The sequence below is a fragment of the Anguilla rostrata genome, chromosome 16 (genome assembly GCF_018555375.3).
Source record: "Anguilla rostrata isolate EN2019 chromosome 16, ASM1855537v3, whole genome shotgun sequence".
Lineage (NCBI taxonomy): Eukaryota > Metazoa > Chordata > Actinopteri > Anguilliformes > Anguillidae > Anguilla > Anguilla rostrata.
The window spans coordinates 14256448-14368424 of record NC_057948.1 but is presented as its reverse complement, the minus strand read 5'-3'; the positions used below and the strand labels follow the sequence as shown (position 1 = coordinate 14368424).

The window sequence follows — 111977 nt, the reverse complement described above, 5'->3', positions numbered from 1 at the left end:
GGGGATTTCTATGTTGGTGAATGCACAGATAAAAGAACATAAAAACTCCCAATGCAATTATCTTGGAGAGGAAATTAATACATTTGACAGTGCTGTAGTGTACTCAAATAGGCATGTATTATAGCACCAGATATGACCATCAAATAAATAAAACTATTTTAACGCATTAATATTGAACACAAGTTGTTTCAGTTGTTTCATTAGTTCTTGTGAATTTGAAAAATGTTACTTTATGTGCAGAAGTAGAAAAAAACTATTTTCTTAAGTGCTGGAGTTATATCCATAAGGTATACCTGACCTTATGAAGACCTGAGGGTTGAAACGTTGTGTTGTAGTTAATAAATGGGAGCATTGAAGAGTAGTGTTTGGTGGTTTCTTTCTTTTTACGGTCTTTATGTGCATATCTGTCCTTGATTGGTTAAGTCTGAACTTCATGCGTTTCCATAATGTTGCAGTAGGGGACACCAGAGAGATACTGACTGCTGGATTGGGTATATGTACTGATCTGAAACTGTTCTGTCTCTATAATGGTGTCAGTGTATACATGGGAGTGGCATGAAGTAGTAGTTCTCCAATCTGTGGCCAATGGAGTAGTCCCATTATACTCTTATCTTAATTCTGTCTTTCCTGAACAACAAATCCTCAGTAAGCATGAAGGTGTGTGATTTGAAGCACAAACGTGCCCTGATGTGTACGTGTCCATGGGGTAATTCGTTTTTATGAAAGATCATAATGCAGTCATTTGTAATGATATTTTCATAAACGTGACTTATTAATCAAAGGCTCTCTCAGACACATTCCAGCCCAAGCTTTGAAAGCAACCCAGTTCAACACAAATTCCTGTTTTCTGCTGAGAGACTCCAAAGCACGTAAAGGGAACAGAGAGCAGAGATAATGCTGCCCATTTTATCTCAATGTGCAATTTGCGCAAATGACATGTCTGCTTGACTTTTTGGCCCCAATCAGTTTATGTCCCAGAAGATTACACATGCACTCCGAGAAAATGTGAAAGAACATTAGAAGGTGAGGCCAGTGAACACACACACCAGGTGCAGTAATTGTTTCTGTCTAGCAAGTACAGTAGCCTGACTCACCACTCTTCATTTAAAATCTCCCCAGTGGGTGACAAATTCAGATTATGTGTGCATAAAGCTGCAAATGGTGCAAGGAGGAGTAGAGACCCAGAGAATAGATTAGCATAACGGTTTTCTGCTGTAATGCAGAGCAAGGTTTGGAAACCTGGCTGAGATGGACCCTGGCAGGAGGGTGGGATGAGGAGGGGCCCACTACCTCCCAATCACAAAGAGTCAGGACTATTGTTGAGTTCACAGAGGAGAGGGTAACATTAACACACCCAACACTAAAACTAGCTTCTGGCTCCTCCAAATGAAGCATTCTGCCCTTGTTCGCAAGTCTGTGTAGTAATGTGTTTTCTACACAAGGAATATATGGGAAGCGATTGCAAGGGGACTAAAACCTGATTTGGGTTACCATTACTTTCAGAATTGTGCGTTTAAAAGATGAAAGGATATAAAGAGCTTTGATCTTTTACAGACCAGGGTGGACCAATGAGTTCTGGGTAATAAGAGTGCCTTACAGGTGCTGTAGTATAATGTAAAGATCTAGATCAGAGGTAACCAACCCTGTTCCCTTTCTGTAAGTTTTCATTTCAGCCCTAATTTTGCACACCTGACTCTACTAATTAGCAGTTCAACAAAGATCTCTAGCTGTTTAATGAAGTGTGGGTTAGAATGAAAACCTACAGGATGGTAGATCTCCAGGAACAGGGTTGGTTACCAGGTTCAGTTTCATAGGAATTTGCCACTGCTTCTAGTGGCAAAGCAAAATTCTCAACAGCTCTTTGTATTCAGTTCAAAAAACAAAGCAAGGTAAAAATATTTTCTCAAGAGCTAATTACTTCCTGTAGTTCCTGGCCAGGTGATAACTTTCAATACATGTCCCACCAGCGAGCAGCCATACCACCTGCTGCATTTAATCAGACGTGGTCAGATTTAGTCTAATCTACTTGGATGAGAGATCTGTGAAAACTAAGTTGGTATTGGAAGAGGTCGGCCAGGTGGGCCAGGAAGGGCACTCTGAAACAAACAGAAAACCAATGCCACAGCAAGGTGAAACAGAAGTTGCCGTCCTTCGTAAGGAACATTAAGCTGCAGTCCTGGCTCACTGTTAATTAAAGATCCCATGGCACTTTTTTTAGTAGGGATGTAGACCCTGATTTCCAGGTCAAATTCCAATGAACCTGTCTGTCTAGTACTGGCTACCTTATCCCCTAAATCTGACTGGCTATGGAATACCTTGCATTCCTTACCCACTGATTCTCCAGGTCTTCACTGCGCTATATAAACTGTATATATTCAGTTCTCAGTTGGCCTACCTGGTTAAATGAAGGTAAAATTCAAAAACCTATGCAAAAAATCACCACCTGCAGGCCCCTTGTTTTCCACTGCATCAAACTTTTATAGGTACATTGTGCACAGCATGAGGAGAAAGTATTCTGACTGGACGATGAAAGTTACCCAACATACACTGCAGTTAAATCACTGTAGGTGCTGCACCACCTTTAACACATGATCACAAACCAGGAGAAAATTATACACAAGACACGGCTTGTGGCTGCAAGGTGAATATGTACTTAATCCAAAACTCCAGTTCTCTCTCCTCCCACACACACTCAATTTTCCTCTGTGAAGCAAACTATAGCAATCACAGCCTGCTGATATCCAGTTGTTGACAGCACTCAAATTCATGACCAAAAGCTAGCTTAATTTCTTTTAATCTCTGGCAAATATATCAGAACAAACAATAAATCAAAGCATTTTATTTATGAAAAGTAGGCTATTTTAACCCAGAGCTACAGGGCTCATTAATGGAATTCAAATCTGCCTCCAATCCTCATTGCAGTGAATGAAATCTTTAAAATTTCAGCAGCAAAGCACAGTGGTGACGTGGCACAAAATCCAAGCAGCAGTCCATCTTTCTGCGCTGGTTCACCTGCAGCACACTCTCATCGTGGAGCGCATTTCATCTGTATGGACAATTGGAACGACTGCAGCAGCTATACTACTATACTCTCAGGCTCTTCTCTCAGCCGGGTCAGCCACCTAACTGACCAGATTCAGGCCCAAATTCCCCCTTGCAAAGCCTAAGGCCTGGACCCCCAGCAATTGCCCCCAAATGCTCTCCATTCCTTGGCCACAGTAGCAGGGCTGCAGGCTGTGCAACAGGGACCATCAATGGCGTTATACCATCCACAGAGCCAAGCCTCCGTTAGAAGGGCTTGCTCCTCCTCTACATTCTGCAAAATGTTTTCCTGGATGGTCCCACTGAGTGTAAGCTATCATGGCAGACAGTATCACACCACCAGTCCCAACAGACAGCAGGAGCTCACAGGCACGTCTTCCAGAGGGAGCATGCAGAGACACTGAATTATTGATAATGCGTTGAGAAAGTGACTAAACATGATTAAAATCAAAACACACACACATTATCAAGTATTTGCATGGTTATGCATTTTCCCAGCCTGAAGGTGGACAGAGGATGTGGGTTCTTGGGCGTGGAGGTGCTACACAATGTACACTCACACTAAAAAGACTGTTTCCATCTCTGCGGTGAATATTAACCAGTGTGCATGTTAAGTATTAATGAAGTATGATCTGACTTACAAGTGCTGTCAAATGTCCTTCAGCTATATACTAGACTGAACAAAAAACTTGTTGGGAAATGTGGATATAAGTTTTAAAGATTCAGTACGGATTTGATAAATTTTACAAAGCATAGTTGAGGTAAACAGTTAAAGAACTATCACTAATCAACTTTTTGATGTAGAGAAAATGCACTTCTCCCATTGCTGGCCTTGGTGTGTTATATTCTCCTGTCTGTCAGCGGGGCAGAGTAGAACCCTCTTTCCTGGCAGATCAACGCCTCAAGTCCTCCACAGTGCTGCCCATCAACAGCAGACTGAGGATGAATGAGGAGAAGCCACATGGATGTGTCCAAGCGCCGAGTCGCAGAAACAGGGACAGCAAATAAGTGCCTTTGCTGCTGACAGTAGAGTCAGGGCTCCTCATTTTCATTTACCATCTTTAAACTAATTTGCCATCTGGTACCACAAATTACCAAAAAAAAAAAAAAAAAAAAAAAAAAAAATACAAACACAGCCCATCGGCATTGGACCTGAACAATGATGTGTTTGATTGGTGCTTCCAATTTGTGCGTCCATTTGTTGGGTGCACAAATTATCAAACATAAATACCTTTCTATTCTTCTAACAGGAAAGTGCCTTCGGTTCTTTGCAGAGCAGTATTCAATTAACTAAATCAAGCCTAAAATGAATGAGAGCTCGGAACATAAACCAGTACACGCGCGCGGACGCGCGCGCAGACACACACACACACACACACACACAAACAGGACCGGAGCAGGGAAATGGTGCTTGAGACTCCCAAAGCATGGTTTTAATGCTCACCTAAGAGTTATGTGCTGTTATTCAGAACAGAAATTCCACAAATCTAATTAAAGGTTAAGGAGTTCCTTTAGACAATCAATTCAAATCTTGCTCAAGGCACACATTGATTAAATTAACATTTGTTGTGGCAAGAGAAATACAACAAATGTTAATGTTAAACCAACTGTGCAATTGACTTTATTATTTAAGAATTAAACAGCACTGAACCTGGGAAATAATGAGAAATACGGATTATGCCAAGACTCCACGTCATATTTTGACAGATTTTTATCTATGATCTATTTTTTGCATACAATGTACTGTATGTGAACTCATACTACTACTCTGTAATACTGTGTCTGACCACACATAACACAAAATAAATTATATTATACTGGTTTAGGTGTAGCAGGCAGCATTGCCCTTTCTGAAACGAAAGGTTGTACCATTATTCTTGGACAGAAGGTCATAATGTACGAGTTTAAATACAATTTTTACAAAAAGGAAAATGCCATAGATCATTAAAATATCCACAGAGTGCTTATCTAAGGTTTTACAGAAATAAGACTCCATGGTGCCAGTGCTAAAAGGCACTAAGACCTGCGCTCTTGCACAACAGTGACCCTTCTGGACAATCTGGTGCATGAGCGATCTGCATAAAATGTGCAGTCCTCTGGTGCAACTGCATAGCTCAGCTGGTGGACTGCAGTGAAAAGGATCAACAGCTGTCTGCAAGCACTTCAGATGAAACCACTTACCACTTGAGAGTCAAAAGCACACACGCAAAATGCACTTTCAATATTTTATCCTAGAGAAAAAAACTATACCATTAACATACAAATATACAGCAATATCAAACATACACACATGCATGTTAAATAGCAAGTTCATATAAACTAGCTTTCTAGTTTATATAAACTAGCTATTTAATTATAAAAGAATCAGTAACAGCATACTGTATTAATTTTAAGGTTAATTTATTTTGCATGGGCATATTCAGGCCTGCTGAATGACAGCATTGACGTGGAATCAGAACAGCTACCTCATTTCCTCGCATTAAATGAGGAAACAAACTGAAAAGCTTTAAAGAAAGTAAAAAGTCAGTAATGCAGCACAGCTCTTTCACAGCACAAATACTATGGCTCCAAATAACCTTGTCTCGGTACAACAAATGATATCAAATGAAGAGAAGCACAGTTATAATCACATCCCTAAAACAAGTAAAAAAGACTGTTTATGAAACACTGCTCCTTGAAGGACTTTTGATCCACATCTGACATCTACATCTGATCCCCACACTTGCCCCCAACACTGACTGTGTTACAGGCAACACTACTGAAAGACAGTGATCTCAATACATTCCCATTATAGTTCAGTTAAAGATGCAAAAATACTTTCATCCATAGCATAAGCAGACAAACATGAAATTGCTATAGCATTTCTGGGTTCTGGGGATGCTAATACAAGAAGCATTCAGAGAAAATTACTAATAGTGAGACGAAATGATTTGACCATGACATAACCTGTTAGTCCAAAATGCCTGTATATTACAAAAAAAATACAAAATAAAGAAATCAAGTTTTTATTCTTTGCTGATATTAGTGAAGGAGCCCATAAGAGCCCAGTATGAAATAGCAGGTCATTCATCTCAGATAAATCGCTCACTTTCCATCCTGAAAATGCAGGTGAATGCAGATATCCTTGCTTGAAGGCATTCACACAGGACTGGTTGAATTTTTTTTTTTTGGGAGCAGTAGAATATTTGAATATCAATGGGGTGAAACCATAGCCTGTACAAAAATAGGGTGAAACACATCTCTAGTAGTTGCGTGGTCTCTGGTTGTAGGAATTGTATCCCTGGTCATACCCCCCACTGCCTGAGCCCCACCGGCGGTCCTGCCAATGAGAAGAGTTCCGCTGTTCCCCTGACCAACCCCAGCCACGCCCACGGTCACGCCCTCTGAACGGGCGATGCTCCTGGAAGCTGAAAGAAGGACCACAAAAAGCAGTCAACACTTGGTTGGCTGTGTTAAGTAAAATACAAGCCAGACATGCAAGTTTAAAGCTATTCATTGGCAGTCTGTTTTTTGGTTGTTGTTTTTTTAATGTAACATTCTCACAAGTAGGGGATTCTCAGGGAGGCTAAGAAGCGAACACCGCTCTCCCAATCCACAGCCAATGGCCTCACTGCCAATAGGCTAGGCTGAATGTCCTGCTACAATGCTCCTTCCATGGGATGTCACCCTGCTTGACAGCTGTGATCACTAGTCTCAACAGTCATGTTACGGTCACATTAAATAACCATGAATTCATCCATTATTACAACTTTATTGACATGGACTGCTGTGCCTGTCCCACCATAGAATTATTTTACGAGCATGAATAAGTCATTAGTAAGGCACCAAAGTTTGGGTTCCACTCACTCAGAAAGCTTTGCTAAACTGGACAATCGCCCAAGCCAATTTTTTTTTTTTTTTAATCCCCAGTTTTTAAAGAGACTGCAATGTCAATAACCAAGGTAAAATTTGTCGTTTGTGAAAATGTATTTCTTTCAGAGTTCAATAGTGTTGACAATGTAAACTAAACCCCACTGGAATGCCCGGTATTCCATCTAAGGTATGCTTTGGTTGGGGGCATGCTCAAATAGTTCAGAGAGTTTAGCAGAAATACCTTCAGTGACCACAGACTCAGTCTCCTCACAAACATTAACTTCTTACCCTCTTATCTTGTGTAAGCCCACAGAATTCAGATAGAACTTGTCCACAGCCTACCGTGGGAATAAAGCTCCAAACTTGTATCATTCAGTTTTTCTGCCTTATCTCTTCCATTATCTTCATCTTTAACCTCCCTGACTCCATTCCTGAAATTATTAACTCACTACCATTCCTCCTCCACTTCAGAAATCATACATATTATACAAGCCAATAAAAAAAGAAGTCCATTCTGTCTGCGTAACATATTATTGCTATGAACCTAATGGCAAGTATAACTAAACCCATCATGTTGCACAGAAACTAGACAAGTCATACAGTATCTTATAGCGGTACTACCCATGCTTGTCTACATTCGAGCAAATAATTTTTTAAAAACCGTTTTCTTAGGGTTGTTGTATTATATAATACATAACATATAACTATCTTGGAAGCAAGCTCCGGAGTACCAACCGATTGTCTCTGCCGCGCTGGTGCCCACCCCCACGAACTCTCCAATCTTCGACCATCGGGGGTGGATTTGAAGAGCGCTGGAGGTATTCCTGATATTGTTTATCGTCTGCAGTAAACCGGTGAGCAAACTGTTCTTCGTAATTGGGAGAAGGCTCGGGAGAATTTGACATTCTGAAATCAGATTATCAGAAGTATTATAATTTAATATCTAGCACAACGTTAGCTACATCGTGTAGCTTGCATTAAACAATAACTTATACGAACCATTTTGCAATGCTAACGTTAGTTTACTAGCTAGCAAAGAAAGTGGTTCTTTAGCAAGCCACCCAGACAATTTTTCAACACTATTAGCTACTTTTTGTATTAAGTAGCAAGCCAGTAACTCGATCGTATAACATTATGGAATTACTAACTTCAAAATATACCAAGAAATCCGGTGTAGTCTGCAAGTGTTGTTAGCAGTAGCTTGTAACTTGTATCCACATTGCAGTGCAACGACATATTAGTTCCCCACTCAGAATTGTAAAATTGGTTCCGGAAACATATTCCTGCCGAAATTATTCTGCCCAGGGGTGCACAAAAAGGGCTGATCCTTTTTAGGATTTTGTGTCGATTTATGCTCTTAATTATTTAATTAGCCCAATCATATCTAAGAGTTGTTAATTAAAATCAACTAGGGTAATTTGAGTTGCGCACCCCTGCTTTAACACTTTGAGAAGCAAAGAGGGACTTTTCATTATGGGTAGCCTATTTATATAACAATATATGCAATTCTGTAATCATACGATCATTTTAACTGATATTAATTTATCTCGGTAATGGTAATTTTAGTGTTCAATAATTATAAACTGTTTCGTCTTGAAAGGTTAAACTTTCCCCAAAGTTTCGTTAGGCTATAGGTCTACCCTACTGTTGCTTATCCAGTAGTCAATTTATACCGAAATTCACGTCAGACATGCTGTGCACCTCGCTGGCAATTAGAAAGCCAACTGAACGGCTCTGTCTCCGCTACAATTGTATCGATTGACCTGTCTAAATTAAGTGAATGCATTCATCCAGAAATCCCCAGCCAATGCCCCCAAAAACCCAGCCACGGAGGATGCGCAAATCAGTGCGTTCGTAGTCCCAGTCTCAAACCCGGATAAATGGGAGGGTTGCGTCAGGAAGGGCATCCGTCTTACATACATATGCCAAATCAAATATGCGTATCAGGATGATCGGCTGTGGCGACCGCGAACTGGAACAGCTGAGAAGAAGAAAAAATGCATCGATAAATCACATTATTCTTCGTATCTTGGCCCTAATGCGAACTGCTTATTTGAATTAATTAGGCAAAGGAAACCACGCATGCCACGTGCAAAGACATTCGTCATTTAGCCTACTGTATTTAAAGGGTTAAGTAGGAAACGCTAACTGATTAATCACGTATTTGTGTAAGATCACAAATAGGCCGATGTGATTAGAATGTTCTGAACGAATATTCTAATGTCAGTTCTAGCAATGGAGTTCTAGAACACTGACTTAGAATTCTGAAGAAAAAACAAACATAAAAACCTACTCTTGAAAGGATTAAAAGCGTCCGCTACACGTGCTCCATCATAGGCTAGAAAAAAGACGGTGAAATGTGACATAATGACCGCTCCAGCTGGGCTGTTGATAAAATGTAGGTTGTGAAATTATACGACCCACCGTCCAGACAATGAGGAGTGTGATGCACCTACAAAGTTCTATATTACCTGTGACACGTACTGTAGCAAACACGGTCTTGTTGACAAGTTCGGTATATTGCACGAGAATGTTCCCATGAATCTATTTAATTCACCTGTTATTGGACGCCCCCTTTTAAGTGCATCGTAACATTAAGTAGCCTAGAGGCAACACGGCTTGAGCTAGCCTACATTTAACTTTCTTTCATTTAAAATCTGAGGCGTTTAACGGTCTCTGTGCTCTTTTTCCACTACAGTCAATCAACGTGCTTGTGAACTATAAAAGAACGATGTAAGTAACATGAATTCCAAAACAATAGGCACTCCTATTGGTATTCGTTAGCCTATATCCTACTTTACTTAACCAGGTGAACCTATAACATTCTTTTGCAATAGAGTAACCAGGCATCAGATTTGAGCTACATGTGAAATTGCACGCATACGCTCAATATGATCTTTGTAAGACTCGTCGAATACCAAACACAGGGCAATGCAAAATAACTGAGATTAAGTTTTGTTCACACTCCTGGGGAGCACGCACATGCTTCCTAATAGCCTAGCGTGCGTGGGAGGGCTACTGTGAGCAGGTGTGATCCGCTCAGTGTCGCTGCTGTAGCTTGTCTGAGTTAGAAATCGGCTATAGCTCATGGTCCATGCTCACATGGGAACAGAGATAACTATCAGCGTAGAAATGCATGAAACGTCGTAATATCCTATATATTTTTAAAGCGCAATATTTTAACTGTCACTGCGGTATTTTGCGCTGTTGTCATTTCACCGTTTGGAAGGCTTCTTAAATGACACAGGCTTCCGTGTGTAGACAGGGGAAGCCTTCACCACGACGAACATTTTAAAGAGCGTCAGTGCGCGAGTGAGTCAGATCTCAGTTCTGCGCTGACTGCTTCTTGGAGTGGGGAGCCGGTATGGACTCAGCGAAGAGCTAATGACAGGAATGGAGATTTAGTTCGTTCAGAATCTTTTTAATTTATACAAAGCTACTGTAATTTACACCGGATATAATTTTGGACGCTGGGGTTCTGTTGTAAAAGTCCGTGGAAATGGGGTGAGTAGCCGACCATAACATGATAGCTGCCTGTCAGACTAATCGCAAATGCATGCTATTTTGACAACTGCTTTCAAATGCCTCCACTTGTTTGCAATTATGTTTTCAGTCGTTTTGCATACATCCAACCAATCTTTCGACTGTCATTGAGAATCGCGCGACTTTTCGTTCCGTTTAAAAAAAAAAAAAAAATATATATATATATATATATATATATATATATATATATATAAACGTAGCCTACACACCTTAATCTCTTAAATTACGTGGACCAATAAATGAGAGCGTGCTAGTTAGCCTAATTATTGTTTTGTATATAGACTAAATATATTTGACGGTGAGCAATGGCAGTTCGACTTAGAGAGAGACCACTGAAAGTTTGACGACTGTGGCACGAACACTCCGATGCTTAAATGAAGGATAAAATCAAAATAAATTCCTCAAATACAGCCTGGTAGGTCTGGTAATCCTCGTTCCCGTGCTGTCAGTGAGCTGTTTACTGGCGCACGTAGGGAGGGGATGTAGGCTATTCATTATTTTGTGCTACTGCTACGCTCACGCAACGCTCTTTTTTCTTTATTTGATGGCTTGATAAAACAAGTTTCAAATTTTTTGTGAGATAAGATGTTTATTTGGCATCACCAACAGATAACTACTATCATGTTGCTTATTTAGATTATGCGTTAGACGGTGCCACCTCAGGATAAGTGTTCGGACAGAGGAAGTTTACAAAATATTTAATGGAACCATTTGAAATATGAAGTAGACATAAGATTTTAGAAGCTTATTTGTCTACCTTCATGATGCCCACATTTCCAGTAGGCTCATCGGCACCAGCTGATTCTAAATTAAATCTGTTTCAGAACGTAACAAAAATGCCTTAGCATGTGTGATTTGTTGAGGGCTCTAAATAGATTCGGAGTTCCATATTCATTATTAGAACCGAGTTGCTAATTATTCACATCAATGCGTAGGCAAAGTCACCGGACATTCTGTTACCCGCACAATGAGACCTGAGGAGGCATATGACGGATTCGTAACTGATATTTGCTGAATCCAATGGATACCTAACAGAGTTTCCAATGGAGACCGGTCCACTTTGTTGGCAGCGTCAACAGACGTGGCACAACATGGCAAAGCAAACGCGGACGCAAGAGACGGGAAAGCTACAGACTGAGGGAGAGAAGAAGAGGTAGCGATAGATTAAGACCTCATCCTCTGATTCAGACGTGACTATTCCTCCTTCCCACGGCCTTTTCATGTTTATCGCCGATAGATTTAAGGAGACGTGTTTTTCACAGCAGCACGGGATTATGAATAAGCCTTCATGTTTTTTCAGGAAAAATATTTTTCACAGACCCAGCCAGCTAGTCTATGTTTTTGCCAACAACTATGTTTTAAACAACCAAACAGCAAGTTTTTAATTTATTTAGAAAATGAATGTAATGTAATGAATGCAAAATTCCAGCACACCTGCCGAACTCAGGATGGGAATTGCCAATCCTTTGATCAGAGTGGATGTCCTATGTGTGTTACTGAGGGCCTACACACATAGGTGACCATTAATGTATGTGATTGATCTCAAATCTTTGGTGGCACTTTAGAATGATGATGATCCCTTGTAATGCTGCTCAAAGAATCCATGATATCAAGTTCAAATAAAAAATGTTATTTTTTGGAATCCTTTCCTCACAGGGTTTGGTTGACGTTGGACACACTGGTTGTGATTTTATAATGAGGACAGAGATGAATGTATGTTCTGATTGCGCTCCTGAATGGCTCAGTGGTAATTAATCTCTGAATGAGTTACCGCTTCTAAAAGAAACTGATACAACTCAAACTTGAGGGTTGAATGTTTATTTACCCAGAGTCTCACGAACAAACCTTTGCCACTTTCAGTTCACACCAACTAAAGGGTTTTTCTTCTTGTAGTAGTGAGAGAATGTTTTTTTCCAAATGTTTGCTGAAACCGGTTTCTCTGAGCTCCTGTTCCTTAGTACCCTGCCTTCTCTACATACCATACAGGCAACCTGACGAACCAGTTTTGCACATTCTTGTTTTTTTTTTGTTTTTTGCTGAAAGATGTACATTGTTTGAGGCAAGGGCTGAATAAAAACTTATGTAATGTAAAGCAATGGAACTGGAATGGACAGAGCCAGAGGAATGACTACAGGAGGTGAAGGCCAGCACAAGAAGGCCCTTTCCCCCTTTGGAGACGGTTGCATCACAGAGCCATTGGGATTAGGCAATGTTCCTCGGGACTGTCTCCAGGGTGCCATGTGGGCGTTTCTGGTAACTGCCACTGAAACGGCAGTACAGTTACAAAAACTAATGAGGGCTTGTCTGTGGTGATGGAGGTGATCAATACCTCCAGCAGCCAAATTCAGTCCTGTTCGGGAGCTGCCTGGCTCAGGGTGCGGTGTGCAGGAGCACCCTGGGGCCTGTATCACGATGCAGGATACTGTGTTAGCTGTATAACTACGCCAAGTAAAACCCGGAACTGTTCTTTTGTCCATGTTCCAGATTAGGGAGGGTTCCAGGTTTTAGTCAGTGCAGTTGTCCGGCTGACTCAGCAATGCTGCTTCATGATACTGGCCTCTAGCAGACACACTCACGTATCTTGTATTGTGTTTTTAAAAGCCATAGTAATTAGGCCTCCTCCTTGAAACTGAACAAATCAGTCTTGGTATAGTCTGTGACCTTGTGGCAAATTAGACACCAGAAAGATTTTCTTTTTACATGGGTGTGTACAGGCTGCTAAGAATTCTGAAAAGGTGAATTGAGAATTTGCTCATCACATTAACAAGATTTTTTTTTTCAAATTGTGATATTTAAAAAATTTCCTGTGATTGATCTAAAAAATTCAAAAGCGTGTGCTGTCTGCTGTTTCAAAAATATTGCTTTGGACTTTGGTCACTTGTCAATAATTAAGCAGCATGTTGTTATGAAAGAAGTGCTTTGGAACATCAGGCTGCATTTTCACAGTTAATGCTGAGAGTGATCGTGGTCCCCACAGTGCTATCGATTTACTGTATTAGTTTTTTTTTTTTTTTAACTGGGGCTTTGCTTTCAGAGCTGTTTGTCCTGTACAGAGTTATAGATTAACCATGTTGTTCTCTAGTCTTTAACCCGCTAGGCTATTCAATTTCCTTCTGGCTATCTATCAGTGATTTCATCACCCAGTCAGCAAAGATTCTGATTGGCAGGAAGACCTTAACGTACCTTGATTTCAGGGAGATAAATTCGACCCTGAGAATAGTGTATATCTCTTATGAGGTGGCATTAGGTTCTACCACTTACATTTTATTTTATTTTCTTTTAAAAGTCTAGTTGAGCTCTGCCCCCCTCACTGATTGGCTGGGTGTTTATCAGGTCTCAACATTGCTTACAAGAAGAAAGTCAGCTGTCCAGCCTATTGAGTTCTCTCTCGGGGATTGAAGTCTGCTGCGTGGTTCAGACTTGGCTAAAGAGGCTGTGCAATCAGTGGTGTGGCAGTGGCTATTAAAAGCAGGATGCGTCGAGAGGGTGCCACTAGCCAGCTGAGGTGATGAGGATGCTGATTTTGAGTGGCCAGGGCGATGTATTCATGTGCTTGCGGCTCTTCTGGACACAGCTCCCAAATTCTAAAGCTGAAGGTCTGAGCAGCCCGTGCTGAGAGGAAGGGAGAAAGAGAGAGAGCTAGAGAGGCATCAGAATAAGGGCTGGGGTGGTTTGTTACCAACTATTACTTGAAAGCTGGTCAGTGGGTGCAGGTGAGCCGGTGGGGAGTGAGAGTCATCTGGAGCAGATGGCGGGGGGCCTGGGCCATCTGCTGCGGCTCTCCGCACCTCTCCAGACACCTTCCCTCACACTGTAAATTACACACTCAGAGTGCATAATTACAAACATCTGCCCTCACCTGAACTAACTCGGACCTGACTAGGCCAAGTCAGAGAAGCATGGCCTCCTGTTCAGAAAATATTTAAATGAAAAATGTAGCAAGCAAAGTATTTGATAATACTTAAATTTCACGGCTAAAATTTCACATACTTGTTACACGATATTTTCATAATTGAAATAATTATTGATCTTTGCAAAACTGTGGTGTTAAGCCAGACAGCCCACGTTTCCTGGACTTGAGCCTTGCCTCCCACATGGTGCTGGCGAAATGAAATCTCCCAGATAACCAGCATGCTTCACTCTGCATTTCATTTACATTTCAAGCATCCAGAGAAACTTAGGCAGCTTACGTTATTTTTACATGCAATGCGTATATACTGTCTGGCAGATCAGGTTGAGTACTTTGCTCAAGGTTATTTAATTCAATTTCAATTCAGTTTTGTTTGCATAGTGCTTTTACAGAGAACTGTCACAAATACACTTTACAGAGTAGCAAGGCAAAAGACAGAGCGAAAAGAGCAAATAGAGCAAACACCTGAACCCACAAATAGCCGGTACATAAGGTAAAAAAAACTCCCAGTGGGGAGAAAATCCTCAAATGGCAGCGAGAAAAAACTCCCCAATGGGAAGAAACTTCGCTATAGAGGGGGAGCCCATTCTCCACTGGCCAGCCTGGTGTAAAGTAGCAGACAGCAAATTAAATGGGTTAAGCAGGTTACAGCTGAGGTAAAAGCTAACAGGAATAATAGAGGAACAAGAATAATAGAAGGTTACAGTGACAGTGGCCCATCCTTAGAGTTGCTAGTTCCCAGTTCCTTACCCATTCTGCTCCCCACACTCTCACACTACATTCATAGGAGAATCAAATACAGCATTCTGATCAAGTTTCTGACAATTTGGTTGAAAATGTTCTGCTGCCATGTGAGTGTTGTGCCAGTTAAGACTAGACTCTTATTGCCTGGCTGTATAAGCTTGTGAAACCTCTTGCCAGTTAATCTGTTGCCTATTTTTTCTGATGAGTGCTGAGAAAATAAACACAGCCAGTACATCTCCAGTATTCTGTTTTTGGGATGATTTAGGCCTAATTTATTAATAAGTGATTGGTTATTTTGGAGAAGCTCTTACGTGAACACCCATGGCAGTTATCTTAAGAAATATGTTTTACTCTGTAAATGCCATTTAGCCTAGAAAATGTATCTGATTGTGCTCTGAAGATTCCAGTTGCATTTGGACCCACCCACGCAGAGACCGTGAAAACAGTTTGGTTGATAGGAAAGCGCTGTGATATCGGCTGCTGCAGAGAGGTTTGCCTGCTTGTCCGTCTTCCTTGCTGGTGGGGCAGCTTATGTTGTCCCCGGTGCCAGTTTGCGTCAGGGCTGTGGGTCCTGTTGAGTGAGGCGGGCTGAAGTAGATGAGCAGGTTCTGCATCGTTGCTATGTTTTCAGACTGGAAGAATCTCAGGAATGGCCCTGTGAAAGTGTTTTAGGCATGACTGTTGGATCACGCGTGTGTGACTTGAGCTCTCCATCAGCCTGCACAGGACAATCCTCAGCGATGTGCTATCACAACCCCTAAGACTACCAGGAGGAGGTTAGAGTAACCAATCACAGAACAGGTGTAATAACAAAACTTCATTGTAGTAGCAGTTCTGCCTGTGTCTTCAGTCCAGTGGAGTTCTTCCGCACCCTGAGGGCCTTGCAAATACCTGTCAGGCAGCCACTCACTCTCACCTGGAACATTGAGGGCTTCAGGATCCCGACCAATTAGTGGCTGTGATGACATAATTGAGACACGATTGCGAATCTGGTGGGCTGCTTTGTGCTGGGAAGGGTTGAACCTGGTATTAAACGAGAAGCCATCAGCAAGCCTCTGGGGCTTTCCTTCAACCTGCCCCTTGAGGAGTGTTTAAAGGGGTTAGACGAGCGCAGTAATGAGTTAAATCTAATGACCAGGTCCAACCATTTCTTTATGCTTGGAAAAGAAATCCGCAGGACTGTGGTCAAGGACCAGGCTACCAGTGTTTTTGCCATTTTGGCAGGACAGTAAGTGTTTTTTACCTCTGACTCCTTACACACTGCTTGTGCAGTCAGAGGATCTGTATGCATATTGGCACACAGATATTTACCTCTTCTGGAGGAGCTGACAGTGGCCATAGATGACTAAACACTGAGATAAGGGCCCCTGCACTTTGCTGCCAGTGCCACTTCTGACGCATCCCATAATACAGTCTTTGTATTTGCAATAATATTTTTTTTTAAAGTGAGTTCTTTCATTTCTTGCAATTATACCATACCCACATACACTATAGGGTGTATGATTCAAACAAATTCATATAAAGAGTTTTTATATTTTAAACATTTAGCATTTTCAAATGGCTATAGTGTGAGGAATGGTATTGAAAATTGCAACAAAAGATTGTTGGTTGGGAACTCAACGATGGTGAGCGTCACCCAGAGACTCTCCCTAAATCGCCACTCTCGCATGTACGGTTAGACTGTTCTGTTGTGTATAGGAGGCGAATGTAGCGCAGCTCACAGTAAGGTCAATGCATAATGGATCATGGACGGAAAAGGGAAGATTTGCACTCAGATGCTGGTCTGTGGTGCAGAGACTCTAAAGGATAATTGTGTGATAGACCTGCCACCATTCTTACATAAGCTATTTTTGTAACCTTGTTCTCCCCTGTGAATAATGTGTTCATTGTTGAAGACTTAGGAGATGTGGAGCAGTCTGGTCATTCAGCCCTCTCCCTTCAGAAATTGGCTGCCATTCAAAAAAAATGATAAGAATTAGCATTAAATGGATCTACGATGATGCAGATTGATTATGAATGAAGCTTGAACAGTGATGGTAATTTCAGGGCTTTTAGAAGTGCTGCTTTTTCGGTAGAAATTCCATGGTTGTGGGAATGGCTTTTCCCTGCAATGCTTGGTAGAATGATGTCCTGAGAGAACAGCAAATGGAATGTACAAATGCACATACAATTACAAAAAGGCATTTCATTTTAGGAGTTTTTCTGCATTAGGCATGGTCAATTCAGGGTGATTATACAATGAATATATGACCAAGGTGCGATGTGCCAGTTGTTTTGGGGGAAATTAGAATCATTTGAATATGCACTAATTTGCTGTGATTTGTGATTTGTCTTTCTGTGATGGTTGCGGTCAGTGTCTGGCTGTTTGTGTGCCAAATTAGAAGTTGTGGGATCAGTGGGGCTAAAGTACTGTAGATGGAATGAGCTCTTCTAAATCCCATAATGGGTGAAGTTACTGAAAGCTGACAATCGATGATTTGATTCTTTCTTTCTTTTTCTCCCACTTAGCAGGCCCAGAGTGATTTACAAAAGTGGAGTGCATTGGTGTTACTCTTAGAAATTCAAAAGTCTTTTGTGGTCTGACTGACTGTGTCTGTAAGACAGTCTGGCTGACCGTGTCCTCAGGGCTGTCCAACTGAAAATATTTGTTACTGGAAAACCTCTTGCTCAGTGCTTCATTACAATGGCCTCTAACCAAATAAGTTGGTCCGCACTTGACGACCCGCATACCTGTAAATGGTTTACATTTTAAATGTAAAAATTGGTTGATGGAAGAGGGCATTATTTTTTTTATGTAATTCCAGTCATTTGTACAGGCATTTGTGTAATTGAGGTCGTGTTTAGCTCCAGGTGAACCATTCTGTGGGGTAGATTATTATTAAAGGGCGATTGTGGCCCAAAAGAGACATTCCAGACACAGGTGTAGTGATGGATGAGCAGGATTCTGGCCTGTGCAGATGAGTTGATGGATGATGATTTTGGCTTTATTGAGTTCAGTTAAATGAATCCAAATGCTTTATTGGTGCAAAAAATACAACAATTTGTACTGTATTACCAAGGCGTAGACTGCAAGGATGGTTTGGGCTCTGTTACGTAGGGAATCAGTGGTCAGGCTTTGTTATTGCATTTTGTGTGTGCTTTTCTTTTCATGTTAACAGGCCCTGTGTCGTTGTAGTTTTATCTCCAAATGCTCTTTAGTTGTAGAGAGTTTGAAAGACAGCACTTGAGGTGTGTCTCTGTGCCAGTGACTCAATCGTGTTGCTGTGAAAACATTCCCGTGATTGAGTTGCGCAATGGAACATTCCTATTATTATCTGTTATGGTGGCAGGTTATACTCCGCTGTCCATGCTGGGAGATGGTCTCAACGGTTTTAGGTTTGCAGCATCTCTCTCTCAATCTCTCTCTCTCTCTCTCTCTCTCTGTTATATATTTTATTTGATAATAATAATAATAATAATAATAATAATAATAAAGGGCCATCAAAGTCTCTCCTCTAGATGATGACATTTACTGACTAATTTTAAGAACACATATATTATGATTATGATTATTGAAGAACTGTGAAACTATTAAAAATAATAAAAATGATGACCATTAGTTCTCTGGGTGGTCTGCTTCTCATTGTTTCTCAGGGTTCGTCGCTGCTGGATGCCCAACAGTGCGGCTCCATTCTTTTATAATGGAGGTATGATAGGAGCTTAGAGTTTCAGGATCATTTGTGTGCAGTAAAGTGCAGTAGTGTCATCACTGCATTTGATAACTATGCTGCTATCAGAAGTGCATGTCTATAACCACGCTGTCTCCCTCTCAGCTCTGCTGCCCTTTGCTCTATGGTGCTCTGCTATGATGTCACTTCTCAGTAGAAAGGACGGTTAGTCACTGAGTAGGATGTAGCCTAGATCAAGGTGTTGCTGTGTGACACAGCAAAAAAACAGAACTGCTCTGTGTCTGACTATTTCTGGCTAATTCTCAGAATGTTTTTTAAATTTCTCTCTCTCTCTCCCCTTCACGCTCTCTCTCTTTCTCTCTCTCTCTCTCTCCCCCCTTTACTCTCTCTCGCTCTCTCTCTCCCTCTCTCTCTCTCTCTCTCTGCCATGCCTGGCAGCTGTACTGTGCTGGTGCATGCCATCCGACTGAGGCACAGCACACCCACTCATCGGTAAATAATTTAAATTCCACTGCAAGTGTAGTGCAGTGGAAGGGGAAGAGGTTACAAAGAGCGGCTTCTGAAAAGTTTTGCTCTGAGCGGTGCTCACATTCTGGTGGCTGCTTTAGTGCTTCCTGACAAATGTGGCCGCCTTTTAAAAGTTTTTGTGGCGCACATCCAAAAAAGAAATGGTGCATGTTGCATAACCCGATGGAAATGTTCTCAGGTGGAAGGGCATCATGGTCAGATATAAGAAGAGCCACGCCCACAGGCTGAGGCCACTCCCATTCAGGGACCACAGGCACAGGGAGGATCTTGTTTCTGAAGTAATGCAACATTCAAGTTCTGATTCATCATTTTATTATTTTATCTAGTAGTATGTGGCACAGCAATGCATTATTTTTATGACAGATTACATCACTTGGCAGTTTTGTTTCCTTGTTCCTCTCAAGAAACCTGAAATGCTTTGACTATGCTTCACTTAAAAGATGAATTTCCTGTCAGATCTGTTTGATGTGAAGTCTGGAAATTTGTGGAAAATAACACTGCAGTGTTTGATAGAGGTTCTTTTTGGTGTTATTCTGGGTCAGTTGTGTCCAGTAGGGACACCGGGCTCCTAGGGCATGAAGGACATCAACTGCCCCAGTCAGCACCATTCAGAGTTTGGCTCATTTTGGTTTGAAGCTACCAGACACCTGCAGTTACCTCGCAGAAAAGACTCGCGCTGTGGTTTGGGATGAGGGATGGGGGGCTGGTATGTGTTCCTGTGTGTAACCTATGCTGAGTCAATGATTCATCCGGGGGGTTTGTGTTGCCAAAACCTCTGTGAATGTGTTTGATTTGTTCAATGGAGAAACTAAAAGTGTTTTTTTTTTCCAAAATGTGTAATTTAAAATCCAGTCCGTAGATCATTAAGAGCATAAAAATGTGGTGGTAGGTTGTGCGTGGTTTTGGACTGTCTGCCAATCTCTTCGCCTCACGGGCCTGCCTGTGATGTCTGGGTTGGTAATATTGGATTTACCTTCATCAAATACTTGTAATAATTTGAACTTAAAATTATTTCTGAAGTACTGAGTCATTCATTCATATCCTTCATTCATTCCGCTACATACTTTCACTGACAGACCTAGGCTACTGTGCCCGCAGGGCTATGCTGCCTGTGGTAATGCTATGTAAGCAGCTATTATAGTATTAATGCTAACTTGTAGTATAAGAATGAAGTGCTGTGATTATTATGCAACCCAACATATCAAATAACAGATACACACAGATAGGTAATTCCCTGCAATGTAAGTTGTAAGTTGCAGGGAATTATTTATTTGAACTTTTTCTTTTGTTATTTTTCAGGTTAGGAAGGCTTAATGATATCCGTTGGTCCATCTTGTTTAGTCAATCAGAAAAGGAGAGTACAGACAAGGACGCTGCCAGAATAGTACTGCAGTGGCTCTTAAGATCCATATTATAATGCATTCACTCTGATCACACGTTATGGAGCGATGTAGAGCAGTGCTCTGTTTGTGTGCTTGTTTTAGGTGTAGGTGAATCCGGTCGGCCCAGATCTGTCAGCACTGAAGTGTACGTGTGATCTGCATGGGTACAGTGCTGTTGGAATGTGCTCTAATTCAGCATTAAATACCAAGCCCACTTTTTAACAAGCCTTTTTGCTCATATTCACCTCTATTTACATGTGTATTGGTTGCTACAGTATTAAGTGTGTAGCCCGAGGGTGATTGAGAGTGTCCTTCTCTACAGATTCACAGATCTGTACCATCTCTGATTGGCTGGTGTGGGAGGCTCAGTAAATGGCATGAGAAACACCAGTCAGGTTCAAACACAGTCACTGAACAGTCATATTTCCATCCTGGAAAGTGGTATCATACCAGTGGGTTCCCTGATTTTGTGGGGGGGGGGGGGAACTAATTAAATAGTTTGTACATTAATTCCACAACTGATACCTGTGCAGTGTTTTTCACAGTACAGCCGTGACTTCCATTAGCCACCCCCCCCCACCTTCCGTGCCCCTAGCCAAACTCTCCTGGTCCTGGCACCTGTGGGGTGTAAAAAACCTACATGTAACCTTGTGTGTTTTGGTGTACTCCTCTCCATGTGTATAAAAAGTGCTTATGCGCTAATGGTTCAGGGCTTCCACGGGGAACTATGGGTAATGATGCATTAACTCTCACTCAAGACTGTGGATGGTGGCTGGGGGCACAAGGTCACACGGTCTGCCTGGGAACTGATTTAATATGCCGCTCCAACACAGACTGAGTACAGTGAGGAGGATTCTGATGACGATGAAGACTTATTGGTGTTATTATTGATCAGTATTATATAGGTGTGGTACTATTGCAAATGTAAGCTTCCTGTCTCCCCCCCACCACAGGGAGCAGCCCATCTTCACCACCCGCGCTCATGTCTTCCAAATCGACCCGACCACCAAGAAGAACTGGGTCCCTGCCAGCAAGCAGGCTGTCGCCGTGTCCTACTTCTACGACAGCACGCGGAACAGCTACCGCATCATCAGCGTGGATGGCACCAAGGTGAATGTGAGGGTGGGACTGAGGGGGGCAGGGGCGGGGAACTGGGCGGAGCTAGGGAAGAGAGTTAGGCGAGACTGAGGCTGTCTGTGAGGAGTAGCTGGTTGAAATTTGTGTCAAAGAGCAGATGTGACAGGTCAGCCTTCTCTCTCAAGAGCAGCAAGAACTGTAGACCAGTGATAGTGCCACTCAGTCCCCCAAGGACAGGGCCATGGGCTGGGCCCAGCTACAGCCATCAGAACTTATGGGTCAACAGCATAGTGAACTGTCCTCTGTGTATTAATATCAGAAAACATGTTTGAAAGACACTTGGAGCACTGAGCTTTTGAAATTAATGAAATTAATCTGCTTTTTCAATGATCAAAATGCTAAGCATTGACCCTGTAGCTGAGTGAGATATGCGTAAGTCATGTGTAACTTATGCAGCAGTGGTGTCCGGATGATGGACAGCTGCATGTGTTGGGGGAATGCTCGGTGTGTGGTCTCTGAGTGATTTAAGTGGAGCTTCAGAATGGAGTCACAGATTGTGAAAGAGGGGGCCTTTAAAGGACATCATGTTACTGGACCACACCGCCAGCCAGGACATGGCTAAATTAAGACCTGTCCTGTCACATTGCCTCACGGTTGAGTGCCGACACCACTGTGGGGACTTCCCTGCTAGGGAACCGATCCACACTCTGTGTCCCTAAAGCTGTTAATAAGCTATACTGATTTACCACAGTCTAAAAGCTTGGCTGACTTCCACAGATTTCTCTCAGAAGCTAACAGATGTTCGTTCTGTGGGACGTCTCATCTCAGCCTACTCTCTGTCCTCATCTTCCTCCTCCTACTCATGCTATGAGATATGCACTTGTATTTCTATGGAGACGGGCAGGACTGAGTGTGGTACTCACTGTAGGGAAGCTGTGTCTCACTGTGCTGCACATGGCAGTGTGGGTGTGGCAGGCTCTCTGGGCATGGCAGTGCCAGTGTGGCAGTGGCAGCACAAGTTTGCTGCTTTCCTGTCAGTCTGTTGGTTCAGGCTGGAGTTTCTCCATCTCAGCTGCACAGTCATGACCTCACAATCCTCTCCCAAACAGGAGTTGTATTGCTATACATCCTTTGGGAAATGAGAAGACCTGTTTAAGCACATCATTAATGTACATCAGCTTGTTCTTACAATTATTTTATGAGATGCAGAACTCAGGTATTGAAAAAAGGCATCCATCTCATGAAGCCAGCCCCACCTCTAAAATAAAAGATTTTACCGCACTCTCACACAAAGTCGCAGGCAGAGTGATGATATTCCTGCGTGAGGCTGTCGTGCACACTGTGCATGCAGATCAGCCGTGCTGAAGGGGAGTCACTCTCTCACTCAGTTGAGAGGAGCTTCTGTCAGATCCAGTGGACGGGTCCCTGTTGAATGAGTGTGTGTCATGTGGTGCGGAGCTGTTCGTGCAGGCGCGGTGGGAGATGAGATCTCTCACATCTCTGCATGCATGCGTGCGGGGAGGGGAGGGGGAGGGATCGGATCTCTTGGCAGGACGTTATTGTCCTGGATTTTGGCAGCGGGCCAAACGGCATTATCTCTGTTCAGATTCTGTGCCACCACTGATGTGGAGGGATGCCTGTTTGTGCTGCGGATTTCCTGGCACAGCGTATCCCCACACTGCTCAGTATAGCACATGAACTCACCTGTAACTAGGGAACACTTCAAATTGCATTCTATTCACCTGTAACAGGAGAACACTGATTTACATTCAACTTACCTGCATTCCACTCACCTGTAACCAGAGAACCCTGAATTACATTCCACTCACCTGTAACCAGACAACACTGAATTACATTCCACTCACCTTTAATGAGAGAGCACTGTGAATTACATTCCACTCGCCTGTAATCAGAGAACACTGAATTACATTCCACTCACCTTTAACGAGAGAGCACTGTGAATTGCATTCCACTCATCGACATTCCACTCGCCTGTAATCAGAGACTTACATTGAACGCGTCGGCATTCCACCTTCCTGTCCAGAGAACACTCTGGGTTGCATTCCACCAGATTGACAGACTGAGAGAACCAGCTTTGGCAGCAGCTATTGGCTCAAATTTGAAAATGTGCAATGGAAGCCCAAGAGAGTACCTAGACACCTCCTGCTTACCTTCTGTGCACCTGCTGCGCTCTGTGGACCTCCCCACCTTGATGAGTCTGCAGATTTCTGTGGTCTGAAGAGACGGTGCTAGGAGAGTTTGTGTTCCTCTCTGATCGCCAGAGATTAAGCTAAGCCTCTTCATCATTTATGCCCCGCCAGCCCAGCAGCATCTTCCTCACAGGGGGGTACCCAAGAGGAATTCCCCCAAATCCCTTACCAGGGAGGGGCCTCTGCAAGATCCTGGGGCATGTGGGATTAAAAACCCATTTACACACATAATGTACACACACACACACCCAAGTGGACACGTGCACACTCACGTGTCACACTCACACGCTGGCTTTGTCAGATTTCAGCTGATTGAGCAGCATGCCTGTGGCGTCTCCAGCCCTTCTCCTGGGGGGAGAGATGAGGCTGAAACTGATCCAGGATCAGTGCTTGGAATTACTTGCAGGAGTCCCACCCAGCCATGATAGACTGGGTGTCCTGTGTCCGTGCCAGCTGGTGACCTGGATCCCCTCCCTGTTCCTGACCCAGTAGCCTTGGGTTTCAGTCACAACCTCCTGACTTACACCCCCACTAAGAGGCAGGCACATCCTGCCCTTCTTCCTCATTTTTACCCTTTAATATTTATGACAGTTATGACAGCTGGGCTGAGCTAACTGGAATGGTACTCTAGGAGTGGCTACCCCAGCGAACAGAAAATTACAAAACATTATTGCCAAATATAAATATTCTGTGCTGGCCATTCTCACCGAAGGGACTTCACCTCCCTCAGCTAGAATTAGTTTTTTTCTTTTTAATTTCAGTGCGTACTATGAGGACAACTGGTCAGGCTTAACCTTGAGTCTCTGGTGTACATTGTTGCACCCAGGATCAGTAGCGTTTATGAGACCTGGGTGAGCAGGATGGAATAGGAGTCCACGGAGAGAGAGAAAGAGAGAGCAAGGGGGATTTGCTGGTTTCACTGGTGCAAAGTGGATTATTTCCTAGGATGTGTCAGTCTGGGCCGATTATCCTGTTACACACCATGTGACAGGAAGTCTGGACCTTTCGCTGCTGTTCGCAGTATGTTTCTCTTGAGCAGGTGGTGAGTTGCTGAAGGTCAGATTAATGGCTTGATTAGATGACTTTGCTTTACCAACATAACTTGTTTTCTTGATGAATTCTGAGAGGTCTTCTGAAAATGGAGCGTCTTTATTCGCTGAATGGCCTGTTTTCATGCTTGTGTAACATTTCAGAGCTTATCTGAAGGCTGTGAGGGGGAAGGGACCACTGTCCCACAGGGTGATTGCACTCACAGGGTGATTGCACTCTTCAAAATGAAATTTTCTGATTGGTTGTTTCTGAGTGCCCTTACGTCACCTCTTATGAAATGGAGGAAGGCCTTCTGGCAGGACATGGAAAAGATACCATTTGGTGAAAGAATGCAGACCCTGAATATGAGCACAGCATGAGTCTCCTCACAATTGCTTTGAACCCATCAACTCTGACTCTGTATTCCCCTGTACATACATGTCCACTCTCTTGGACATGCGCTCTGTGTGTGCACACTCTTACACAGTCTCACTCTCTCACATGATCGCACACACACATACACACACACACACACACACTTGTGCACCCACATGCACTGTTATATCTGTACACTCACTTTCACACGCACATATGTATACATGTACACACACAATACATTACATTGCAGCATTGAGCAGATGCTGTCATCCAGAGTGATGTACACACATTTCACACGGTGTGAAATATGTGTGAGCAGTGCCAGCGCGTTGGGGTGGGGTTGTCAGGTTGACCGGTGTGCTCTGTGAATCCACTCCTGGCCAGGCTTCAGAATGAGGGTCCCTTTGCGATTGGGTCACTGTCCTGCTGCCTCTGCCTGATACCCCAGCCGCGTGTCCCACACAATGAGCTGCTGACAGCCATGTGCGCGTATCAGCACTGAAGCACTGCTCTCCATTTGTCCCCTGGCTCTGGGAAAAACTCCAGCGAAAAAAGCAGAATATTTTTCAGTGTCAGACAGCAGCATCACACTTACCAGAGAGAGGAGGATGATGGAAAGAGAGGGAGAGGGAGAGATGGAGAGCTAGAGAACAGGAGATTTTTTTTGGCAGCAAGTCATACTTCCAGATTGAACCGCGTTGTCATAAAATGAGAGAGGCGGCATAATTAAACTGTCTTCTGTTTCTCTGGAATTGCTGGGTTCTTTCCTCCACCCTGTTGCAATGTGAGGCATGAGGGTAGAATGGTCTGGGGGAGGGGCTGTATGGGAGCCCTACTCTCAGAGCTTGCAGCCTGACTCCCACGGCCAGTAATGTACTCTGGTTACCCTGGTGATATTCAGCATCCATGAGCAGACAAGCACCTTAGCTGTACACTTGTCTAAGTTTCTAGCAGCAGCTGAGTGGGAACAAGCACAGAGTCAAGTGTGTCGCGTGTAACGCTGTGCTGAGAGCAGCTCGAGTGCTGCTCGCAGAGTGAATGCACATTTGCATGCCTTCATGTGCTGCTCTCCTGCAGTGGCTATTGCTGCTGGAAGCACTAGCAAGATAAAGACTCACCACAGTCTCATGTGTTCATCACTTCACCCAGGTCTCTATGCATGTTTCTGTGTCTACTATTCAATTGTCAGCACTAACATACATATGTCCATGCAGTAGACTCAAATGTGTTGATCGCATCATTTGTAATTCTCTACTGGTTTGGTTATTGTTAATGGTGTACGAGTAACATTACCTCCAGAATGGTCTATGCATGTTAGACACATTTATACACCCTAAATGGAGGATTATATAAAGTGCAGCTTTAGGTTCTTAAGCAGAAGGATTTCAGGGCTCTGAAGAGCTTTCCTCATCACACAGGGGTAAGATATAACCAGCTGTTTAAGATGAAAGAAGTAAATCTTTTTGTGTGTAGAGATTACTCTCTCTCTCTGTACGATTAAGAAGGGGCTTCAAGCATTGGCAGGCCTGGTGCTAAGGTGTGTTTGTATATAAATTTAAATGATGTTGATTAAGTCTGGTATGGACTGCTGCGTGAAGTGATGCGGTTGGGCCAGCTGGGGGCAATTTTCCCTCTGGTCAAATAAATCCCAATGCCACTGTGCAGTGATAGGGACACAGTGCTTTAGGAGACATCGTCTTTTGGATGAGATGTTAAACCGAGGTCCTGACTCACTGTGATCATTAAAGATCCCAGTGACACTTACTGAGAAGAGTAGGGGGTTCCCCGGTATCCTGGTAAATTTCCCAAGCTGGGTCTCTACCTACCACCTATTTATCCCCCAAGTTTGGCTAAAAATTATATGCACAACCTTTTGTTGACAGTGAACAGTAGTCAAAGTGAAACCATCATTCAAATCAAGGTACTTATAGACAATTAATAAAATTGCTGTAGCCTTAATTTAGCATAAGAACAAACTCTTTCCTTGCATTTACATACCATACTTTCTTTTTTATGAAATAAGTGAATTTTGAAGAAACAACACATATTCGGACAGGGCAGATTTGAATTGGTCTCACTGTAATACAATGCAGATTAAATGCTAATAAATCTACAGCAAACAAAAGGCTAAGGAAGAACAGATTGGGGTGGGGGTGGGGAGTGGACAGTAGATGTGGTGCAGACGGACGTGGGAGGGATATTATTGAATGTTAAATAAAGATTCGCTCTTCCTGCTTAACTGGATTTTTTTCCCTTTCTAACAGGTGATCATCAACAGCACGATCACGCCCAACATGACCTTCACCAAAACCTCGCAGAAGTTTGGCCAGTGGGCTGACAGTCGGGCCAACACGGTGTTTGGCCTCGGCTTTCCCACCGAGCAGCACCTGGCCAAGGTCCATTACCGCCCTGCTGACTCCAACACGCTCAGCCACGCCCGTGTTCTATGCCTACGTTAGCCACACAATAATCATACATGTCGGAAATATCACATTTTATTCATCATTTTATTAATCCTGTGATTTTACTGATTTTAATATGTATACTGTTTAGTTTGTTGGGCAACTACTTACCTATATGTATATGTATCGCATATATGTATGGGAATAACATTTACTTGTTTGCTTTTTGTTTTGTGTACTCCCCAGTTTGCTGAAAAATTCCTAGAAGTCAAAGAGTCGGCAAAACTTGCGAGGGACAAATCTCAAGAGAAGATGGAAACGTCCAGTAATCACTCCCAGGTATATGAGTGAATGAACTGGGGGAATTGTTGTGACACTCCTTTCCTCATAGAGGAACCCTAATCATGCCAGTGACCTGTGACTGCTGCAGGCATCAGCTGGCCTGTTTCAGGTCTATAAATGCACATGCTCTGGACATGTGACACAACTGCTAATGGATAGCCATGGTGAAGCACTGGAATGGGGTCAGGGGTCAGAGGTGAAAGGATATATCTCAGTGTTTCTATTCCTGTGCTTGTTAAAGCACCTACACTCTGAACTACACAGTGGGAATACATTCCACAGGGGATAAACTCCACCAGGGCTGAGTGTTCCTGCTGGCACTGTGGCCCTCCAGGTCCACGGATGACTGTCCAAGATACCTGACAGATTATGTCTTGTTGCTCAGAGTAGACTGTACTGGGATCAGCAGAGGAGAGCAGGGTGCTGGGGTTACTGTACTGGGATCAGCAGCAGAGGAGAGCAAGATGCTGGGCTTACTGTACTGGGATCAGCAGAGGAGAGCAGGATGCTGGGCTTACTGTACTGGGATCAGCAGAGGAGAGCAGGATGTTGGGCTCACTGTATTGAGATGAGTGGAGGGGAGCAGCGATAGTGGGTGCTTAATGCCAGACTGATTTACACTCCCAGTACTCTGACTATCTCAGGCTTCACATTGCATTGCAAACTATAGATTTTTGCTGTTTTCTGTGTAAGCTGATTGTGACTGAACAGGTGTGTAACTGTCCACCATAAAAAGCTGATTCTGTTTGTATGTCCCTGGAACACACAGGTTTTTGCTGTTAAAATTTTAAACCAATGTACTTGCCTTATTTTTGACTCTCATTCTGCTCTGATAGGAATCTGGACGTGGGACACCGTCCTCTACACAAGCCTCCAGCATTAACGGCACAGACGATGAGAAGATCTATCATGGGCCACCAGACGTGCTGCTGAAGAGTGAGAATGACAGTCTGAAGGCTGCTGTGGAGCAGAGGTAACAGTTGTGTCCAAGCTGAGTCAGAGTTGTGTCACAGTTGATGGTTCTGTATGTTTACCCGAGCCAATCTTCTTATTCTGATTAAATCTCTCTTTCTTACTTGGTCGCCCAGCAACACAAATGTCAAGAAGTGGGAGACGGAGCTACAGACCCTGAGAGAGAGCAATGCCCGGCTGACCGACTCACTCCAGGAGTCTAACACCAGTGTGGAGACCTGGAAGAAGCAGGTGCTCATCTGTCAGGAGGAGAGCAGCCACCTACGAAACAAGGTGAGCACGTCTGTGGGCATGAACATGAGAGTGCGGGACAGCATGTGCAGGCCTACCCCTGAGAGTACAGATGGAGAACCGCAGTAGACATCTGAAAAAACCCTCAGTATTTGAACCAAAGTGCAGGCCTTCAGCGTGTCCATGTGACAGCACCTCTCTCCTGAACAGTGAGTGGGAGTCCTGCCAGCCTGTGGCTGCGCACCAGCCAATTTTGTTTTCTTAGCCTTTGCAAGTTGACATTTTGTAATGCACTGCAATCGAAAAATGCAAACCAGTTTCTGTTCATACTCTGTTGATAGCTCACTGTCCTTTTACCTCTTCAAGTTAACCTCTTTGGCCATGTTTTCTTAAGACTATTGCACAGCTGTCAGAGCTTGGCTTTCACATAGTCCCTGACCTTACAGGCCCATGAGCCCCTGACCCCCACACCCAGGGAGGATTCTGGGAGCTGTAGTTTGTGATGTGATGATGTCCCATCTCCCTGGCTGCAGATCACAGCACTGGAGGCGCAATGTAATGAGGTCGGTCAGGAGAAGGACACAAACACCCGGCTTACAAATCGAGTGAAGGAACTGGAGGTTGAGCTGCAGGACAAGGATCTGGTAAGACTTACGAGATAACTTTTGCATATTTTACCCAAAAAAGAAAGAAAAGGGAAGAAAAGCGTTGATTGGGCCAGTTGGGTTTTGTTATTCGTAAGAGATGACTGATAATGGAGAGAACAGGCCACTCAGCCCACAAGAGGAGCAGCACCAGGACTCTGGATCATCGACTCCTCTCCTAGCCAGCCATCTCCGGACTTTAGCCTTCTATTCTGTACCCATTAACCCTGTGTATGCTCAGGTCACCACATTTTCTGAGATTCACACCTCATTTAACATGTGGTGGCTGTCCTGATTAGAGGGTTTAACTCAGGGCATCTCTTGCAGGAGCTGGAGAACCTGAGGAAGCAGGCTGAGATAATCCCTCGACTCATGGGCGAGTGTGATGGCATCACTGAGAAGCTAAAGGTACATAATGCTGTGACATCATCGCATCACCACCGACAACTGTAAATCTAGCACAGATTCAGTGTTAAATCCAACTCAGAGGGCAGTAAAGTAAATTAAATCCAACTCAGAGGGCTGTTGCGCTCACAAGGCCCTCCGTGTGCAGTAGGCCTAGGGAGCTCAGGGCTCCCGCATCTCAACTCTTTAAATAGCAGCTGGGAGGAGGAGCTTCTGCACATGGCGCCAGCCTTGCCTGTCCGCATTCCGGCTCTTTCCACAGTTTCAGGCAGGAGTGAAACTCAACCCCGCGTGCCATTTCAGGACCGTACATGCTCACATGTCACCCCCCCCCCCCCCCCACCTGTCAGGTACACACCAGCCAGGCCAATACACCTGCTGCCATTGCAGTCAGTGTAATGGATTAGGCTTTAATGGTGACACAAATTAAGAGAATGGTAGTGCATGGAGGGTGTTAGGCCTTTTAGATGGAAGGCACATTTTGTTATTGTGCCTCTGAGAAAAAACAATAACCTCTTCACACACTAAGTTAGCTGAGTGTTTTATCTGTACCATCACTGTACGTGCAAACAGACAGGCCGACCGACAGACGTGATATTAAATTGGCAGTGCTGTGATTGAATTGCATTCTTGCCTCTTGCAACACAAACAGAAACCAGCAGACCTTGTATTACCGACCCAAGTGTGTTTACGTAATGCCACTCCTAGTGCTGGAATGATCTCTCCAGACTTCCCTCTCTGCTTCGTCACCAGCTGAAATATCTTGAGCCCTGTGCCCTGTGTTTAATATATCTTACCATGTGACATATGACCAAGTGCATTGCACTGTAGAAGCTTCCAAATCAAGGAATATATAAAAAATAGAAAAATCACACATTTCTGTCCAATAACTACTATACTGCTGAACACACTGTAATTGCATTACTACCCAACTGCTGCACTAAGCTTGTGATCTACCAAACCTCTACATCACACACTTTTGTCCTATAAGACTCTTGTATTCTCCCTAACCCCTTCCACACACTGCCGTGCTAAAATGGCTCCTCCTTGCCCTTTGGCTGTGCAGGCTGCGGAGCGGAGAAACGGCGAGCTGGAGGCCCGTGTGGAGGCGCTTCAGAGGGATGTGGAGGGGCGGCAGCAGCAGCAGGGCAACATGAAGCTTGAGCTGAAGAAGCTGACGGACACTCTGGACGGGAAGCTGGACGAGCTGCAGGAGTTCAGACAGGGGCTCTCCAAACTGGGGGCTGACAATTAAGGGGAGGGGCCAGAGGAGGCCAATGAAATGCAAGAGCGAATGTCAGGGAAGAGAACTGGTGCCATATACCCTCCCCTTCTGCACAAAAAAATAGAAAAATACATAAAAGAGATTAAATGTGAGGTCAGACCACTTCAGCAAGTTGAATTTTTTTTGGGGTGATTTACTTATTTCTTTTTGATGGGGAGGGGTTTGTGCAGTTGGTTCAATTCACCGTGACAGGATTGAGTCTCAGGTTTCTTGAGTAAAGTGTGTTTGGCTTCCACAGGTTTGGACTTTCAGAGGACATTTTGAAAGGGCTAATAATTCAATGGTGAAATGAGCCATAGGAAGCAAGAAATAGTCGGAGTGAATCTGTGGGGGGAAAAAAGGGAAATGTGAATATGTATGACTGCCTGCATTTAATTCACACTGATCTCAGGTCAGTTGAAATAGTATGTTTTCCAGGATATGCACATACAAACACTGCACAGTGTCACACAAAGTGCCTCAGTACTGGGACCTTCTGGACTGACAAGAAGGCTCCTCTCTCTCTATAGGTAAACACATTTATACAACTATAACTGGAGTTATTGAGATTATAGTGTTGAGGACTAACATCATAATCAAAGTGTTGATTTATGGACATACATGTGCATACTTAAGGAAGAATTTATCTTGCTACTAATGTGAAAGTTCTATGTTTGCAAACATTGCAACAATTCAGATTTTGAACCATGTCCACAGCACTAACAGCACAGATTCAGGGAGTGCATTCAAAAAAACAAAAAAGATGCAGACGCATCCTGGAAATGCTAAGGTACATAGTTTTGGCTTCTGTACCTCCATCAAGCGTATGCAAGCACCACCTGTCTGCTGGTTTCTGGGAATCTTCTACTGGTGCTTTGAATACACCGTTTGCAAGATTGTATGTGCATTAGGGTAAGGGATCTTTTTAAGTCTGATTAACCTCGACGTTGAGAGCAATAGCCACACCCAAACTGGGCCATGGGGACCCCAATTCTGAGTGCTGTGTTTAAAGGGTTTTGCATGTATGGTGTGAATTTAGGTGATTCTTGGTACAAAGTTTGTGGTGGTACTTCCCACATGACTGTCTTTTTTTCCATTATGGCGATATTTTGTGGGAAGGGGGAAAGGACGGTGTTGTGTCGCTGCTAGACTTTGGAATAATGTTTAAGTGTAAGGGGTGCTGTGGACCTTCCAACATCTGATTTTCATTTTCACTGTTTCTCCAAAATGACACTTAGTCCTGGTGCCTGTAGATTTTTAACTTTTTTTTTTGTCCTCCAGCAATGGGAATTTTCTGGGTTCAGTCACTTTATATGTAATACTTTGGTTGAATATGTACACACTGTTTACTGTTTGAGAGAAGAGCCATGCCTGCTTCTTGTGGGAATCCACAAAAAATTTTGTACATGAAACATCACGATGTTGTGAGTGTGTTTTTAATCACTGTTTGAAACTGAAAGGTGATGTTCACTACGGAAGTCAAACTGGGATTAGGGGCATCTCTGCCACTACTGTTTTGAAAACATGTCACTTTTTTCCCTTGCTAAATAAATGAATTACTCCTATATACACTTTTGTGATTTCCATTCTGTATTGTACAATGTGTTAATGTTAAAATATGGTTTGAGATATGGTGATCTATGGTGTGCCATGTGTCAGCAGTCTTATAACCGCAAGAGACTAAAGATGGTTGTGGTGGCAATGGGTTACTGGATCAGGTGTTTAAGAGCACAGTCTTATGAACTTTTCAGCATACTTAGCTCTTTGTCAGGATATGCAGGATGAAGCTAAACTGCCACCACAGTCAAGACAAGAGTCCCTGGCCTCTGGTACATTGAACAAGGCAATGACACTGACATTATCCAAAAATAAAAAAAGATTCATGCGTGCACTTTTTGTTCTGCTTTAAATATATGTTCATATCACTTAAATCTTTTCAGAGGGAGAGTAAGGGAGGGGTGAACTTTACAATTTCTCTGCTGTGGAGACGTCTTTGTCAGAGGCCACGTTGCCTTGGCAACATGACTCCCCCACGCATAAGTGCCTACTGCATTCTTTTTGTGAGTGGCTGAGTGAATCCCAACCAAAGGCATAATGTGTAAAATCTTCAGTATGATCTCTGCTGGGGATGCATCCATGTCATGGTTTAGATGTCAATTAGAAAAGAGTAACCAAAGTGACATGAGACAGCGAAGACAACACATGACCCCAGCCAGCAATACAGACAGGCGGACTAGAAAAAGTATGCAATCGCATGTTAAAATACAAGTCCTCTTAGCTTGCCGGTTGAAATAGCCCTGATAAGCTGGCTTTAAAATGTTGCTAATATTGATGCAGAGGGCATGGAGAGTATTTCTCTTGTGTTACACCTATGAAAATGCCCTGGCTCTCTATGGAGTAGTCTGAACCGGTCTGACAGTATGAAGTGGGCGAGTGGGTGAAGCATCGTTCGGAGCACTAGAGATGTTGGCGTAATCCAGCACTGGTGCCTGAGCTGTCCTGTTTCCATAGCAACGGCAGTCGCGGGGATTCGCCTCTGCTCCGTTCGGTTGGCGCTGTACCTGTGGTGAATCCCACAGGTGTTCCCGTCTGTTGCCCAAAGGCAAGACAATCTCACCTGCGCTACAGCCAGCAACACAACAGAGCTTCATGAAGCCAAGGGGGGATTGAGCGGCAAATGAAACGCAACAGAGTATTCACAATTATTCTGTAACTTTCTTTTTAAGGACTGGGACAAATCAAGCAAAATGTTCTGCTACTTGTTTTTCAGCTGACATGTTCCAGCCAACTTTTTATTTTCTGGCTATTTGATCAGAACACTGAATGCTAGTGAGAGAATTTGTATATGACAGAAATATTTAAATGGTTTAATAAGATAAATTGAAAGCATACAGCCTTGTACACTGCATTTCAGGGTTTCTTTGTATATCTCATATATATATCTGGTCACCTAAAAACAATGTTGTGCCTCCTAAGTAAAATTTGTCCTTTCTACATGTGGAAGTCTACAATGAGCCTGAATGGTGGAAAGGTATAGTTTTTTAAACTGACTGCATTAAAAATGGACCCCTCCTTGGACAGCAGGTTGCTGTGTGATGACCTCTCTGAATGACTCCTCATGGCTTTGCTCTAATTCCTTCTCTCCTTAAACATCCCTTTTCTGCCCTTTCTTCTACTCTCCTCTCACCTTTCACTCTGCTTTCTCTCCCTCAGAAGCCAAGACAGACTGCCCCCTTGTGGCTAGTATTACTGTGGCCGTCCCATGGTTCCACAGAAGTACACGTGGATCTTGGTGAATTCGGACAAGCTTCTTTTCCGTACCTGTGCATCCAAAATTGAGATTACAGGGAGCTGAAACCACACGCAGACTCTATGCATATGCACTTGGTAATACTCACCTATAACAGGTGCACAGCTGGCTGTAAGGATGAAGATGCTGAACCCTCATTTACACATCTTGAGCAAAAGAAAAATATAAAAACTGACAGAAATCAGAGGGAGGGATCCAAGAGTGGATGAAGGTGCATTTCATTTTATGTCTGTAGAGCAGTGGTAACCAACCCTGTTCCTGGAGATCTACCGTCCTGTCGATTTTCATTTCATCCCTAATTTGGCACACCTGACTCTACTCCTTTTTTGTGGTGAGAAGATCTCATTCTGTCACCTGCTCACTTCCTCCTTTTCTTTTTATTTGCAGGGTGGCCCTACAAGGAGCCATGAGCCTTTGTTACACTTAAAAATGGAAGCCAGTGTTATTAAAAGCACATCCAGGGCAGAACTATCTGCAATAAGCACTGTATTCCCAAGGGCTGCAATTAAGGGTTTTTGCATGAATAAAACACATCCCACAGCATGTCGAATAAAGCAAATTGGCCAACAGCTTTTGGGGAAGAGCTTTGGCACCATTTCACTCTTTAATTTGAAGGCAACTTACTCTGCACATACTCTTGTCACCCTAATACTTTTGTGTAATGTGACAGATTTTTATATTTCCACTGATGTACTTTCCAGGAAAGGGCATATAACCAAAAAAATTGCTGCGGAACATAGTTTCTCTCTTTATGAAATACCCATTATACTAATGGTTGTAAACAAGGCATTATGTTTTTTTATGAATAGCATTTGTTAAGCATGCAGGTTATTTTTTTGACAGTCTGAAAAGCTACAAATTACAAAATATCCTGGTTCATCTTCTGATGTAATGCACAGTTGTTCAACCTCAGAACTTTGCCACATAGGGCTCAAATGATTCAAAATGCGGAGGCACTGACTGGCTGATTGCCTCAGTATGCTACAGCTCTGATTGGCTGATTGCCTCAGTATGCTATAGCTCTGATTGGCTGATTGCCTCAGTATGCTATAGCTCTGATTGGCTGATTGCCTCAGTATGCTACAGCTCTGATTGGTTGATTGCACTCTATACCTGATTTTGCTCAGACAGACTGAATCTTAGCATACAGAAGGCTGAGTCATCCACCTTTAAGCCAAAAATGTTGGGGGGGGGGGGTTCATCTGTGCCCTGGATCCCAAACTTTTTGATGGCCCTCTGCATGCACAACATTATTTATGCAAACCCTGAGTTGGCTAACACAGCAGGTTTGTCCTTAGTGCTACCAACGTGTCGGTGTGGCTGATCCTGGAACAGACATCAAAGCTTTCTCCTTTTCCCATGCCACTAATGAACAGAAAGCCACAGTAAACAGACTTACCATACTTTAAGAGGCATTAAATGTGCACATGAAAAGTGGCTTGGATATTTCTACTGCTGGGCGGAAGCAAAATGTACCCAGGCCCATGCAAATTCAAAATGACAACAAATTTTTAATATGTTAAATATGTCAAAAGGGATTTATACCACCGTATACAGAAAAAAAGCAAGTTCCTATGACTGTGCCACACTGCACACCTCTGTTCTAAACTCTGTTCACTTAAATACAAAAGACAAAGGCACTTTTTGTGCCAAAACAAACGTCAGCCACACAGCAAGCCATTCAAGTATATAAACGATCTCGTCCACCTGGGTGAGAAGGACCTATTCAGCAAAGAGGTCAAACAGGAACAAATGAGAGGAAGAGAAAATGTAAAGGCCGAATCCACTGTAAAGCTGCTAAGGGCATGCATGCATCAGTCTTGGGAGATGGGGAACTTACCAGGAGCCAGATGACTTATGAATGCAGCACTTTTTTTTCAAAGGCCTCTGATTAAAGAGAGGGCTTTGTTGACCGTCACAACCACTTCATCCATAGTATGGTGACTACAATCTCCACCTTGTCAAAGAAACTTCTGTTTTACTTTTCTTTAACAGTGTCCAAAGAATGAAGCCTTATTTGGACCAGTAAATACTGGTGAGAGGGACAGGTTATAAAAAATCAATATACATTTTCAAAAACTCTCTTTAGAGCAGTCAAGGTTATGAATAGCCTGTAGTGTTGCAGGTATACTGCAGTGACTCATCAGGCTGTCTTTTTTATTTTTTTTAAAGCATTCACAATTATATATTTTTGTCATAGGATTGACAGTATAGTGTACTGGTTTGGGAAATGGGCTCATAAATCAAATGGGTTGTTGGTTCGATTGCCAACTGTTCAACTCTTGAGCAAGGTACGTAATCTTAATTACTGGGCTCATAACTCAAATGCGTTGTTGGTTTGATTCCCAGCTGTTTAACCCATGAGCAAGGCATTTATTCTTAACTACTTAATTACCTCACAAAAAATATCCAGCTGTACGTATAAATTAATTGTATGTAAACTGTATGTAATATTAACCCATGTAGATCATTCTAGATAAGAGTGTTCGCTAAATGCTGAAATGTAAATGTAATTTAACACTATCTATAAATTCCTTTTTTTCCTCTTTTTTCATTTGGTTAAATGTATGTCCACAATATTCAAATCGAAATGTAACTCACTTATATAATATAGACTCACTCGCTTTATATCAATTTTTAATATGAGCTGGCATGAGCCACTGCTCTACTGCCACGGCTACCGGTGCTAATGTTATCACCATGGTGACCCCAGACCACGGAAGTCTCTTAAATTATTATTATATTATTATTAGAATTTTTAAAATTTCAATGCATAGAATCCCAGCATGTGGGAGTTTTGCAGTGTGATTCGGGAGCCCGTAGAGCAGGAGTGCACAACAAGGGCCGATCCATTTCAGGATTTTGTGTGAACATTTGCCAACATTTATTTAATTAGCCCAATCATATCTTGATCTGACATGTGTATAAGCACCAGCTACAGCCGCAGACTGCAAGTGTATCCTAGAGATTTTACTGAGCTCAAGTGCAGGAGTGAAGCAAGATAGTTTATAGAGCTGTCGGAAAACTATATCTATGGTAATTGGTTGGAACAAAAACCAGCACGAAGATCGGCCCTCCAGGACCGGAGTTGTGCACCCCAGCCGTAGAGGATCTGCATGTGTGCCATTCTGCGGGAGTGGCTGCAGGACATGGGCAGGCAGAGAGGGAAAGACTGCGCTCAAGGACGGTGACTCATCTCCTACAGCAGCCGCACAGCCAGGTCTTTCCAGTGGCCTGAGACCCTGATGAGAGGAGCTCTGTCTGTGTGAGTCATGAGGAAGGCTGGCACTGCCTCCCCCGCAGCGGGACCCCAGAGCCTGAGCCGGCCACCGAGACCGGGGCAGGCCGCGTCAGCCACCGTGCACGTCATTCAGGAGCACAGCCGAGAATCCGGGGGTGGGGGGTGGCACCGAGAACATCCACTGCAGATGCACACTCACGGGATTACACCCAGACAATGCATACAGAGGGAGCCAACACTCCAGTTTGCAGCCGGAGCACCCCCTCACCCCTCCTGGGCTTTGCTTCTCCATTCTTTTTACTTTTCTTTTTTTTCTGACTGTCTTGCAATCTCAGGTTACAGAATGGTGTTATTACAAAATGGTGTTCAAAAATGAATTTAGCAGCCCAAGACATTTACTGTTCATTAAAAGTAAACAATACAGTATATTATACTCTTTCAGCTTCCATTACTTTCACAGATTTTCTTTTCATGTAGGAGACATGCTTATTACCTGCTGTTGCCATGACTCTACTGTCAACAAAGATGATCCAAAAGAAAGAAGATATCAGTCCTCAAAATATGCCCAGCTCATGCATAATTCACTCTGCAAGGAAAAGCTTCTTTCTGGAGAAATCTGCAGATCGCACTGGCTGCCATTCTGAATTACATTACCACAAACAACATCTCCTCTGACTCTCTCCTGGCTACACCACTGGTTTAAATTTAACTATTATGTTACTTAGGTAAGTAACTTAAGTGCTCTCTCTTGTGGTATGATGCAAAATTGTTGCGGGCCTGCCTATGGAATGCACCTGTTCTGCTCTGTTTACATATCATATATTAGACGTCGGCGTGTTCCAAGTGATGACGCGTATTCAGGACCGCCTACTAGCAAGTTTTAAACTTTGCGTGTGAAGTCTGCAATCACCGCGGTCTCGAACTGCGCAATTCTGTAGTATTCACTGAAAGGATTTGTTAATTAGGCAAAACTGTTAATTTGCAACATTGTGTGAAATATTAATTGAATGCCACACGATTTTTAATGTTGAGATATATGACGCTTCCAGGGCGTCAACAAAATAATTTAACTGGGCAAGCATAGATTCTTTATACGCAATTAATTTTAAGTTGAATTCTTTTTGATGTTGTCAAAATAATCAAGTTGGTTCGTTTGGATATTTATGTTAATTTATCTGCTGATAACCTGCAAGTTGCATGAAGTGCCATGCTTAAGATATTAAATGAACCCTGCTGCTATTTTAGACGCTTGCTTTGCTGGTAAACCCTGCTCTATATTTGTCACCGGCTGCCAAACTGCTTGCACATTAGGAATGAAAGCTGAGGCTAATTTTACTGCTAACGCACGTCCTAAAGCGTCCGTTGAAATGAACAAGTAAAAAGAGAACAAACCTTCGAGAATAAGCTGTTTTTACACAGGTAAATTTATATTTCAACCTGTACACACTGTGTGCTGTGCGTGTGCTAGGTCGTTTATTGTTTTATTTCCTCTAACCGTTCTATGCCGATTAAAATGTTATAAATGTGTAAGTATTGTAGTTTTCCTACCAGGTCACTTTGGCTGTTCTCCCCGAACGACACAATTAGCCTGCCTAGCCTACAGAAAAAAAAATATTATTTTTAATTACACGCAATGTAATTAAGCGCATTCATACTGTTCGCATGTAGCCCCGGGGATTTTCTAGACAAAGCTAACACCCATTTCAAAGAGTAGAATGGACTGGACACATTTTAGTTGAGGTGTTTCTTGTTAATAACTACGTCAACTCGTGTGTATATCCAGCATGCTAACATATAGGCAACAAAGTTTACTACATTTTGATCCATTCACAAAGGAAATTATGCAACATTTTGGCGATGGATTCTAGCTAATTTCTTTCTTTAAAATGGTTTTCATTTGAATCCTGCTTAAGTATATACGTATGACAACATTGCTAGTCTGTGACTAAAGAATGCCAGCCTATTATTGACCCCATGTTTTCTTTTCCAGCCTGCATGCTAGTACTCGCCTTTGAACAACCTGGGCTGGACAGATCTGTGAAAAAGCCCACGGGTGAGTTTGTCTTTTGAGAGGGAAATGGAAACCTGAAAACCTGAAAAAAAACATCTGCCCATCAGCTCAAAACTGCGCGTGATACATTATAGAAGGGGCGCAAGGGTTTTGTGAAATGGACCTGTACACGACCGGAGACAGGTTGGAGGTCATTGCTGAGGAGGACACGGAGACGGAGCAGGAGCCAGAGCCTGCGGATGAGAATCTCTGCAACGCGGATGAATGTGGAACTGCTGGCCAGTATGGGATGTGGGACAAGGCGGGTATCGACGTGGAGCTCCCTACCAACGAACCGTACGTCCTGGTGGCGGAGAAGAACGGTGGGCCTCGCGGATCAGGCGGAGAGATGGTGTTGATGGACCTCCCTGATAAAAAGGAGACGAGTCCACCGGTGTCCACCTTCCAGCGTTTCTCGGTGGAAACCAATGAGTCTTTGCGTTTTGAACCTTACATCCCGTCAGACGAAGAAGAGCCGGGGCAGCTAAGGCAAGAGAGCGGGAACGCGGTGTACAGTGACGAGGTGTTTGAAGTGGAGCCGGGGACTGGAAGACCAGGTGGGAAAAGTATTGGTGACCCTGCAGGAGGAGGAGCCGTGGAGGACCTCGCAGGTGCTGGTGAGACGGAGGCTGCAGATGTTTTCTGCACTGAGTGCAAAACTACTATTCAGAGGCCTCTTGGACCTCACAAGAACCATTGCCTTGTGCAGATAACCAAAGCTTCAATGGAAATTAAGGTAGGTTACTGAATCATTTTAAACCATAAAACCTAGCATTGCCACACACTTGGTTGAGTTTAGTTGCACATTCTTAATGTAATATTCATTTTAATATGAATGTGGTAAGCACTGTATGATGTGGTCATTTATCAACCTTTCCATGGTAATGTAGTGAGAGAAACAAAGTAAATTGAAAGCTACTGTTTTAAGATTAAGAATTTAACAGAATCATGACATTAGACAAAGAGGAAAATTGCATATAAATCCTTGTCCTTCAAGCTAATATTCCCTGTTGTGTTGATCTGTATCCTTATATGAACCCTGTTGCTCTAGAATGATCTGTGTGCGAAGGTGCGCAAACTGGAGGAACAGATCGCACAGATGGAGAACTTTGCCGGCCACTTGGAGGAGATATTCATCACTGTGGAAGTAAAGACACATTTTCGTGTAATTATAATTATAGGCCTATGCTTTCTTAGTATTAAATAGTGATTTGTAAACACTAGTGTGACTCATTTTAACAAATTCTTATAGCAGTTACACTGCCTTTCATTATTTCATCATGAATAAATTGTTACATTGCGAGTGCATGTGTGCCTGCCTGCAAGTACGTGTGTCATACAGTGTTGGTGCAAAAGTTGCCATGCTATTCGTGACTAATTTGTTAAGGGCTGTTTCCTGTGCAAGCTCAACATGACACAATACCAAGATCTTTGTTCATAGAGGAAACGTGGAGTTAAAAGAGATGGGACTGTCCCTGCAGGAGAACTTTGGGAGACAGGAGCAGAACCTGGAACAGCACTACAACGATGTGATCCAGACCCTGACACAGCGCTATGATGAGCGGGCATCAGGCCTGGAGGACGAGAAGAAGGTGAAACTGGAAACCTTGTACACCCAGCTGGTGGACTGTGGGAAGACCCTGGATGTGTCCAAAGAGCTGATTGAGGCCGCACAGGAAGTGTATAGAAATGAAGACAAGCTGGCTTTCCTTCAGGTCTGTTCTGATCGATAACTTCGTAATGTTGCAGTGTTGCCGTTCTAGCATAAGTATCAGCCCCTGGACCAAGGAACTGCATAACGACTGGAACAGCTACTTCTTATCTCTCAGATAACAAATAGCTGGTCCTGCTCTTATGCAGTTGGTCTAGGAGTTTGAGCCTAATGATTGAATTCATGCCAAGTTGGTCACAGTCACCCCTTAACGATTATTACTGTTGTTGTTGTTGTTGTTGTTATTATTATTATGTAAGTGCATCACTGAAGCAATTAAGGTTGAAAACAATACTGTTGAAGTATAACAGTGTTTGGCACTACCACTGATAAAACATGCAACCTATTGACCTCGTGTGTTTTCTCAATAGCTATCACACTGTTGCCAGTGCTTATAACATGTTGATTTACAATACAGTGCTATTGGTATTTTAAAGTATTTTTAAAAATTACATTTCTCTGTCCCCCAAACCAGTTTTGCATGTTCCACAACTCTTAGCCCTTCATATTTTCAAATTTTCTGTAACTGTTTCAGAGAGTAATTAAAATGTGAACCTTTTTCAATTTATAGGCTGTTATTCCTACCATAGACAGGTACTGTAAGGTGTCTTGAGTCTGGAGTTTTGACTTGTGTTTTATTATTATATAAATATAGTGAATGCTAAATGCGAAACAATTTTGGTTCATACTGACCCCGCATGCTGTGACTGCAGTGTAAAATCAATTGGCATACATTTGTTGATATTTCCAAAACTGTTGTCATAGGATGTGCTATTGCTACTGTTTGCAGTATATCTGTGTCTGGTCGCCTGTGTCCATGCACTGCACGTGGCATGGTGCTTCATGCTGTTTCTTACTTTAATTATTAAAATATGATACGTTTAAAATGTCATATACCCAGAGTTTAAAATATCACTGGATTTTGGGTTTCAGTTTAAGTAGCCGCATAACTGAAAATAGTGGAATATAAATACTTGCTTTTGTGTATTGTTTGGTAAGCATTTTTGCCTTGAAGAATGTCAGTTTTATAGGCTATGAATGGTGGTTTGTGTAGAGTTACAACCATTTGAGACAACAGAGGGTATGAATCTTATATAACTGTTCACCATGTCAATTTAATGCACATTTCTTTTGTAACAGAATAGAAGATTTCACCAAGGAGGAGGTGGATCTCAGCCTGGCTGCCAATATGGAGTTTGAAAATTCTGTGGTAGATTTGTCTGATGTCAAGCAAATGATGGAATCCATCAACATCGTACCAGGTTCCTCCCCACACAAACATTGTATAATTTGTAGTCTTATCTGTGTAGGGGACACGTGTCCATCATATTAATCAACCATTGGATCTTTGAGGGGTTTAAACATTTTCTGCTTACCCCTCCCCAACAAAGTCTGCAACCCCTTATGAAAAATTCAAATGAGTGAATTTTTTGTCATCATACATGGGGGATGCACCCTTTCCCTCATCCAATCAGCAGCCCTCCCTCCGTCACTGAGGAGGAAGACAGACACTTTCACGGTTTCTCTTGGTATATTGAGTTGGTATATTGAGAAGTGCGTACCAGGGAGTAATTCCTTGCCCATGTCGTGCTGTTGAAAGTAAGCTTGGTCTGACGGAACAGCGTTTATGACAGTGTGTCGCTGAATGAATGCAGCCATTGGCTTCATCGACACGCTTTTGTTTTTGCAGCTTTTGTATTCGAGTCATGCTGTCAGAAGAGCTTGGTCCCTCTGAGCTATAATTGGCACTGGGAACTGGGCTGCACATACAAAGCCCATATTTTCACTCACTGCTGGATACAAAAATGTATGATATGAAGGGGGGAGTGATTGTCATCCTTGCGAGTCTGTGGAGCAGTCGAGATAAAATTATGGTTGAGCAATTATGTGCTTTGTCTGAGGAAAAAGTGCTATGCTCTTCCAGGAAATGCTGCTTGTTTCTAGTTCAGATTTTGGTCCTATTTTTCAATGAATACTTCCAGAATTGGACTGTTTTAATATAGCCACAGCTTTGCGCACATCTGTTTCAGTTTTTTAAAGAAAGGGTTTTTCTGTGGTGCATAGTCATTGGAGAGTAAAGCTTCATAAACACGTGCGTGTATGTGTGTGCGTGCGTGCGGTTGCGTGCGTGTGTGTGTGCGTATGTGTGTGTGTGTGTGTGCGTATGTGTGTGCGCATGTGTGTGTGAATGTGTGTGTGTGTGTGTGTGCGTATGTGTGTGCGCATGTGTGTGTGATGTCCTCCAGCGCCCTCTGCACCGGTCATTAACCCACAGGTCCCTAACTCGGCCGGCAGCACCTCAGTGCGCGTGTGCTGGAGCCTGTTCTCAGACGACACGGTGGAGTACTACGAGCTCCACTACAGACCTGTGCTGGAGGACACCACTGCAGAGGAGCCACCCGCTGAAGGTACCGCCCACCCAGAACCACACCCACAAACGTCCGTCATTGTTACATCCGTCACCGCATGCAGGGATGAGTCTGCTGCCACCGCGGGAATGTCATGCCTCTGTGCCCATCCACCACTCATTCACAACCTGCCTTTCTTCTGATAACCTGCCCTTTTTCTGCCTCTCTGGGGGTGGAGTATCCCTGTACAGTTTAATGTATGTTTAGGTACAAATACTTCAAATAGATCATTTTCTTACAAACTTTTTTTTTAAAACCAGTGCATAAAATAAATTGGTTTGGTCATTTCATTGGATGACTGTATTTTTTTTTAAACCCATTTTTTCCCATTGTGGTGGATTTGAGTAAGACTGCCTGGCACTACCCGGCACTGGTGTTGACACTGGTGAGCCGAGATGGGTTCTTATCATAACGTGTTCTTGTGTTCTGTTGATATGTGAGAGGTGGGAAGGTGTGGGCAGCGGAGGCCGTTTTGGTCTAATCTTGCGGTAAACCCAGGCTTCTCACCGTCTCTGGGATTTTTGCCCACCCCTCAGAATCGAAGGTAAAGGTGAAGGAGACCTACCGCACGGTGACTGATCTGCTGCCCAACGCGCAGTACGAGTTTTGGGTGACGGCCACCAACACCACCGGCATCAGTCCTCCCAGCGAAAAGGCCGTGTACATGACAGGTAACAGAGCTGTGCTGCAGTGAGAGGAGAACATGACGGAGCCAGCGCTGTGTGTGAGCTGTTTTGTGGGCGCTGCGTGAGCGTCACGTTTTTGGTTCGGTCTCTGCAGTGCCCTCCCCGCCCGTCATCAAGCCCCGGGAATGCGCCAGCTGCCCCAGCGCGGCTCTGATTCGCTGGGAGTCGGGGAACACCAATCCTGTCGACTCGTACACCGTGGAGCTGAGCGAGACCGGCGAGGAAACGAGCGACACCGTCACAGTCGCAGAGTACGAGCCCCGCGAGGTCGCCGGTCACATGGCCTTCAAGATCTCGTGCACAGCGTTTACACAGACAGCGTTTATACAGACAGTGTGAACTGAGGAGGGGCCTGGGTGCCGTATGTGTGCCACACCTCCATTTATTTAGTGGTATTTAGACAGGAAGTGAGAATGCATTTGTATAACGGTGCATTGACGCCTTTGATACACTCACAGCATTTACACAATGTTTACAGTCTTTACACAGACAGTGCTTAGACTCACAGCAATTACACAGTGTTTGTGCTCACAGCATTTACACAGGGTTTACACTCAAAGTGTTTACGCTGACAGTGTTACCAGTCAGGCATGAGCCACAGCAGTACAGTTTTGTAATTTTATGGAATGAAGTACAGCCCATAGGTTTACAGATGATATTTCAGACATTCTCTGTCTCTGTCTAACTTCACAACAAGGTCCTGTAATGGCATGATTGTTTTTTGTAATCAGCTAAGGAAGACCGGAGCAATCAAAAAGCAAAAATATGATGTAAGACAGGAAGTGGATATGAAAGAAAGCCGTGTAATATTTAGAGTGTGATGAGCGGAGTGGGGAGGGCAGGGTGAGTAATGGCTGGCTGGTGTATCACATTTCAGAATGACCTACTTTAGGTCTCTGACTGCCCCCTCCCCTCAGGTCCATCGTCGCCGTGCCCACCTGTGAGTGTTTGGTGCAGCTGCAGCCAGGGCGGCAGTATTGCATCAGCGTGAGGGCTGTGAACATTGGCGGGCCCAGTGAGAGGAGCCACCCTGTCAATGTACACACCACAGGTACACACACACCCACACACACACACACACACGCTCACCACACATGCACACGCACCACAGGTACTGGTACCTACACACCACAGGTACCTACAGTACACACACACTCCAGGTACCCACCAACAGGTACCGACACACTCCACAGGTATCTACACACACACATACACACACACCGTATGCATGCACACACGCACACACACAAACGCACATAAATATGCATGAATCGCTCCTTTCATTAACTGAAGCTGATATCAGAATACCATGCTGTTAATAATGACTGATTTGTGTTTTATTCAGAATTAATTTATGTAAATGTGTGATTTTTATTTCACCTGTCCAAACAAGGTTTTGACAGACCAAATACGTTCACGGGGTCATGGTTCTGTACGTTTCACCTACATGGCACCCCCTTGTTTTTTTTACCTGTCCCCTCAGGCACGTTCTTCCACCTACTGGAGGACACGGCACACCCCTGCCTGTCCATCTCAGAGGACGGATTCACCATGTTCTATGGGGACGAGGACATACCCATAAGTGACATGATCTTCAGCGACAACACATTTGCCCAGTGAGCTCTATTACCATCCTAACCATAATGATAACCGTAATGAGCATAGAATCGCGTTTGGTTTGTGTAAACATATACGTGTAAATATCTGCAATGATGAATAGAAGGATTTTGAGTAGAAAGTGCATTTTCAGTGTGTATAGATGGGTTTAGGCAGCTAAATGTGTTTTTTAGAGCTTGTAAGATGTTTTTATACTGTAGGGATATTTGACTAGAGGTGTTTGTGTATAGATCTGAATAAACACAAGCCTTTTAGGTGTGTGTAAAAGTGTGTGTGTGCGTGCGCTTGTGTAAAGGTGCGTGGCAGTGCTGGGGGAGCTGATTCCTGTCAGAGGAACGCATTACTGGGAGGTGGAGGTGGAGGACCGCACAGAGTTCAGGATTGGTGTGGCGTACCAGGACACCCAGAGGAACGGCTACCTGGGCGGGAACAACACATCCTGGTGCATGAGGCATGTGGTCACGCCCTCCAGGTGAGACCCACGGGGGGCCACACTGACCGCGCTGCGCTCGCGCTGTGCTCATACACGCAATCGCTGGATCAGGATCAGGTATACATAAAATCAAGATCAAACAAACAGAAACAAGATATAAAATGAAATAAGAATAAAAGCAACAGAAGCAATCCCAGTCAGCTAAAGGATAGCATACAAAGATGTGTTGTCAACTGCTGTTAAAAATGAATGGCTTTGATGCTTCTCCAGCTTGCAGATAGATCATTTCTCTGGTATTGGGTTTTGCAGGACTTTACAGAAAACTGAAACAGCAGGGTAATGGTGTGGTCATTTACATTTCCCTCCCCCAGACACAAGTATGAATTCCTACACAACGGCTGGACCCCAGACATCCGCATCACCATCAACCCCCGACGGATAGGAGTGTGTCTGGACTATGATGCAGGGAAGCTGTCCTTCTTCAACGCGTCCCTGTCCCAGCACCTCTACACCTTCGAGTGTCACTTCCTGCATTACGTCCACCCCTGCTTCGCCTTAGACCACCCCGGCACGCTCACTGTCCACAATGGCATCGAGGCCCCCGACTACGCCCGCTACACCTGAACCCCTCAAACCGAACTCTGCAGCCTTCATACTCCACCCCACTGCAAGTCTGAAGCCAGAAATATATACGAATTTCAGAGTTGTGCTGTAAAAAATACATTTGTGAATTAGCATATGTCATATACAAACCACGGATATTTACATATATTCTGTTCTGGATTCCCATGGGAACAGGTGTACAACCCTTTTCCACATCAGAAGTTTCAAGTCGAGTTGAAGTATGCATGCGTCAGCTGTACTTGTGCTAATTTTAAAAAGATGTTTTTTGGGGGAAAGGCAGTGGGGTGTCATAATAAAACCTGCCATTCATGGTAAAGCTAAATCCTTCTTTTGGAGGTGGGGTGGGTGGTTGTGTGAATGTGGGCCAGACATTGCTGTGCAGGTCTTCAGTTGGTCTACTCCACAAAGAAGCCTTCTTACTGTCACACTTATGAACCGCATGTTCGGCATGGATCGAGTTGTATCTGATGAGCCAGACGAGTCCACAACGCGTAAGGCCACAGGATTGTGTGGAGGGGAGACGCGGGAAGACCAGACCGTGATTAAACCACAGGGTGGATAATGGAGTAGAACGCACTGGGACTACAGCACCAAATCAGGGATTCCCAGCCCTGGTCCTGAACAGCTAATAGTGTATGCTGGTCTTCATTTAGCTGTGTAATCTTCTGTTGTAATTTATCACAGCAGAACGACTCCAGGGATCAGTCTACAGCACTGAAAGGGCAGCAGTACCCAACCCTCAGACCCCTCACAGCAGCCTGCAGGTGAGCTGCTGTTCTGCTCCTGACCAACTGCAGTGGCTACACACACGTGCGGAACAGATGCAAACCAAAACGTTTATTGGTGAAAATGTGGTTAAACCAGCATGCTATAAATCACCACAAGAAAATTAAACTCCAAGAATCCAAGACACAAAGCCTCACGAAGTTAGAATTTTGGCACATATTTATGTCCTCTGGTCTTAAGCTCATTAGCAGTGTTTTTACCACCAATCAGTGTTGACCTGGTGCAAGATGAAAGCTGCTGCAAGATTAAAGCTGCCCTGTGGCTCTCGAGAATTTCCAGACCCACTCAGAAAACCCCTTTCAGAGACACTGACAAGAGAGCCAATTGTTCTGTGTCCTAATGAGGTATGACAGTTTTGTATTATTCTAACAAGAACTACCCGTGCCAGGTAAGGCAGTGGTTTCCTTGGACACACCGGGTATTGTCTGCAGAGACGGAGGGATAATGAACATGTTCGACCACAGGTGGACAACGAGGGCCGTATCCGTCTCTGGTTTTCATGCCAACTTCCGTCCTTAATTACTTAATCAGCCCTACACCATCTGACATTTTAGCTACATTTCTTGATAAGTGTATGAATGACAGCTGAAGACTGCTCTTGTGTTCCTATATGAAATGTTTTGCTGTGACCTATGAGTCAACCAATGTTGCTGTATATAGCCAATTAGCTCATTTAGCCAGGGTAATTGGATTCCTCCATTAAGCACTGCATCTTGGGAATCCCCACAGACACAAGGTGCTCCCCACAGCTAGCACCTTGAGAGAACCCGGTGGTGGCTGTGTGAACTGACACCTTGTGGGCATTCCCAGCATGCATCTACTGGAAATACAAAATACATACATACTTCAGACACTGTGATTGGGCAGGTAAGTTAAAAAGCGCTGAATGATTCACAAATGTTAAACCCTGGGGCTGTTAGTGGGTGAGAACACTGGCCTCAAGGTAGTCTGGCAGTTCCCAGTACTGTTATTCTAGGAGAAGGGTATCAGTGCTAACTAAGAATCCTTCAGTACCTTATTATACCTCAGTTACAGTCTGTGCAGAACAGCTATCAAACACACAGAAAATCTATCAAACACACCCTAGGGAAAACTCCAGCCGGCTTCTGCAGCTTCCATTTCAGCCCCAAAGAAACTCAGCCAGAGTTTGGGTGGCTGGGGTTCCATTAACTCAAAGGTGCTGTGCACAGCATATGATATAAGTATGGGGACTAATCTGCACTTGATATCATCAATCCAATGACTAACTGGCAAAACAAAGGAACAGCATGCATCAAATGATCAACGCAAGCTTTTTTTCCTGAGGCTCCAACAAAGTATTACGACTACAACAGGAGCGTCATCTCACCACAAGATGGCAAAAATCCAAAAACCAGCCCACAAACTACTTAACATGTCCTAGCTTCTGGGACAGTTTGGACAGTTAGCCTTTAATCTGCTTGTCCAAAAGCTCTACAAGCTATCACTCAGCACATAAACGATCAATGAAAGAAGCTGATCACAATTAAGTTACCACTCCTGGAGGTGAAAAAATATTTTCCCCTTTATTCTTCAAGAAAATTGTTTAATTTTATATTTGAATGCGGGCCATATCCTATCTAAAGTAAGAAGCAAATTAACAAATGTCATATCTCCAATTGCTTCATGTCCCATGTCTTTTTTACAATTTAATATCAAGGTAAGTTAATTTGTATTTTAATACAATTGTATTTTATAGATTTCTATATTCCATAAATTACATTTTAGACTTTCAGATAAAGTTCACATGGTGCAAAATGAAAATGATTTCTAATTGTGACAGCATTGGCCAATACACCACCCATTAAAATGACAAAAGTATTTATTTAAAAGTTTAAAAATCCTGAACCAGAAAGCAGATGCTTCCTCACAACCTTTTCAGTAACACACCTGCATTTAAATCGGGACAGGTGAACTTGCAGTGCAATTAGATTCAGGGATTCATTCATATGCATGCAATAAAACACCTCCAAAATGTTACGTTTTTCTCAAAACCCTGTCATAGATGGTCTAAGTGACCTCACTAGATAAACATTCATGTACACACAATGTGCATCACATTTAAAACATTTCATCACATTGGCTCAACATTCTCCAATGTGTGTCTGTGCGTGTATATATGCAGTGAGCTCCATAATGTTTGAGACAAAAGCATATTTTTTTCTTGATTTGGTTCTGTATTCCACAATTTTGCATTTGCAATCAAATACTTGTTTGATTCAAAATCTAAAATTGTGGGGTACATAGCCAAATCAAGAAAAATAAAATATTTGTCCCAGACACTATGGAACTCACTGTATGCACATGAACATACATACAAATATACATACACACACTTATTTAGACAGCGAATACAGTCCTTTAAACTGCAAATACAGTCCTTTAGACAGTGAATGGGTTTCAGCATGTCCTTTTCCAAAAAGCCAAAGAAAGTGCAGACCAGCATTGGATTACAGAAATGAGGCACAACACAATCACTGTCATCATTTTATTTTTAATAGAATAATTTTCTAATGTTTCCCCTCCCCCTTCCCCCTCTCCCATTGGCGCTGTTTGACCAGCAGAAGCAATGAATCAGAACAAATAAACAAAACTCCTGAATGAATTTAAAATTCTGTCTGAAAGAAAGAGACAGAAAAAAGCTTCAGGTCAATATAATCATACTGACCCTTATATAGTCTTCTGTATTATGGCAGATTTATATATACTCTTTAAATAAAAATAGGAAATAATCTTAAGGAACATTCTTTCACACATACTTAATCAGAAACCAATGACGTATAATGCTTTTTCCCTGGGTTTTCTGTGGAGATAGGTCTTCTAACAAATGGATACTAATGGTCTGCTGCTTTTCATAATCAGTGAGCAGTGTGGTAGAAGACCAACATTTGACAGTGATAGATAGCTTTGAATTCTGCACGTCCTGAAAAGCTATGGTTTTGTATACTGCAATGCCTTTTTCAATGGTTTTGTCAAATGTCTCCACAAAATGCCAGTTCCAAGCTTGTGTTTGCTTTCATTTCAACACTCCAGTGTAAAATACATAGTCTACAAAAATATTAAGATTTCAGTATTTTACTTTCACTTAATTATTTTTTAAAAAACTTCAGATGTTCTTTGCATTTGCACAGTGGGGCGGACTGTATAAATAGTGTATAAAATAAGGCAGTCTCTCAGTAGGATAAACCAGATATAAAATTTCTGGGAGAAGAAAAAAAAACTCACTTTCACAGATTTCATCTGTTACGGAAAGCCATGTGGTTCACAGCACAATGCATCTTGGAAAGCCGTAACCACAAAAACACACTCTCATGCCCAAACAATCAACAGCTACACAGCTTATTGGCCAGAACACAGCACCCCAGTTGCAGACACATTATTATGACATACACTTCTATTCTTCTTTACAGTGCAATATAAAGGTGTCATTCTAGTTGATATTTGCATTATGAAAATAAAAGTGTCTTCACGTTGGATGAAATGTATGTCAAAGATATGACTCACATACTGTACTCAACTTTGGCTTTTTATTATTATGTATTTATGTATTCATTTATTTTTATAAATATTGAATAATTAAAACAAAATAAATAAACTGAAAATTTCTACTTGTAGATGAGATCGAAGGGTGACTCCCTCCCCCCCTTTCCAAAAGAAGAGTAACTGCATGACCCCTCTCCTGTCTGAACAACCTTCTCAAGAATCTAAAGACATATTGTTGAAGGGGACAGTGAAAAAAGGACCAGAACACAAGAAGAAAGGAAAGACAGAATGAATAAGAGAGTGTGCACACTGGCTCTGGGGGGAGTGTGCACACTGGCTCTGGGGGGAGTCACCTAAAGGAGAGAATGGAGCTCTTGTCCTCTTGCCCTGTGTGAGGCCTCTGGGATGCCCCCTGGTGGCCTATCCACTTCACTGCAGCATTCTGCACCTCTGTCTCGGGTGAGGAGGAGACCGAAAGACATGAACCCACTGCTCACTAGACATGAATACAACCATTTGGTTTTTCCCCTTTCGAGGGACCACAAGCTCCTCCAATCACAGCAAAGAGCACAATCTGTGTTGACTGCAGTGCATCTGGTGGGCTGAGGATTTTGAAGGCGTGCCACACTTCACCAGAAAGGCTGGACGGCTGGGGGTGGGCTATTTGCACACTCATCCTTTTAATTGTGCTCCTGCTCACCAAGCTAGTGCCATGTGTTCTCCAAGCTATCTCTTTCTCTCTCTCTCCCTCTCTCTATCTCTCTCTCTCTCTCTATAATTCCATCCATCTTGCTACTCATCTCTCTCTTTCCATCTCCTTTCTCTCTACCTCTCTCAGAGTAATGTGATACAGGAAGCAGGAGTCAGTAGGGCCCTGACAGGGCGACGTTCTGGAGGGCGCTGACAGCAGCCCCTCAGCAAGGCTGTAATTGGACAGGACAAGGGAGGCCCCACCCACCCACTGCGCAGCACAGCGTGGGATAGGCCGGCTACTCTGGAGGAGGCCGCAGCGTGCAGAGCTTCTGCTCATCCAGGCTTTTCCAATACTTAAAATTACTGTCCAGGTGCTGCATGAGATTGGGCAGGTCAGCGAACGCTGTGGGAGAGAGAGCACACAGTGAGGTAAGAGCAAACACTGACTGCATTTTAACACCCTTCATAAGCACGACATGCAGAGATGGCTAATTCCTGTAATAGCATACGTCACCATCTCAGCCATCTCCTTTTCCCTGCACGTTTGTGTTTATATTGTCTAAATTTGTAAATGCATGACCGTTTTTCAAAAGAATGTGTCCTAAACAATGAAGTTGCTTCAATGCTTCCTGAAACAATCAGTGAGATTATGAGGGAATTTACCACAGAACATTAATCCACCAAATGTACTGTAGCTAATGTAGCCATTAAGAACACGCTGGTCGGAGAGGGGACCTCACCGTGAATGCTGCAGTCACTCACCGTCCCAGGCGTCGAACATGTCAGTGATAAAGTAGTCGATGAAGGAGATCTGGGATTTGGGAATGCTGCAGGTGTTCCTGTCAAAAACGGGCATCACCACCGGCAGACCCTGCTGTTTCTCTTCATCAGTCTGTGTGTTCAAAAGAGGAGATCGTTAATGCACCTCACATTCTCTACCACAGTCACGAGAGGAGCCCATTACAGCAGTACATTCTCTACCACAGTCATGAGAGGAGCCCATTACAGCAGTACATTCTCTACCACAGTCATGAGAGGAGCCCATTACAGCAGTACATTCTCTACCACAGTCATGAGAGGAGCCCATTACAGTAGTACATTCTCTACCACAGTCATGAGAGGAGCCCATTACAGCAGTACATTCTCTACCACAGTCATGAGAGGAGCCCATTACAGCAGTACATTCTCTACCACAGTCATGAGAGGAGCCCATTACAGCAGTACATTCTCTACCAGTCATGAGAGGAGCCCATTACAGCAGTACATTCTCTACCAGTCATGAGAGGAGCCCATTACAGCAGTACATTCTCTACCAGTCATGAGAGGAGCCCATTACAGCAGTACATTCTCTACCAGTCATGAGAGGAGCCCATTACAGCAGTACATTCTCTACCACAGTCATGAGAGGAGCCCATTACAGCAGTACATTCTCTACCAGTCACGAGAGGAGCCCATTACAGCAGTACATTCTCTACCAGTCACGAGAGGAGCCCATTACAGCAGTACATTCTCTACCACGTCATGAGAGGAGCCCATTACAGCAGTACATTCTCTACCAGTCAGAGAGGAGCCCATTACAGCAGTACATTCTCTACCACAGTCATGAGAGGAGCCCATTACAGCAGTACATTCTCTACCACAGTCATGAGAGGAGCCCATTACAGCAGTACATTCTCTACCACAGTCACGAGAGGAGCCCATTACAGCAGTACATTCTCTACCACAGTCACGAGAGGAGCCCATTACAGCAGTACATTCTCTACCAGTCATGAGAGGAGCCCATTACATTCTCTACCACAGTCATGAGAGGAGCCCATTACAGCAGTACATTCTCTACCACAGTCATGAGAGGAGCCCATTACAGCAGTACATTCTCTACCACAGTCACGAGAGGAGCCCATTACAGCAGTACATTCTCTACCACAGTCACGAGAGGAGCCCATTACAGCAGTACATTCTCTACCACAGTCATGAGAGGAGCCCATTACAGCAGTACATTCTCTACCACAGTCATGAGAGGAGCCCATTACAGCAGTACATTCTCTACCACAGTCACGAGAGGAGCCCATTACAGCAGTACATTCTCTACCACAGTCATGAGAGGAGCCCATTACAGCAGTACATTCTCTACCACAGTCACGAGAGGAGCCCATTACAGCAGTACATTCTCTACCACAGTCACGAGAGGAGCCCATTACAGCAGTACATTCTCTACCACAGTCACGGAGAGAGCCCATTACATTCTCTACCACAGTCACGAGAGGAGCCCATTACAGCAGTACATTCTCTGCCACAGTCATGAGAGGAGCCCATTACAGCAGTACATTCTCTACCACAGTCATGAGAGGAGCCATACAGCAGTACATTCTCTACCACAGTCACGAGGAGGAGCCCATTACATTCTCTACCACAGTCACGAGAGGAGCCCATTACAGCAGTACATTCTCTACCACAGTCACGAGAGGAGCCCATTACATTCTCTACCACAGTCACGAGAGGAGCCCATTACAGCAGTACATTCTCTGCCACAGTCATGAGAGGAGCCCATTACAGCAGTACATTCTCTACCACAGTCATGAGAGGAGCCCATTACAGCAGTACATTCTCTACCACAGTCACGAGAGGAGCCCATTACATTCTCTACCACAGTCACGAGAGGAGCCCATTACAGCAGTACATTCTCTGCCACAGTCATGAGAGGAGCCCATTACAGCAGTACATTCTCTACCACAGTCATGAGAGGAGCCCATTACAGCAGTACATTCTCTACCAGTCACGAGAGGAGCCATTACAGCAGTACATTCTCTACCACAGTCATGAGAGGAGCCCATTACAGCAGTACATTCTCTACCAGTCATGAGAGGAGCCATTACAGCAGTACATTCTCTACCAGTCATGAGAGGAGCCCATTACAGCAGTACATTCTCTACCAGTCACGAGAGGAGCCCATTACAGCAGTACATTCTCTACCAGTCATGAGAGGAGCCCATTACAGCAGTACATTCTCTACCAGTCACGAGAGGAGCCCATTACAGCAGTACATTCTCTACCAGTCACGAGAGGAGCCCATTACAGCAGTACATTCTCTACCAGTCATGAGAGGAGCCCATTACAGCAGTACATTCTCTACCAGTCATGAGAGGAGCCCATTACAGCAGTACATTCTCTACCAGTCACGAGAGGAGCCCATTACAGCAGTACATTCTCTACCAGTCACGAGAGGAGCCCATTACAGCAGTACATTCTCTACCACAGTCATGAGAGGAGCCCATTACATTCTCTACCACAGTCACGAGAGGAGCCCATTACAGCAGTACATTCTCTATCACAGTCACGAGAGGAGCCCATTACAGCAGTACATTCTCTACCACAGTCACGAGAGGAGCCCATTACAGCAGTACATTCTCTACCAGTCACGAGAGGAGCCCATTACAGCAGTACATTCTCTACCAGTCATGAGAGAGGACCCATTACAGCAGTACATTCTCTACCAGTCATGAGAGGAGCCCATTACAGCAGTACATTCTCTACCACAGTCACGAGAGGAGCCCATTACAGCAGTACATTCTCTACCACAGTCATGAGAGGAGCCCATTACAGCAGTACATTCCTACCACAGTCATGAGAGGAGCCCATTACAGCAGTACATTCTCTACCACGTCACGAGAGGAGCCCATTACAGCAGTACATTCTCTACCACAGTCATGAGAGGAGCCCATTACAGCAGTACATTCTCTACCACAGTCACGAGAGGAGCCCATTACAGCAGTACATTCTCTACCACAGTCACGAGAGGAGCCCATTACAGCAGTACATTCTCTACCACAGTCACGAGAGGAGCCCATTACATTCTCTACCACAGTCACGAGAGGAGCCCATTACAGCAGTACATTCTCTACCACAGTCACGAGAGGAGCCCATTACAGCAGTACATTCTCTACCACAGTCACGAGAGGAGCCCATTACAGCAGTACATTCTCTACCACAGTCACGAGAGGAGCCCATTACAGCAGTACATTCTCTACCACAGTCATGAGAGGAGCCCATTACAGCAGTACATTCTCTACCACAGTCATGAGAGGAGCCCATTACAGCAGTACATTCTCTACCAGTCATGAGAGGAGCCCATTACAGCAGTACATTCTCTACCACAGTCATGAGAGGAGCCCATTACAGCAGTACATTCTCTACCAGTCACGAGAGGAGCCCATTACAGCAGTACATTCTCTACCAGTCATGAGAGGAGCCCATTACAGCAGTACATTCTCTACCAGTCATGAGAGGAGCCCATTACAGCAGTACATTCTCTACCAGTCATGAGAGGAGCCCATTACATTCTCTACCACAGTCAGGGCTGCAGACTGCCACTGCACCATGCGCCTTGCCTTGTCATTTCCTTACCTGTGCAAAGTACTCTTCTGAAATGCGCCCCGCCCACTCGATGCACAGCTCCAGCGGTCTGCAGGGGTTGGAGATGTCTGCACACTTGATCAGCATGCGCTTGATCAGAATGCGATTCTCCGGTGATGTCAGAATGCTTCTGGCACAGTCCTCCTCCCCATTTCCCTGCAACCAGACAGGAAAACAGCAATGAAAAATGACTCACTAGTATTGCATTGACCCATTAGCGTCATCGTTACATCACAAAACATCTAAAAGACGGGGAAATACTTTCTCCCTCTATAAAATGCCCTGAGCAGAACTTAATGCTTTCGTCAAATGAAATTACCACCAGTATACATATTTTTCCTGAAAAAGGAGAACGAGCAACTATCAATTTATTGATATTTAGGAAGTGCAAAGCTGACAATTACTTATAAATAGCACAGTGACTTTGCTCGGATGCAAAGAGCAATTTCTTTGGCAATTATGATTTACTTACTGAGAAAGCAGTTCCCTTAAATTTGTTTGAAACCCTGTGCACACAACAGTAAAACGTAAAAAAGGGAGTGTGGGGGTTTGGCCTGTCCGAGGGAAAGAGTGCCAGTGGAGATCCTCTAAAGCAGCCAGGCAGGGCATTCCACACTGGGCTGGGAAAGCTGCTACCAGCCTGTAACATTCCCAGCTCCCGCCCCAGAGCACAGCCCAGGGCTAGCTGCCATGTTTCCCGCTGGGGGCCACTGCTCTGCTCTACGCACAAAGTATTTTCCCGTTGCCCTGAACACGCGACCCCTCTGCTGATCTCTACTGCACACCGGCTCCTTCTGACCGCTGAGCTGGGTCTTTTTTTTTACCTTACCTCGTTCTCCTCCAAGGCAGCCAGGGGCTTGTTGATGCTGTTCACAAATTTATTGACGTGCTCGAAGTGCTTGGTCATCTCAGTCGCCAGGACCATGTCGATTATGGCCTGCCGCAGCGAGCGGTACTCGTTCCTGGTCGGAAACAAGGAAACTGAGAGTGAAAATCAAGAAATAAATATCTATAAATCTATAAATCAAGAAAATGGGCAAAATGCATTTGGAAGTCTAATTCACGATTTGGCCTGTTCTGGGCCAAAGGAAACTTCAAAGGGCTAGGGCAGGATGGTCTAGAGATAGGACACACAGAGCAGGAACTGGGAGGGTAGCCATCAGAAGTACACATGTGTGTGTGTGTGTGTGTGTGTGTGGGGGGGGGGGTGTATGTGTGCATGTGCATGTATGTGTGTGTGGGTGTGGATGTGTGTGTTTGGGTGTGTGTGTGTGTGTGTGTGTGTGTGGGGAAAGGGGGGGGTGTATGTGTGTATGTGTGTGTGGGTGTGGATGTGTGTGTGTGGGTGTGTGCGTGTGTGTGTGTGTGGGGAAAGGGGGGGGTGTATGTGTGCATGTGCGTGTATGTGTGTGTGGGTGTGGATGTGTCAATAGGGGTGGCCTGAGAAACCTCACTCTGGCATACCTCACACCATCAGGATTCCATGCAGTAAAACTGGTTAATACACCTACGGGCACTATGTTGGGTGTGCTGGGGCTACTGATACAGTGGGAGGCTTCCTGTGAGTAATGCAGATAATAGCTACTGTGTGCATTTTTGCATATTACAGTAATCAAAATAATTACACTGTAACTAACAAGAACTCCCATGTCCAAATGGAGGATTAGTTGTCACCATATGATTTAGTCATAACTCACTGTGTATAATAGACTTTCTACTGACATCAACATTATTAGAATTTACAGTTTTAACACAACAGGCTAGACTTTGATGATCAGTGGGTAAAAGAACATGTATATGCAAGTTCTCAGCTTTGAAATGTATTCATGTGACAGCATGGTTTTTAGGCTTTTTTATTTGCTTTCATACTGGGCTGCCTGGTCAGATTCCACTTTAATGGCACTCGTATTAAGGGAAAGCCTCCACCTACTGGAAGCATTTGCTAAGGAAATGTCACTGGGAAAAACTCAAATCAGCTCATTTCTTCCAGTAGTGCACCACACATCCACTAGAGGGCGGCTTGACCACAGCTCACCTGTCCATGTTCTTGAAGATGTTGCACTTGTCGTCGCGGGTGGAGAGCTGGAAGGCCAGGGCGGCGTGGTGGCTCTCCAGCACGGCCGTGTCGTTGTACAGGATGGCCAGCTCGCTGCCCGCGTTGCACAGGAAGGAGTTGGTGCGGCCCGGGTGGTCCACGTCGTGCACCGTGGCGGCGATCAGGGCCGCCACCTCGTCGATGGGGTCCAGGGTTTGCTACATCATGGACAAAGAGTTACTGCGCCCCCTGCTGTCTTTTTGTGCATTAAGTGACTTAAATCAGTGTTAAAATGAGCATTGCACTGGTACTGAATTAGTATAAGATAAGTGTGAAACTAGTGTTAAATTAGCTTTCACATGTCAGTACTGACAGAAAAATATTTACACTTTCTTATGAGCTGATTACTTCACAACTTTCTGCAATTGTCAGCACACACTGACAGACATACGCACCCGTGCACGCACACACATGCACACACACCAAGCGGCCAAAACCAGGCTGCGCTTTTGAACCTCACTTCCCTGTCTTGTTGAGAGACACTGCTCACTAGCGCCAGTGCGGTTGGCTCCAGTATAGGTGTTTCAGCCACCCGTTTTAATGCAAGTCAACGTAACAATATAACAATATAATCAAAATACAATAATTTTTTTTCCCATTTTATACATTTCCAAATGTAGTCGCAATAGGTGTTTTTACTTTACTGTCTAATGTCTCTAAAGTTATTGTCCCTAAAGTTATTGTGTTATTTGGAGAATACTGCAAATGAATACTTCTAATGAATCAGGAACAGTTACTGCATCTCATGCGCTTAGTGGACGACAGGACTTCATACTGTGCAGTCTCTGGCTCCAATTTATACAGAATGGTAGCACCCACAAACTGCACTTCCTGGGCTTCCAAACACTTTTCATCAAGCCCATGGAGAGTCCATGGGTGTCATCACAGATTTTTCTACAGTCTATGACACGCACACACACACACACACACACACACACACACACGCACACGTGCACGTGAGGACCAGCACACTGCAGCACACACCTTCACACGCTCTTTGCACAGGAAGTAGGCGGTGGCATGCAGCACGTCAGCAGCGTGGCTGGAGTTGTGGTAGGAGTTGCTGGAGTGATAATTGGCCTCAATCACAGACAGCCACGCCCTCAGGGTGGTCTCGGGGCAGTTGAGGAACTCACACACCCCAAATCGGGAAAAAATTTTCAAACCCAAGAACACCAGGGGGCTGAAGAGGGAAATACAGCAAACATTTAGTACAACACAACCATCCAGCATCTCTGCAATTTCATACAGAGCTCCAATTTCAATTATTATTTTTATTGCCATCACATTTATTATTATAATTATTTATATTAATATTATTATTATTCCCCAGCAGGGGCCTCTTTGTGTAGAGTTTGCATGTTCTCCCCGTGTCCACATTGTTTCTTCTGGCTACTCCAGTTTCCTCCCTCCGTCCAAAGACATGCCGGTAGGCTAATTGGAAAGTCTAAATTGCTCAGAGGAATGCAAGTGTGAGTGAATGGTGTGGGCCCAATGGTGGACTGGTGACCTACCTCTTGCCCAATGCATGCTGGGATAGGTGGTGACCTACCTCTTGCCCAATGCATGCTGGGATAGGCTCCGGCTCCAAAGAGGAGATTTCCAGGTTAACTTTAGACTTGAACTTGAACCTATAACCTTCCGGTGGTAAGCCCAGCTGAACGACACCACTGCACCACATCGTACAGCAGTTATTTATGGGCCGAACACCAGCCAGTGTCCGCCCCGCCCTCACCGTTTGAGTGTGGCTGCCTCCAGGGTGAAGATGTCAAAGTCCCAGGATTCCTCATTCTCCATGGTCTGGGCCACGCGCAAGGGGATGTCATTCAGGGAGAGCGGTGTGATCAGGTGACTGGGAATATGGTGAGAGTCTGAGAACACAGGTACACACGATAAGAGCTGAAACAGGCACACAAACGCAGGGCTGAACTCAGGGAGACTGACATAGATCTGAACTTGAGCAGACAGACATAGGGCTGAACTCATGGAGGCTGACGACCATTAACAACTACACAACTTTCAAAATCGCAGTACCGCTCACATTACATGACATTTTATCTTGTAATCCGTTGTCATGCCGACATAGTGGTGCACACACTACACAATTGTACTGAGGTGTTCACAAATTTCAAGATCTTTCAGGTCGGGGATCCCAAAACTCAGGATAACATGCCAGAGGTGACTCTTTGCTTGCGCTCATTTGTGCTGAAGAGCGGAAGAATAGGACGAAACGCAATATATGGAGGAGAGAATGGTTGGGGTGATGTGGGCAGGATATTCTGTTCAGAAAGTGTTGGAATAAACCCCAAATAATAGTTCAATGCAAATGTAGCTAGCTAGCCTGTGCTTGTTCAAGCTGTGCATAACTTTTTTATTTACTAATGAGAATTTGTGTATGCTCACGCTACAAGATTGTGTGGCAATAATTTCAAACACGCTTAAAAATATTGGGGTGTCTGGGACTGTTCAAAATCACGGTCAGACGAGTCTTAGAACCACTCATAATAAACGACCATTGGTGACAGGCACAAGCACCGATTTGACTCCGACATGGGTTTTTTGTCGTGTAGTGTGAGCCTGGAATATGAGGCCCAATGTTATCCCTCAAATTCCCATTCAAAGTTCAGCAACAGAAACAGCTATTCCAGACACGTACGTTTGGTCGCAAAGATGTATTCATTTCCAGACAACCTCCTCAAGCCGTCCTGCAAAGAGAAAAGGAGAGGGGGAGAGAGGGGTCATTGAGTGCGTGATGTCAGAGAGAGGAGGAACACACCGTCTCACACCCATTTACTTGTGCAGATGCCCTGTCACTAATACACTTTTCATATTTTGACATTACATGTAAAATAAGGACAATAGGTGACAGGGATAATAAGTATATAAAAGAATTAGAAGAAATTAGAAATACATAGACCATGAAACAACATATGACAAATGTTCCATGCTTCCATAGGTGTGAATTACAGGAAATTATAGAACGTCAGAAGAGATCCTGAATACCACAGCAACGTGTCTTAAGATGTTTTCTCACAAAAAAAGATCCAGCCATTCCAAGAAACGCATAGGGGAATTAAGGCACAACTCTTCACCAGTAGCAGCAGTGAACCGACACTTGTGATGTTCTGCAATTACACATCTATGTGAACCATTTAATCCAATCAGGGATCTTTAACTGAATGAGACACCTGAGCTCAGTGGTGTGGAACAGCAGCTCCAGTCTGTTTCCCTACAGCCCTCATCGGGGAGTGAGAGGGAGCTGTCAGAGGAGATCAATTTTCCCTTCTGCACACTCTACAGCCTCACGTTCGATTAACCGGCAGGGTGGGGGCACAGCAGTGCTGGGCTGCAGGGTAGTATAATGGGTAAGGACCTGGTCTAGTGACCTAAAGGTCGCAGGTTCGATTCCCTGGTAGGACACTGCCGTTGTACCCTTGAGCAAGGTACTTAACCTGTATTGCTTCAGTATATGTCCAGCTATGTAAATGCTATGTAAAAAGTTGTGTAAGTTGCTCTGGATAAGAGCATCAGCAAAATGTCAGTAATGTAATGTGATGGGCTGTGATGGGACAGGTGGTGGTACAGTGCTACCGCTAAAGACACTACTTTCTAAACATCTAAATATGACAGTTAGCGGTCTGACGCAGCGAGTCTCCTTCTGTATGGAGGTCACTCCAGACCGGCAGCTCACTGCATGGTCACACCACCAAATGTTTAAAATGCACATGGCACATTAATTACACATGGCCTCCAAACGACCAATTCTGAATCCTCAGTTTCATAACTTTGTTGATTTCAGAATAAATTTTAAAAAACGAATTAAAATTACCAACTAAATAGCCTTATGATCACAGAATGTTTTCTTTGGCATAATGTAACTAATATAACATAAAAATGAGTACTTTGACTGAACAGGGTTTTGAGAAACCACCATTATCATCTCCTCAAGAACACTGTGAAAAATGTGCATTCCTAGAAAATCCTGGAGACTGAGCAGATGTAGGTGTGTGTTCAGTAAACAGGCTGAGGCAAATGTCGTGAGGGTGAGAGGAACTCTGTGGGCCTTTGATTTATCCTTGGGAAAATCAGGGGCGGAAACAAGCACTCATACAGCACCCGTACATTCACCACACATACACCACCGAAACATACACCACACATACAGCACCCACACATACACCACACACACAAACATGTGGCATCCACACACATACCAGCATCAGCCCTCCCACGAGGTCGTTGGTGTGGGGGTCCTCCTCCTTGGTGCCGAGCTGCGGGGAGTAGAGCTCGGTGGTGCGCAGGATCTCCAGCACGCGGTCCAGCGCCTCCGACACGGGCATGGGACTGCTCTCCTGAGCCGCGTTAATGATGTTTATCACCTGCAGGGGGCAGCACCACGCATGCTGCCAATCAGCCGGAGAGACTGAGATGTATGCGAGGGCGCTGTGTAACTGCCGAAGAAGCCAACGCTGGAAGGGGCTCTGCGTGCAAATCCACACCACAGGCATGCTGGCCAGCCTTCTCCATACGGGTGTGCACGCGTTCAGCTTGTGATTCCATATTCTATATTTAATACCGACTTCTCAATGCCTTCATCAAAGGGTCCTTGGCCCTTGTTACGATGGCTTCGAGTCACTAAAAACAGCGGTTCATGTTTATCCAAGACTTCACAGGCACACCTAACCCCAGATCTCTTCCAACAGGTTTCGCCTGGATCTGACCCTGCCCATATTTACCCGCGTCCATGTGGTCCCCCGTGGAAAAAGCTACTAAAACCCAAAAAACTAAGAAAGTAAATGTTAAAGTGCATTTCCGCGCATGTGCAGAGCACTAAGAAGCCCGTAGCATTACTTAGTGCAGTCATGTCTCACTGACTGGCAGGGCCTCGGGAGTGCCTAAGACTAGCACACATATGTAAAAGCAGGATGAGAGCCAGTGTAAAAAGGCCGTGCTCACTGATCTCCCCCCCCCCAACCCGCCTTCAGCAGCCCCCGAGCAGCCCTCGTGACGTTGCCATGTGAACAGACCCCTGATCAACCTGCCTTGGTTATCGGAGCCTCTATCGTCATGGAGTGGATCCGGGCCATGGAAGAGTTCCTTCTCTGAGAGCTTCCTGTGACAGAACAAACAACAACAAAAAACTAAATCAATGAATCAGTTCAGAGATTAAACTGCTCTGCTGAGCACACCATTAAACCTAAAGCAGTTTAACTGAATTACTGAAAGGATCCCGCACATCACTGCAGCCATGAATACATTCCGTTGTTCTCTCCATCAAAGTCAGCCACAGGGGCAGCACAATGAGCTGGTCACCAGCACTGTTCACAGTACACCCCTCCAGGAGGAACCCCCCCCTTCCCTCCTCCCCCCATTCCATACACTTCCCTCATGTGACAGATTCCATAGCGCTGTCCGGGAGCTTTCCCATGATGCTCAGGTTGGCAGGACGCACTCACCCTCACTGCCCCGGGACGTGGTTGATCTGACGTCTAGGGAGCCTTTCCTCCGGTCTCTGTGTCTGCTCAACTGCACGTCTGTGGGGAAAGAGAGCAGCAGCATGAACAGTGCAGGGAACCCATTCACAGAGGCTCTCCTTACCGATCAGCAGTAAGGCAGGCGTCCGCTCGGCGAGAGCCTCTGTAAGCCTCTGTAAGCCTCATAATCACACAACCGAAACCTGCATCTTATCAATTTAGAAACTTTTGAAGCCACAGCTATTCAAGAAAAAATAACAGGTCATAAAATCTTGAATGAGGTACTGAATAAATCCCCTCTCAACACATTATTTACAAGAACCCCCTGAAGATATAGGTTTGGGAACAGTTTGGGATTAAAAAAGGCATTACTCTCTGAGGTCATCTGGTTGTCAGAGGTCAAAGATCAGGGGTGAAATAGCATGTGCTAAGGTTTTCAGTTAGAGGTTGGCTGCCAAGTTCATACCTGTGTGAGGTTCTGCTGGTACACCTTCACTGAACTTGTCAGTCTAGGAAAGACAAAAGAATATCTTTTCATGTTTCAAGTCAGGAAAAACCGGCATTTCAGCTTTTACAAAGAACAAACGTACTCACCTTATTATTATCATTTAAAGGCCTGTAAATAGACACATAGTGTCTGATTTTTCTGAAAGAAAGAAAAGAGATGAGAGGAGTTTGCTTGCATTTCAAAATTTCATCAAAATCTGAACAGATTGAAGCAGGAACCCGGACTTCCAGTGTAGACTGGACAGTGCAGTCCCCTGCATTTAATGATGATGTCACACAAACTCAGTCACTCACCCTCCTTGTCCAATCACAGGAGTGATTTTCGCATTCTGCTGCACACTATCCCCATTCTTCTTTTTGGCATAATAAAGGCCCTGCCATTCCTTTACAAAAACAGAGATACAAAGGGGAAAATTACACATATTTAAAGTTGGTCAGACAGTGATGAGACAAAGGAACCAGGGCCATTATGAAATCAATATGACCATAGAATAACAAGAGCTTTACCAGACAGAAAAAGTGAGTCCCATGTGAGAAAGTGCTGAGCCCCCTCCCACACTGTTCCTCTAACTGAAAATGACCTTTGACCTACTTAGATAGACAGCACTTTATTAAGCACCATAGGGAAATTTGGTCTTTGCTGAAGATAAATAATAAAACAAAACAAAACTGCAAGAAATGTAAAAAAAAAAAAAAAAACCTCAAACAGGTAAATAAATAAAAATGACAAAAAGTGTAAAGTAAATGCTCAAACAGAAGCAGCTACTAATAGCCATGTGGTACTAATAGTAATGCAGGACTCCACCACACAGTTATCTACATCACCTGGGGAGCAAATCTCTCCACACAAGAGCTTTTCACACACACCCCCCTCCCCCGCCAAATACCCAAATCTACACACCTCAAAGTCCACACCATACTGCATCCCCAATCTCCAACATGCCCCAAATCTACCCCATACCACCAAAAGACCTTACAACCCACACCTCAGCCTCTGAACATACCCCAACATCCACCATATGCACACCTCCCAGAAACCCCTCGGTACCCTTGTCCCCTCATCCACTCTCACCTTCCCCTTCATGATGCAGGTATTTATGGTCTCCAGCAGGTCAGGCCTGTTCTTCTCACTCTTTGGCATTTCGATGAATTCCTTCCCAATGAGCTCACCCCGCTGGTACCCTGTAACGGTCTCGTACGCTGGGTTCACATACTGAATGAGAAAGGAGAGCACACTTGAACACTTGAGCCACCATCTAAATGGCCTGTACATGATTTACATGAGAGCAGCATGACCACACAACTTCATTAACAGAGTCATTGTGTCACTCGTCACAGCATTAAATAGGAACACAAACCTTCCTTCTAGACGAAAATACACTAAACACCCATACACTTCAGGCACACCTGAAAGGTAGAGTACGACCAATATAATGGATGCCCAATATGTCAGGCCAACATTTGCATTTTTGGCCCATATCTATATCGGTAATCAAGGACGATGTTTGGCCAATATATAGGACCGATATACAGTATAGTGCCCACCAAAATGGAAACAGTAGAGTGAAATTTGTTATTTTTGCTACTTAAGGCTTTTGGACTTATGATCAAAAGAAAATAATGAATATGAAACCAAAGTACAGACAGTCAGCTTTTATTTCATGGTAGAAACATGCATTTATGTTTTACCACTTAACAGAAATGGCTGTTTTTGTGTTTTTGAGTCCCGCCATTTTCAGCTGTGCAAAAATAAGTTATATATATTCACAATATAGCATAGTTTCTAGTGCCTTACTGCTTAAATATAGGCAGCAATACATTTTGAAATTCTAAATTAATTCTATGAATTAACAGTAATAGAACAGTAGCAATAGTAACAGATTAAATAGGCACTCTGTGACCAAATGCTTCATACATACTGTATTTGTGTATGTGTGTATATGACCACCATGAACAGGTCTCATTATTGAGGAGAGCAGCAATAGAACACTCTTTAGGCTAGTGAAACAATGACTCTGTGGGTGAATAGAGCAGAATCTTTCCATGCCATATGCTACCTGGATCACCTGGTCTTCACTCGAGATCTCCAGAGCATCAAGGCTTTGTTCCAGGGCAGTGAAAAGTGCATTGCATGCTCTGGAAAGTTTAAAACAAAAGTAAACAACCGTAACAAATACAGAAAATGAACAAAAGCCAAATGATGTTTAAATGGTAGCCAAGGCTATGCTTGGATTAGTCCTTTACATTGTATTTCTAACTGGGGCATTAAGTTTATTTAGTTTAATTTCTTTTAGAAATTCAGTAAGTGTTTGATAATAAGCCATAACGCACGGACATGACTGTCGGCACAACCAAGCGATTTCCCTGAGGTGCTCATTTGCACACAGACCCACTATCAGCATTCGACCAAACGCTGTGTGGAGAAGGCGCAGGTTATTCCCCCACAGAACAGCTGCGCAGTGTGGAAGGTGCGTTTTCACTCCGCTCACCTCAGTTTGACCTGAGCGCGCACCTCCCCACGTTCCAGCTGGATCAGCTCGTTATAGCAGCTCATCATGTTTCCATTTTCTACATATCTCTGTTGGGGTTTTAAAAACATAGTAAATTTATATTAATAAAATCACTGGCTCGACATTGTCAACGCATTTTACATCACAAACACAAAGAAGAACATTTCCCCAAACTGTTTCAACACTTGAAAAAATTATTGTAAATTGTGACAAAACTCCTCCTCTGTCCTTCAGCTTTTCCAAAGACTTGGTCATTGTGAAGGGGGCACAGGCAAAGTCTGCATGTGAAACACTGAAACTGAGGGCTCTTAGGACACTGGTGCTTAGCAGTGAGGATCTCTGCCATGCAGGGTTAATTCAGCCTGTGTTACATCATCTTATTCACCCAGCAGACAATGGCCATGCCTCCAGTCTAAAAGCCTTTTAATTCCCCCTGTCCGTTTACCTTACTAGTGTTTTGGGAGCACAATATTCTTATGCGTTTGTATCCAAAGCAGCCCCCCGGCCTACACCTCCAGCCTCCAGCCCCTAACCCCACCTCGCGTTGCTCACCCTGTTGAATCCGGCTGTGATCAGAGGCATCACGGAGCCCTCCTCTCGTTCAGGCCTGCAAAAGCACAGCACACCCCACACAGTCAGAGTGTACACTATCTCCGCCTCCACTGCAGCACATTAACACACCTCCAGGACACGGGATGCGCACGGCCTGTACCTCTTCACTACAGCGACGATCACCGCGCTTTCTGACGAGCCCACAGCTCTCATAGACCTGCGGATGTGAAAAGAGGGAGCAGCTTAGAGTAGCACCAGACTGTGGGCCATCCCATCATGCACCTCCTGTCAGCTCATCCCTTTAATGCCTGGCATGGCAGTCCTGGGCTGAAACTGTCATCCTTCATGCCTGTGGTCAGACATCTGCAGTTCAGTAAAATATTAGGGAACTGGGGTTGTACAGTACCTCAGTCATTTCCCAGTTATGGCCCTGTCGTTGCACATTTGAGCAAGGCGCTTAAAGGGACTTTAAATTACTTGAACGTCACTATGCAAGCTGCTTTGGAGTTACTTGACGTGTATTTTCTTGCTTTAAACCACTAATTTGCGAGAGCCCTTACACCAGCCATTATAAAGCCAGCAGGCTATCGGAAACACCTGTAAATATCTAAAATATACTTCACCACACAAAAACTGTATGGACCAATGGAAAACATACTCAAAAAAATACTAAAATATGAACTATCCCTTTAACCCAAATGGCTTCAGCACATATCCAGCTGTGTTAACAGATACTATATAAATGTCTAAATGTAATGTAATGGAAATATGTGGGTCAGTGCCATGGCCACTGCCAGCCGCCAGGTTTCCGGGACGGTTCCACCGTAAAGCTTGTTTAAGCCCCCCCCCCCTCATGGTCACAGGCGTGAAACCGCGTGTGTACGCTGGACATACGGACTGAGGACAGCCAACACGTTACGGCACAGTGCACAGCAGGTCAGCTGAGCCCATGTCCATAATCTTGTTTTCTGTCACTCTGTGTGGAGATAAGGCTAGCAGTGAAACATGAGTAAGGTTAAGCCCTGAGAGCCACAGGCCTCAGAGCCCGGGCAAATCCCTGGGATAAGATCTTTACATGCATTTATTCATTTTAACATTGGCCTTTATTTATCTGACTTGGTAAGTACACTGTACTGTTGCGTGTCAGTACACTACTGCAGTCAGCCTATACCTTTCTTCAGAGTGTGTTATGTGTAATGTGTTATTTAAAAGCAGAAAACGTAAGAGAACAGGGTCAACAGCTATAATAAAATACTGCTGATGTCTGCAAAAATATATGTGAAAGTGCAGACAAAAACATGCATTACTTCATCTTAAATAACAATAAAACACAAATGCTTATACAAGAATTTTTAATTTACATTTAAAATCTACAATTATAGTTAAATGTAAAAAATACAGTCTTGCAATTTTCCATGTGCATTTTAAATAAAAACAAATAGCCTTACATTATTCAATAAAAATGTACAATAAACAGGAAAATAAGCACAGGCTTATAATGCTCTATTACAGTGTAAAATGACACCCATACGCAGGGATGCACAGAACTACATAGTTTCAGGTGCATACCGACAGAGGGCTTCTGCTTCAGAGTGTCTCGGTTGCCTGTGATCAATGATGATGATGTCATGATGCTTTTCCAGGAAGGATTCCAGTGCAGATTCGGGGGTTCTGGCTATGCTACACCTGAAGTTGGCTTTTTCACAGGCCCAACAGAAAGCATTACTCTGGTTGTCATCTTTGGCAAACACTAACAGCACCTAACAGAAGGGAGAAACAGACAGGACTCAATCAGAGAGATCACCAACGACTTGCGATCAGAGCAGAAGGAAAGAAGTTCCACGGATTCGGTTCTGACTACACTGTTTCCCACAAGTGCCGTGCGTTCCTAATATCCCCCAGCATTCCAAGTTTCACATGGTGATCCAATCAGGTCAGCAATCCCTCCACACAAGGTTACACCACATCAAATGCATCAGTCTGCTCTTTTCCAGGGTAGGCCACGAATAACAAAGCGGCTTAGGTCGGGTACTTGGTTCGGTCAGCCATTTTGGATGCGGCTACTGCCAAAATGATTCAATACAACTCCTTGCTTACTCAGACCCATGGCACATATTTAGGCACCCTGCCAAAATAAGAAGGACTGGGAAGAGAATAATGAGTCATTCAGGAATAAACAGACGTCATACCGACACGGTTGGCAGTGCGGGGAATGCGTTCAGAGACCCACGGTTCCGTTGGCTGCAGCATGAGTCCAACACAGTGACAGGACTCAGTTTCAGCACGAAGCAAAACATCCTTTCACAGCTGATCAGCCAACTCAGTCCCCTGGTGTACAGCAATTTACAGCTGAAGTTGGACAAATATATTTTTCCTTCTTTAATTCTGACATTTTTTAATTCTGTCAGGAGTACATATCTGAATGATACCCCGCTATATGAACTGAAACTATAAGAAGCATCATCAGGACTCATCTCTGTATGTGTCCAGACCAGCACGGCATGGACGCACCTTTACTGCTTCTAAACATTATGCCTCCAGGCTGTAGAAGAGAGAAGAGATTTGGTTGGTGGTGAAGGGAGCATGACAAACACAGAAAGGGGATGTTTCTATTTCATTCTCCTTTAACTCAGTTTTAAAACAGCAATGCCCAACTCATTGGCCAAACACAATGATAACCACTGGCCCCCAAACAGCTAAAATGAGACCACTTTAAGTTTGGAGTGTTTGCCATTTTTTCTCACCACAAAGACACAGGTGAGTATTAGTATAAAGGATTTTGACCCCGGGAACAGAGAGGCGATGAGTGGTCTTCTCAGCCCTCTTTAAAGAACAGACTGCAGTACTGTAGCAGGCAGAGATGCTGGAAAGCAGGGTGAACAGTACATCACGTGAAGAATGACTCTTCCTTCACAGGAGCCCCTGTAAACAGTGCAATGCACCTGGCAATGCCTGCTTCATCTGCTTTGGAGGATCCTGCCCCAATGCCGTTCTAGGCTGGCACAGAATCATACCTGAAGATGTGATCATACGCCTGGCATGGGTAGAAACTCAGCCTGCTTTGGCACTTTTTTCTTCCTCATCGCCTTTTTTTATTTGACAACCAATTTCCAATTTTCCAAATATCTGACAATTTTCACTCAAACAGAGACCCTCAGCACAGACACTGGAGCTAATAACTAGCGAGGAAGTGCAGCTTGATCTGCATGTTGCCCAATTACAAGCGCAGGCTGAGGCCTACAGTCGTACTCTAAGGCATTCTCCGTGCCCCACTCGCCAATAGCAGCTCCCCTGGTCAACTGGGCTCCTGCCACCTAGGGCTGCACAGAATGAAAAGAGGTGGGGGCTGACTGCAAAACCTACAGAGAATGCACAGGACAATGTGTGCCCACTCTCTTTCACACAGGCATCTGAGTAATGCAGAACACGTCTTAAAGGTTTTTTAAGCATCTTTTTTTGTTCTATTCCCCTTGGTGGTTTATAAGTGGGACACACTGAATGGCTGAGTAGTCAAAGCTTGCAATGACTTCACTTGTCCTTGGGTCCTCTGTGTTCCTCTAGAATAACATGTACTCATTATGGTATTTTCATAGCATTTTATATTTGGGTGGGGTTCCAGGGTGACAGTGACAGTGTATAACTTGCATAATGCATCTATTTATTATTATTTATTTTTTTTAGGATGAGTACTGGCATCTCAAAGCTATAGGGGTGATGATTCCAGTAGAGAATTCATCAGCTGAAATGTTGCCGTTGGTATTCGTGTTCCAAAAGCAAAATATTGGACCACAAAGGGAGAAACATTACCAAGACTCAGATCTTGTATTTAAAGCAAAGCAACACTGTGTAATAGTATTTTTCAAAATCTTCTGACAACCAATCTGGAAGACTAATATGCCAGCACATCTGAAAAGCAGCTAAGAAAATAAATAATCTAGAATTGACATCTCGGAATCATTAGTGTTGTCATTTAATATAGTTAGAAACACACACACATAAAAATGCATGCAAGTGCATTTTCAGACATACATGCACATAAGCTTTGTGTTTAATGCCACAGATCATCTATTTTACCAGTCTACATGAGATCCAAGAAAGGAGAGTGAACTCTACCTGCAGCTGCTCTTTGTAGAGCCTCATTGGTCCAAACTCCAACTCTGTGACTGTGGGCTGAAAAAAAAACACAATCAAAAACAGACATTTGCCTTTAAGACTATTAGAATTCTATTATAGAGGGCGACTGCCAAATCCCAGATTGGGAACATGAATTGGGAAGAATGACCAATACAGTATATTAAAGCTGCTGCACATTACTGATGTTATATTTATAGATGGAAACACTTTTGAAACCCATTTAAAACATGCAGTCAAATAGTAAAACTATTAAACCTTTAATTGGCAATAAGAGCAAAACAACAAAAACAGAGTAACTCATGTAACTGTAAAAAAAAAAAAAAAATCAACATTCAGCCTGGTAGCTTCCTTTTTCTCCTCATGTGATATCACACAGCGGTAAGCATCCATGGCAACAAGGGCCTCTGACGACAGCGAGCTGCCCCTATTGAATTCCTCCCACCAGCCAACAATTTGTGCACATGAGAAATGTCCAGAGAGGAATTTTACACACAGGGCAGATAATTATTTAACAATACGAGTGTGACCCGCTGTGAAGTGTACACGGCGTGGCAAACGGGACACAGTTTGCGTTCATGCGTCTGCAGAAATGTGACTGCCCTTAAGAAAGGGAACAGGATGTGATGTGACGCACGTCGCACGCAGCTGGCCGATGGCGGATGACATCAGAGTCTGCTCTCTCCGCTGTACGAGGTCTGTACAAACGCTGCACGCGCATGCTGCATGTAGGCCCCCAGAAAGGCACAGGAGGTCAAGAGTTCAAATCGGGGGCTGAAGTGAAACTGAAGCACTTCCTCAAAACGCGAAGAAGGCCCACGACCACAGGAGTATTATCAAGCGTGAAGGCCTGCGCCAAGCAGGTATATTCCTCTAAATATACCAGCCATTCTGGCTGCGCCTGCATACCTCTCCCACTCGCAACATCTGAGAAAAGTTTACTACAAATCAGGCAACCATACCTGATCAGTGGTTTTGCCTGAGCAGGGGGCCTTCAGAGCAATGATTTGTTTAAGACTGCATCCGTGAGATGTGTGAAAAATCCCAGCCCCAGCACTGGACCGGACCAGTACATCGCCTGCCACACCCAGAACGAGGCAGCCAATCAACCATCGGGAAACCTCTCAGGCACCACACAGATCTTTATTTATTATTCATATTATTTTCTAAATTTTATTCTTTCAATATGTGGTTACAGCTTAATGTCTTAAATGTTATAGTATAATTTTTTCCACATTTCACCTTTAGGAAATGCAGAAAAAAAAACAGTTTGAAATAAGAGAAATGCCACCTCAAGCAATTGAATTGAAAGGGCTATTTCGGTTTCCTTTATGAAACCAGCATCACTCAACCATCCGTTTAATGTTTATTAAGGAGGGCTATTATTATCTACAAAAATGCCTCTCCAAGAACTTCATTGAATATGGCAAGCAACACACACCAGAGCAAGGCTGCAGCACCTAGCCTACATGCGCTCAAGCCTCTCTGCTGTGTCCCGTGCATATCGCCAAAACCTCCACCAAACGGATGATAATGCTCCCTGCGGGGTCAGGTGGTGAAGTTAGGCATCACGCACCTACTGTATTTACTTAGCACCATGACCTTTGACCCCCCCTACATCCTGTCTGCTGGGTGGGGCCAGCCCTCTGGATCGCCTCACCACTCAGAGCCCTGTGTATACGCTGGACTTGTGGCTTTCCACTGCACTGAAAAACAGGAAACGTGATGACATTGTTCAGCGAGCAGACGTCAGCAGAGACAGACATTACGGGTAAACAGCTTCCCAACAGCAGCCGAGAGACTCGGGCGCATGGAATCCTGGGATATCGGCTGGCCTTCGCGCAGTAAAACAGACTCAGAGCACAGCGTAATGATACATTCCACAACATTATAACATGCCGTATTAACATAAGCCATTTTGCATCCTCAACATGACCCTATAACAACAGAACGGTTTAGTCAAAGCTAAATACAATTTGTGTAACACTGTCACAGCCTAAACAAACCTGACAGAAATGTCTGCTCAGTAAAAAGACTCAGCACTTGGACATAAGGTCATCCAGTACACATTATGATTATATTAAATATATAGGTGGGCAACACCTGTCATGTTCCCAAATTTTAATTGCAATTGAAGGGAGGCGATAGATGAGACATGTTTACAGATGTGTGTCGCTAACTCGTGGCCAGGGCCCCTTGAAAAAGAGATTTCAAGGGGATTTGCCTGGGAAAATGAAACATAAATAATTAACAAAAGTGATTTGTTCTTTAGCAAGCAACAAATTGGAACAAATGTCTATAAAAAACCTGCCCCTCCCCCCCCAGAAGCTCAACTTTATCAATCTAAAAAAAGAAATGAAACTGCACTGCTTGGCTGGGAGCCTCTCTGGGCCCTGGGGAGAGTGAGGCGCTGCCGTTACCCAGGGGAAGCTGCTCACACGCGTGGACGTAGCGAGCGAGCAAGCAAACGAGTGAGAGGCTGAATTGGCAACAGTGTGGCACTACCATTTCTGGGGCTGAGAAAGCGTGTTAGACTCGCAGACATCTGTAATTCAGATCAAAGGACAAAAAAAGAGAGGTGAGACATTGTATGTAAGGCAGTGCTCTGGAAAAGCAAAGCCTGAAGAGTCTGGGTCCTCAGTACGCGGCATGCAATGACCTCTAAATAAGACCACAGCGGGAAAAAGTGGCCCAAAACAACAGGCCACCAGCCAGTCCACTGAAACACTCTGGTTTATTGTAGCCTCTCTAAAGCATGTCAGCCTTTCTGCTGCAGGGCAATGGCGGCTCCATATTTTGGGAACAGGGTTGAACTGACTGTAGAACACAAACAACAACAAAAACACATCTGAGAGGAGTCAGGTTTCAGAACCTACTCCCTCTCTCTCGTTCTCATTTAAAACAGTATATCTGCACACACTGTAACACAGTAACCCTCCATGTGCAGTAACACAGTAACCCTCTGTGTCCTGTTACCTTGCGCTCCTGAAAACATACAAGACCACTATTACTAGTCTGCAAGTATATATACTGTATGTATTATTATATATATATATATATATGGGGCGACATAGCTCAGGAGGTAAGACCGATTGTCTGGCAGTCGGAGGGTTGCCGGTTCAAACCCCGCCCTGGGCGTGTCGAAGTGTCCTTGAGCAAGACACCTAACCCCTAACCCCTAACTGCTCTGACGAATGAGAGGCATCAATTGTAAAGCGCTTTGGATAAAAGCGCTATATAAATGCAGTCCATTTACCATTTACCATATATATACACTTGCAGCATATACAGTATATATGTGTTGTGACAGTGTCTCACTGGTGGGTTTGCGAAGCTACATCTACACTGCCAGGAGAATTCACACTCCCTGCAATTGAAATTGGGCTGCAATAGGAACCAACTGTACAAAAAGACTGTATTTTAAATCACACACACTCACAGGCACATACGTACACAAAGGAAAGTGAGTGAGTCCCTTCCTGCTTCAGTACCCACACAACTGCATCAGTGTGATACAGGTACGAATGCAGTCCACCAAGACCAACAATACCTTTAAATAACAACATCATTCTAATTTTTCACGAGAACAGACACAGCTGAGTATTTGATGAGTATAAACATAGCCTCCTAAAATGTCCAGCAGTACAAATGAAATAAAAAACCTGCAGAATAAATAATAACATTAATATTTGAAAAACAACTCAGTGTTTGGTCAGAAGTCACAAGGACAAGCAGGGAGATATGGCACACAGGTGGCAAGACTAGTTAGTGCTTGGCCAGGCCAATCAAACCCTTTCACAAGTTTTAGGCTTTACTATCCCGCAGTTCACAAAGAGGGACTAGCTAAGTGTACAGATGTGGGATCTGACACAGACCTATAGTTCACAGCAATAATATGCCTGTCTTATAAACATCTGTGGATGAAAGCAATCCAGTGTGTAAAAACATGTTGATGCCTCCATTTGCACTGTAACCAAGGAGAACAAACCATAACTAATTTTGAACAACCAAAATGCTTCACATGACTTACAGATGTCTGGGAAAATGTGGACAGTCCTTTTCAGACTCATCAGTGCTACAGAATGGAGCATCAGCCTCACCCACTAATGTGAACTCAGCTAAAGGCACAGACTGACTCTTTCCCCCTACGCTAGTCGCCTGCATTAGGGCGGGATTCCCGTGAGACTCCTGGTCATTTGTGCGGTAGTGGGAGATATTTAGCCTACTGCGGGTGGGAGCGGGTGATCAGTAAAAAAATCTGTGGGTCCCAATGTCCCGAAAATTATTCTGTATTTAATTAATGTAAAAATGAACAAAACTATGTTCCACCTGAAATAGCATAGTTATTAGCATTATAGCAAGATATTCATTCATGGTTTCCCCAGAGCGATGCATTTTCACGCTTACTTTTCAGCCAAAGTTACTTCGTTATTTTAAGGCATGTAGTGTGTGTACAGGTGTACGGCTGGGAACCTCATTGGTGTCTCCAACTTGGTATATTATACTGCTAGCAAGACCTGACATGGCTCAATGTGCTACACATGGGGAGTGTCATTTCAATCTCTCCTTTGTCCTCCAACAGAAGACTGAGACTGAACACTCTTCTCCCCACCTCCCCAAAACACAGAGGCTTGGCAGCTGTCAATTATCCTCCACTTAAATCATGCACGACCAAGTTGCAGGATGGGGGATTGTGTCACCCACATGCAGATCGTTCCTTTAAAGAGGTTTAACCCCTGACTCCAGCCTCTGATCACATTAGTGACATGTTAATGAGACCCAGTGCTTCTGTCACCGTGGACTGGGAGCTGTAGCAGGGGGGTCTGGGCCAGGACCGTCCTTCATCCATTTCCTCTGAAAGATGAAAACGCTTTTATCCCCTGCTGCTCACAGCAGTGCCGTATCCCTGACTCCTGTCCTTGTGCACACAGCACATTCGCAGTAATGAGGGAAAGCAGGGTCATATCAGCCCGGAGGAGGAACTAGGGCTTTACTGTACCATGCAGCTGGTCTCTGAAGGCCTAACTGGCCTTTACTTGGCAACGAGGGTGAACGTAGATCCTTCATCACATACATGCACATGGATACAGTAAGAGAATGTCAGTCACCCAAGAGGGTTAAAATCCCTTTTACCTCATCGAGGGATTATGACCTTGGCACAGATTACACACATTTCAAACACGGCGGTTTCTTTTCCCCAAAGACAGATGAATGGTGCTGGTTGGCTTTAGCTTCAGCCAGGTTTCTGAATCACTGGCTTCCTGTGCTCCATCTCCCTTTGCAACGTTTGTCTACAGTAACCCATAAGAACAAAACAAACTTTGAACTAAAAAATGACAAACTGCCCACACGTAACAGGAAAGACCAACGATGCAGCTGCAGGATCTCAGTGAGACATGAGTGCGCTGCCATGACCAGGCCTGGTGTACATTCCTGGGTCCAACTCAACACACGCCTGTTTACAAAGCCAGCATTTATTTTAACTCAACACACGCCTGTTTACAAAGCCAGCATTTATTTTAACTCAACACACGCCTGTTTACAAAGCCAGCATTTATTCTAACTCAACACAAGCCTGTTTACAAAGCCAGCATTTATTCTAACTCAACATACGCCTGTTTACAAAGCCAGCATTTATTCTAACTCAACACACGCCTGTTCAAAAAGCCAGCATTTATTCTAACTCAACACAAGCCTGTTTAAAAGCCAGCATTTATTCTAACCAACACAAGCCTGTTTAAAAGCCAGCATTTATTAACTCAACACAGCTGTTAAAGCGCATTTTTCTAAACAACAAGCCTGTTTAAAAGCAGCATTATTCTATCACACAGCCTGTAAAAGCCAGCATTTATTCTAACACAACATAGACCTGCTCACAAATCCAACAGAAATGCAGTACTGAACAGTTCTGTGCATGAAGGCACAGTGAGTATTACACTGTTTCACCACATCAAAGATGCTCCCCCTCCATCACATGATTCCAAACATTCACACCTAGAGGGGGAATCACAGGGGCTCTGAAAGGGGTCTTCAGTTTGACCACCGCTTAAAATTCAATGACAAGGCATTGCCTTCAAACTACGCTCTCCGAAGCTGACACATGCCCAGTCTTTTAAACCAACTTTTAAAACAACCAACTTTTAACATGCCAAACTTTTAAAGCCTTAAAAAATAGCTTAGACATTTTTCCACAGACCAACAAAGCAGTCAATCCGCTCAGTAGAATCCACAATGTAGGACTGGAATAAAAACTGCTGTCCTCACAGTGGCTTTTGGGTTGAATGTGAAAAAAGGTAAAATTTTGAGACTGGCAAATCTTCAGTACCACACATTATCCTTGTGTGGTAAAGCTGGTATGACTGGGCAAGATTACACAGCCACCCAAGTTACTAGCATAATACTTTCGAGCAGTTAGGCTAACTACAGAAGCAGTGGTATCCTATAATGCCCTTTCCAAAAGCTATTATGGCGTAATGTAGGCACATTCATAAGCGCACCTAATGGAGCAGTCTTTCAATCTGTTGAAATCAGGAAGACGAGAAGAATATTGATTCTGACTTAACAGTCCATTGGTGCACCAGAGCAGAGCTGCCTTGATGGCAGGGGATACTGTCATGGGCACAAGAACTCTTCAAACATCAAACCTCCTAACAAACACAGGTTACTAAGGTTGAAAACCTGAGTTTTGGACACAGCACATTTTCCATTACAGTACATTTGGACAGCATATTCTTTTTTCCAGATAATCCATTTAACTAGATATTAACTGAAGAATTTCAGGTTAGGCACCTTGCCCAACAGTGTCCCCCACCATAATACCAAACCTACAACCTCACACTTCCCTAATCATAATACAAGACTGCCTATAGTTCAGTCCAGTGCAGAACTTATAGAGGGAGACCCAGCCTTGCAGCTTGCCAGAGGTGAACACAGATGTGATCGACCTTGTGTCTTAGTCTCGATTTACACAAGTCCAAATATTTCAAGAGCAAATACAGCCAAAAGCAGATTATGCGGTTTTTTTGAAGCTAATACCACTTAATTGGTTTAACCGCTATTTCTTTTTTACTATTATATCAACTTTCTGAGCTCAAATTTGCCATGTTTAATTATTTCAAAGAATTGAGTGGAGCTTACTCAAAAGTCAAGGTTCAAAAAATTCAAGCAAGCCCCACACAAATGAAATAAGCACTGCTCACTTAATTTTATGACTTGAATGGATATTTCAGTAAATGGAACTTGATTTCAGCTGTCCTGACTACTGGAATTTTTTTAGTACACTGTAATCAAATCATTTTGTCAGGATGGCGGTTATGATTTACAGTGTATTATTATTACTGCCATTATTGTTATTATTCTAGCACATGCTGGAACCTTATTGTTCTCTTTCTTTCTTTAGAAACTGCAAGTACTAAAGTAACCATACTCGGCAGGTGGGCTGCTATGGCCTCTACTCTGGGAAAGTACCACACACGTATTGATAGCCAGATAGTGGTGCCATTATGCAAACAAGAGTTCCACATGTGCATCAAAGCAATCCTGTAATTGTTCAAATACATGTACCATTACACCCATAGAAATAACAGAACTGCCATTCAAAAAAGCAAGTAACAACTGGCGTGCTGTAAAGAGCAACAGAACAAAACAGAACAGCAGAGATCAGACAGAACTACAAACGGGTTACCAAGTCTGCCCAAGCCAGTAAGCCCTGTGTCTTTTAGACAAAAGAAGTCTCGTCTGGGCCAATACACCACACAATAAATTTCCACATAAAACACCTGCTTCAGAGACTTATTCTGTTATTCAATTATCTCTATAGCCTTAAGTTCAAAAGGTTTCTAATTAATTCCTTACTGGGCTGCAATATTTAAACCACAGCTTCAAAGGAGCGCTTTATTAGACCATGGGGGGTGTTGCTTGCGGTAGCATAGCCAGCAAAATCCATGGTAACCACAGGAGCATTCGTCTGGAACACGGGTTCCAAAGGAGACTTGGGGGGCCCCGAGTGGAGAGCATCACCAAATTCCAACCCCAGAGATCCCCTGTAGTTACGACACCTTCCAATGTACACTGCATCAGGCTGGAAAGGCAACAAAGACAGTGGCAACAAAGATAAGCTACCTGCAGCAAGGAGAAGTATGTGGACAATTCTTCCACTGTCCACTACAGAGCACCGCAGTTCAGCAAGCATTTCCACAGAGAGCCATCAAGCCTAACAGAGAATATGATCCAAGCGAAACAACCATTTCCTCTGTTCACAGTACTTTGTTCTCCGTATGACATGTATGCCCGTTCAGATAGTGCCAAGCATGACTCGGCCATATAAAATGAGCCATAATCTCATAACACTGAGAGATATCCACAACAGGAAGAGCAGCTCACAGGCTTTAGAAAAATCTGTCACTTTCAGCTGCACAGCAGTCACACCACATCAGTAAGTTGGTTTCCTGTGCATCAATTTTACGTCAAAGCTAAACATCATATATCTCAAACTTTGCTATATACAGTAACTATGATAGCACACTTCCCATTTAGATATTTAGCGTCCTCATTTAATGTCCTCTTAAGAGGATATTCTTTTCACAGCTGGTTATGGTGACTTTACAAACATATTCAGAAATTCACAAAAAAGGCCAATGCAGTAACAGCAGGACCATCTCCGCTGGCTTACCACAAGGCTCAGTGGTCTCTCCTGTGTTGTTTACCCTACAAAAATGACTGCCCTGAAATGACCTTTCTTGTATAGTCCGATAACAAAAACTGTGGACACCTCCAACTATGAGGAAAAGCTCCAAACTACTATCAGCCAGTTCCAACAACAGTGTGACCTAAATTTGTGAATGTAGGAAAGAAAAGGAAATAGTCATGGACTTCATAAGAACACTGTCGCCCGTGAGGCCCCTTACCATCAGAGCAAAAAAAAAATGGAAAGAGTTGGGGAGTTCAAATATCTGGCCACCATTTTAAACAACAAACTGGTCATTGCAGCCAATTGTCAGAGTGCATGACAAAAGTAAATCAAAATTGTTCTTTGTCCGCAAACTCAGGAAGTTCAGTTCCAGTCAGTCAGTACTGAAGGCATTTTACACCTGTTCCTTTGAATCAGCACTGACGTTCAGCCTAAAAGCTTGGTTTGGCTCTCCAAATGACATCAGACAAACTAAGCTGGAGAGGATATTGTTACTGAGTAGAACGACGATATGGAGACAACAAAGAACAATGAAACAACTTTATGAGGAGCGCGCAGTCAAGAAAGGAGAAAGCATATTGGTCCTTCCCTCACATCCCTTAAATCATCCATTTGAAATCCTGCCACTGGAAGAAGACTTCATTTATTTTTTCTGATTTAGCACACCGTGAAATGTATATTAGCAAGTAATATATATATATAAGTTCAATATAATTTATGTATGGAAGTTTTTACTTGAACTTCCTTAATAGAATAGTTGTAATTTAGGAACCTCTGAATGCAATTTCTGCAATTATATTTCTTAATGTAATTTATGTACACTGTTTATTTAATTTCTTGTACACCAGCTACTGTACTTTGCTGGGTAAGTTCTCCCTATAAAGTTATTATATTCTATTCTAAATACATATAAATGACAAACTGGTTGACAACAAGTGACCTACTGATAAACAGGGATAGAACTTACATTTACAACTTACATTTACATGACACCACTGTGGGGGAAAGAGTTGATGCACTCAGAATTCAAGTTAAATAAGATTTACATTTGTACAAATAACTTAGTATTAGTCACTGGGCATGCAGCTCACTAAATAAATAAACCATCTAAGTATATTTCATGTAATTGAAGAAAACTACAAAATTGCTTAGTGCCTACAGATTGCATGGCTGCCTCTCTCTGTCCTAGAGCTCAGGGGGGAAAACTGAATCAGTGGATTAATTAATCAGCCAGTTAAGGCTCTGCCATCCTCTGGAATGAATTACCCAGCTGGGTCTCAGATGACTGCACAGATGCTGTGCTCAGGCAGCCCAGCATGACTGCGCAGCCAGGGCAGACAGACAGGGACCAACAACCAGCCTGTCTCCTACCAACTCCTTAGTGGCGTGTGAAGTTCCACCCCTAACAGAAGAAGAGCACACAGCAAGGGGATATTAACCAACACACATTTTAAAACTCTTGAAGGCTGCACTAAAAAAATACAGGATTTATTTAGCGCCAGTGACCATTTTCTGGGACCCTCTTAACTGGCCTTTTCAGTGCTGGTCACTTATTGAGTTAGCAAGTGAGCATTTTATGGAGTAACTTTCTCCAATAATGGAATCCAGCCCTAAAAAATAAAGAAAACCTGAGTTGTACAAAGTAGTGGCCTGCAGTCTGATGGGTTGCTCTGCATGTGGGACAGCCGGCAGTATGGTGTGTCCCAAAGCGGTGCTCTATCTCTCCCCGTTAGCTCACCCCACGAGTTTGGGGCCTTGGCCTCTGCCCTTATCGCAGAGCTGGCAGGCTGGATGGTGACGTGTGCACCCTTGTCGCGGTCCCCTCTTCTTCACACTCCTCTTGCTACTCTCAAGGGCAATCTGCCCCCACTGAAAACCCACAATCCACCAAAATAACTGTCTGCTCCACCAACTGCCAAGACGCGAGTTGAAACGCAGGGAGTAGCTGTTGATAAGGGCATCCAGACAGAAACTCTCCTGAAAGAGTAACTTTAACACACAGGCTTCCTTGGGGGGGACCTCCATAAGCAGGTTCTGTTTGGCAAATGCCAACACAAAGAAGGAAAATCCACCATTAAGGAGAAGAAAGCTTGTCCCATTCATAAGGTCCAGGTTACCCGAGTATGCAGGAACAGTATAACTCTTGAGGCACTACACTGTGGTGGGAAACCTCGTCTGGCCTGTTCCTCCCACTTCATTCTTCAGCTCAAAAAATAAAGAGCATTAGTTAAAATAGTAACAGCATTCGGTCTTTAAAACTAATTCCTCTTTTCATTACATGACGTACTTATTCTACACACCCTCACGTTCTGCAATGCACTTCTGCCAAGGCAGGAATGCAACCTTCGTCAACGCATCTTGATAAAGAAACGCAGCAAGAAAAACGTGGCAAACCGGACGACTGAACACGAAAGGGGAGGAAACCAATTTTCCCTTTGCTCTCGAGTCCACACAGCCACCGCACGTGAAATGGCATCATGAGAACTTCACGCATGACGCAGATTCCCACCAGCTCCAGTCCACTCGCACGCTGACAAGGGACACTGACCTCTCAGGAATGCATCTGCATCTGCATCTGCCCAGAGGGGCACAAACACTAACATCTCTCAGACTTTCTCTTCATGTGCAGTGGCTCTATTTCCACCACAGGATAACCCCCATGCACATGCCACACAGACAACCTATGTCAATGATGCAGGACCTTCCCAGTTTGATGAAAACTGCTTTATGAAAGACTGTGACTTCAGCTGCTAATAACCAATAACACTGACTACTGTACATCCTGGTACAGCTTGGTTTCCCCTCAGGAGTGCAATGTTCCTTCTATCTGCCTAGATAGAAAAGATTCACTCTAACAGTTCAACTTTGGCTACTATCAAGGGGTTCTTACCTCTTACTAACAATTAGGGGTTTTCAGTGTGTGTTTTCATCCTCACAAGAGAAAGTTCTACACCTCACTCCCTACAACTCCAAGGGGTTACATTCTGTCATCGGTCCACAAATCAGTATTTTTTTATATCTCATTGTTTTCAATACTTTCTCATTAGTTCTGTGAAAATAAATAAAGTATTGTATCAAGAACATGAGCCTGCAGAAGGGAGCCCATCAATCCCTTTTGCACAGATAGAGAACTTTCTTTCTCTGTCCAAGACATAAACACATTCAAAGCATCTGGGAATGACCTTCTATTCACACCTGGAGCCACAGGTAATTCTGCTCCATGCAAACATGGTGTGCATTTTATCATTTACTGAACGCTGTTCATAGTCATTGCCAAACCACCAAACATGAAGCAGGTATGTTCAAGGCAAATATGCTGCAAAGACCTCATAACACCCATTAACCTCACACCAGTTAGTGCCTATGAATGGTAGGGTTCTCTCATACCATGTTCTTGTCAAAGCAATGATTAGTCAATTGAAAATATCAAATACTACCTCATCAAAAATAAAGGAAAAAATGTGAAAATACTCATCATTCCACATGAAGCTAGTTGATCCAAATATGCTGCAATGGTCAAAAACTTGATAACACAAGCTAAACAGCTATCAGCCTCACTCGAGGAGCAACACATAAAAGTAAATTCCTATGTGTTCTTAAAGGGGCAGTTCACCCAAAAATAAAATAAAGCTATATTTTCACTTGCCTGAGTGCTATCTATCCATCCTGATAGTTTTGCTGAGATTTGACATGTTTTCTAGATGTCTGCTGCAACTCACCCTCGTACAATGGACCTCAACAAGGCCAATGTTTCTGTTAATTGTTTAGTTTAACAATGTTGACACTGTGGCCCAGAATACTGTCATGCTTTGGCTGAGACTTTGCACAGAGACATTGATACAAACAGTTGGTGTACTTTGGTAGAAAGTAGTTTTCAAGGCACAATGAGGGCTGTAGATGCACAGAAATGTATGTAGGTGCACAACAAGGTCTGTAGATGTTTGTGAGTAACCATGCCATTATATCTGTAAAGAAATGTTTCTGTTCAATTTTTTATGTTAATTTTTGGTGCTTTCAACACCAAAAACAGGCTGCTTTGACGTTTGTTGTTTCACAGTGAGCTGCAGAGGATATCAAGAAAACTCATTAAAATCTCAGCAAAACTATGCAAATGAACAGACAACACTCAGGCAAGTGGAAATATAGTTTTATTTTTATTTTGGGTGAACTGCCCCTTTAAGGACACCACTTCCCAATACATTAAGAAAGTGGGAAGGATGTGTCAGCAGATGCTTTGAATTCACTAGTACCTTTTATTTATACCACATGGGGCAATTAAGTTGGGTAAAATAGCATGAATGGTGCTGACATAAAACACCATACAACACACAGACATCTAACAATCATACATAAAATCCAAGTGACATGTTAAGTGCTGTAGGCATAAGGTAAAAGATTAAAAGAAAAAAAGGACTAAAAATAGCGTATAAAGTCATTTCCATAATATTTGAAAACATGCAATTTGCTAATCCAATGGTGGCCAAGAAGACGGTCAATAACTTCACTGACATCTGGTCGTTATTGGTAGTGCACTTTATATACAATATAAAACAACAACTGTGTACCAATTAATATTTTAAGTTATAGATGCTTGAGGAGAAATAGATTAAAGGTATCTCTCTCATTGACACGCACACACACTGTGACCTTTTTCATTCATGGGGAGGAGAGGGGGGCAGTCCTCACCTTATTGTCGGAAGGTTTAGCGGGTAATCCAAGGGCTGGATTCCCCTGATGCTGAGATTGAAGAGTAGTGTTGGTCTGCTGGGGTGAATGTGAATCCTCTGAGTCTTTCCCTCTGTGATAGACCACCCTGTCCGAGATGTTAATGCTCGACGCGCAGCCCATGCTTCAACGCCACTTTCAGAAATTTCTTTCAAGTGATTTGCTTTGGCCTTTCTGCCAATTTTTAACACCTACGTTTCACTCTTACGCCTTTCTTTTAATTTTAAGGCAAAACGCACTCTTTCTCTCGGTTCCCTCACGGAGACCATGAATAATATATTTTCCTTCCCTCCTAGCCCCCCAACCAGGAAATAGATTTCCTTTCTGACTTTCACATGAAGTAATTTATTTTTAATTTTCGCAAACGCGCGCTTCTCTTGCAAAAGCATTAATTCCGCAGTAGTCTTACTTTGATTATTTAATTCCATACGCTAATGACCTCTTCCGCTGGCTCGTCTCGTCGTTGCCTTACCGCATCATCGTGAAGGTGCAATTTTATTTTTGTATTTTTCTTTCTCCAAATTAAATCACCCACTCAACCCAGACAGTTGTTTTTATCCATTTGTCAAAGTCTGTTGCTTCTTTTCCCCCACTACAAATTATATCCGATCTTCCCTGCGATATATTTTCAATTTAACGAGCTGGTGGACGCGTATTTAAAACACGGGGCACAAATCTGTTCTCCAGTTTGATCCACTTCACACTTGCACATCATCAACAGGCTAAAAGATATACAACGCATAGTAGCCTATCCTCTCTACACCCGCTTTCATATGAAGACTCTCTGCACACAACGAAATGCGCTTTAGTCCGATCAAACATTCCAACAAGCCAAAATGTAAATACAATTAGCCTAGGGAAAATAAGCTATCGTTCTTTTTGCAAAACCTCAATACAGACCATTATTAGTTCAGTGACGAAGTGTAATAATAATAAATTCGTTTAAAACGGATTACAATGTTTCAAAGGCCCACTGCTTTTTTCCTCTTAAAAAAGATGTAAAGGCTGTCAATTTGTCTGCGGTACCTCCTCTGGAGAATGAAATCGTATAAATCCACACACACAGCTCTCCGTTCTTAAGTTTCAGTTAGCAAAAAAGAAGCCTTTTCCTTTTTATGTCCAAACGTAAAGGCAAAAATAAGCCACATAATGCTGTTTTCTGTTAGTCTTTCTCTGCCTTTCCAGCGTTTGCCCTTCCAATTCTTCAGCACTGCTTGACAGCCGCAGATCCAATAAGAGTACCCGCAAGGATTGACCTCCAGCCTTTACTGACGTCAATGCAAATTAGCTCAACTGAGCGAATCAGTTGCATGAAGCTCACTGGTGGGCGAAACGTACTTTCAGAGGCAACTTTTAAAAAGATCTGCGTTATTAACAGGCGACTTTTTTCGCGTTCATAATGACGACGAGAACACGTTGTTTTTGGGATGCGATTTTTAAAATATGGCACAAAAATGCAACAATATAGCGATAATGATATTCCATCCATGGTTGCATTTATGATTTACCAGCATTATTGGTTTCTACACCAAAAAAAAAACACCTGGCAAAAATGTTACTTATCATCCTGACCCGTAAATAAATTCCTTGCATGTTGAGATATGTGAGAGGTATTTAAACCACTCCAATATACATCCTAAATAGTAGCCTGCCATCTAGCTAATGTACAGGAACCACGATGTTGTTTAGAGCTACTCTTGCATAATTCCCGAGTGTTCGACTTTTGTGGCGAAATGCAATTGTTGCTCGTGCAATCATCAAAATAAAAAGGTATACGGTTAAGCTGACATCAATTCAGTTGTATAATAAACAGCAATATCTAGAGCGATGGTTTCATCGCCAGCCATTCAGCTAGCACAGGAGTAGGCTATCAGTTGTTTTAGAGCTGCTCTTATGCATAATTCCCAAGTGTTCCACTTTTGTGGGACACAGCGTAGTCATTCTGCAGTTGAATGTGATGTATTATGGTAAATTAATAAGGCCTCCTCTATGTTGAAGAAGCTGTCTCCCCAGGGGATGAACAAAGTCATTCAAGACAGTTTGAGAAAATCCTGTATTAGATATATAACAATGACAACACTGAGAGTAATAAGGCTGAATATTGTAATATGCGTGCAAAGATTAAAAAAGAACCAAAGGGAGGCCAAAAGGCTCTTTGAAAGGTAAATTGACCAAGATGCAAAAACTAATCCTAAATGTATCTTTCAATACTGTAGTAGGAAACAGAATGTCAAAGAGGATATCAAGGTGCATCAGGAATGAAAAAGGAGCATTGCTTTCTAAGAACAAAGATATTGCTGATGCCTTAAATAGTTATTTTATTGAGAGTTTTAATAGAGAAGAGGTTAATAATAGACTGGAAGGCATATTCAGTACTCAGAATGTCTTATCAGATAATGAAATAGAGAATAAAAAAGTACAGGATAAATTACTTAAACTAAAGACAAATAAGGCAGCAGGCCCTGCGACATATACCCAAGAGTACTCAAAGAGTTAAATATGATCATCTTTAAACCACTGGCAGGTATTTTTAGACAGTCCTTAGAAATTGGAGAAATACCTGAGGACTGGAAGTGGGGTAATATAGTACCAATATAATACCAATTTATAAGAAAAGGGGCCATATTACATTTTAACTTGCATCTGTAAAATACTGGAATCTACCATTAGAGACAAGTTGTAAGTATTTCTTGAAAATAGCAACATCCTAAGGGATAGCCAGCATGGTTTTCTCAGGGAATGTCATGCCTGACAAACCTTCTGGTATTCTTTGAAGAAGCTACCAAGTGTTTTGATTATAAGAAGTATTATGATGTTACATACGTATTATGATTTACAAAAGGCCAAAATTTGATAAGGTACCACATGAGAGACTTGTTAGTAAAATGAAGACACTATAAATTAGAGGACGTATTTCAGAGCGGATTCGGAACTGGCTACAGGGTAGAACACAAAGAGTAGTAGTAGGAGGGATATTATCTGAGCAGGGAACTGTTGGAAGTGGAGTCCCACAAGGATCGGTGCTGTGACCACTGCTCTTCCTCATATGATGATACAAAACTGGGAGGCCCAGTTAATAGTTTGGAGTCACCTAAAGTAATCAAAGATTTTAATAAAATCCAAAAGTGGGTGGAAACCTGGCAAATGAAATTTAATATAGCCAAATGTACAGTTCTGCATGTGGGAAATAAAAACATTAGGCAGGATTACTTTATGGGAGGAACAAAATTGGAATGTGCGCAATTTGAAAAAGACTTGGGAGTAATAGTTGATCAACCTCTTCAAGCTTAGTAAAAGGAGACTCAGGGGTGATTGGATTAAGACTTTTAAATTCATAAAGGGGATCAACAAAAACTTCAGATTGAGTTCTTTTCCTCCCTTCCTTCTGACAAACACACATTTCCTCATTGTAATTATATATTAACTACAAGCTTTTTACACCCCCTCCCTGTCTACGACCCCTCCCCCAATACTGTCACACCACCATTCATAACCATACTCTATATTCATGACACCGTATGAATCAGTATGTCCAAACACATGTATGCACACACACTTTGTAAACTTGATAGTCAGACTCAGCCAAGATGTAGCTTATCTTGTGTGGCCCAGGGGTATGTCTGCTGCTCTAAACAATACATATGATCATCTAGCAATGAGCAAATGATGAGTAGTGAAGTTGAATAAAATTTAACAATTCTGTCAGAAACACAGCAGCTGATAACACAATGTCACAATAATTTTGGGGCAGGGTGTCACTTGTGTCTGTTTATGTTTATACAAGGGCAGGCTGTCAAATGTGACGACTTACCCCAAAATCATTGGAAAATTTGCCCCAAACTGCCCAAATGTTGGCTAAATCCCAAAATCATTTAGAATAGGATTACAAATGAAGTATCAAAAGACACATTGTTCTCTCCTTTACCGAGTAAAAAAAAAAAAATTTCCATACACAACAAAGTGTTTTACATACAAGTGCACAGTGCTATTGTTTTTTTTTTAATTAAAAAAAAAAAATTTTCATTTTTACTTTAAAGGGTGAAAAAGTATAAAAATGCGTGCACCAGATTATTATGTCCTTGACCTCATTGGCCACACATACCATTACATTTTTTAGGTAGCACCCTCTGGTGTTGGAGTCAAAAGTGGTGTAATAACATGTGACAACATGCTCTGGTCTCCCCTACTGTACTACTGTATATAATTTTTATCTTAAATCTTTTTTTCTTTCTTTTTTGGCAGCTCCTCTCGCCTTTTATTTGAAAGCCAGTATTAGCAACTGTGTTAATAGTGCAACGTGCCTGGAAAGTTTTCCTGTGACTTTGAGAGCACTTCCATCCTTCCAGTCTTTGATTAGCCTCCAGTGTTTTATTTTCATGTAGAAGTGTGGCAAATCTTCCAGCAGGTGGAGACAAAGGGAAAGGCAGAAATAAGACTTTTGTTTGATAAAAGGAAACCCTGCCATTTGACACAGTGAGTCCGTGTTTGACAAAGACATGCATTTTTTTTTATTTGCAATCAAACAATGTGGTTAAAGTGCACATTCTCAGCTTTTATTTAAAGGCATACAATACAGGATTTTTAAAATATTCTAAAATAAGTATGCTAAGGCATATCCATTATGAGACTTCTTTGGTAGTAAACACAGGCAAAACAATCCTGCATAGTATGCATTTAAGGACAGTTTTATACATTTCCGTTTCACCATACAGAAATTACTCATAAAGCACTTTTATTTTATAAATAGCCCCCCCTCCCCTTCATAATGTTTGGGACAAATGGTGTCACGGGTGTTTCTGATTAGTTAGGTGTGTTCAATATCTTCCTTTGTGCAGGTAAAAGATCTCTATCAGTATCTAGTTTTGATTCTTGCCTTTGGAGTCTGTTATAGGCATTTGTCAGCATGAGGGTCAGTTGTGCCAATGAAAGCCATTATGAGGGTGAGAAATAATAAGCAGTCAGATAAGCGAAACCTTAGGCTAACCTAACTGTTTGGAACATCATTAAGAAAGAGAGCACTGGTGAGCTCAGAAATCACAAAGAGCCTGCACTTCAACCTCATATTCATTGTTTTACTTCAAATCAAATGTTTTGAAGTACAGAGCCAAAACTACAAAAAATTATGTCACTTTCCAAATACTTATGGACTGCATATATCAGTAGTTTATCTGATTTCAGTACTGGCCTACTTCTAATTGTCCCGCGCCGTCTTACTGTCCTGCTCCATTGCGTAGGACATGCAGGACAATGCAGCGATATGACTATCAATATGTGAGAAATTATGCGATAACGTTTATGCATTGCCGTTCCGTGTAGCGCGACCGCCCAATCGTGGTCTAGTTCTGGTGGGGCGTAGTTAGTCGTAAAAAAAAACACGCAGCTGTTCCCCGGATCGCGAGAGAGTAGTAAGATGGTGGGGGCATGACAAGACACATCATGAAAGCCAGTGGAGACTGAGTCATCAAATTTACTCAGATTGTAGTCCGTCAGGGCACACACACCATTCACACACACTCCTATGGGCAATTTAGAGTATCGAATTAGCCTACCTGCATGTTTTTGGACTGTGAGAGGAAACCGGAGTAACCAGATGAAAGAACATGCATGCTTATTTAAAACCGCCCTAGTGTCACAGAAGCCTACGCACTTTCACACAATTAATTCTATAGAATATTATTCATATTATTTTGCCAATATATAAATTAATAATAAGTTATTTCAAGATATTTACTTGTTTAATCTGTCAGAAAAAAATCTCCCTTTTGACAATAATGGAGAAAATATAATAAGATTGCATACAATGTTGCTGTTCGCGTGGACCAAAAACCCAGAAAGTTGCCTCTCTGGGCTATCCCTCTGGAATTCAGATAAGACAACCCTTGAGGGTCGGTACTATGATCGTATACCCCAACGCTCCGCCTTCGGAGCAAGTGGCTGTTTAAGCCGCTGCATCGAGAGGCATTCGACATACTTAGTGGAAATGCTTCGTTAGTTCTGTTTTTAAGTGTATCTTGCCGTTCATTCAGACATTTGCTTGTGGATATGTACATTCTATCTATAGTTTTAGCCAGTGTGGCTATTTTCCCACTGGTTTTAAAAATATTTTGTCCTTACTTTTGGGATGATTTGTTCTATCTGATGAACTTGGTACGGATTTTGGTGACGTTTGGCAAGCGGAGGAGGAGAAAACCACTATTCCTCGTTTTGGATAGATATTTTGAACAAACTTCGAATCATCCAGATAGAGCTTTCATTGTGTTTGAGGACAAATCATACTCCTACCGAGATGTAGACAAAAAAAGCAACAAAATCGCCAATGCTTTACTGAAGTACACCGAATTAAAGGAGGGGGACACGGTGGCGCTTTACATGGGAAATGAACCCACTTTTATTTTTACCTGGCTGGCGTTGGCTAAACTGGGCTGCCCCGTAGCTCTGCTCAACACCAACATTAAGTCGAAGTCTCTTCTACACTGTTTTAGTTGTTGTGGAGCAAAACTGCTCATAGCAGCCGCAGGTACGTCACTTCGCCGCCGCTTTGCTCTTCGCAATGTGCGAGGAATCGTAATAGAGCTGAAAGCACGGTAGTCTATTGACTGTGAATGTGATTATCCTAACAAGTTACTTGGAACAAGGCCGTGTTATGATATTTATTTGGTAAGTTATGTAGGCCTATATCTTCCTTACATAACTCACCCATGTGCTTCCTTTCTAAGTCACACGTGTAAAGTTACACATCTTCCTCCGGCGTAGGTCCGCTTTGTTTTATACTAATACATTTTCGAGACAAAATGCGCTGTAGAACAATAACTATAAAGATCTCGGAAGAGCAATTTAGGACGGGGTGGGGGTATGTAACCTTGGAGGGGGAGGGGGGGGTGGGGGGGGATACAACGTGTTATTATGAAATGTATGCCAGTGTATTTATTTATTTAGATATATAATACACATACACAATATAATTACACATTTGTTTATTTAATTATTTAATTTGGGCACATTTAGTCATTCATAGGGGCGATAGCTGCGACCTTTACAATACTATTCCTCAGTTGCTGCCATAGTAACCCAGATTTTTTTAAACGAACCGCGACTTCTGATTTTTTCAAGAAACTTCGGAAAAAACAAGTCGTGTAGTCTATTATAAACGGGCCAGCCAACACTGCAGTGTAGCTAGTCAGAAGTGTAGCCTACGTTCGTGTCTGTGGTCGATACCACTGAACTCTATGATATGGTTGTAACGACGCAGAAGTGGAACGGAACTGAGGCGCGCGTTACTCGTCTGTGCCATGTAGGATCATGTCTAGATGTCGGCCTAAGAAGGAATAAACATTACAGGTATTTTTAGCAGACGGTTACACAACTTTTCTACATAGAATTTACATTGTAGCCAATTATACAGCTGGATATATACTGAAGCAATGCAGGTTAAGTACTTTGCGCAAGTGTACAACGGCAGTGTCCTACTGGCGAATCAAACCTGTGACCTTTAGATTACAAGACCAACTCATTATACTACACTGCACTACAAATCTGGTTTTATTTGTTACCAGAGTTGGGTTTTTTATCTTTAGATGGGCCTGTCTAAAAAGGGGTAAAGTTATTAGCTGTTGTTATTATATAAAGTTATTAAAATACATGTTACCGATATCCCTTTTTTACTGTTGTCAAGCAAAACTGTCGTTGGTAGTTGGACTTGGACCGTTGTTATGCAAGAAATAGGATATAACAGGCCGATAGTCCGATTGTAACTGTTTTATATATCCTCTCAAACACATTCATTATGTTTTTATGCGAACATTCACGTTTACGTGGGAGCTGCGTTTGAGTTTGTTGCGATTCAGGTCACCAATTTTTCCTTTTCACATAAAAATACCACTGGCTCTGGTTCGATAAAATATACAAAGAATATGTTTTTGTCCTGTTCACAGTTTACTTTCAGATAAATTGTATATGCTGGCAAATTAACAGACGGTGGCATCTAATCCTCCACCTTGGCACAATGTAGACATCCGTCAATGTTGACCTCTTAAAAACATAAACGCAGAACTTGAACAGGACTACAAGCCATATAGCTTAACCTACATCATGTCACCAAGGTATTTGTCACATGCAGTTTCTGTATTACAAAAATATGACAATGGAATTGTAACAGTGGTGCAGGCTCAACAAGCAAACATACCCATTTGATTGGCAAGACATTGATTTTCTTGCATGAAAAAATATGGAGATGTTATTAAGCACTGATTCACCATTCAAGAAAGACTCCAGAAGTGAGTAAGCAAATCTAGATCCTGCCTGTACCAGCTGTAGCTGGGAGCTATGTAGGGCAATGCACAAAAGACCAAGTGAGACCTCTGGTCAAGATGCATGACAGGGAATCGGTTAAGGATCTTGATGTGACTCTGGATTACTAGCTAAGATTGTAACTGAGTGCCGCATGCTTGCTTTTAAACCTGCTTAAATGAACACAGGCCACATCTGAACACCCTTCATTGGCATACCAATGGTATTCCCCCATCTTATCTTCAGACACCATACCCTTCAACCCAACCTCTCCATTGAGCATCTTCTCGTCAGCTGGCTGTCCCATGTCTCTTGCTTTTGACTCCTCATTGCAGAATTATCTTTTCCATTCAGCCAGGAAGGGAGATTCACTGGCTGTCTTACACTAGCATCTAAAAACTGACCTTATCAGGCTACACCACAGTGTTTCTGTTAAAGTGCAACCACTGTAGGCTTTAAATGACATACATGCACACATTGGGTCATCAGTGGTTTATTTACAGCAGGTGCAATTCTAGTACCCGGGCTCAAGAGCAGAATGATAATAATGCGGACGTCACAAAAAATCATAAATAAACAAAAGTAAACAGGTTGTACAAAACAAACAAACAGGCTGTACATAACAACAACAAAAAAATGTGTTAGGATATTCCACGCAATGGTTCTCCTTGGCGGTACCCAACCCAACTAGTTCATCCCTGAAGACCAACCAACCAAATATTTGATCAGCAAGACTAGTACTTGTTGTAAATTTTTTTGATAATCTTTAGCAGAGGTGTGAATAATTTTGGTGGGCTCTGTACCCGTGCTTTCAAAATGCAGCAAACATTGATTTCTGTGTTTCTTGTAAAATATTTTTCAATGTGAGGAAATACAGATTTGCCTGGCCTCTGTTGTTTCCTCAGAGCTGCAGGGTGCAGTGGCGGATGTGCTGCCCTCCCTGCGTGAGCAGGGCGTGGTCGTGTTCATAGTGTCCAGGGAGTGCAGCTCGAATGGCATGGAGAGCCTCTTAGACAAGGCAGAGGAGGCTGAGGATAGCCCCATATCACCGTCACGGAGGGAACACCTGACCTTCAAAAGCCCCGCCGTCTACATCTACACGTCCGGCACAACAGGTACAGGAGGACACCTTGTGTCCTTATAATGTCAAAATATACCACAAAATATTAAGTTATCTCATTATAACAAGAAAAAAATATTGTTAAAATGAGTCACTTAGCGAAAAAAAGTTTGCTTGCTATTGCAGCAATGTGCTGCTGTAAATGCTGTGCACAGTAACAGATTTACGGGAAAAATTTGACAACAAACTCAAGTTGACTCAAGAAAACACAGAAGTAATAATCAAGAAGTCACAACAGCCGCAATAATTTTAAGGAAGTTGAATTAGCTTAGAGTGCATTAGACCATTATGACGAGCTATTACAGAGGGAACATGTACAGAAAGGGCATGGGCTCAATAAAAAATGAGTTGCACATATATGTGGACGTGGACAGTAAAGCAGACACGCTGATAACTGAACTCACCACCGAGGATGGCACACTTATGCTGTGCACTATAACCCAATACTAGTCATTGTGTTTGCAGTCCTGATATACCACTGTCTCTTCCTGCTGGTGTAGGGCTGCCCAAAGCTGCTTTAATCAATCAGGACCGCCTCCTGGTTGCCATGGCGGTGCTGACGTCCAATGGGGTGACTCCAGGTGACATCATCTACATCAACCTTCCTCTGTACCACGCTGCTGGCCTCATCATCGGATTCATTGGCTCCATTGAAACGGGTGAAGTAAAGTTCTCTGGTCCCCTGCCATTTTGTCCTCAAGTGCAGCATGAAAATGTGCCAAGGAAGAACAATGATATTCTCTGTAGGCCTTTGGGAAGGAGCTAACAGTACAGTCACAGCAGGATGAATGGTGTATAATTTGCCTTTTTTATTTTTCCCTTTTTCTTCCTTTTTCTTTCGTTTGAATCACTAATTTTTCTTGGCAGTCTTGTTACCAATGTACGATGCACCCCCATTTAGGGAGCACTGCAGTCCACACTCTACTACAGGACAGAGCTAGCACTGATCAGAGGTGAGGTGTGGCTTATCACGCATGACAGCTGGTAACCTGTGTGTATAGGTAGCAGCTAAGGGTGCTTGTACACTGTACAGTGATTCCCAAATGAATCCTGCCAGACTTGGTCCCACCCTATTCCGTGGAAGGAAGCCAATTGTGGCCCATCTCTGTAGACTACCTGACTTTATCTTTTTACTTTGGTATTGTTTAGCCAGGTAGGTCACCTGAGGACACAATTCTCAAGGAAGACCTGCAGAATCTAGGAGTTGTGCAAGAAATAGAGGGGATGCCCAGGTGGCCAGATGTAAAGAGCCATTTTTTGTGGGAATTTGGCCTAGACGCTCGGGTTGACCCCTCTATTCTTCCAAAAACTTCCACGGTGTCTTTGACGACCAATGAGTTAGGACCTCAGTTTAATATCTCATCCAAAGGAAGGCATCCTCTACAATACTGTACTGGGGCACTGGATATCAGTGTGGTCCAGAGGAAAGAGGTCCTCCCTGTCAGGCACGCCCTACAGCAGCTTATTTTTCACATGAGATCTGACTCCCATCAAAGTACTAACCGAGTCCACACCTCTGCACTCTGCAGCAGTTTGACCTGTGATGGGAACAGGGTGGCCTGGTTTCTGATGCAGCTGTATTCAGCTAGTGACCCAGCCAAGGCTCAATCCTGCAATGTCTCAGCAACCGAGCTAAGCCTGTGCTCATGGTGCCTGCTTTTACTGACTGAGCCACTTCCCCTCCTTCACAATGGTTTTTGCCTTTACTGAGTTATTCCAAGTTAAGAAAGCAGGTGTTTTTACACAGCTGGACCGTATATGTACTTCCCTGTAAAGCTGTCTGCTCTGTACTTTCAGAGGAACAAATAAACATACTGCACCGACTGTAAGTGTAATTGATTGTAATTATGTCCTTAAACCTGTTCCTTCTGAGGGCAGATTAAGCCACTAATGTTCAGAGCCGGGGAACTCTTTCCCCTGTGTTTCATCTATCCCCGCCTCCTCTGGTGAATGCTAATGAATGAGCTCTTTGTGCATCTACTGGTGTTACTTATGAGTAAAATCTCAACAACAGGAGGCGACGGGGGGAAAAAAAGAAATGCAAAACACGGCCCTGCACATTTTTGAGAGAGAAAGAGAGAGGTTTCTTTTCCAAGTGGGGGAAAGTTCATTCCATTCGTGTACAGATTAGGCAGCAGTGGTCTCTGAAGGATTGCTGTTTAGAAGAGTTATAAGCCTTGAAAGTTACTGAAACCCAAACAGTCTGCTGCTTTTCTGTATTTGTTGTATTTGTTGTGGGGACAAAAAGTGTAAACATTTCATCCCTTTTAGCCAATTGCACTTTCATATAGTTATAATATTAAATGCATAAATGAATAATAGTTGGTTAATTGTTTTCTCACATCAGGTTCAACCATAGTTTTACGACGAAAATTTTCGGCCTCCCAGTTTTGGGAAGACTGCAGGAAGCACCAGGTGACAGTGATCCAGTACATCGGAGAGGTTCTGCGGTATTTGTGCAACACCCCTAAGGCAAGTCTCTTCCTTTGACCACAGGCTAAAAGACAGATCCTTATGTGACCTAGCTCACCAATCTTGATTTTTTCCTTATAATTTTACATAGTGTACATCTGGAGAAGGGTTTAGGTGCATGACACATGCATCAGTATTTGGCATTGTTTCCATTAGTGTGCTAAACTAATGAGTCTATGTACTTGCAGGCAGCAGGTCTAAATTTCAGCTAAAATGACCTGAAATGCCTGACCTTAAAATGACTCCTGTTAATCTATAACCAGGGTCTCCCAGCCATGTGGTTCATTTGGAATTTGAAACGGTTGTATTGACATCTTAGCTGATATTAATCTTACAGATAAGGGCACGGGTTCAAAAAGTTCACAAGTGCAGAGTTGTGGCAGTGTGACCTAAATTGAAAGTAATAGTAGTCACATTTCAGCATACTCTATACAGATGTTAAAGTATCAGCCAATATTCTGTACATTTTCAACTTCCAAAATAAACCACATGGCTGAACAACTTGTTGCATACTAAAGTGTCTGGAAGGTACTTTGGCATGCTATATCAGGCATGTTACTTGTGAATACATAGACTCCCACAATTTTCTGACACTGATGACAATGGTAAATGGACTGCATTTATATAGCGCTTTTATCCAAAGCGCTTTACAATTGATGTCTCGCATTCACCAGAGCAATTAGGGGTTAGGTGTCTTGCTCAGGGACACTTCGACATTTCCAGGGCGGGGCATCGAACCGGCAACCCTCCGACGCCCAGACAAGCGCTCTTACCGCTTGAGCTATATCGCCCCACAATGATACTAGCCATTAGTGAATGTACACTACGTGCCCAAAAGTATGTGGACACCTGACATAATTCTCATCCAAAATTATGGGCATTAATATGGAGTTGGTCCACCGTGTGCTGCTATAACAGCCTCTACTCTCCTAGTGTGGTCTGGCAATGATTGGGCGATGAGGCCTGGTTTGCAGTTGACTTTCCAATTGATCCAAAACATGTTGGATGGCAGCCTTTCCAGGGTGTATTCTTGCCTCTTGCCCAATGCACGCTGGGATAGGCTTCATTACATTACATTGCATTGCATTACAGGCATTTGGCAGACGCTCTTATCCAGAGTGACGTACAACAAAGTGTATAACCATAACCAGGAACAAGTGTGTCGACAACCCTAGAGAGAAGTACCGTTCCAAGTGCAGGGAACAACCGCATAGTTTAACTTGGATGATACTAGCCATTGGCTTCAGCACCCCCCGCGACCCTGCTGACCCCAGGATAAGTGGGTATAGATAATGGATACTGTTGGAAGGGGTTAAGGTCAGGGCTCTGCACAGGTCAGTCAAGTTACACAATGTGTAAAACCATCTTACACAATAGAAAACCATTTTTATATGGACCTTGCTGTGTGCCCGGGGGCGTTGTCAGGTCATGTCTAAAATGTGATTATATGCTGTAGCATTAAGATTTGCCTTCACTGGAACTAAGGGGCCTGGCCAAAACCATGAAAAACAGCCCCAGACCAAGGGGGGTCCAGATACCTGTGTGCATATAGTGTAGCTTATATTCACAGCAAAAATCTAATGGAATGTCTTTCTTTCTGAATGATGTCAATGTTAATTGGCCTGGGATATTTTGTCTGGTTTGAAAGTGTGTGCTTTTATGTAAGGGGTGTATTATATTATATTATATTATATTATATTATATTATATTATATTATATTATATTATATTATATTATATTATATTACAAAATTCTCGCAATTAATATTTTCAGGAGTGTGGAGGCAGTTGAGCTGGACCAGGCATGGCTGAACCAAAAAAAACAAACAAAAAAACAAAACAAATTGCTGCTCAAACGTTCCCTAAAAAATGCAAGAATCATTGTCTCTCGTATTCTTTTTACTTCCTTTTGATTCCATCTCCATTTTCCAATGTTTGGAATTACTACAGTATGCCTTTACATGACTTCTGCCACCTGTAGTCACATAGGGAGCACTGCAGATGAAGGGGCACTCTACAAGCCACTCATCACACTGCCAGACAGCTTGCCCAAGTTAGGCTGATAGCAGACACACTTACATATTTATTTCCTTTCAACAGAGAGATAATGACAGAGATCACAAAGTGAGACTGGCTATTGGCAACGGTGTCCGGACAGATGTATGGAGAGAGTTCCTGAACAGATTTGGCAACATTGAAGTCAGAGAATTCTATGCTGCCACAGAGGGTAATGTGGGATTTGTGAACTACACAGGAAAAATTGGTGCCGTCGGACGTGTCAACTACTTCCACAGGGTAAGGTGTATCGAGCAAGTGGGAATTTGTTGAAAACTGTGGTTCCTGAATCCAGAAGGTTTATCATTTAACACGGTTTAATGTTAGTTACTCTGAATACAGAACACAATCATTAACTTATTTTGCTATTTAATGGAAACAAACTTGAGTATGGGAAATCTTACTTGATGTGCTGCAGAAAATATTCCCCTACACACTGATTAAATATGATGCAGAGAGGGAGGAGCCAGTGAGAGACCACAGGGGGCTGTGCATTGAAGCTGCCAAAGGTCAGTCTGTCCACTTTTCAATGAACCCAGTTTCAACTGAACTCGTTTAGCATAGCCCTTTTTGTCTGTATCCCTCTTTGACTTCAGATAAAGATCTGAGAGATACACTCACCAATACACTCACCCATTTTACTAAGTACACCTGTCAAGTACAGACTAGGACCCCATTTGCCTCCAGAATGGCTTGAACTCTTTGTGGCATGGATACCACAAGGTTCTGGAAACTTTCCTTAGGGATTTTGGTCCATGCTGACTCAATAGCATTGCGCAGTTTGTGCAGATTTTTTGGCCGCGCATTCATGCTGCAAACCTCCCGTTCCCCAGATGGACTCTATTACTGTAGATTGAGATTTGGGGACTGCAGTCCATTGGAGTAAACTCTGTCAAGTCACTGTCATGTTCATGGAACCAGCTTGAGATGATGTGTGCTGCATGACATGGTATATTATCCTGATGGAAGTATCCAATTGGAAAGGATAGACTTTGGCCATAAAGAGATGACCATAGTCAGCAGCAATGCTTAAGTATGATGTGGCATTCATTTGGTATTAATGGACCTATTGAGGGCTAAGACAACATTCCCCACACCATTACTCCACCACCAGTAGTATGCATCCATGACACAACGCTGGATGGATCCATAGATTTATGCTGTTTACACCAAATTCTGAGATTTGTCAGACTAATCAACGTTTTTCAAATCTTCAGTCGTCCAGTTTTGGTGATTACGTGCCCACTGTAGTGGGTGGTGGGTGATGTGAGTTCCTCTTCATCACTGTAAAGCACTTTGAGCATTCGGAAAAGTGCTATATAAATGCAATGATTCATTCATTCACTGTAGCCTCATTTTATTGTTCTTAGCTGACAGGATTGGAACCCGGCATGGCCTTCTGCCACTGTAGCACATCTGCTTCAAGGTTCAAAGTGTTGTGCGTTCAGAGATGCCCTTTTGCACATCACAGTTGTAGAAAAGCCGTTATTTGAGCATCTGTGGTTTTTATGCTAATTTGAACAAGTCTGCCCATTCTCCTCATTAACAAGGTGTTTTTGGCCAAGGAATTGCCATTCACTGAATGATTTTTGTTTATCACACCATTTTCTGAAAACAGACTGTAGTACGTAAAATCCCAGGAGGGTTACTGTTTCTGAGATGAACCACCACGTCTGGCACCAGCATGCATACCATGGTCAAAGTGGCTTAGATCAGGCATCTTGCCCATTCTGATGTTTGGCCACACAACAGCTAAACCTCTTCACCATGTCTGCATGCTTTATTTCAGCCACATAATCTACTGTTCTGAGGAGCAGGCTATTTGCTTTAACGAGCAGGTGTACCTAATAAAGTGACTGGGTAAGTGTACATGCCCAGACATGGTTTTTCCAACAGGTTTTTTTTTCTCCGTATTTCTTTTTTAAGGGGAGATAGGACTTTTGGTTTCCAGAATAACGAAGATAGCTCCTTTTGTTGGATATGCGGGAAATGATCAGCAGACAGAGAAGAAGAGGCTGCGTGATGTCTTTCAGAAAGGAGATCTGTACTTCAACAGCGGAGACCTGCTGAGGATAGACCACCAAAACTTCATTTATTTCCAGGACCGTGTCGGGGACACTTTCAGGTAGCCTACCTGGTACCCGAACAACCTCAGCCAATTGCAAGCATCTCAACAGGGATTTCACACTTGGCTTTAGACCAGAAGGAGGTGTAAGAGTATGATATGTAATTATAGCTGTAATCCATACATATTTGACCTGTGATGGGAACAGGGTGGCCTATTACAGTGTAATCCATATATATTTTAGATACAATATAAACATGACATATTGCCAGTCTAAAATATTTTTGTGTGGTGTCATTTTGAAGAAAAAAACTGCTGTCAATCCAAAATGTGAGGGTGGCCATTTTAGATGCAAACAAGGGCAAGTGAAGCAATGCTCCTCTCTGCAGATACCTGTTCAGGCCTGTTCTATTTGGCTTAAAGCATATCAGGTGACAACAACATGAGGCTGGAAAAAAAGTGTTAAGTAAAATGGTGATAAGTAACTATCTTTAACGGCTCGTTAGCTCTGTTTTCAGGTTATATACAATATTTGTAAACTCTTCCCTGATTAAGCTTTCAACTAATAAACTGTTCAGTGTGACTGCAGTATTATTATTATTATTATTATTACTGAAATATGCTTCCCTGTTTTCTGAAGCGCTGTGTCTTAAATTGCATTATGCAGGTGGAAAGGAGAGAACGTGGCAACCACAGAAGTGTCTGATGTTCTCGCTATGGCTGACTGTATCCAAGAGGCGAACGTGTACGGTGTCAAAGTGCCAGGTGAGACACCTGTATTTGTGGCAAGGAAAGGACAGTGTCCAAAACTCATTTTGTGTGATCTGGTTAGGTCTTGTTCTGGTAGATTTATATGATACTGCAGTGTTTGTTCGCTTACATGGCAGTTTAAGAACTTTAAATACCGTACAACCCAATGTTGATACATTAATACAAAACATGTTTTCAGCCCAGGATCTGTTCCATGAATCAGTAGTTCTCAACCCTGGTTCTGGTTCTGGAGTATCCCTTGTATGCTGGTTTCCATTCAAATCAATCTTGTGTAAATTAGGTTGCTGAAAACATTCAAATTCCATGTTCCGATGACCAGGCGTCCATATTTTCAAAATTTAGTACTTTAATTTCATTTGTAGGTCTGTCATCTAAATCAAATAAAAATGTTTATTAGCCTTATTCCCATATTCAAAATAAATAATTTACCACAGCATTTGTTGTCTTATAGCTAGTTGAAAGTCCTTAAATACATTTGGAATATTCATTCTTTGTAACATGAATATCTGCTTCTAGCATAATGTAGCACTGCTGTTACCATTGCAATAAATCATGAGATTATAAACTGTTGAACTGTTGCACCCAAAATCTTAATAAAAACCTTTATCAGTACCTGTTATTCTTCTGCATTTAATTGAATTTGAATTATGGCCATTTTCCATGTTGTAGATATAGCAGTTTTTTTTAATCCAGCTTGTGTCTACTTTTGTTATGTGCCTTTAATGTAATATGTAATACTTTTATTTCTTCCATTTGATCATGCCGGAGTTGAAGGAGAATGTTGCAGGAATGTGTTTCTATTTGACGTGTCTTCCCAGGGCATGAGGGGAGGATAGGTATGGCTGCTGTCACATTAAAAGCAGGGGCAGAGTTTGATCCCATTGGCGTCTTCAGCCAGGTCAGCGGCTACCTGCCTGCGTATGCCTGGCCACGTTTCTTACGGATCCAGGTAATAGTTCTTCCTCCCTCAGCACCACCTGAGTGGTTAAAAAACCTGGTCATGAGAAACCTGCAGGAGCAGGAATGGACTGTGACCAGAGGTGATTCAGTGCTTGTATGGATACAGTGTAGTTGGAAGTTTGGACAACAAAACGTAAGCAATAAAAATGTCTTCTAGCAAATACCTGTGTACTCTCCTTAATAATGTTTTGTTTCTTCCCCCAATGACCAATGTTAGGGTTTCTTGGAGATGACTGGGACATTCAAGCAGATGAAAGTTAAGCTGGTCGAAGAGGGATTCTGCCCAGCGGCTGTCTCTGACCCCCTCTACTTCCTGGATGAGAAAGAGAAGCGCTACGTACCAATGACCCAGCAGATTTACAATTCCATAGAGTCAAAGGTCATTAAGCTCTGATTTACTGTAATATAGTGCCCTCTCCATTGTACATTATTCTGAGGTACTATTGCCTTGTGTGAATAAGAAACAGTGTAACCTATTTTTAATATGGCAACACAGTCAATTTTTAATAGAATGATTGTAACATGTAGCAGGATACCTCAGGGATGTTAGATATTAGATGTTTTCATGAATCACATTAAATGTAACAAATATGACAATCATTTAATTCGTCTTTTGTGAAATATGAGTGGCATTTACTAAACTCTACTGGGTATTTCCTTCTTATTCTGTAGTCATACTGTAGCTGTGCTGCAAATAAACAAAACTGCAAATCTAACAGTATAAAAAGTTATATGGAGGAAAAGATTGTTATATTTTTTAATCATGTTCATTTTGGTGTTCTCCTAACATAAAGCAAAAGTTGCTGCCTGACATGTCTGAATTGTTTTATTAATGTGCAATATTTGTATGGTAGTTATGAAACATATCTATTAATATCAGGATATTAATTTCACAAACAATACCAATTTTTGAAATGTACATTTTTTTACTTAAAGTACTGGGGAGCAGTTCTCACATGATTGTGACAGTTTGTATTTGGGTGAAAGAAAATAAGAAAATATTGGTGAGAACATGATTATGTGGTCTTAAGTCAGTTTCACACTTGACTTAAAATGTTTAAACTGATGTACTCTGATATTGGTGGGATGTGAGTTCCATTTTCTGACTGCTTTAATGGAAAAGGTTGTCTTTCTGAGTGCAGTGACACAGTCAGCTCCCACTGGGGCTCAATTCTCCAGCTGTTGCTGTATAGCCGTAGGGGTGAGCACACATATATTTTTTATTTTTATTTATTTATTTATTTATTTATTTATTTATTTAAAATAATGTTACGGTAATGATAATCGCTTGGCTTTTTACCCTGAGTTTTCAGTGTTTGTTAAGGGTGTGGAGTGTGTTGGAGCCAATGTCTCAAGAGTAAATATGTAAATAGTGTCCCCTAGTGGCTACATGGAATAAGGACTAATTAACATGGCTGTGGCGCCGATAATTAGAGCAGGTGTGTGTTTGAACGGGGAAGGCACTGCCGACAAACAGTTTTTTTTAAATCTTTATTTTATTTTTTACCAACCCCTGTGCTCTATCTTGATTTTCAACCAAATACTAGCCAAAACATATTTTGAATTGATTTAGGCTAGTTTGATTTGAGCTGATACTATTTTATTTTGCTTTGATATATTTCTTTATTTGATGCATGCATCATAGCTCTTTTTTGTTTTGGTTATTTACTGAAAGCCATTGCGCCACACGCATGCACGCTCATACAAAATCAAACAAACAATATCCTGCTTCGTGGATTACTTCAGACGTCCATCTATCAAGATCATTAAAACGTGAGTAATACAAGGCAAAGAAAAGTTGATACATTGGAGCGCGTATTACTGTCCCGAAGGCGTTTTCTGTGGCTTCATTGAATTTAGGCTATATCTATGAACAGAAAGCCAGAACATAGTGGTTTGAGTGTAGCACACCCGTGGGGACCAATGTTTATACACTGCCAATCATAATGTACTATCTTATATGGTATATCAGGAATAAAACATAACTAAGCTATGGCCTAAGAAATTTGAAGGAGTGTTTTGGGGGTCTGGATAAATTAAGCTACGATGTGGTACCGTCTAAAGCCCTAGTCTGCATTGGAAAATGGGTAATGCTGACCTGACCACTTCTGGTAACTCATTCCACCACAGGAGGTATAATTTCATGTCTGTTATGTAACCAGTGCGACCTCCCGCATAGATAATTCTGTATTTAAAACGTAGTTTGTGTGAATTTCTGCATGCTGTGTGCTATGTACATTAAATTACACTAGGGGGCGACATTACATCACGCATTGCCCGAAGAGTTACATTAATCATACAGTACATCGGCGTTTACATTATATCACATTCCGCCATTATATCCCGACAGTTTGTGCCCATTATAATAAATAATAATTATTACATTTTATAAATTCAGGGTTTATTTAAACATTATATGACAGCATAAGAACTTCAATGTAAGCATAAAACAATGCAGTAAATTAGTTTACCTGATTTGTTAAACAAAAGAAGGAACATAAAATAGCTGTGTGTTTCAGTGTATTACTATACATTATATTTAGAAATAATATAATTTTTTCAAGCTTTCAAATATTGATCATATCATTGGGTCAACTGGTTTTTTGAGATTTACAAAATAACTCTCACTAATTAATAAAAAATTACTTGCTGGCTAACATAGTATGACATAGTTAACTGACACCATCTTAGTGAATGTAAAACTGTAGATGAACTACCATAAATATGAAATTTATATTTGATGATACACAAAATGGCATATTTTACTTGTTGCTGTCAAATGCCATTGAAATGTATGTTTTGATGGATGTATGTTTTGATGGATGGATGTAGCTTTATTTCTCTGAGTATGCAGAAAAACCATTTGTGTGTTAGTGACAGTTAGAAAATCTCAATGAGTTTCACCCACTCCCTCAATCACAAATTAATTTTTTTTTTCTCTGTCATTCATTCGATCCTAAACTCATTCACTCTCACTTACATACTCACTTGTTCTCTCTCACTCGCCATTATCACCCCCATACCCACTTTTTCTGCAGTTGGAATTCAAGAGCAAAGAGCTAATCACAACCATAGCCCAGTCATCCAGCAGCTGATAACCGTGACAGAGCTCCTCGGTCTGCTTCTCAGGTAGCTATCTGGTGGCTTCTAGATGGAGCTTGTGTCTAAAGTCTAAGGTTAGTGCCCACCACCAAGGAGTGACAATGGGACATAACAGTCCAATGAGACTGTGAGCTCCTTATCTCTCTCTTGTATAATGGACATCAGTTTTGCAAACAGATGCTAAGTAGGTGCCACCTCCGGCAGGTAGAATATTAACATGGAGTGTCTGCTTTCATCTGACAAGTTTGTAAGGTTATCTTATGTAATTGTGTTATTACTGATTCATAGTATAATGCATTTTTATAATTGGAAAAAACTTTGACAATAGTTACCACATCAGAAAATTTTAGGAAAAACTCTTCAGTTTTCTGTAGTGTACATTATTTTGTTAAAATATATGTAGTTCCAGATAAGACAGTCTGTCACACAGGCCTCAGGGTGGCCAAGTCTACCCCCCCCCCACCCCACCCCACATGGACAGTAAAACTCCCACAGGCGACTCTTTCTACCGCTAGGTGGAGGTTTTGCACCATGTCACGGATAAGCAAGGTCAAATGCACACACATTTTTCAGCCTCCTTTGTCTATGTTCATATATCCTATCTGTATTCCAGAAGAAAGAAATGCCATGTTTGAACATTCAAGAAACCTGCTATAAGGAAGTCTATTATGTACATTAAAGTTCAAACATGCGATTCTTTGCAGACTCTGCAATATCAGTAATGAAGGAGGCCATGCAATTCAATCACCTTTGCTTTCCCCTTTACTTTAAATAACTCATTTTGCACACACAGGCAGTTTCATACCAAACTTAACTACAAATGGGAGAAGGAATAGGATGGGCTGAATGGAGTTTAGCACATACGTGCACACACACACACACACACACACATATGCAGGCACACGCACATATACACACTTCAGCTGTCTGACAGCTGGGCCCAGAAGGGGGATGCCCCCTCAGGAGGTGTAGGTACAAGGTGAACTCTGGGAGGTTTGCTGAAGGAAATGGCACCATGTCACACACCATGAAAGGGCCAAACAAAAATGATGGCGCCTGAAGATTTGCCTGGAGTTTGGGAAGCGAGGGGCTTTGTTCAGAGCAGCGGGAGATGAAGAAATAAGATTATCCATGCAGGACCAAGCAGCTGCCACCGCGTCCTAGGGAGAGGAGTGCAGAGACAGAGGAAGAGAAAAGAGGCAGGCCCAGTGAAATGACATCTGAGATGTGATGGTCATTAGTGTACAATCACACACAAATGCCGTTCACCGCACACAGCTGACAACGAAAGCAGCAGGCTGCTACAGATTAGTACCAATGTGGACCCACTATTTAATTCCCTCATTAGAAATTACTGACCGTTAATAGAGACTGGGGGCTGCTATTTCAGGTTCCTGTTGGTCTGTCAGAAGTGTAGTCCGCTCTGCAGCAGCATGAAAATTGGAGGCACTATAAAATGAACACTCATACTTATTTGCATGTTTTTGTAATGTAGCAGATTCTCTTGTACAGGCCTCCGCAGTCACCTTTGAGGCATCTGTCAATATGCCTTGGCAAAGTGTTAGGAAAGTCAGGCTTATAAATGTGCTTATAAACATTCATGCGTTTCTAATTATGAAATTAATCTATTGAGGTTTTTGAATAGGGGCACATGTTTAAGTGGAAATGGTAAGACCAAAAAAGGAAGCCTCTGTTGTACAATTACATTGTATTTGCCACAAATTTATATATTGGCACAGATTTCTGTTTGTGTGACTGTGGTTGTCTGTGCATTTGTGTGCGTGGGTGTCTTTCTGTGTTCAACTGCCTGTGAATTTGTGTCTGTTGATAAGTGTCTCTGTGGCTGTGTTTGTGTTGAGTGTATTTCTGCTATAGTGTGATTGGCTTATGTCTATGTGTCTGTGCGAGTCTCTATGGAACTGTGTTTGTATCTGTGATGGAGTCTGAGTCTGTCATATCTGTTATCATCTGACTGATGCATCAGTGAGTTCAAATATAAGTGTATCTGTGGGGGTGAGTCTCTCTGTGTCCATGCTTGTGGCTGTATATGTGGTGTCTGGAACTCAGGAGTGGCTGTGAAGGTGGGAGGAGACAGTAGTGGGCTTTGAAGCATCAAACAGTATTCTTCTCTTTCTTCCTGTTCTTCCTCTTCTCCTTCTTCCACTTCCTACATTTCCATTCCTTTCCCCTGATCAGAAACCCACAGAATTCAGCAGGCATGTCCAGTATAGCTGCCAGTATATTATGCATGACACCCGTGCCTCTGACACCCTAGATGGCACTGCAGCACCACCTGAAAAATTGCAACAATGGAAAAAATAATTATGGCCATTCTGTTTCACGCACATGCACCAAATTTCCACATGTACCTCCTCATCCTGAACAAATAAGTTCATAGACCCCTTAATGTCCACCATACTGGATATTTCTGTCATTTCAAATGTTTTGTAAAACAAACTTTTTTGTACTTCTACAATGTTTGTCCATTTCTCACCGAAATTGGCATGTGTGATTTACAATGCAATACTGTGTTAAATACTGTGTTCAATAATTCAATTTAGCAAAAATGGTTGACAAATCCCAGTATGTGCATATGACCACAAATTTATGTCGCTTGCAACGATACTTCCGGGAATTGATAGCCAGATTGTGGAGTTTCCCTCTGTCCAAGGTTCTTAAAGATAATTGAATATGAATATGCATAAATTGAGCAATAGACATTTAACCTTTCCAGTTTTTGAATTATTTGAAAAACAAACTTCATTGTACTTCTCCTACAATGTTCGTCTGATTCTTACTAAATTTGCCATGCAGGATCTACAGTATATCCCTATGTTAAATTGAGAAGAACGTTTTCATTTCTTCAAAGATCACACACGAATTATGTATATAGTCTCAGATTTAGCTTGAATGCAATGATACTTCAAAGGATGAGAGAAATCCATGTTGTCTATGAGCATGCACAGGCATGCAATGTTATACTTCAATATGGCCTATAGGGGGCTCTTTCTGCAATTTAATTTGGATTGGTTCCATAAACCCAAATTGTATGAAATTTGACTAGGCTCACCCTTGGTGCTTGGCCCCTGACATTGCTGCTTGCAGCTATATTTGTGTGTTTGTGTTAGTTTAGTTGATTGGTTTGTTGGCTGTGGTTTGTCTAATTAGTATTATTAGCCTTAGTATTGAGTATGTCATTGAACAACTGAAAAATATTTACAAAATTTAAACTGACATTTTAATTTCAAAGCTATTCTGTGACACATTTCACTCTGTATATCCAAGCATACTGTTTACGTTATTTTATCTGCATTATTTTGCAGTTCTATTGTAATTATTCCCAAAAATACATCTGTATAATCATAGTACTAATATAAATGTTCTGCATTGTGCATTGTAATACACAGCAGTGCATGTAATACACGGCATTAAAATCAAGAGATGTACTTGCCTTTATTTAGTTTTATTTTGGGGTGCAAGATGAAAGAGTTGTGTTCATCCGAAATGCAGTGAAATCAGTTTTATATTGTATTTTCCCAGTCCATATGATTGCAGGTTACTCAATTAGGCAGACTAATTCCATTACTCCTGGACCAATCAGAAATCCAGAGCTAAATAACATCACTACCAATCACAATTGCTGTACTGAATGACACCGCCACCAATAACCTGATTCCTGTGCTGAATTCAGCCAATCGTCCATTGTTTAGGTAAGAACAGAAAGCTGAGATTAAACACAGATGGGGAAGGGCATGGGTGTGGGGGATGCGGGTAATCCATCATGGCCAGATTTTCAATTTGTGATCATAGTTATCAGTTTATTCAGCCCCAGATATTCATTTTCCTTTTATGAAAGCAGCTCCCACATTGGCGCTATTGGGCGTGTGTTAAATCTGGCCGATCTTTGAGGCCATTGTTGGTGCAGAGCGGCAGAATCGATAGCCGTGTGTCACGCTTGACACTCGAGCCTCCGGGTGCGCGGCTCTGCGCGACTTCCCAAGGCCGCCGCAGAGGAGCCGCTCGTCAGCCCCACCTGCAGAATAACTCCCCGCGCCTCGTTCCCAATGCACACAGGTCACGGGCAGGGCAGCACTCCTGTGTAGTCTGGCGGGACGGTGTTTACACACGGCTTTTCTCTGTTTCTTTTGGGTTTTGTACAGATTTACACTGTGCCAGCCAGTCCAGTGTCTGATAGTCTTTATCTCCAGGGGAGTGTGTTTAGAGAAGTCATGTTTTCAGCACATCCAAGCGCTTGACTGGTTCTCATGAAATATGTGAATTGATGGGCATCTCATTGTTTAAACTCCTCTTGGAACTTTACATAGCATCATTTACTGCCTTTAGCACCTTTAGCCAGGGTAATCAGCGCGAGTCATTTATTGAGCAATATTGTTATACATTTTCATTTGAAGTTATCCAGGTGATATACACTCAGTGAAACAAGTGTTCCATTCTCAAAAGGGAAAAAACAGAAAATCTTATCATTTCCAACTACAACAGCAATGCCACATGAAAAATGCCTCCAAGTACTTAAAAATGTTTTTAAAATCATAATACAACTGTCTTGGATGACAAAATCATGCAGCAATGAAAATATTTTCAAAAGTATTTATCTCATTTTTATTGAATGATCCTTGCAGTGTATGTTTTGGTACAGAGGAAGATATGGTTCTTTAGATTAAGACCAGAGGCTCATGTCCCCTACAGGAGACAAAATTGAATTTCTGGGTCTTAGGAGGCTACACACAAATTAAGTGTGGTGGTGACCATGTGGTGCGACTCGGGGAGGCAGACAAGGATTTTCGCCTTGTTGACGCATCCACTCAATAGAAAGTATACACTGAGAGTATGATGCGTGTATTCAGTACTGGTATATGCAAACAGGCTGAATTTGCCCTGGAGAAAGGGTTTTTTTTTCTCAGCATCCATAAATAAAATCAGCAGAAGTTCATAATTTATTTTTTAACACTGAGGTTGTTTACGACCCATCAACCCTGAAATTTTCAAAATAAAGTATCATTTAGACTTTTAAAATTACACTTTAAACCTTTGTTTATTTAACCAGGAAAGTCAACCGTTTACTCATTATTCATTTAGTTCAATGGGTAGGGAATGCATGGGATGGTAGAGTCAATCAGCCAAAATGAAGATTTTGTGGCAAGATCAAGATAGACAGGTTTTGTTATTTGACCTGAACATTGCAGTGCAGCTAGCCCCCATTCTTTATATTTAATAGATTTTAGTTGATAAATACACTGTGCAAAGCCATGTCAAATGTATTACCGTTGGCAGTTGCTTTCTGCAATGTGCAAGATTAAAACAGAGGGCTGGTGTTTTCACTATTCAGAACCAAGGGATGAAGGCATAAATG

At 42.8% G+C, this 111977-nt stretch overlaps 5 protein-coding genes across 17 annotated transcripts; 3 read left to right on the top strand and 2 right to left on the bottom strand.

The window, feature by feature from the left end:
- Positions 1 to 5425: 5425 nt before the first annotated feature.
- On the bottom strand, positions 5426 to 9497 carry LOC135241987 (RNA guanine-N7 methyltransferase-activating subunit-like protein). 4 transcript variants are annotated; one of them, XM_064312828.1, is made up of 3 exons: positions 9366 to 9497; positions 7630 to 7800; positions 5426 to 6449 (listed from the first exon to the last, which is right to left on the bottom strand). In XM_064312828.1, exons 2-3 carry the CDS (start codon positions 7797 to 7799, stop codon positions 6284 to 6286), a joined length of 336 nt encoding a protein of 111 aa, XP_064168898.1. In that variant the 5' UTR covers position 7800; positions 9366 to 9497; the 3' UTR covers positions 5426 to 6283. The 4 variants fall into 4 exon arrangements, with proteins under 4 accessions (XP_064168898.1, XP_064168899.1, XP_064168897.1 ...); XM_064312829.1 differs by lacking the exon at positions 9366 to 9497 and adding an exon at positions 9188 to 9308; XM_064312827.1 differs by lacking the exon at positions 9366 to 9497 and adding an exon at positions 8055 to 8794.
- Positions 9488 to 33192, top strand: LOC135241984 (homer protein homolog 2-like). Of its 2 annotated transcripts, none has more exons than XM_064312824.1 (9): positions 9488 to 9627; positions 21623 to 21779; positions 27628 to 27759; positions 28012 to 28104; positions 28944 to 29080; positions 29196 to 29352; positions 29844 to 29954; positions 30282 to 30362; positions 31426 to 33192. In XM_064312824.1, coding segments are annotated over exons 1-9 (1059 nt in total). In that variant the 5' UTR covers positions 9488 to 9625; the 3' UTR covers positions 31615 to 33192. The 2 variants fall into 2 exon arrangements, with proteins under 2 accessions (XP_064168894.1, XP_064168893.1); XM_064312823.1 differs by lacking the exon at positions 9488 to 9627 and adding an exon at positions 9939 to 10398.
- Positions 33193 to 39086: 5894 nt separating this feature from the next.
- On the top strand, positions 39087 to 48019 carry LOC135242003 (fibronectin type III and SPRY domain-containing protein 2). 3 transcript variants are annotated; one of them, XM_064312861.1, is made up of 13 exons: positions 39087 to 39593; positions 40165 to 40960; positions 41276 to 41389; positions 41706 to 41939; positions 42507 to 42529; positions 43076 to 43197; positions 44182 to 44343; positions 44880 to 45014; positions 45124 to 45280; positions 45947 to 46080; positions 46513 to 46645; positions 46942 to 47118; positions 47451 to 48019. In XM_064312861.1, exons 2-13 carry the CDS (start codon positions 40343 to 40345, stop codon positions 47701 to 47703), a joined length of 2262 nt encoding a protein of 753 aa, XP_064168931.1. In that variant the 5' UTR covers positions 39087 to 39593; positions 40165 to 40342; the 3' UTR covers positions 47704 to 48019. The 3 variants fall into 3 exon arrangements, with proteins under 3 accessions (XP_064168931.1, XP_064168933.1, XP_064168932.1); XM_064312863.1 differs by having other exon boundaries at positions 39088 to 39593; positions 41276 to 41371; XM_064312862.1 differs by having other exon boundaries at positions 39579 to 39700.
- A 2292-nt stretch (positions 48020 to 50311) lies between these two features.
- LOC135242002 (high affinity cAMP-specific and IBMX-insensitive 3',5'-cyclic phosphodiesterase 8A-like) lies at positions 50312 to 87027 on the bottom strand. 6 transcript variants are annotated; one of them, XM_064312859.1, is made up of 23 exons: positions 86803 to 87027; positions 85738 to 85864; positions 72345 to 72401; positions 69801 to 69991; positions 68392 to 68448; positions 68232 to 68286; positions 67659 to 67747; positions 67227 to 67305; positions 66242 to 66382; positions 65464 to 65552; positions 65257 to 65308; positions 65129 to 65171; positions 64645 to 64722; positions 64231 to 64301; positions 63403 to 63567; positions 61845 to 61893; positions 60924 to 61059; positions 60173 to 60371; positions 59129 to 59346; positions 57923 to 58055; positions 57085 to 57249; positions 53446 to 53575; positions 50312 to 53086 (listed from the first exon to the last, which is right to left on the bottom strand). In XM_064312859.1, exons 3-23 carry the CDS (start codon positions 72369 to 72371, stop codon positions 52980 to 52982), a joined length of 2274 nt encoding a protein of 757 aa, XP_064168929.1. In that variant the 5' UTR covers positions 72372 to 72401; positions 85738 to 85864; positions 86803 to 87027; the 3' UTR covers positions 50312 to 52979. The 6 variants fall into 6 exon arrangements, with proteins under 6 accessions (XP_064168929.1, XP_064168928.1, XP_064168925.1 ...); XM_064312858.1 differs by having other exon boundaries at positions 53424 to 53575; positions 85738 to 87027; XM_064312855.1 differs by having other exon boundaries at positions 85738 to 87027.
- Positions 87028 to 91663: 4636 nt separating this feature from the next.
- Positions 91664 to 104315, top strand: LOC135241704 (long-chain fatty acid transport protein 2-like). Of its 2 annotated transcripts, none has more exons than XM_064312305.1 (10): positions 91664 to 92293; positions 94968 to 95177; positions 95683 to 95841; positions 97530 to 97654; positions 99754 to 99948; positions 100127 to 100217; positions 101635 to 101833; positions 102441 to 102538; positions 103363 to 103493; positions 103722 to 104315. In XM_064312305.1, the coding sequence occupies exons 1-10, from the start codon at positions 91819 to 91821 to the stop codon at positions 103896 to 103898; spliced, it is 1860 nt and encodes a 619-aa protein (XP_064168375.1). In that variant the 5' UTR covers positions 91664 to 91818; the 3' UTR covers positions 103899 to 104315. The 2 variants fall into 2 exon arrangements, with proteins under 2 accessions (XP_064168375.1, XP_064168376.1); XM_064312306.1 differs by having other exon boundaries at positions 97530 to 97658; positions 99758 to 99948.
- The last annotated feature ends 7662 nt before the right edge of the window (positions 104316 to 111977 follow it).

Coding starts and splice junctions, on each gene's coding strand:
- LOC135241984 (XM_064312823.1), top strand. Junction 29,353..29,843: donor GCAGCCACCTACGAAACAAG/GTGAGCACGTCT, acceptor CCCTGGCTGCAG/ATCACAGCACTGGAGGCGCA. Junction 30,363..31,425: donor GCATCACTGAGAAGCTAAAG/GTACATAATGCT, acceptor TTGGCTGTGCAG/GCTGCGGAGCGGAGAAACGG.
- LOC135242003 (XM_064312861.1), top strand. CDS start 40,343: ATGGACCTGTACACGACCGGAGACAGGTTGGAGGTCATTGCTGAGGAG. Junction 40,961..41,275: donor AAGCTTCAATGGAAATTAAG/GTAGGTTACTGA, acceptor CTGTTGCTCTAG/AATGATCTGTGTGCGAAGGT. Junction 41,940..42,506: donor ACAAGCTGGCTTTCCTTCAG/GTCTGTTCTGAT, acceptor TTCAATTTATAG/GCTGTTATTCCTACCATAGA.
- LOC135241987 (XM_064312828.1), bottom strand. CDS start 7,799: ATGTCAAATTCTCCCGAGCCTTCTCCCAATTACGAAGAACAGTTTGCT. Junction 6,450..7,629: donor CAGCGCGGCAGAGACAATCG/GTTGGTACTCCG, acceptor TCCTTCTTTCAG/CTTCCAGGAGCATCGCCCGT.
- LOC135241704 (XM_064312305.1), top strand. CDS start 91,819: ATGTACATTCTATCTATAGTTTTAGCCAGTGTGGCTATTTTCCCACTG. Junction 95,178..95,682: donor CTACACGTCCGGCACAACAG/GTACAGGAGGAC, acceptor CTGCTGGTGTAG/GGCTGCCCAAAGCTGCTTTA. Junction 99,949..100,126: donor GTGTCAACTACTTCCACAGG/GTAAGGTGTATC, acceptor GATGTGCTGCAG/AAAATATTCCCCTACACACT.
- LOC135242002 (XM_064312855.1), bottom strand. CDS start 85,899: ATGGGCTGCGCGTCGAGCATTAACATCTCGGACAGGGTGGTCTATCAC. Junction 64,723..65,128: donor ACCAGCAGAACCTCACACAG/GTATGAACTTGG, acceptor CTTTCCCCACAG/ACGTGCAGTTGAGCAGACAC. Junction 64,302..64,644: donor CACGTCCCGGGGCAGTGAGG/GTGAGTGCGTCC, acceptor GTTCTGTCACAG/GAAGCTCTCAGAGAAGGAAC.